We start from the raw sequence: 144,179 nt of genomic DNA, 5'->3' as shown, positions 1-144,179 counted from the left end.
CAGTCGATCGAAGCGCACGATAACTTTCGCGAACAACATGATATCTTTCTAATTTTGAAAGGTAATGTTTCTAAAACTTGCACAAATGGTTAGAATTCAAACCTAGTTATAAATAGCTAACTTTAATCGTATTAGGGTAAGAGAATACATTGATTTTAAGTTGAAAATCTACTGTGCGCCGTTCCCTTTGTTGAAAATATTTTTCTAGTTTATACTTCAAAGTTCTAAGCTTTCAAACCCAGAAAACTAAACCAATCTCTTTGAGCTTCATAGCAAATACTTTTTGAGAGTATTATAGTGTTTATTTGTGTACAAATCTGCTTTGTTAAGAGAGTTTTTTAGTGTACAAAATCAATTATTGATTTCCTTGTAAAATGACAGTTCCAATTGTGAATCATTGACAAGCGAGAGGATTATTCTTGCATGAGAGATATCTCTAACTATGTAAAGGAAAGAGGCGACTCGGCCTAGTGAAGGAGTGGGGGTGCTTCGCCCAAGCAAAGGAGAAAGGTAACTCTACCTACGTAAAGGAGAGAGGCGACTCTACCTATTGAAGGAGAGTTTTGTAAAAGGCATCTCCGTTTACTAAAAGAAAGAGGCTTCTCCGCCTAGAAGGATGGATAGTTAAATCCTCATAGCAGGTTGCTTGAGGTAAGGACGTAAGTATGGTTGTCGAACCTTGTAAAAAATCTGGTTTCACTCTTTTCCCTTTTCTCTTTTATTTTCCAAGCATATTTATCTTGAAATATATTTGCTATTATTGTTGTGAATGATTTGAACATCCTTATTGATTAACATCTGCAGTTCTAACTGAGATTGTATTGATTTAATATGGTGGGAATGTTATTGTAATTGATATACATCTACTGAGAATGAAATTGTGATTAATATATAACTTATTCAAGTTATAATATAAAAGATCTTGTGGGTTGAGCATATTGTGAGTGATATTGATTTGTTGTAAACATTGTTATAAGTAAGTAGTTGATCACTTGTCGAAATCAGTAAATAAAATACTTCATAGTTAAAGATATCTACATTAATAGATTTAATTGTTGGGAATACTGTTGAAGTACTTATGAAGATTATAATACACAAAATTGAATAAGTTTCTGTGCATAAAATTTTAAAATATCCAATTCACTCCTTTCTCGAGATTACACCTTACCTTTCAAGAGATAGTGAGAGGATGATAAAAAAGAAAACAGAAAGTGACTTGAGAGAGAACGAGGGAAGAAGTAGAAAGTGATTTGAAAGAGAGCGAGAAGAAGAAGCGGAAAGTGATTTGAAAGAGAGCGAGAGGAGGAAATAGAAAGTGATATGAGAGAGAGTAAGAGAAAGAAATAGAAAGGAAGATTGATCTACAAATAAAGAAAAGAAATAGGAGAAGAAAAGTAGAGAAGAGGAAGAAGGAGTAGGAGAAAGAGATCAAAGAGAGAGAGAGAGAGAGAGAGAGAGAGAGAGAGAGAGAGAGAGAGAGAGAGAGAGAGGATTAGTGAGATAATAGAGGAGGGAGAGAGAGAGTCTGCGAGATAAGAGAAAGAGGCAGAACGGAGGAGAGAAAGACTAAATGAGTGAGAAAAGAACTGAAGAAAGTAAGAGAGAGAGAAAAAAAGGATTTTTATATGAATATTAGTGAGACACATGTCACAGTTTGTATATGACACATGGCACAATCAAGATCGTGCCTCGTAAAGTGATGTGGCGCAATCCTGGTCGTCCGAAATGTGTTTTCTCTGGATGACTATATTGCTGCCACGTCAGCAATCCGTAAAAAAAATAAAAATAGAGAGGTTGCCATGTGGCAGGTGAAATGTCACCCTGCTATATTAAACTCAAAAAAAAAAGAGCCACATGTCTCCACTATGGACATGTGGCCCATTTAGCCCAATCGGGTTAGACCCAATTCAATCGGTTCAATTTTTAAACTACCGGTTTGTTTATTTTATTTTTTATTTTTTAAAAATAAAAAATAAAAAAATAATGAAAAATATTTTCAAAATCAAGATAAATAAATAAAAATTATTTGAGTTATTTTAACTCAAATAAAAACGGAAAACAAAATACCAAAAAATAAAGAAAAGTCTTTAAAATCCTATAAGGTTTTGAAAAAATGCTAGAAAATTTTCAAAAAAATTATAAAATTTTGGAAAAATCTGGGAATACTTTGAAGGCTTTTTATTTTTTTTTTTTTGCTTAAATTTGATGTTTTTTTATTATTAATTGTATATATCCTATTTTTGTGTGTGTGCGTTCCAATAATTTAACAAATGGTAAAGAGATATTTCATATCTTACCTATATTAGTTATGAGAAGAAGTTTACCTAACGAGATCCTCTCTTTTAGAGGTCTTATTGGATATTTCTAAATCGCACTTTATTTTTAATTTTTTCTTTAGATTTTTATTTATTTATTTATTTGTTCTATTTATTTATTTATTTTAAAAGAGTTAATTAAAAACCATTAGATTCGATTTATGGATAATTCATAATTAATTAGATACCATTCGTAGAACGGGTCTATAAGGGGTATTGGTACCTTTCACTCGCAATAACTGAACTTCCGATCCCGATTCTGGTAAATGCAGACTAAGACGCCTGATTCCTTGACCTAGGATTAGTCTAGAGAGCAATCAATTAGTAGTAATTAGGTGGTTCTAACTATATTTAGGAAAATAACAGGTTAGTGGTGACTTCATCCAACGTTTAATATTATTATTTCTCGCCATTTCGGACCCATTTCATAGACGTTGCGACAATAATCTTACATGAAAAATCGATGGCAAGAAAAATAATAAAGCAATTATGCCAAGAAAAAACAACAATAATTTTTTTGAGATGAAGCTAAATTAATTAGACTCATGATGCACATCGAAAATCTGCAGTATTTTACAAGTAAATAAGTTTAGGATCACAATGCATAACGTAAATTTCATAGACTCATCATGAACAAGTGATATTATTCAATATTCCACTCAAAGTGCAAATATACATTATGCGTTCGTTAATAATTAGGTGCATGGGGCACTTGCTGTCCCTTTCAATGCTCATGTACATTATTCCTTCAAAAAGAAGGCAAACAACCTCTCTCTCTCTCTCTCTCTCTCTCTCTCTCTCTCTCTACGATGTGGAAAACCATCTTTCAATGCACTCAAGCTTAAATTATTAGCCTCTGCCCACCTAAGAATGAACAGAGGGATATCATATGTGTGTGGTTGTTCAATGAGATTTATTTTTTTTTTAAGCTGTACTTTATTTTATAAAACTGGATGTATAAGGTAGTAGCTCGTCTTTTATTTTCAAATTTTCTGTAATAAAATAACATATATAGTGACAGCAATTCATTTTTTTATATTATTAAAAAAAGCCTTCAATTTTGGTTCAAAAGGTCGCCCTAATAATATAAATAAATAATTATTTTATAAAAAATTTACCCAAAAAACAAGTAAATTTTGATCATATGTCAAAAAAAGAAAAAAAAAAAACATTTGCCCCGAGAAAAAGTTAAATAAGGATTTGCTTAATTTTATTTCAGTTACATTTGTTGGTGCAATGGTCTTGAGTCCAACTTCGATAAGATACTGTCCGCTTTGATATACTAATCTCATGGGTTTGTCTTATAAAAGATGTCTCATAATTGTAATCCAATTAAACCATCCTTACGGGTCCAAGATCTCCTATAACACATCTGATATGGGACATGCTCTCCCATCCGATCTCTGACACTCGTATCAAAGTAACTTAAACCTCGGTGTAAGATTCACGCACATTATAGTATTCATAGGATGATTCTGATATCAAATGTAATGGTTTTGGGTCCAACTCTAATGAGGTATTGTCCTCTTTGACTCACTGATTTTACGGATTTCTCCTATAAAAGACACCTCTTATGATTTGAGCCTAAACCGTCTTAAGATCTGCATAGTACACATTCAATGTGGAATTATGACGATTAGTATAGCTATTGTGTATGAGGTGCTTTTTTTCACATCAATGGTGAATACCATATTAATTATAATTTGAAAATTTATATTTTAATAAAAAAATAAATCAAAAAACTACTTTACATTAGAATGCAAAACAAACATTAATGAACTTTCAATATTCGATGCCCATAAAATCAAAGATTAACCCAAAAAAATAGACTAAATATCATGAAAAAGTTCAGTACTGTATAAAATATTAAGGCATGCTTAGGTTGTGGAAAATGATTTTCACTTTTCGAGTTTAAATTCAAAGAATTATTGTTTTTCAATTTTATTATATTTATCTAAAAATAGAAAATAATGAAAATTTTGACACTAGTCACTTGTGAAAAAAATAATTTTATTTTATATTTTTCTATTTTCTGACTAGTTATCAAAACAAAAATGTTATACATATCTTCTAAATATCACTCTTTTATTACCAACTACTTTATGCATATTATCCTATTAATATTGTACAATTGTAAAAACAATGGGTAAGTAAAAATGTGATGTTTGGTGAATATGTCACGCCCCGAACCCGCAGGTGGGTCCCAGGTGTGAATTTAAGTAACCTAACTTGTCTCTATATCAATTTAAACATATATGATACAATATAAATAAGAGGGTCCAACCCTGTGGGGTACACGATTGCCCTATATACATACTCATACCAATCCATACTCATCAGATACGCAGAGGAATACGGTCTTTTATACATAAATAATATCATATCAGAGTCTATACAAACTAGGATATACATTCCCGTAATTACAACACATATTCCTGGTATCCACAAACTATCTTGACAACTTGGATACCAAAACTCGTACCTAAAAGGTATTAGCAGTAGCTACGACACCCCTTGCTTCCTGACGCTAGGATGCTACTTACCGCTACCTGAAGGACCTGAAAAACATTGTACGTACATTCAGGGTGAGACACCTCTTAGTAAGGAAGAAAATAGCTTATATCAGTGCGTGACATACCAGTGTCGTTTTACATACTTAATAACACTATACATACGATGTAGTTTGAAACAATTCGTACAGTTTCATACAATTCCATACAGTTCTAGTATTTTCATAAAACCGTTCCAGTTCATACGATACCAAAACATACATACATACATACATACGGTCAGTGTCGTCACACTAGTTTGCAACTACACAAGGTCACCTCGTCTCACAGCGATTACATTGCTACATATGCAATTACGCTGCGACGACCGAGGCCCAATAGTGATTACATTGCTCCATACGCAACTACACAAGGTCACCTAATCTCACATCGATTACATTGTTACATACGCAACTACAATGCGACGACTCAGGCCCAATAGTGATTACATTGCTACATATGCAACTACACAAGGTCACCTAGTCTCACAGCGATTACATTGCTACACACGCAACTACGAAGCGACGACTTAGGCCCACAATGATTACATTGCCACATACGCAACTACACAAGTTCACCTAGTCTCACCACAATTACATTGCCACATGCACAACTATGTTGCGACGACCTAGGCTCACAGTGATTACATTGCTACATACGGTGTAGAACACACCCTTCGGTGACCAGCCGGAACATACTGGTGATATTTCACACCCCGGATATAGAGCCGGCCACTCTCGCCCCCGGTAATTAACTGATACATGGCTGTTTTACAAAACTCTAGAATCATTTTGAAACTCACGTTCCTATAAATTTCTGCGTACAGTAATTAGCTGCCACATAGCTGTTTCACAAATACTTAGAACAAATACATACAACCATACATACCACACTTATTTGGTTTACGGAAAATCATATCATTTACAATTTCAAGTATACAATTTATGCAAATATAGATTACAGTTACCTCAATAATACAGTTTTAACACAACCAACAGATTTCCAAACAAAATAGAGATGATACCCGAAATCCCCAATTTTCCCAAAAAATTGTAACCCAAGAATCCCGCATTTTTACCCGATAGATTTCCCCAAATAAGTAGTCAAAACATATATACGATCGTAGCCTATAGGCTTACCGATCCTGATTTCGAAAATGAACTGATATAAACAGAATCCTCTTACCTTAACCGAATTCCAACTACGAACTTTACGGTCCCCAAAACTATGAACCGAGACTCCAAAACCTACAAATCACAATACAATACTTACTTACAATCCGTACTACTACACATATACCGAATCAGAAATGAAAATCGAGTCTTACCTCGATTTTAGCCCGAAACCCAAAATCCTCCGAAACGAGATTCCGATCCGCTAGAAACATAGAGAATCCTTCACTGATCCTCGCAGTATCGTTGGATTTACAAACCGGGCAACGATCGACAAACAAAACTAGAGAGAGAGAGAGTGTGTAGGGAGAGTTCTAGAGAGAGAGAGTATTTAGGAAACTTAGTCCCAAAGCAATCAAAATATCCCTTTATAGGACCTTTGACTCGGGCGATTTCGTCGACGAGATGGCATCCTCGTCAACGAGGTCGTCAGAAATTTCGTTGACGACACAGCGATTTCGTCGACAAATCCTGATATTTCCAACTTTCCAGACCTCTTGGCTTTTTCTCGTCAACGAGCCTCTGAATTTCGTCGACGAGAAGCCTTCTACCTTTGTCAACGAATTATGACCTCGTCGACGAAGTCTGTGCAAATTCCATTTTTACCCCTCTTTTACATACTTAACCCTTGTATCATGGTTCAGGTTCTTACAGAATAAGTGTAGCGCACTACTGTTTCTAAAATTTCAACTTTTTTTATATGAATTTTAGAAAATATAAAATCAAGATGTCATTTTTTGTAATTATTAGAAATTAAATAAAAAATATTTTATATGACTAAACAAACTCTTTATTTTCTACATTTTAATACAAATATAGGGAAACTTTCAAATGCTTTATTATAATTATTTAAAATACTAAAAATAGAAAATAAAAAAAATTATTTTTCACAATTAAGCATGAACTTAATGCCAATACATATATTTTATTATTTTCACAAAGGGCAAAGCACATTGATCTCCCCTAAGGTCAAGCAAAAATATTGGAATCTCCCCTAAGATTTCAAAAATATTACAAACCTCCCCTAAAATTTGTCAAAAAGACATAAATTTTCTCTCAAAATATTTGTCTTTTGCAAAATATAATGAAAGATTTGTATCTTTTTTAAAAAGTTCATATGTGATCTCTAAAATTTTTGAAACCTCAGAGGAGGCTTCTGTCTTTTTGCCAAACGTAAGGGGAGATCAATGTCTTTTACCCTTTCACAAATAAACACAATAATGGTATTATTTATATACTCTCTTTCCATTTTTTCTCACACAAAAAAAAGAAAAAGAAAAATTATGTCATTATTACATTTCTTTAAAATACTAAAAATATAAAAAGAATTTTTTTTTTCTCACAATTGAACATGCTCTTAATATCGATACTTTTTGCAAATAAACACAATAAAGATATTATTTAAGTATTTTTTTCATTTGTTGTCGCTAAAACACTATCTAGCTGCAAGTTATTGTCTCTTCATTAAAGTTAAAAATTAAACAATAGCTTAACCATATCTCTATAATTAAAGGAGCATTTATGATTGTCACGCCCTGAACCTAGCACTAGGACCTAGGGTGTGATATAGTAACCTAACATGTCCCTATATCATATAAAACACCAATGATACAATAATGAATGAGGGTTCGACCCCGTGGGGTTCCTGTACACCTTATACACATTCACATACACAACATATATACAACAAAAAATATTCTTTCTATACATACATTGTACCATACCAGAGTCTATACAGAACATAAACGTGGGTGCCAGCAATTACCCCAAAATGACAACCTTGCTACAGTCCAAGTACTTACACAAGCACTTTACGCAGTACATCGACACTACACTCCCAACACAAGAACACTAGTTTCGGTTACTCGAAGGACCTAAAAAACATGTACGTACGATAGGGGTGAGATGTAACAACCCAACCCTTTATATGGACCCAAATTGTTATCACCAATACAGAATACCTGTACCTAATATACATACATAAACAACCCGCCCTAAATAGGGACATACGGGTGTAAGTCATACACAATTGTAGCGGAAAACATAAACATCCATCGGGATTTCTATTAGACATATACCAGAGTTTTCTACTTGTCTTCTATCATACATACATCCGTATTCAACATATAAGCAAATTCTTACAATCCCCCAAAAAGATATTCCGTACCAAGACTATTACACACAAAAAAGACTTACGCAAGCTAAACTCAAAAACCACCTCCCCGGTCCCTTTAGCAACTAGGACTGACGTCCAGTAAAACCTGAAACAAAGGTTGTATAATGGGGTGAGACACTTCTCAATAAGATTGGAAAGTATTACAACAGTGTGTGACCACATGCGTATATTTCAATTAAAATCTGCTACATATATGGCATATTTGCAATATTGTAACTTAAGAGTTCTATGGACATAAATTCAGTGACTTTATCCATTTTAGTTGTTAAATCATGCATATGAATATTAAAACAACGACTAGCTTGGTACAATATAATACGCCTATTTACCCCATGGCATGGGTTGTGCACTGATAACTCCAACATGCCCTATTTGTGTAGGCATTGCTGAGCATCTATTATACAATCCGATTGCCCCACCTGGTCCATTATTTCACCAGTGGTTCAATTACTCTTGCAAGCTGACTATCTCTGTACTCACACTGATTCACATGTGTGATTGCACTGTACTTTACTAGCTACGGAACCGAACCTTTAGTAACGGGAGTATCTTTCAACCCCTATAAACTGAAGTATGTTTCAACTCCTTTTGTAGCAAGCTGTGGTTCCATTTGTCATATATACAATTTACAATGAAAACATACATTGTCGTGTAAACCGGCACATACCCTCTCAGTTTAACCCTTTTTACTTATATAGCACGGTATATATCCGACATCTGTTTTCCACATTTTCAGTATAGCAAAATGGAACTCCAGTTCCCATAATTCATACAAATATTATAAAAGAATCTCTCATTCCATTTCAATCCATATGTCACACTAGTTTAGTTAAAAGTCCGTTATATGGTATAAAATTCAATAAACATCATTTGAATGAGAAATAAGAGATTCAAACATTTCTTACAATAATATTAGTGCAAATAAAGAAGTTTTGTAAAGTTTGGAGATCATACGCCAAAATCCTCATTTGTACCAAAAATTGTAAAATCGTAAAACTGGCATTTTTATCCCGCTAAATTTAGAAAATAAGCAGTCAAATCATACATATAAATATAAACTAACTTTTTAGCGGTTTAGTATTACAAAAAGACGGTTGTAAACAAATTTCCCTTACCTTAAACCTGAAAATAGAAACACGTATGGAACGATCCAAAACAACAATCTGGGATCCTCAAAACCTAAAAACCACATAACATTACTTCACTAGAATATCGACTACTATATTGTTAGAATTTGTGTATTCCCAAAAGGGGGGGGGGGGTGAATTGGAATTTTAAACTTTTCTCTTAGGTTGAACTAGATGTCAGTTGAGTATAACAACCTAGGGTCTTTCTATCCAGTTCCAAATACGCCGATAAATATAATATGCAGAAATTTAAATCAAGCGCATCATTCATATAATAACATACATGTGCAATAAATATAAAGTGCGACAATATACACAAACACACGATATGTTATCAGGGTTCAGCCAACTGTGCCTACATCACCGTCTCTAGCTCGCAAGCCCGAGGATTCCACTAATAGCTCACTTAAGGGTGGAGCGGTACCGTTTACAACCGGGTCAAATTAACACAGGGCTGACCTCAACCTCAACCAGGTCAATTAGTAGGGCTGACCTCAACCTACACGCCTTAACAAGACGATGCACCTAGCTTTCCTAACCGAGTTTAAGCCAATTCGGGACTATTCCAGGGCTAGTCTCCCTCTTCAAGCCTGTGCCTGGAAATACAATAGATGTGTATTATAATCAAATGGTATAATGATTGTGCTTTCATGTAAAGTAGATATGTACCCAAATACGCACAATTACATACACCACAAATGATATAATATGTAAGCTCAATGTGGTCTAAACAACTCAACTCTCAAAGATATTTTCTATCTGTGTAATGTGTACGTGAGAGTGACAAACAAGCAATCTTTGTATCACAAGATGTTCAGCAAATAAGTTCACACAAAAATGTCAAGTCTCAAGTATCTTCAATCAGCAAGATATCTCAAACATGTAAGTATCATATGATGTATATGCTTGGTTTGCAAAAGATGTGTAATCTTTGTATTTAGCAAATAATGTATGAGTGAGTGAATATTGCAACAAAGATCACTATCACAAACACAAATATCTTTTCACAAATATATCAATATAAATCACACCAGATATTTGAGTGAAAATGATTTTGCAACCTAAAGGCAAATACAAGCTTCCTAAGATATTGCAACACAAATGCAATACTCAGAAGCTTAAGCAAGTCTTCTTAGGATAGGCTTATTAGCAAAAGCCCCCTAAGAACACTTAGGTTTAGCTCTCGTAAAAAATCGAATCAATCAATCAAGAATGGGAGACCAAACCTATTTAGACTAACACTCAATCAACTTACAGAGGATTTAATCAGTATGAGAAGGTAAGTATGAGTGTAGGAGGGTCAAATATGAGTATTATAAGATTTGGAAATTTCAGAGAATTTCTCCTAATCAAGGTGGTTAATCATTATGTAATTTTCTCAAATGATCTCATATATATAGGCATAGGAGAAAATATGACCGTTGGGGACCTATTGGGTATTATTAGGAAAGTTTAATGATGCTTAAACCATTTTAACCCTGTTTAAAAAATATTTAACTGCGGTAAAAATCAGGGCAACTCGAGAGGCCCGGTCGACCAAAAATGTTTCGATTGACCAAGTCTCATATGGTTCGGTCGACTAGGGGAATTTTGAACTAAGGGCTCGATCGACTAGGAGAGGGTGATTTCTCAATTTTTCGAGGTTCTATCGACCAGGCCATTTTGAACTGGCTGGTTCGGTCGACCAGACCATTGGGAATTTTCTCGAGGACCCTCAGTTGACCAGGTAGTTGGAGTTCATTTCTATCTCATTCGACCAGATGGTCAAACCGGTCGACTAGGGCTTTTTGAACTACCTGGTTCGGTCGACCAGGTGGTCAAAATATTGACCAAAGAGGGTTTCGGTTGACCGAGGCTTTTTGAACTATTTTGGTTTGATCGACCAGGGCCTTGGTCAACTGTTGACCCAGGCTTGGTTTGGTCGACTAGGGCAGAATGAACTACCTGGTTCGGTCGACCAAATCGGTCCTGTTTTGAATCAACAAACCCTATTCAAGTGCCTAACAAACATATGTGCAAATGTGTGTGTCCTAGGGTCACTTGGGGTCTAATTTGAAGACACCGAAAAAGTCCGATGTCGGTCGACAACCCTAAGGTATTTCTAAGGTCCTTTCTCACTTACGGTTTGTTTGAGCTTACGTATTATCATACATGTGATGTGTGTGAGCTTATTACAAACCAGAGCCCTAGTTACTATTACAGACCAATTAAATGAAATATATTACAACATTGAACAGAAATTGGTCTTCAGGATTTACTTGCTTTGTGCACATCTTGATCTTAATACTCTTAGTTCCTGCACAAAAACTCAAACACTCATTAGATACAATGAGTATTTGTCATAATCAAAACCGAGCGTGACCTATAAGGCCAACATATATAACTACCTAATCGAAAACGAAATCAGATCCTTACCTCGATTTTTTGGGAAAACCCAAAATCTTCAAAACGACGATCCGATCCACTATATTTGTAGAGTTTCCTCCTCTGATCCACGCAGGAACCTTCGTTCGTAGAAACAAACAACGAATGATCATAGAAAGAGAGAGAGTGAGGGAACCCGATGGTTCTAGAAAGAGAGAGAGAGCTTTTGGGTTTTCTTAACCCTTAAGCAACTAAAAAGAATATTTATAGGACCCTTGACCGAGTCAAACTCGTCGACGAGACGGCACCTTCGTCGATAAACCCCATCCAGATATTTTCTTTGGCCCGCTTGGTATTCCCTTGTCGACGACGCTCTGAATTTTGTCGACAAGGCACTGAAGGAACTTCGTCGATGAACCTTGCTGTAATACCCTTTTTTCTTATCTATTTTCTTTATTTACGGGTTTAGATCTCTACATGAGACACCACTCAGTAAGGCAGATCTTGGTTATATCGATGTGTGGCAATTGAGTGTTATCATGACATAAAACATACACAGTTCAATACAATTTCAGTATTTTCACAAAAATAGTTCTAGTATAGTGCACATCACACACACACACACACATGATCAGATAACCCGATGTGATCACACCCTTTGGCTCGAAGCCGACCCACATTACACGGTGTCCCCGACATATGGCGTAGCCCTAGGTTCCCATGGCATTATACTGGTACATCTGGTGGATCCATACCCTTCGGTGATCGGCTGGAAAGGCTCATGCCTTCAGACATAGAGTCGGACACTCTTGTCACTGGCAGGTGATATTTCATACCCTCGGATATAGAGCCAGACACTTTTTCAAAACTTGGAATAATTCGGAACCCCGTTCCTATATCTCATTTAAGAAAATCACAACTCATGCATGTTCATATAACAAGTCATTGCACACTCATTTGGTAATCTCAACAATCATGATTTTCAAAATACAGTTTAAAACAAGTCAAGGCATGACTATCTCTATAACATAATATATATCACACAATATATCCATCGTTTTCCAACGAAACCAAAGATGCAACCCAATGCCCCCTTTTTCCCAAAACTGTAACATGAAAACCCCATAATATTACCCATTAGATTTTCCCAAATAAGTAGTCAAAACACACGTAGGACCGTGAACCACAGTTCTATCGAATCCGATTTCGAAAATAACCGATATAAACAGAATCCCCTTACCTTTCCCCAAAAATCCAAACCCAAACTCTACGGCTCCTAAATAGCGAACCGAGTTTTCAAAACTTATAAATCACAGTATAAAACATACTCACAATTCCATTCTCTACAGTACTACCAAAATGGAAATGAAAACCGAGTCTTACCTTAATTTTGGGTTGAATCCCGAAAATGCTCGAAACGAAGATACGTTCCAAAAATCTCGAAGAGAATCCTTCCCTGATCCTCGTAGCAACGTCGGATCGTCGATTCTAACAACGTACGGCAAAGAAATCTAGAGAGAGAGAGAGTGGAGTTCGAGTTCTTAGAGAGAGAGAGAGAGAGAGAGAAAACTTGATAACTTAGCTTCTAAGCAACCCAAATGGATATTTATAGCACATTTGACTCGGCCAACCTCATCGATGAGGCGGCGTCTTCGTCAACGAGTCAACGTAGGTAGTTCGTTGACGTGCTGGTGGCCTCGTCGATGAGCCCGAGATTTCCAGATTTCCCGAAACCTCTTGGCTTCTCCTCGTCGACGAGCCCCTGTATTTCGTCGCCGAACAACATAAAGGCCTTCGTCGACGAATTCTGGATTTGTCGACGAAGCCTGCTCAATTCACTGTTTTGCCCTTTCCTTATTTATTTATTCCAGATCTCACCGATTGAGTTCTTACAACCTCCCATCCTTACAAAAATTTCAACCTTGAAATTTGTAATCTCTCATTTACGAACTCATCCACACAACCAAATACATATACCCAACTCCAGGAAGAGTCGGCGGCCACTTACAATGTAGCCCCGTCACAATACATACATAACCTCACTTATGGCAAAGGAATACTGTGGTTACATACATAAACCATCTCAGGAGTTCACAATAATATACACTCCCAACAACTAACCACCTATCATAATACAATAGTAAAGTAGCACACATACTCACTGATTCTGTTATCAAAACCACAATTCAGAACAACTATGGATACTTCTGACATATTTCCGCTTCCAATTCCCAAAAATCTTCCTCAACCTCATGATTCCACCACAATACCTTCACTAACGGTATGTCCTTGGTACGTAACTTCTGAACTTTACGGTCCAAAACCTGAACGGGTACTTTCTCGTACGCTAAAGTATCCTCAATTTTCAAGTTCTCGTAACTAATAACATGCGATGGATCCGGCACGTACCTCCTCAACATGGATACATGAAACACATTGTGGATCCTTGAGAGTACTAGGGGTAGTGCGATCTTGTAGGCTACCGGATCTACTCGCTCAAGAATTGTAACGACCTGCTTAATTAAGTGAGTTTTTTTTATATTATTTTTTATAGTGTAACAATTAACATACTCTGATAACACATCATTAACCTAAGCAGCAAGAAGCATAAATCATATAAACATATCCACATACGTTTATGTACAATACCAGAGTGCTAGTATGTAATCTCAAAATATACATATATCACTGTTCCCAAAATAACCTCAACTAGTGAGGGCTATACAAAAATGCTCCCAAAAATGATACTCACTCTCTGACAGGGCACTATTGAAGCCCCTCTATCGATGAACCTGATCTGCTCGCCTACCTAGATCACCTGAAAAATATTTCAATACTGGGATGAACCAACGCTCAGTAAGATGAAATATGCTATTACTAGTGTGTGGCAAATGAGCTACTATATATCATGAAATCTGTTTTCATATAAACATGATTAACTGAATACGAAATTACGATATAAATAATAAAATACACCACCCCTTTTCCCTATTGCTTAACATAACAGTATTATGGTTATAATTCAAAGTACTTCTAGTGTACATAAGTATGGTCCCTGTTTCTGTAAATCCGTACGTATGTAATAGTAACTGAAACTGTTCCCTGTGGCTATCTGTGTGTCATGACTTGCCCTTTCATGACAAGGTTGTGCGGCCCTTAGGCTGGATTTACACTGGCTAGCCAACCAGGAATAAATCACTGTACTTCGTCAGTCGATCTGCCCACCTCAACCCATATCTAGATGGGGAGCCTAACCTCTTCGAGGGCCTAGGTGATCGACCTTACCACGTATTATCTGAATAGGTGGTTGCACTCATAAAGTAACATAATATCTGTAGCAACGGTACTGTGCTCTGTATGTAACAACCCAAATTTTTAAATGAAATTTAAATAACAAAGAAAGGAAAATTTGAAAAAGGGAAAAGAAGGGAAGCTGCCAAGCTTCGTCGACGAACACAGGGTTTCGTCGACGAAGGCTTTAAAGATTTCGTCGACGAACATAGGGCTTCGTCGACTAGAAAATACTGAGAGGGGTTCTGATGCAGCCTGAATTTCGTCGACGAATACAAGGTCTCGTCGACGAAATTTGTGAAGGACTCGTCGACGAAGGTCGGGCTCGTCGACGAATCTCGCTGCTTTATAAATATGGAAATCCGGGAAATATCTCATTTTTTTAAGGAGCCTCTCTCTCTCCTCTCTCCCTTCTTCGGCTCTCTCACTCTCTCTCTCTTCGATTTTGGGCTGGTTTTACGCCGGATCGAAGATCTGAGGCTACCACGACGCTCTTGGCGAAATTCCCTATGAGTTTTCTAGAGCGGATCGTTCAGGAAAACGAAGTTGGAAATCATCCCAAAGTTGAGGTAAGACTTTTTAAGCCAAATTGGACTTTATGGTAGTTATAGAAATTGATATACGCATGAAAATATGGATGATTAATACTAGGAGTTTTGAGTTTCAGGATATTGAGTAGAAAATCCTACAGGGGTCAGGTTAGGAGTTTAGAGGGGCTTTCTCAGTAGCCAGGTAAGGGAGTAAACTAAAGCAGTTCTTTTCCATGCAAATTATTATTGATTATGAGAAGTTATATTTTCAGAAAAGCATATGATATATTCATTTATTATGAATGAAATGTATGATTGGAAAAATACTGCTATGATGCTTAAAAAGTATATGTATGTATGAGATGTCAGAAAATCATGATTTTAAAATATGAAGTGTGACTTTTAATAGAGTATGTGTGGCATGAATATTATTCTACGTGAAATGAGATAAGATAAGAATGCTTTTACGAGTAAAACACATTTTCAGGTATTTTGGAAAGATGGGTTATGTTATATTGAGTTGACGAATATATGATAAATGAGTTATTTTTAAATGTAAATACTTGAAATGTATTTGGCGTGAGGCCATATTTATGTTATCGGCACAAAGCCGTATTTATATGATTTTGGCACGAGGCCATGTATTTATGCTACCAGCACGAGGCCGTATTTATATTATTGGCGCGAGGCCATATTTACTATGATTTTGGCACAGAACCATACGTATGATTTCGGCGCGAGGTCGTATCTATGTTTTCGGCACGAGGCTGTAATGATGTTACGTATGTTCATGTATTATATGTTATTGCAACCAGAATGTTAGTTTAGTTCAGACCAGGAGCTCGATGCGTAGCTATTGGTAGATCAGATTTGGCACGAGGTCGTATTAGTGCTAACCATTCCACGAGGGGATGGGAGATGGATAATCGATGTGGCTTTCAGTAGAGTGTGGACGTCCACCTGGTAGTCCGGACCAAGGTGTGGCGGACCCATCGTACTTACAGACATATTTGATCAGGTAGTGGTTGGTCAGCCATTGTTGGATCCCGCCTTCGGGCTGCACAACCCGTCATGGGGGGTAATACATGACATTAGCTAGCTAGTCATCCTGGGTTGATTTTCAGTATTACGAGTTATAATAGATGTTTATGTATGTTATGATTTATTAACGAATATGAAAATACATGATTATCTAACATGATATTATGATTATTTCCAGAGTTATGAAATGTACTGTATATGTATAAGCACTTTAAATATTCATGTTGTCACACAACTGTATTTAGTTTACTTTCCCTTATTGAGAAGTGTCTCACCCCCAACATTAATATATTTTTCAGGAAACCCAAAGAGACTGGCGGGTCAGGGCCGCCGTTGTGTGATTGGTGCTTCCCTACTAGAAGGGTAAGCCCTGAGCTAGGACTAGGAGATTTTTGTTGCATAGTCCTAGTGTTATTTTGACTTTTTGGAGATTGTACATATGAACAGTATATTGATGTTAATAGAAAGCTCTGGTATTATATTTTATAGATGGATGTAAGGATTTTTATGTTTAATGCTGCTAGGTTTTCCGCTGTGTATAATAAGAGTCCCCGTTACCCACGGGTTCGAGTTGACCATTTATTTATTATGTTGTATTTTATTGAGGGACGTTACACAGTAACTGCAAGTCCAACAGGGTTTGATATCATATAATATATTTCTATACATATCTAACTGATTTACCATGATTCTGAAGTAATCGTAATAACCATGATACTGCATAACTATACTGTAATTCATATGTCGTAATACTGAGAACTGTATAATCATAACACTGAACTGCATAATCATAATACTGGAATTCGTAAAAATCATGAAACTAAATTCATAAAACATATCTCCGTACCATATTCATATTCACAAGCCACACCATACTAAATACATAATTTTCATAATTAAATAAACTGTATAATGTTTCTAAAAATACCTAACATAGCATATTTCTCTTACTTTAACTTTGAAAAGCCCCTATAATAAATTGGGCTAACACCTGCAAGACTTCCTACACAACACCCTGAAACCAACATATCCCAGAACATAATATCAGTATTTCTCTGCCTTCATTATTTTTTATAACTGCCATAAGGTCAAAAAGGGACTAAAAGACCTTACCCTAAATTTGGGATGAAATCCAACTCTATTTTCCTGACGATCCGCTCGGTAGATTTGCAGATCCAGGAGTGTCGTGGTAGCTTCGGATCGTCGATTCGGTGACTGGTGGGGCTGGAATCGAAGAGAGAAGGGAGAGGGAGACGTAAAGAGAGAGAGAGAGAGAGAGAGAGGCGCGGTGAAAATGATAAAAATCCCAGGTTTCCACTATTTATAGGGTCAGGTTCGTCGACGAGACACGTCACCTCGTCGACGAGTCCTTCATTAAATTTGTCGACGAAATTCAGAGTAGCCCGAACCATCTCTCGGTATTTTCTCGTCGACGAAGCCCTGTGTTCGTTGACGAAATCCTTTATACCTTCGTCGATGAAACCCTGTGTTTGTCGACGAAGCCCTATAAATTTCTGAAATTTTATTTCCCTCAAAATGCAATGTCGTCGATGAAGTCTACGGCCTCCTTCCGTTTCTGTTTCTATTTCTCTCTCTCTTATTATTTAAATACTATTATTTTTCGGGTCACTACAAGAACCTCAAATGGTCTGATATACCTTAGGCTCAGCTTGCTCTTCTTTCCGAATCTCATCACTTCTTTCATTGGAGCGATCCTAAAAAATACCTTACCCCCCACCTCGAATTCCAACTCACGGAGGCGAACATCCGCGTAACTCTTCTACCAACTCTAAGCCAATCTAATCCTATCCTGAATCAAATCCACCTTCTCTGATGCCTGCTGCACGAGTTCAGGTCCTAACACCTGACGTTCACCAACCTCATCCCAATACAGAGGAGACCGACACCTCTGACCATACAGAGCCTCGAACGATGCCATCCCGATATTGGCCTGGAAGCTATTGTTATAGGCAAACTCTACTAGTGGCAGAAACTGCATCCAACCACCATCGAAATCTAACACGCAAGCTTGTAACATATCCTCCAAGATCTGTATTGTTTTCTTTGACTTTCCATCAGTCTGGGGGTGGAATGTTGTACTGAAAGTAAGTTTCATTCCCAATGCTTCTTGCAAGCTCTTCCAGAAATGAGAGGTAAACCTCGGGTCTCGATCTGACACAATGGATACCGGTACCCTGTGCATTCTAACTATCTCATGCACATACAAGTCCGCTAGCCTACTCAAAGGGTAGCTAACCTTCATCGGTATAAAGTGAGCATATTTCGTCAACTTGTCAATGATCACCCAAATGACATTCTACTCGTGAAGCGCTGGCAGCAATCCGATCACAAAATCCATAAAAATATGCTCCCATTTCCACTCTGGGATAGCTAAGAGCTGTAACGGCCCTGTCTGCCTCTAATGTTCAGCTTTCACCTGCTAAAACGTCAGACACTGTTTCATGAACTGAGCAATCTCATTTTTAATACCACTCCACCAGAAGGTCTTGCGCAAATCCCGATACATTTTCGTGCTACCTGGATGTACCGTATACAAAGAACGATGCGCTTCCTTTAGAATTTTCGTTCTGATCTGGTTGCTGTTTGAAACACATAGCCTGATTCCAAACCTTAACACACCTCCCTCAGAGATGTTAAAATCTGCAGCCAACCCCTGCTACACTTTCTCCACAATCTCGACTAACTTCGCATCACTAGCCTGCGCGACTTCAATACGCTCAAACAAAGTCGGCTGGATCACCAAGCTAGCAATGAAAGCCCGATGATCTCCGGCCACCCACTTTATGCCAAAGCTTTCCAAATCTCATCTGATATGATGCTGAGTTACAACTGCAGATATTGTCGCATGCTCTGACTTCCGACTCAACGCGTTAGCTACCACATTAGCTTTCCCCGAGTGATAACTGATGGTGCAATTGTAGTCCTTGATAAGCTCTAGCCACCGTCTCTGCCTCATGTTCAACTCCTTCTGCGTGAAAAAGTACCTGAGGCTTTTATGGTTAGTGAAATTCTCATAGTGAACACCATACAGGTTATGACGCCAGATTTTCAATGCATAAACTACAGCAGCCAATTCTAGATCATGCATACGGTAATTCTTCTTGTATTCCTTGAGTTGCTAAGAAGCATAAGCTATTATCTTACCCTATTGCATAAGCACATATCCCAAACCCTTCAAAGACGTGTCGCTATAGATCACAAAACTGCCATCCCCAGAAGGAATGGTCAAAACCAGAACAGTAACCAATCGTTGTTTCAGCTCTTGGAAACACTACTCGCAATCCTCGGTCCAATCAAACTTCACCCCCTTCCTGGTCAATTATGTTAAAGACCCAGATAACTTAGAGAATCCCTCCACGAACCGACAATAATAACCCGCCAGTCCTAGAAAACTCCGAACCTCCTAGACACCTTTCGGTCTCACCCAGTCGACCACCGCTTCTATCTTACTAGGATCAACTGAGATACCACCCTTAGATACCACATGACCTAAAAATGCGATCTGATTCAACCAGAACTCACACTTCTTCAGCTTGGCATACAACTTTCTCTCCCGCATAATTTGTAACACCAACCTCAGATGATTTTCATGCTCTTACAAACTCCTTAAGTATACTAGAATATCATCGATAAACACTACTACAAACTGATCCAGGTACTTATGCAAAACCCTGTTCATCAGATCCATGAACACTGCCGGAGCATTCGTCAACCCAAAAGGCATGACTAACCCTCACCTGATGATACCCTGACCATAAGTCGATCTTTAAAAAGGCATGCGTCCCTTGTAGCTGGTCAAAGAGATCATCGATACGAGGCGATTCTTCAAAGTCACCTTGTTGATCTCACGGTAATCAATGCACATGCGCATCAACCTGTCTTTCTTTTTCACAAACAAAACAGGAGCACCTTTGACTCAACAAACCTCGTCGACGAGGCGGCATCTTCATCGACGAGTCAACGTAGGCAGTTCGTCGACGTGGTGGTGGCCTCGTCGATGAGCCTGAGATTTCCGGATTTTTCAAAACCTCTCGACTTTTCCTCGTTGACGAGCCCCTGGATTTTGTCGTCGAACAACAGAAGGGCCTTCGTCGACGAATTCTGGCTTCGTCGACAAAGCCTGCTCAATTCACTATTTTGCCCTTTCCTTATTTATTTATTCCAGATCTCACCAATCGGGTTCTTACAATTATCCTATCTAGGTTATTATTTCCTTAATTTTTTGCTTATTTAAATTAATAGAAGACATACTTTTATTGTGTTTTTCTTTAATTTGGTTGATTGCTCCTTAATTTGTGTACTTCTTGTTCATTAATGGGCTTAGATATTTAAATTTAAATTTTAAAACAATTGAATAATGTACTTGTTATTCTAATTTGCTATTAAAATTGGTTCCACCATCATGTATTTTAATAATGAGGGATTATTTTGAATGAGATATTTTTATGTGGTTATAGCATAAAAAGCTTGAAAATAATATGCCTATAGTAGAAGAGTCAAAACCCTAATTAAATAGCACTAAATGTTGAATAGCAAATAAGTTATTGATATAGTCAAATAGGTAGGTTTGCTTGCTTATTTTATAAATATACACATTGTAGTATTATATTTAAATAGATTAGTTTATAACTTATTTGTACCTTGAAAATTATTAGAGAAGAAAAACAAAAATGTAAATGAGTCTACTTTTTCATTTTTGATTATTAAGAAAAGTGAGAAAGAAAATAAAAGACCTAATCAAATAATGAGTAAAAATTTATTTTATACAGTGCGAACATTTTATTTTTCTTAAATCTTAATTATATAAGAACGAATTTTTATAAAGAAAAAAGTACAATGAAAAATAAAATTTCTTTTTCTTTTCTTTTTACGCAAAAAATTCTTGATTTAAATAAATCCTTAATAGTCAAAATTTCTAGCGTACTTTCATTTTGTCACAAAAATTATGTGGCTGCGAGTTAGTGGTTCATCACAAAATTAAAATCAAATAATTAAAAAAGGGCATTCTAAATTAGTATTTATTATCCTAGATATATCATTATTTCTTTAAGGTTTCTTAAATTAAATTTGACATGGTTTCCTTATATTTTTCTTTTGACTTCTTTCATTTCCTTTTATTTTAAGAACAATGGAATAACATAATGATAATTTGCTAATTGTTTGGATTACTACCACCATTGGTGCAATCATGTGTCACATTGATTTTACATCACCTACTAAAATTAATCGGTGGTATGTATAATTGTCATGTATAATTGTCTTGATCCAATCCTACTAAGGTATCATTTGTTATGATACCTAGATGATATTTCTAATTGTTAAAAGTTTGTTGAAGTTATATGCATGTTTAAATATTGGGAAGGGTACAAAAGATATGATATAGGAGATTGACTGTCTCTTGCTATGTCTCCTAGAATAGCAAATTAACTAAGTTGGTCATGAATAACTCGGTGAGGGCTCATTTGACTTGTTCATTTATATTAATAAGTGATTATTCAAATCTTTTTTTGAGATTGAATTCAGATTGTTAAGTTTTTGAACAGTAAACCTACAAGATCATTTGGATAAGAATAAACTTATGCATAATAAAGTCCATGTTTGTTCAACTTTAACCTAATTGATACTTTACTGTTCAGAGTTGAGCAAGTATATGCATACAATTTTAAGTTAAAGTTGGTTTGAGCCCAAACATGATTAAGAAGTTAATAAGCAAGCTTGAATGGTAGAACCTAATAAAGCTCATTTCAACTCGGCTCTCTTACAACCCTACCCATATCCCCATGTTTAGTGTGGTCCTCTAATAAAAATTAAAATAAAAAATGTTTGCTTTGACCCATTGAGTATTATAAGCTCAATCCATCCCTACAGGCTATATAGGATTTACTGTCACGCAAATAATTCTAAAAACTAAAAAAATGTAAGTCGCTACAAGGATGTCAAAATACAAAAAGTCATATCCATAGAGACAATAACTCATTACAATCCCACAAAAAGCTATACTAAGGAGATTTTGGTATAATGTTAGAAAATTGAATAGGTAGGATCAGTATCATACAACTAAAATAAAAAATTAAGAAAATATACACGTCTCAAGAAACACGGGATTTGGGTTTTGTGTAAGGTCCATCCACACGTCTTCCTAAGATGCTCTAGATTTTTTTGAGATTGAATTTAGATTGTTAAGTTTTTGAACAGTAAACCTACAAGATCATTTGGATAAGAATAAACTTATGCATAATAAAGTCCATGTTTGTTTAACTTTAACCTAATTGATACTTTACTGTTCAGAATTGAACAAGTATATGCATAAAATTTTAAGTTAAAGTTGGTTTGAGCCCAAACATGACTAAGAAGTTAATAAGCAAGCTTGAATGGTAGAACCTAATAAAGCTCATTTCAACTCGGCTCTCTTACAACCCTACCCATATCCCCATGTTTAGTGTGGTCCTCTAATAAAAATTAAAATAAAAAATGTTTGCTTTGACGCATTGAGTATTATAAGCTCAATCCATCCCACAGGCTATACAAGATTTACTGTCACGTAAATAATTCTAAAAACTAAAAAAATGTAAGTCGCTACAAGGATGTCAAAATACAAAAAGTGATATCCATAGAGATAATAACTCATTACAATCCCACAAAAGGCTATACTAAGGAGATTTTGGTATATTGCTAGAAAATTGAATGGGTAGGAACAGTATCATACAACTAAAATAAGAAATGAGAAAATACATACGTCTCAAGAAGACATGGGATTTGGGTTTTGTGCAAGGTTCATTCACACGTCTTCTTAAGATGCTCCAGATTTTGTGACTAAATTTTAAAAAACTCAATATAAATCTAAAATTAAATCCCAATCTTATGAAACTTTGTTTTTTTTTTTTTTGAATCTTGCTAGAGTTAAGGCAAAACTATTACAATAAGTACCAATTTTTTTTTTTTTTGTCACCATCGTTGTAACATGTTTTCATTATTTACTCCTTATTTTTTTCCTTTGAAAAAACAAATAATCAATTACAATTAACAATTTAAAAAAAGCAAAACAATATTTCTATTTTTAATTTTTTAAAAGCTTTTCCTACCCCCTAATAGCTCCATCACACATATGTTTGATACTAATAAGAAATTCTTAAATAATGTCTGATAGTTTAAAATAAAATTAACTAAAAATAAAACCCAAATTAAAAACATAATACATATATATATATATATATATGTACTTTTTTTTTCTATTACATAGAAACTCTAACCACCAACAAACCCTTCAGACCTCTTGATGCAATACTAAACCTACAGATCAACGTCCTCCACCCCGGTTACTTTTTTTCTTTCTTTCTTATATATCAAACATCTCATCAAATAATCTTTGAAAATCATTCCCTCCTCTTCTGAAAATCATTCCCCCCCTCCTTTCCCTTTGGAAGAGTTTTGGTTTGTCAAAATTGGTGGGCAGCCTGGGAAATCAAGGAGGCCCTCTTTGTGGCACAGTGCGCTCCCGCCATGACAACCTTGTCATCTGAATACTCTCTACAGCATCTCTTTCTTTGGGGCAGCGTGTGATCAATCATTTATGTGGGACACTGTACTGTGGCTACTGTGAGGGCAATTTTTAAAGGGAAAATAGGATAATAATGCGTTTTTTAATTCACATGCGCCAAACAAGTCCTTATGTTTGAAGATTTCATTGTCTCATTTTTTTAGAATACGCACAGAGTATCCACGCGTCCGTTTTACGGTCCACGTGATTAATTCTGCGTCCCTTGAAGTTGACCCCACAACTCCAAAGGGAGGATAAATTTAGGAGTCCAGGAGCAGAAATGAATCCGGAAGAGTTTGAACACCTGACCTCGTGAAAGACACTCCCGCAGCCCACCCTACCACCTGAACCACACTCTGGGGGTAGATTTCATTGTCTCCTTAGCCATACAGTATGAGGTTCAATGCATAGACATATAATTTCTTAATTAAGGATTTAAGGGTTATGGAGATAAACTTGAAGACTTCCCAATTCAAGTTAAAATTGGTTCTCAGATTTAAAAAAATTATAAAGTATTTTAAGGTAGTGTATGGAACACAATTTATAAGATTTGAATTTATATTTGTGTGAAATTTTAAAAAAACTATAATATAATTTTATATTAAATTTTGTTCAATTATATCTAAATGTAAAATTAAAATTCAACATATACTCGTAAGAATATATATGCTGATATATCTCATATTTCTTTTTGACTAATTTGGTAACCATGTACTTTACTTGTCTGAGGAAATTTTTGTTTAAAAAAATATTTTTTAATTTGTTGCATTTTCTCTTTATTTATCAACTATTTTTAAAAATAAAAATTCATTCTAAAATGATAAAAAATAACAATAATGGATTTGAATTATACAACATTGTTTCTTATCCTTTTCTACCTTTCTTGAGTTTTGACTCGAATTCGAACGCACAAGTATCAAACTTTAATCATTAAGACATCACTCAAGAAATTGTTTTAACGTGAAATTATCATGATATTATTATTTATGTACATTTACTAAATTGTCATAACCTTAATTATTTGACTTTCTGCATATATTTTTCCTTTTTTATTCTCATTCATTTTATTTCAAATGACAAATAATGAATTGTAGACCTGCGACGATTAAGGAGGAGAGTCAGATTTTAATCGTAAATCAATTTCCTTAAATGACTCAAAAAGATCATTTATACTACGAGATTGTCCTTAAATTTGACGAGTTTAGTAATTTTTTATTACTAAGAGTGCAAATCAATTAATATATTTTCATTATTGCTTTCAATATTAATGTAACTTCCTTTTTTTTTTGGTGAATTAAAAATATATAATTGTCAATTGATAATACAGTTATTTTCTAAACTTTTAAAAATAATTTTTTTCGAAGTTGTGATATTGCGTGCTCGGAATAATATTAAAGTTGTGTAATTATATGCAAATATAAGTTAGTTGTTACGCTAATCGTGCCCCAATTTTCCGTCTTTTAGTTTTTTAAAATAAAAACTATGGTATGCCCATTGGCTTTCTTTCAAAAGAGAAAAAAAATTAAAAAATATTTTAAAATTTTTAGAAGGTAGGTCAAATTTTAATAGTAATAATAATAATTAAATTTTCTTTTTCATTAGTAATAAATAATTTGTAAGCACGCGTGATTTGCGTAGTTTAAATATTTTTATAATTATGTACAGTTTTTTTAACACGGACAATTAGTTGTGCATAATTTTTGTAAAGGTACGAGCAATTGATTTAAGGATTATTAATTAAATATTGCTACTAATTGAAAATTTTATTTTAATTTTAAACTAGTATGAAAAATGCGCATTTTGAAAATAATATAACAAAATTTTGAAAAAAAAAATGGATTGAGTGGTCAGCTTGACAATTTAACCAAGAAATTTTGTAAATAAATTATTTTCCTATGTTATTCTTTTACAATAATAAAAGATATTTTAATAGTAAACATTCTCATAAAAAATGATATCTTTTTCCAAAATTAAAATGTTTCCTTTGAAATTCGGAAAATGTTAGGGAAAGGAAAATATCGAACAATACTCATTTTAATGTTTGGTTATGTATCAAGGAAAGTGAGAAAAAAAAAAAAATTAAAAGTATACTAAATTTTTTCAAAAAAATTTGATTTTGAAATTTCCCTAATTTTTAATCATATTAAATTAAAAATTCATTTTTAATATTATTTAATAGAAAATAAAAATATTACAGAAAATAAGTTTTCTATTTTTTTTTATTTTCTCACATAAAATTTTTTATCCAAACGGGCGTAAAATTTTTGTAAGAAAGGATGGACTTTATGGAGATGAAAAAAAATTATGTAGCTAACGAAAGTTTATAAAGGTAAAATTTTAAAATTTAAATTATCTACACTCTATTACTATCTATAAAAAATATAAATAGTTTTGTGTAAAAAGAATACCAATATCTTTTAAAAGAAGAAGAAAATATTATGTAGTCCCTCAAAACCTTAAGTTCTTATTGAAGATATACAACGCATAATAAAATCAAATTGACAACTCACCCTTTATATATTTGTAATAATAATTATATAAATTTTTTAGAAAATTTGAATTAGAAATAAAACTTTAAATTTCAAATACGTGGATTTATTCGGCTTGCTTGAAATTTTTATTTAAGTTAATTCCACCGACTTTACTGGATTAATCACTTATATGAAAAGTAAAATCATGAAATTAAAATTTGAGAATGATATTGCAAATAAGAATTAAAATTATAAAAAATAAGAATTATCAATTCATGTGAATAAATAATATTTTCTAATACCGACCTCATTTTAAGAATAAAAAAAATAAAGAATTTTGATGACAAAATTATAAAATAATAGTGAAAACATTTAAAATAGATTATGTAGAACTTTTGCTAATAAAATAGTACGGATAATATTGTCGTGTAGATTAATGTAAATAATTATTGTTATTATTATTTTTTTCAAAGTTCAAGTTGCTCAACGTGCTGGACAACGTGGAGCACTCGTTTTAAAACGCTACCACCGGGGGTTACGACCACTTGCACTGTCCTCTCGTGCCCTTACACGTGTCAAAAACACGTATCAGTCACCAATGCCGTAGCAAGTGGAGCTCACGCTTCGCGAGCTCGAAAAGACAAGGTGGGAAGGAGTCCGAAACGACCCAGAAGGGGCGGCGCAATTAACGCGGCGGAGCAGTCTAATCGTCGTAAATAAGTCAAAGTCGAGTGGCAATTCCGACAGACAAAAAAGCAGAACAACACAAAATCATGGCGGTTTCGTGGATAATTCGTTGTCCGTGTTTCGTTTTGAATCATCCTAGCGCCAAATGGCACACGGGCTGTCACCGTTCCACCGTCACAGTGCCGTCACGAGCCTTTGGATTGAAACAATAACGCGTGAGCTGTGATCCATGTTGCGGTAAGAGACGTTTCACTGGAGCCGTGCTGTAGCGGACCCACCCGTGATGGTCGTAAGTTAGAAATTAAAAATGTTAGGAGGGGAGCTGTCGATTCGGTCCGGGCTGGCCTACCGGGCGCGATCCGGAATAGTCAGCCCGTTAGGCACCACACCACCAGAAATCTATCACATGCTTTGCGGACCACCATAATAATAACGAATGTATACTTGAATAATGCAGCATTAAATTAAACATATAAATAAATAGGAGAGAGAAGGAGAAAAAAGAGGAGAGAGAGAGAGAGATTAAAGATAAACCATAAACGCAGCACTCATTTCGCCCCACGAACCAGCCTTCATTTTAGTGCCTCACCAAACTGAACCCATAACTTTATTTTCTCTTTATTCAGACCACCCAGCGTCCTTCAAATTCTTATCTTCGTCGTGTTCTTCTTCTCTGCTTCTGCTGTTGATTCTTGTTCTCTCTTAGGTGAGTTTATTTTATTTTATTTCTTAAAATTTTTAAATTTCATCTGGGAATATGTTTGTTAAATTTAATTAATTTATTAATTTATTTATTTTTAGGTTGGAATCGGTTGTTAGAAATGGAGGGCATCGATGTTAGAGCGTTCAAACCCAGTTTGCGCGGAGAGATATCAATGAAATCGACCCAGCAAGTGTTCTTCGAGGACGTGCTCTGTTTGAACGGAGCTAATGTCGTTTCCGGCGACGACTTTTCGGTGGATGATCTTCTCGACCTCTCTAATGAGAAATTTGGAGATGGGTTCGTCGAAGATGAAGAAGAAGAGGAGGAAGAAGAAAAGGACTCTCTCTCTGTTTCTTCTCAGGACCGTGCAGAGGACGATAACTCCAATTCTAGCAGTTTCTCCGGCGCCAGCGACGAATTTGAGGCTTTTCCTGCAGTTCCGGTGAGCCCTTTTGCCGGCAATTTACGAAAAACAGTTTTTTTTTTTTTAGGTGCAGTTCGTACTTTGGATATTAGCTAAATTGATGTTTTTTGGGTTGTATAGGTTGAGGATTGGAAGGACCTCGAGTGGGTCTCCCAATTCGTGGACGATTCTGTGTCGGAGTTCTCTCTGCTGTGCCCCGCGGGCACCGGGAAAGAGATAATCAGCGGCCGTGTCGAGAACCGGTCCGAACCGGAACTCAAACCGGCTATACGGAGACTTGCATGTTTTCCTTCGACAGTTCCGGTCAAACCTAGAAGCAAACGGTCCAGAGCGACGGGTCGGACGTGGGCACTTGCGTCGCCCCCCCTGACGGAGTCGTCTTTGACGTCTTCGTTGTCATCTCCTTCTTCAACGCTGTGTCTCATCTTGACCAAATCACCCCAGAACATGGACTTCTTCTGCAGTCTTGGGAAGCCGCCGACAAAGAAGCAGAAGAGGAAGCTGGTGCCAGCGCAGTGTTCCGGCGGTACCCAGTCCCAGCAGCGCCGGTGCAGCCATTGCCAGGTTCAGAAGACCCCGCAGTGGCGAACCGGACCGTTGGGTGCCAAAACGCTGTGCAATGCTTGTGGGGTTCGGTACAAGTCCGGTCGGCTGTTCCCGGAGTATAGGCCGGCTTGTAGTCCAACTTTTTCGGGAGATGTCCACTCCAATAGCCACAGGAAGGTTTTGGAGATGAGGCGCAAGAAGGAGATGGCTGGGCCGGAGCCCGGTTTAACTCCAATTGTTTCTAGTTGCTGAAGAACCTGACATCCATGGGCGGGTTCAGTGACGAACCGGAGTGCAGTGGCTTGGAGTTTGGGCTTGGTCAGGAAGGATCCGGTCCAAATGTACAATTTTTGATAGCTTTGGGGACTTTTGGATTATTGTAGCCTGGTAAGCCTTGTTGTAGCAATTAGCAAATTGTAACCGATTTTAGGGGTTGGGTTAATTTTTTATTTTTACTTTAAAATTTTTTTAACCATTTGTTATTTGCATGCTTAAAGAGGGGAGCTTGTTCTAACTTTTATTTTTCTATATCAGACTATCATTAATATTAAAGGGGAGGAGTTTTTCTTTTGACATTCAGAAACGTTTCAAAGCGTCTCTTTCTCATTTGCATTTATTTGAAACGTTCAAAACAGTTCATCAGAATTTGATGGGAAATTGAAAAAGACAAAGACATGAGAGAGAGAGATTATTTGGTTTGGAAAGTGTCAAAGTGGTTGAAAAATGTGGGGAATCATTTCATTTGGGTTTCCGAGTTGGTACCTCACCCCCCAAATCCAAAGCTTGAAGTTTCAAAATGTATAGGCAGCCCATTCTGAAAGTCAAGACCAACCAATGTTCATTGCACTTCAACCCCTACCCTACGTGTTTGGTTTATTTTCTTTATTTGTGGGGGATAGTTTTTTTTTTTTTTTTTTTTTTAAAAGGGTAGGGAAGAAAAATGAAAGGGATGACTTTTTGGATTTATTCTATGTTGAGTGGAAGAAAATGAAGTAATTTGGATAGTATAAAGTTATACAAATAAAAAAAATAAAATTAAAATTAAAAATTAAGATAAAAGGCACTTACCTTTTGATATATGATAAAAAAGACAGGAATATGAGACTATCACTAGATTTCGAAATTTTATTGATCTCTAGTGAGATTTTAAAAATATCATCTGAAGTTTGTAAAAAATACACAAACCTCTTTTCAAAAGACTTTCTTTTCGTAAAATATAAAAAAAGATTTATACTTTTTTTTTTGACAAATATTAAGGGAGGTCGGTATCTTTTTGACAAATCTAAAGGGAAGTTTTTGAAATTCTTAAAATTTCAAAGAAAATTTATGGAATTTTTAAACTTTGGAGTGGTTAGTGTCTCTTTGTCAAACCTTTGAGAGATTAGTGGCTTTTGCCCTAAATTACTTGCCTATTTTGTTGATTTTTTTTTTTTATATAAAAAATGAACAGACTACAAATTTAATTGAACTCATGTTTAAATAACAACTAAAAAATAGGATTAAATATTTAAAATGTAAAAATATGTAAATTAAAAGTTCTATGATGAAAGTAAAAATTAATTATAACTAGAATATTTAACCATTTTAATTTTAAATTTGTTTTTTAGTGCTCCAACAACGACCTATTGTACTACATGGCAATTAAAATACAATAAAAATTATTTTTAATATTTGCTTCAAATTTTTAGAAAAAATTATGGGTATTTTAATTTTACTTTTAATCATATTTTAAATTCTTATGGTCATTTAATTTAAATTTTAATTAAAGATTTTGTACACAATGAAAAATTTAATACATAAAATCTAATTTTGAATATTAAAGTATTATGGCAACGCTGGCTCCTACAATCAAAAACCCTAATTGAAAACTATTAAATTTCATTTTTTGATTTAGCAAAAATTTATAGTAGAAACAAAAAATCACTAATATAAATAGACACATAAGCATAACTTGTTTAATCAACATACAACAACAAAAATAAAAAATAAAAAATATCAACGATGCCAACATAAAAATCAACGATACAGACCTCTTCGCATCTTTGTTAAATAGATTTTAACCTTGAGTGAATATATAATATTTTTAGCATTTTATATATTTTTTTATGTGATATTTTTGTCGAGGGTTGTTGAGTTCTTAAAGTTGAATAAAATTTTTATATAGTGATACTTATCACAACACATTGGTGTCACATCTAGAAGTATGGATTTGGGGTAAGAATTTAAAATATGACTAATATTTTCTTTATAGTTAGTTATTTAAAATAAAAAGAAAAAATGTAAACCAATGAAATTACGAAGGAAAATTAAAAGGTGAGAATAAGCGTTTAATCCAATGGTCTTTATCTTTATATTTCATAATCATAATGGAAGAAGATTTGAGTCTTTATATGGGAGAATGAGAAGTAGTGTTCGGGTAAGTAGACTTTATTCACCTTAAAAAGACTCACGCCCCAAAAGAAAAGAGAATACAAAGTCAATATTTTGAATAAAAAGAAAAATAGAAAAATTAAAGGCATATTTAATTATAAAAATAATTTTTTATTTTTTATTTTTGAAAGATGAATATGTAATTTTTTTTTTCAATTTTGAACATTTGCATAGAAAATTCAAGAAAATGCTTTGATTTTTTTTTTCTATTATGCATTTTTTTTTCAAAAAATGTAATAAAATAAGAATTATTTTTACAGCTAAAGTCAAAATATTTGAAAGAGAGAGCCTTTTTTTTTTTTTTTTTGCTAAATAAATATGCTTTGCAAACTTTACCTCTAAATATAAATATTATTTTGGTCTGAAGCGAAAGTTCAACAAAAACGAAATCTCTCTTTTCATACCCTTAAAATCTCATTTAAAAATTAATAGACAAATAAAGAAACAAACAAAAAAGTGTTTAGCACATGTTGATTTTTTTTTTCTTTTTCTTTTCAATAGTAGAGAATGGTGTAAGGGCATTGGGTTTTTCACTTTTGATGTAAATAAAATTATAGCATAAAAGAAGAATAAAGGAAAACATTTTTATCCCAACAAGCAACTCATGTATTTAGGCCACCTTTATTATTACTTTTTATTGGAAACAATGATAAGGTCTAGGAAAAACAATTTAACAAAAAATATATATATATATAAGAAGGAGTTTTTAAAAGATTGGAAAAATCTCGAGTTTGCCATTTTTAATCACACAATCCTTGAGATAAATGGTTACTATTACCGTTGTCAAAATTTGTTTAGTGGAATTTTAATCAATCACGACTTTGATTACTTACTAAGAATGAAAAAAAAAAAATGGCTAGGAGGACTTGGGATGTACTTCGGAGGACTGCTTTGATGCTTAAGTCAGGGAATTTGGAAGAATTATGTGGTTGCAACAGTAGATGAGTGAGTTAGGATTAGATGAGATGCGATGTCTTATCTTCCTTAGGGGGTTTTTCTTCTTGGCATTTGGGATACCTCTTTATTTATTTTCTTACTAATGGATTGCAAGGATTGCATTTTGGCCATGGATATGTTATTAGAGATCAGTAAAGATCAATGTTGTAACCCCTTACTTTTATTAATGATGTTACCTTCTTTTCATTGATCCTTTAATATCTTTTCATTTTTTTGGTCTTACATAAGTTACTATTGATTTTAATGATAAGGTCTCTTTTAGGTTATATTAATTATTGAGACATAAAATGAATTATTTATTTAATTTGTTGCTCCTTTTTATCATATGTGAGTTTGAGACAAATGTTTCCAATAAAATTTTGGTAAAAATTTAGAGATTATAAATAAATTAAACAGTTCTCACACTCAAAATGTCGTTATGTTTTGAGATAACAAAATAAAAGAGCCTTTTATCTAAATTCATTTAAATAAATGATAAAATTTTGATCTCATCCCCAAAAGTCCAAGCCTTCAAACATAGTATAATACCCCATTTTGTCCGACCATTATATAGCCAAATTAAGTTGCTTCAACTTATTTTTGTTTTAAAAATTCTCAAATAAGTATACTTGGGTTGATTTTCTTTGATAAAAGTTTCAATTCGACTTGGTGATTTAATTTTTTTCTTTTTTTGGAAGATTGTTGTGAAAAAAAATGCCCTTTAAGTCTTGACCTAGCAGTTGCTCTCTCTATGGATATTTCAATTCATTCATCCTCACCGCTCCATAGTAAGTATCCATTCACTAGGTTTGCATTATAGAATCCTTTTTTTTTTTCCCTTAGAATCATTCATTTGCATTTATAAACAAAATACAACCAAAAAAATACAACCAAAAAACCAAAAAACAAAGAAAAAAAAAGAAAAAAGGGATAGCTCTCAGTCGTCCTTAAAGCTCCAATCGGGCCAGCCTTCCCAGGGATCCTGCACTTACACACAAAAGATCATGTTCAAGTTAATTTCAACCCAATAAAGAGCCCAAATTTTGGGCTTAGTTTTAAAATTTGAGGCCCATTGTGCGCTTGTGTTGGATTTAAAGCCCAATTTGGACTTATTTTTAAATTTGAGGCCCACAATGGGCTTATGCTTAACTTAAAGCCCAATTGGGGCTTATTTCTTTAAAAATATGAAACCCCAAATTTAGCCTAGTTTGGCACCTAAAGGATTCCTATAGGTAGTGATGTAATTGGTGTGATCTCAAGAGAGGGGGGGAGGGGGTGAATTGGAGATTTTAAAATTTTCTAGGTCAAATCAAAAATGCAAACAGTATTCTAGTGTGATGACCCAAAAAAAAAAAATATATATATATATATATATATATATACACACACACAATTAAAACATAATAATAATAAAATAATAAAAATGGTCATTTAGTTAATATCAATACAGAAGTGTTTTTCTATAGGATCCTTGACTCCATGTTTGATGCTTAAGAAAGACTTTGTCTTAGCGAGTGCTTAGAGACCATTGCGGTTCAATCGCTCTCTGGAGGTTGGCTTGGTCAAAAATAGAATTTCATAAGATAAATAAAATAAACACTATTTGAATACGTAAATAAGTACATATACATAAAATAGTATTTTAACAGATATAATTTGTAAAAATACATGGTAAAATAATAATAATAATATAAGTATCCTATGTGGGGCCCACAAGACTATATGGGGCGCACAAGACTATGTGGGGCTCACATGAGTTCCGAAGTCGTGTGAGATATATATGAGTCCCGAAACTATGTAAGGCTCATAAAATCATGTGAGGACTATTGGAGTTACGTAGGATCCACTTGGATCTCAAAGTTGTGTGGTGCCCACAAGACCATGTGGGGCCCATATGAGTTTTCAAAATTCAAATTTAATTCTTTTAAAAAAATAATACTAAAACATGGCTTAAAAATAATAATAATAACAATAATGATTTAAAAAATTTTCAAAAAATAAATAAATAAATAAATAAATTAAGTAAGTAATTAATTAAAATTTATTAAATGGGAGTGGTGGCAAACACTCTCACATGGCCTCCATCCCTCTCCCATACTTAATCCATACCTAACCCATTCTTTAATTTGAAAAAAAAAATTATAATTTCACCCATTTCCTTACACTGTTACAAATTCAATTTTTCTCTCTAAAATTTTCCTATAAATAGAAAGCTTTCAACCTTCATTTTTCACAAAAAAATTCCGAAGGAAGAGAATGATTAGTGAGTGAAAGAATTAATGATGAAGGGAGAATTTTTGCTATAATTAAAATTCTCACTCACTCACTCTCTCTAATCTAATTTTTTTGAGATATTCGTTGTGTTTGTAACACAAAGTAAAGGAAGAGGTAAGTAAATTTGATTATATTAGATTTTTTTTTATTTAAAATTCATACCCGAATTTATTTGTAAGTAAATTTCGATTATGTTAGTTAGTTTCATAAAATTCTTTTGAGTTTATTTTTACGCATATTTAATTATACTAGTTTTATCTTTAATATTCTTAGATTTATTTTTGAGTTAAAAAATGTTCTAAACCCCTCGGGTATTTTATATCATTAATTTCTATTCAAGAAAATATTTTTAACACAAAAATTGTGTAGCATGAGTTTATTTATACGTTGTATATTTCACGAAAATATGAGTAAAGATTACACGAGTTGATTTTTTTTACGTTGCGTATTTCACGAAAATATGAGTAAAAATGAGATTTTCCTGATATTATTTTAATTGTACAAATTATATAAATAAAATATTTTTAAAACCTCTTATGGTAAAGAAAGTTCAAAGTTACAGATGTTCGGTACCACAGCTTAAAGTTTAAACGAATGAGAGTGCACCCACACTGATTATAGAGTGGTTTTATATGGTAGTGAATTTCTCCTGAGTGCACACTTGGGTCGGACCAGAGTTTAATAGGGAAAATCTCACTTAATGATGATGTATGTTGATTTAGTTTGGTCGGCCAGCCAGTTAAGTCCAGTCTTCGGACCGCACAACCCAGTCATGGGGGTAAACATGACTTACGATTAATAGACCTAAGGGTGATTTTTTTACAGTATATATATACATATTTAATTACGTGTACAGAGTTATTGATGATTTCAAGGTAAAGTATAAGTTTATATGAACATTATTGTACCTAAATGATGATCTAAAGGAAACGTATAAGGAAAAGTATATATACGTATATAATTAAAAATTATAATTACAGTTTTTAAAGTTAAAAGTTTAGTTTAACAGTTATAGTATATGATTATAAAATTTTACTGTTATAGTTGATGATAAGAGTTTTTATGCAGAAATTTTTAAATTTACATTTATTTTAAAAGCATTTTTATAGTTATAGTATTAAATATTATTTTACGAAATTAAAATTTTTTGAAAGTTCTTTTTGGCCACACACTAATAATAATCTTATTTACTTACTGAGCGTCGTCTCACCCCAATCATTATTTTACATTTCAGATAATTTTGAGAAGCGTACCAGAAATCTGAAGTAACAAGTGCATGAGCGGGAATAGAAAGAACAGAGTAAAATAATAAATTTAGCATAATACAATTTAGAATATGTTTGTATATTTTAGAATTTTAGAAATTTGCATTTTAATAGTTGAGACATATATTTGTAATAAAACTAATTAGTGCTCTGGTAATAAAAATAATTTAGATTTATTTGCGTCCGTTGAAAAATTTATATGTAAGAACCCACTCGGGTTTGGGTCCTTACATCCAGAACCTAGGATCTATCTAATCAAATACCAATTAAGCAGATATATGAACTTTCAAACAATTTAAAATAAGTATGACAGTTCCAATATTTCCCAATCAACTACAGATCAATATTTAAATGCAACTGATGTAATCTCAACAAGTAAATATAAGCAAGCAAGTGCAGGAATGTAAAGAGAATATAGTAAGAGTGGCACAGTGTTGACTTTACTGTAATCCCAAGAGGGGGGGGGTGAATTGGATTTAAAAAATTTTTCTCTCCTAGGTCAAATAACCAGCAGCAGTATTGCACAAATCTAAGGCCAATCTTATGGTTTTGTTTAATGCTCTGATGAGTTATGTGTATACAAAAAGCATGATGGAAACGCGGTGGTATTCTTGGTTGTGACGACCCGATTTTTCTACCATTTTTTTTTCCTTTTCAAAATGATAATCTACAATAATCAATCTACATCTCTGATACCATACATCAAGATGAGCCGACCCAAGGTGGGGTACTAGGGTCACCTGCCCATCACTTGTAATATACCAAATAGCGGAAACAAACATATATACATCTAATCCCAAACACAATATAAGAGTGTTAATATCATCATAATACATAGATAACTCTCTAGAACCAGACTTTAATACAATACTAGGTGTCCCAAATATTACTATACACACATTAGTTCTCACCAATACTTACTTTAAACAAATAGTCAACTAATCCTGCCCTGGAGCTCCCTAGACTTGATTCCTAGTATTTCCTGAAATGTTAAATTTATAGGAGTAAGATATCTCTCAATAAGATGAAATAAATTATTGACAGTGTATGGCAACATGAGTTTGGTATATCAAAACGCATTCTTTAAATCATTATTTCAACTGAGAAAACATGTAGATATGTACTCATAACCATATATATATATATATATATATATATATATATATATATATATATATATATTCATAAGCCTTCATTTCTCCATAATATGTTCTACCTCAATGAGTATCGACGTGTACGTAAATACACATATAGATATTTTACATAATACAACATATCACATAATTTCAACTCTCAATGCTTAATTACTTTTCATATTGAGCATTCCTCCCCATCGGCCTCAGTGCAAATTTCAAAACATAATTTCCATATTGAGCATACCTCCCCATCGGCCTTAGTGCAAACTTCACAACATAATTTCCATACTGAGCATACCTCCCCATCGACATCAGTAGGAACATCACAACATACTTTCCGTACTGAGCATATCTCCCCATCGACATCAGTAGGAACATCACACATCATTTCCATACTGAGCATACCTCCCCATCGGCATTAGTAGAAACTACACAACATAATTTCCATACTGATCATACCTCCCCATCGACATCAGTAGGAACTCATTTTCACACTTCTACATTATTCTCAACCTTTATAAAGATCAGTATAATACACTTATTTATACCATATAATACGATTTATATAATAAAAAAGTAACATACTCTCAATTTCACATATCAGTATTATTCACGTCTGTATAAATTACATATCATTACATCTGTATAAAACATATTTGTATATCTCATATCATCGTATCTATATAAAACGTATATGTATATTTTATATCGTCATACCTATATTTTTGGTAAAAACTCATCATCACATATTTTAGTATAAATCTGCTATTTCATGTTTTTTATGCCACACAACTTTTGAATGATAACTCATAATCTAATAATCACAAGGAAATATCCATATCATAATATTCCAAAATCATATACAATATTTTCATTTTCACGTACTTTAAGTCAACCAATTAATTTTCAAAAATATTTGTCATAATTTATTCCCCTTACCTACTTACTGAGAAAATGCCTGCATGGATCCTAAACCAATGCCTGCGGCGTTCGGAGCACGACACCTCTAATCATACATTTTAGTTTGCTCAGCTCTACTAGGGATAATAGCTACTTAACATTCCTAAGCCCACACACTTCCATTAACCGGTCAAATTCTAAAGAAAAGCGGGTATGATCCATTTCCCTTATTTGAATTTAATTTCTAATATATTTTTTAAAAAAAAACACCTGTATGATCAAATTCCCGCAGTTTAATCTAATTCCAAAATATTCCCCAAAAATTCTATTTAGTCAAATCCTTGCTTTAATGTAATCTCAGGAATATTTCCAAAAATCTAATATAATCCAATCTTACAATTTAATTTAATCCCAATAATATTTCTAAAAATTTAATATAATTCAATCTTATAGTTTAATTTAATCTCAGAAATATCTCCAAAAATCTAATATAATCAAATCCTACAGTTTAATTTAATTCCAAGAATATCTCTAAAAATCTAATATAATCTAATACTACAATTTAATAATTAAATACTACAATTTAATCGATTAAATTTTTAAAACAACAAACATAATTTGTACTCCTCACCTTAGTCTTGGAGTGGTGCCTAAGATCCCCAACTAAAAAATCTACTCCGATTAAAATAATGAGAATCAAAGCTGGGACCCTGATATTGTGTCTAATCGTCAATTTAGCTGAAGATCTGAAGAGAAATTGAGGAGAGAGAGAGTTACCTTATCCTTGGAGTGGTGCCTACGACGATCCTACGACAAATCCACTCCGGTTAACTTGTTGAGGATTGAAGCCGTGACCTCGTGGCGGTGCTCGTTTTTCGATTTGGTTTACGGATAGAGAATAATTTTAGAGAGGGACAGTGAGGCCGTGAGGAGAGATAAAGGAGAGAGAGATGGAATTGGGGGGACGTTTTTGCAATTGCAATTGCAATTACAATTGAACTTGATTTCATACATATATATATATATATATATATCTCTTCTTATATTATTTATTTAATTAATTCAGTTTAATAATAATTAATAATTAATAATAATAATAATAATAATAACAATTATTATTATTATTATTATTATTATTTTACACTTCCATGTCTATAATTTTCTGGGGCGCTACATTGGTGATATATGTGGATGATATCTTACCCATTGGAAACGATATGGGGGTATTATCTTCGGTTAAGGTATGGTTATCCGGATAGTTCGACATGAAGGATTTGGGAGAAGCCAATCACGTCCTTGGGATCGATCTTTTGTAAGATCGTAAGCAAAGGATGTTGGACTTATTACAAGCTACTTATATCAATATGATTCTTACTCATTTTAGCATGCAGGATTCCAAGAAAGGGTTACTAACATAGAATGTAGTGATCCTAAAAAAAATTTAATTAAAGAAATAAATAAATAAATAATTAAGATGAATTATTAATTAATTAATTAATTAAATATTATTGAATTAATTAATGAAAGAAAAAAAACTAATTGGAATAATGATATATATATATATATATATATATATATATGTAAGTTTAATATAAAATATATATGTTAAAGGTTATATATATTTAAACAATATAAGTTTAAAAAAAAAAAAGGAAGGAAAGATGATTCCTTCAGGAAATCATTTCCTGCAGGAAATCCAGCAGCGCCCCCCCTTTTGGTCTCTCAGTTCATGTCGCCTCTTCCCTCTCTCTCCCTTCTCTTCTCAATTTCTCGGCAGATATTCGGTTGATCGAAAAACAGAAGGTGTCGTTAGATTCCTAATTCCGCCATCGATATTTTTATTAGAGTGGATTTGTCATGAAAGCGATGTAAGCACAATTCCTGGGAAAAGGTATATTTTCTCTAAATCTTTAATTTTTCCTTAAATCTGCCGTTAAATTGACGATCAGACACCACTACAGGGTCCTAGTTGTGATTGTCGTCATTTTGGCGTGAGTCAATTTTTAATTGGAATTTTCTAGACCCACTCAAAAGTAAGAGTGAGATTTGAAAAATTAGGTAAATTGGTTATATTTGAGAATATAATTATTTATTTAAAATTTATGGGTCTAAGAAATATTAAAATAGTATTTTATTTAGAGTTGATTTAAAGAAATTAGGATTCTTAATTCAGGGTCTGGGTGAGCGTCGCAGACATCAGTTTGAGATTCTTGTTGGCGTAGTTCAAGAAATCAGGTAAGGGAATAGATTAAGTTATAATTTTCATGGAAATGCTTATTATTCTACAACACTTTATTTCAGAAATTATGTATGATATAAAATTATGTTTGGAAAAATTACTGCTGTGTATAGGGAATGTTTATATATATATTATCAGGAAAAAAAGTTTAATTTGTGTGGCTATGGATATAAAATCTTATGATTTATGTGATGGCAAAATGTTATATTTTCAGAACCTTCATGCTATTATTGTTTTCGGAAAATGGTTAAAACAGTACAGGAATTATATTTTTCGTAATTTATGTGAAATGACACAAGGGCCATAATTTATATAAAATATCGTAAGGGCCATTAATTTATATGGTATGATATGAAATGTCGGCATAAGGGCCGTAATGAAAGATATGTTATTTTTATGAAAATATTATTATAATATGAAATGTTGACACAAGGGCCGTAATGAAAGATATGTTATTTTTATGAACATATTATTATGTTAGATATTATGGTGAAACGGTTATATTCAGTATATGAAATACAATATATGATATCAGTACCCGGATGACTTAGTTTAGTTCAGTTCGGCAGCACGGTACCGTAGCTTTACATGTATTCAGATTATGTTAGTACTACCGCATGCCGCAAGGGGCTGTGAGAGATTGACAGTTGATGTGACTTCAGTGTAGAGTTGTAGACGTCCCCCTGACAGTCCGGATCAGGGTGGGGCGGACCCATTGTACTTACAGACTTATATTGATCTAGCATGATCGGCCAGCCAGTGCTAGGTTTTGCCTTTGGGCCGCACAACCCAGTCATATGGGGGTAATACATGACATCAACTAGCTATCCATCCTAAGATTTATTTCACGTATTATACAGTGATATAAGATGTTTTACATGTACAGATATATAACATGACATGTATGCTACTTTCAAATATGTTTATTCAGTATTTATCAGACAGATTGCTCGGATATGATTTATGTATAGTATATGCTTATGACACGTGAAATACTCATATTGCCACACACTAATATTAGTTTATTTCCCTTACTAAGAGGTGTCTCACCCTAACTATAAAATATTTCAGGGAATCCAGGTAGGGTAGCGAATAGAGCTCCGTAGCGATAGTGGTCTCCTAATCTACCCTACCAGAAGGGTAAGTCGTTCCACTAGGGTCAGATGGATTTTGGGATAAAGATCCTATGGAACTTTATGTTCATGTTGGGATGTGTGTATTTGAATATGATAGATTTTTGTATAACTCTGTTATTGTGTTTGTTGGACTATTTGATATGTATATGTTGTATATTTTTCGCTGCTAGGGTGTCAGGTTCATATGATAGGTTTATTTCCCAGCACCCACGGGTCTGGGTGGATTATGTATGTGGTAGTTATGATTATTGGCAGGCTATTATGTGGAAAAAAAATATATATATGGTAAATTAGGCAAGACGTTACATGAAATCTTTCTATCCAAGGATTAGTGTTCTAAAATACCAATTGAGGTAGAGAATATGAAGGCAGTTCCTTATGCATCAGCAGTAGGAAGCCTCATGTCTGCAATGCTTTGCACTAGACCTGACATCTGTTTTGTTGTAGGCATGGTCAACAGATAACAGTCTAACCCAGGGCGGGAACACTGGACTGCGGTAAAACATATAATCAAATACCTGAAAAAGATTAGGGATTATATGTTGGTTTATTAAGCAGATAGTCTAGTACCCATTGGGTACATAGACTCAGATTTTTAGTTAGATAAGGATTCCAAAAAATCAATCTTAGGAAATGTGTTTACCCTAGGAGGTGGAGTCATTAATTGGAGGAGTATCAAACAATCATGTGTTGCTGATTCCACTATGTAGGTCGAATATGTGGCAACCTCTGAGGTAGCCACGAAGGCCGTTTGGCTCAGGAACTTTCTATTGGATCTAAGAGTGGTGCCTTTAGTACAATCGCCTATTACACTTTACAGTCATAATAGTGGGGTCGTTGCTAACTCAAAGAAACCCAGGACCCACAAGAGGGCAAAACACATCGTGTAACAGCCCGACCCACCATGTGGGGCTTGGGGTGCTACTTTAGTGACGTCTATGTACCTGATATTAATTCATCATATAAAATGCAGCGGAAATAAAGGATACAATCTCCAAAATCCATTACCAGAGTTCTATACTACTTTTATATACAAAAGGTTTCAAAATCCTTATTACAAACCAACGTACTTATACTTATACAAAAATCAATTCAAACTACACTCACCACGAACAAAAACTATACTACCGTCTCATCTCCTCTAGCCTGCTAAGAACGTTTCCTAAAATTTCCTGAAAAGATAATTTGTAAATTGGGGTGAGACACTTCTCAGTAAGGGAAGACTAAGTTAATATCAGTGTGTGGCCAACATGAATTTTAGTGTATACAGAAAACAACACGTTCCTTATTTAACGGAAAATAGCATTTAAATGTATAATCATTATACACAGTTGAAAATACCTTTTTCCTTTCCACAGTATAAATTAACTCAGTAAATAATTAAACACAATTTAAAAATCATTCTTAGCCCATACTTATACACACACACACTAACAATTATTTATAAGTAAAAATTTCCAAGGATAGGGAAGATTACACGTTCATACATGTACCTTCCCTTTACTCTAGTACCATTACAACTACCAGGGCATTCATCTTACTCAGCAAGCCCTCAAGGTTATGTTAATAATTAACCTCATTTACATAAATTAACATATATGCATATAAGACAACTCCTTGTGACAAACACACCATTTACTTCCTCCATGGCCCGGGTTGTGCAGTCTAAAAGCTGGACTAAGCTTGGGTGATCAGCTCAACCAAAGTAAAAAACAACATCCTCTACAAGTACGTCTGCAGACATCCATAGCAAAGTTGTAGGCCCGATGCCCTTACTTCAACCTCACGCAGATAGTCGGCTGGGACCCCTTACACTTCTATCTAGAACAGTGTGGGTGCACATGGTCTAACTAGTAATGGTACCTTGCTCACAATACACTAGTCACTAGGGTTCCTAAAGCATATCATGCAATTTAAGTAATTTAAAAATTGTACTTTAAAATCTCATTTCATTTCAACCATACCATTTCATAAAACTCGGCTCACAACCGTCATATCAAAACCTGCATTTTTCATAAGCAGTTCTAGTATGTTTCACAACCAGTTCCAGTATGTTTGACAACCATTCTCAATTTTAATTTTACGATAAACCATAAAATTATTCACCGGCCACACAATTTCAGTATTTGGAAACCATCCATAAGACAACCTACACAATATTTTTAATTTGTAAAATAATTCAGATTTTCCATCGTGCATAATATTCAAAAATACCATACCATATATCCTAAGTTTGTAAAATCCCTGTTGAACGATTTGTTTTCAAAATGATATTTAAAATAATAAATAAATAAATATATCACAATTTAATCAGTTTATATTTAATAAAATCCGAACTTAACTTAATCCCCTTACCTGGTTTCCTAAAACTACGCCGGCAGGGACCCCAAAATGATGCCTACGGTGCTCACCCGAACCCTGATTCAATAACCCTAATTTAATCAAATCAACCATAAATAAAATATTATTTTAACATTTCCTAAGTCCATAAATTTAAAATAACAATTAAACCCCCGAAAACAACCAATTTCCTTAATTCCCTAAATCACACTCTCGCTTTGGAGTGGTGCCTAGGACCCCCAAATTGAAAATTTGCTCCGGCCAAAATGACGATGATTGAGACTAGGACCTCGTGGTGGTGCTCGATCGTCGATTTAACTGAAAATTTAAGGAAAAATTAAGGAAAGAGAGGGAATATATCTTTCCCCAAGAGTGGTGCTTGCGTCACTCCTATGACAAATCCGCTCTGATAGGAATGTCGGTGGCGGAGATAGGAACCCAACGATATTTTTGGTTTTCCAATTGGCCAAATATAGGCCAAGAAAATGAGAAGAGAGAGGAGGAGGACGGAGGAGAGCAGGGACGTGAGAGAGAGAGAAAAGAGGCGTTGCTCTCTATAATCTCAATCCTGAGATTGAAATTCAGTCACTTTATAGATAATATATATTATTATATTATATTATTTAATTAATAATTATTATTATTTAAAATTAAAAATTAATTTTTAAAATTTTTAATTTTAATTTTATTTATTTATTTATTTTACATTTCCATGCATACAATTTTTGGGGTCATTACATTAATTTTGTAATGCCCTAACCTGGGTCTGCCAGGGAGCACTGCGTCTCTCCTCTTCCACCTAGACCAGACAATAGGGGGCGGGCCTTATCGGACTAATGACTGGCCTCACAGACCAACACATGTCATTTTCAGTGTGTTTTGTCCTCACTCACACACTTCCTGAGAAAACTTTTTTGAAGGTCACCCATCCCAAGATTACTCTAAGCCAAACACGCTTAACCGTAGAGTTCTTATAAGAAGGCTCCTGAAAAGAAAGGTACACCTTGTTGATATGGGTAGTAACATCTAATCCTTTTAAGTTTTTCTTTCACGGGGTATCACATTCTCCTCCACTTGTAGAATGCAAAATCCTCGTTGGGAACCCACATTTCTAAATCCAGGCGATGTGAATCTCATCACACTTCCGGTTGGGTAATTGCTCTGATACCATTTTGTAAAGCCCCAACCTAGGTCTGTCAGGGAGCACTGCGTCTCTCCTCCTCCTCCACCTGGACTAGAAAATAGGGGGGCAGGCCTTATCTGACTAATAATCGATCCCATAGACCAACACGTGTCCTTTTCAGTGTGTTTTTTCCTCACTCACACACTTCCTAAGAAAACTTCTCAGAAGCTCACCCATCCCAAGATTACTCCAAGCTAAGCACGCTTAACCGTAGAGTTCTTATGGGAAGACTCTCGAAAAGAAATGTACACCTTATTGATATAGGTAGTAATATCTAATCTTTTTAAATCTTTCTTCCACGGATATCACACATCGAGCGTAAGTATCACCTGATACGAGATATCGTGCAGAGAGGTGATGTGATGGTGACCAAGATTGCATCGGCAAGCAACCTGACAAACCCGTTTACAAAGAGCTTACCAACTAGTACTTTTGATAGTCATGTAGAGGGAATGGTAGTTAGATGTATGGCAGTATGGCTTTGAGTATAAGTGGGAGATTGTTAGAGATTTATACTGAAAGACATGCTTTATGTAATCGGTTTTATTGTTTATTAATAACTTCAGTTATTCCATTTTAATGAGAATCTTTGTGAGCAATGTTTGCCTGACATTATCTATTTAATGATTATGCAAGTGTGTCTTTTATTCTATATAGTAGGTGATCTAGTGTGTAAAGTACGGTTTACATATAGAAGATTAGATCATCAATTCTTATAGAATATAAGTTTATTGTTCATAGTCTTATATGGAATTAGACACACCATTGGTAGGACTGTAGCACAAGGATTTAATAGGTCTGTCTTGACTAGGGGGAATGAATTAGTTCCAACTCCTTGTGCAAATACACTTTGTGTGTATTGAATAGAACCGTCTTGGGGTAATTGTTTTTATACTGACTATATAAAACAATTAATACCTCATGATTATTATGAGTGCTTATGCTCTTAATCCTGATATGATTATTGGACACGTGCGTGTAGTATTTATTACTTTGATTCATAGAAGAGTGAGATTCTTTAAGGGTCAATAAACTTAGTGAGTTGGGTAATGACATTATGTGTATGGTGGACATTAATTATTGATGGAATCCACGTCTCAGTATCGAGATTGATAATACCCCCTTGAGGAAGCTTATAAGTTTTGATTGTGTCAAACCCTACAGGTGAATTTTGAATCCGACACATTAAATAAGTTAAGTGGAAGGTCTCACGGAATTAATATGTCAATTAATTAAATTATAAATAATTTAATTTAATTTACGGGTATTTGTAATCTTTATGTGGGGAGATAAATAAGCATTTAATAATAGGAGCTGGAATATGACTGAGAGTGCGGTTATAATTCTTTAGTGGTATGAATTTTAATTAACGTAATTAAGGATTAATTCGGGTCGGATTAGGAATTCTTAATTACGTTGGAAGCCCTAGTCATATTTGTCCAGAGGTCCCTGCTGTAGCATACATACACGCGCTCCATTAAGCTGTGAAGGTTAGACGAAAATGCACACACAAAGGCAGACGCCTTCGTGAGAAGCAAACCTTAGCCACTGCTGACGAGCCCACTCTTTGAGGAGTAAGGTGTGTTCGAGAAATACAGTAGAAGATCCTTGGTCGTCAGCAAGAGTTCTTCTTCGATTTCGCAGATTCGGGAGTTCCTCTTCGTGCTTGCAGTGTAACGCCCCAACCTGGGTCTGCCAGGGAGCACTATGTCTCTCCTCCTCCACTTGGACTAGAAAATAGGGGGCAGACCTTATCGGACTAATGACTGGTCCCACCAACCAACACGTGTCTGTTGGCCTTACAAGGCTTAAAATCTTGTTATCTTGTTTTAATGCTAACAAACAAGTGAAATTTAATATATTTGTGTGAGTAATGATATTTCAGGGCTTATATATGAGAAAGCAAATGTCAAAGTGCTCAAAAGGATCAAATGAAGCTTAAAAGAGTCAAAGCATGGATTTAAAGATGATATACTAAATCTTGAAGAATATGAAGACATGAATGAGTTGTTGAAAGCCAAGAAATACGAAAAGATCCAAAGAAAGGCAAAGTGATAAAGCTCAAAGTTTGAAAGCTTGAAGAAAATATGGAAGCTTGAAGAAACAAAACATGAAGACTTAAGAATGAGAAAAGTTTTAGAAGTTTTCATGTAAGTATTTTAAATGTTTAAAATATCGTTTGCAATATTTTGAAGCTCTTAGGTTAACTTCTTGGACCTAAATATCTTTTAAAATATCTATAAAATAATTTTATAAAGTCAAAAATTATTTTAAAAGGGTTAGGATCATTTTTGGAATAAAAAGCACCAAAAAGGGTTTTTCTGTTTGTTGTCAATTTTGATACAGCCATATTAAGGTGTATTTTTCACTATCAAAACTTCATTATTTTAAAAAGTGATGAACATGAAAGTTTTAGGATTTTCTCTTATCTTTCTTTTGACACTAAGAACACCTAATTTGGAGTTATACGTAAAAAGTTATGGCTAAAACATTGAAAGGGGGTCACTGCTGTCAATCAACTGAACACTGTTCACGGGAGGGACTTCAGATGACTGAACATATGACTTCGGTCGACTAAAGATTAAGTTCAGTCAACTGAAAATTTTCTGGACAGAATATACAGCAGGCAGTAGCAGTTCAGTTGACTGAACTTATGACTTCAGTCAACTGAAAACTGTTCAACGGGCAAAAAATTTTTTTCTCATGTTTTAAAATATAGTCGTTTGAGCTCTAAACTTTCTAAAATTTTGGGAAACTCTCAAAGGAAACTTTTGTAACATGGAAACAAGTTTGAAATCCTATAAATACATGGTTTTGCAAATCAAAACATATCCAAGAATTGAAAAATCTGCTTGTAAAGCTGAAAGCACTCTTGTTCTTCCAAAAGCTCTCTTGCTCACTCATTGCAAATCTATTTTGCTGAGAAATTCTGAAGTGCTAATTATTCCTCCTTTAAATTCCTACTTCTAATCCTCTTCTAAGAAGGATATTGGTGAATTCTACACTTAAGCTTCATTGTATTTTATATTGGTATTTTACATTCAAAGTATATAGTGCTGAAATTGTACTAACTTGCTCTTTGAGAGAGTATACTTGTATGCAAATCTTATCTTGTGTTTCTTATAGTTCTTTGACGTTTCAAGAGTCATTTGGATCGTTGGCTAAGTAAGGAGACATTGCTTAGAGAGGCGGACTCTAGCCTATGTAAGGAGTGACCGAACGAGGGAATATCGTTTGGAGAAGGCGGGCTCTAGCCTTAACCAAGGAGTGTTGTAATCAGCGTTGTTTCACCTGTCAACGAAACTGAATTAGTGAATCCTTTGGTGGTTTGCCAAAGGCGAGGACGTAGGCTGGGTATAAGCCGAACCTCGTAAAAATCTCCGTCTCATTCTCTCTTTCCCTTACTATTTATTTTCAGCATATTTAAATTGTGTGGATGGTTTAAAATTTGGGAATCATATAAACTACATATATTTGGAAAATCAAACAAACTTAAGGTTTAATTTTGATTTGGGTTGCGAAAACCGAAAGGGAGTACGTTGGTGACACCATATCTTGCGGAAACCTTACGGGAGTACGTTACTTGGTTAACATCCCAAAGATAAATTTACCAAGAGTTTATTTGAGTTCTAAATATTTGAAAAGAGTGATTTGATTCATCTATATAGGGCTTTACATCAGCAAGTATAAATTCTCATTCATTACAGGGCTTGGTTCAAATTTGGCAAATATAAACAAACAACCATCTTGAGTTGTTATATTACCAAAGTGCTGAATACTTTATATCTTGGTTTGGTTGTTCGTTGTTTGACTTATACTTGGAAAATAAATTGATTGAAGATTGCGTTTAATTGATTGGTTGTTTAATTAAGTTGTTGTGTGATTGGTGAAATTAAACAAATAAGTTAAAGAATTGGTTAAGTGTTTAAAGAAGTTAAGGATTCTTAAAAGAAGTTAAAAGAAAGTTTTAAAAGCCAATTCACCCCCCCTCTTGGGAAGTTATTTCTAATTTCAGTGTCCTTTTCCGTGTATTTTGTCCTCACTTACACACTTCCTGAGAAAACTTCCCAGAAGGTCACCCATCCTAAGATTACTCCAAGTCAAGCACACTTAACTGTAGAGTTCTTATGGGAATACTTTCGAAAAGAAATGTACACCTTATCGATATGGGTAGTAACATCTAATCTTTTTAAACCTTTCTTCCACGGGGTATCACATTCTCCCCCACTTACAGAACGCAACGTCCTCGTTGCAAACCCACATTTCCAAACCCAGGCGATGTGAATTTCATCACACTTCCGGTTGGGTAATTGCTCTGATACCATTTGTAATGTCCTAACCTGGGTCTGTTAGGGAGCACTGCATCTCTCCTCCTCCACTTGGACCCGACAACAGGAGGTGAGCCTTATCTGACTAATGACTAGACCCACTGACCAACACGTGTCCTTTTTAGTGTGTTTTGTCCTCACTCACACACTTCAAAACTTCCCAGAAGGCCATCCATCCCAAGATTACTCTAAGTCAAGCATGCTTAACTGTAGAGTTCTTATGGGAAGACTCTTGAAAAGAAAGTTGCACCTTGTTAATATGGGTAGTAACATCTAATCCTTTTAAGTCTTTCTTCCACGGGTGGGGTGCTACTTTAGTGACGTCTGTGTACCTGATACTCAAACTCATCATATAAAAGATGCACCTTATTGATATGGGTAGTAACATCCTTTTAAACCTTTCTTCCACGGGGTATCACATGCAGATTCAGGAGTTCTTCTTCATGCTTGCAGATTCGAGATCAAACCAGAGAGATCTCGCAGGTATGATCCTAATCATGTAATTAGGATTTGCAAGATCGAATTTTTATTGTGATTCGGGTTTGAAAGATCGAATTTTTGTTTAACCCAGGTATGCAAGATCGTTTTTTTTTTTTTTTGTTATCTGTATGCACTATAGCGAAATCTTAGGGCTATTCCGCAGCAAACCCTTTCAGCGAATGCTTCGATGGATGAATGATATAACACTGAAAGATAAATTAAGGAATAAAACAAATTCGTGGTAAGTTAGGTGTAGCTCCTATAGAAGATAAGATAAGGGAGGGACGACTCAAATGGTACAGATACTTGTAACGTACGCTACATAGTGCACCAATGAGAAAGAGTGAGTTAGTTACTGTGGGGAGCAGCAGAAGGGGTAGAGACAATTCTAAAATAACTTGGGAAGAAATAGTGAGTAAAAAATTAATATCCCTGAATTTGACAAAAGAAATAATCCATAATCGCATAAATTGGCAGAAAATGATCCTACTTAGTACGACTTAAGACTTGGTTTTGTTGTTGTTGGTGTTGTTATCTAATGTAAAAACAACCCTAATCAATTTTTTTTTTTTTAAATTTCTCTTTCAAGCCCCATAAGCATCTCGGTCTCTAGATTGTTAATTAATCCATGTTGAATGTGAACGAATTTTTTTTAGCATAACTCATAAATTTGTTACCAAATCATACTTAAATTTTCAAAAAATAAACTTTAGAAAAAGAAAACCCATTAACTTTAACCCAAGTGTTAACACAAATTTAGACGTGGGTAGCATCTTTCATTCTATAAATACTTAATATCTGTAATTTAGGGAGTCTACTTCAACCCTCGTGTTTGTTCTATTAGTATTGAAATTGTTATTAATTGTTCTCAACCTAATTGTTCAAATAGATGCAGTGTGACATATAGGCAAAAACTTAACAGAGCTGAATGTCAACACACACTTTTTAGAAACATTTGCCTTTGCTTCCTCAACCCATCCCTACCGTGACCACCAACACCATAACTATGACCTCTACCATTTTTATTTTTATTTTTTAGTAAAAGAGGACGGCACCTCCTTTCTTAATTTTATTAATAATCCTCACTTATGGCGGAGGAATACCGTGGAAACAAAAGGACACTTGAGGCTTACATAATAACCAACTAGACCTCTACCCTCAACTTATCTATTGCCGTATTATAATAAAGAAATAAAAGTATATTTATCGTGAATCTATCTTTAGTTTGATCATTTTCGATGGTATGAATGATTCAAAATGATTTTCCTTACTCATTTGTCATTCTCTTTTATTTATTGGTTTTGTAAATATTAGAGCTGTAAATGATTTCTAGAGGATATATAGCTAAAAAGTTTAGCATGTAAAGATGGTTGGACAACTAAAATATGGAACTAGCTAGACATCAAGGATCGATGCTAACACATAATTTTTTTAAAAAGAAATTTTATGGAAAGTGCATTGCATATGATGTTTAAAAATACTTTGGTGATGAGTAAAATTATGCCACTTCCAACCAAATGTGATAATATAAGGAGTCTTAGTTTGTGCCATCCATACTCTTACGGCATGCAATGCACATTTTTTGAAAGTAAATAAAAAGGAGTCAAGGAAAATTTAAGTCGGCACAAAGGTTCCTTAACTATTATAATCAATTGTATGTGTGACCTTTTCTCCAAATTTATTTATATAAACACTAATTTTTTTTCTCTTTCTTTTACATGTATTTCAATCTGTCGACTTTAACTTAATATGAAAAATGACTAAATATTTAGATATGCTAAATTAGCTTATTTAATCACTGAGTGAATTTGATTTTCTTGTTAATTTTTAAAATTTATAGTATCTTTTTACAATTTTATATTTTTAAAGATGATAACATTTTTTATGACCTTATTTTGATATCCAATTGAAATATCATTTCATTTTTTATAAAAATACAAATTTCAATAAAAGCGTGTGAATTATCATAGTATTGTACTTCGTAAAATTTATCAGCTAAAAGCTTAAAAAGTTATTTTTTTTATTTATATTTTTGCACAATAAATTTATATAATATTTGTTGGCGCAAAAAGTTGAATTTGATTTTTGTGTTTACAACATGTGACGATTACTTGCAACTAAGGAAAAGAATGTTTGGAAAACTTCTAATGGTCTTTGTTGGCCCTTCCAACATTCAAGTCAAGCTTGAGGAAGTGTGAAGAAGTAAAAATTAGTTTGAGGAGTGCATAATTGAGAGATTATGAGATCTCTTACATCCTCCCAATATCTCCTTTTTTAGTGGCAAGAACCCTCTTTTGGCATTAATATTTTTTGACCTCCCTTAATTCTAAGGGAGTTATGAGAGTTACTATCCCCTCATTTTGGGTTGCAGATCTTTTAATGATCTCCTATTAATTCCTTAATTACATCTTAACAGACCCTTATTGTATATATTTTATGCACCAACTATAACTCCAATAACTCACTTAGAATTAAAAGAGACAAGTATTAATACAGAAAAAAGGTTCTTATCATTGTAAAAGAAACACTTGGGAGGAGGTAAGACATTCCACTCTCTCAATCACAGACTCCTTAAACTAATTTCCATTTTTTCACACTTTCTTAATTCTAATTTGAGCGTCGAAGATGGCCCCTGTAGACTACCAGGGGTCTCCCAAACATTATTTTTCTTCTTGGTTATAAGTGATCACCATGTACTATATATACAGAGATTAGATTAGATTTTTTTTTTTCGTGTCAACAATTTGATGCCATTTGTGAGATCTTTTTGAGTCCCTTGTGAGGATCTTTATAATAGGATGAAAAAAAAAAAAAACAGAGTGGGAACGAAAGACAACTTGACCAGCCCTAGGAGTATTTTCACTTTAAGGCCTGAAGAGGCCAAATAATTAATGACCTATTTGTAAATACTTTGAATTATCCAATGAACTTGAAGTTTCCCTTTAATTTATGTATTGGATTGCAAATAATTTTTATTTTAATATGATATGACAAATTGAATAGACATTTAGTCATGTTAACATGGTTTGATATAGAAAAGAATTTGAGTTCTATAAGATAACCAGGTTATAAGTGATGAGGTATTGTCTTTTTAGTGATGCTTGAATGCAGGAGGATTTATTTCAAAAGATAGACTAGAAAGAGTGTGATAGACTAGCTTAGTAGAATGATGGAGAATAGATGAATTCTATTGATAAAACAAACAAGACCTACTTGTAAAGACAAATGGGATTGATATTTTGGATAGGCTACCTACACTTAAAAAATTTAACTGCATGGGGGAAGGTTTCGAATGATGAGGCAAATTATGTGATATGCATATCCTATAATAGGGTTCATCTTTTATTCAATTGTTCTTCACAAAACAAATCTAGGTAAAATAGTTGACGCTCTACACATCCCGATATATTTCTTGATTTGAAAATTAAAGTAAAATCTCTTGTTTATTCAGATTAGTAAAAAAAAAAAAAAAAACCTAAGCACCCTCAACAAGCTTTTTTCGAGTTGTCGTCTATTATATATGGAATGCGTCATGGTGGTACAAATTTTAAAGGTCACAACCATTTAATCTGTTTAAAGTGTAAAAGAGTCATACCCCAACAACCATAAGACTAAATCAGGTCTTGCTAGACTGTGTTCATTGTCAATCATAGGAACACTTCAATGTTCAATTTAGTGGTCAAATCTCACGACACGACAATCCTTACCCCCACTAAGATTAGTATTGAGGAATCATGATTTGAACAACAAGGGTGTTAAAAGTCATGTTATACCAACACAAATGGTAACTTTCATTCATATATCACAGTTATTGTGTTAGAGTATCTATAATTTATCACCCACTAGTCGGAGTTAAGGAAAGTGATACCTTACACTACTTTGAGTCAGACATACAAAAACTAACACCTCGATGATTCAAATGGATATAATACAACATTGCCCCTATATATAACTAATGACCAAAATTAGTGTAAATCACATCCTCTAGATCGAGAATAATGCGCAACTTCATTCTCTATGAGTTGTCTATAAAGCTCCCAATCTCATAAGTCCAAGACATCCTTCGAGGATGTCAAGAGCCAACCCCAGAGCTCTCTTCATGGTTGGTGCTGACTTAGTACTCAAGAGTATATCAAGATTGGTAACTTGCTTCTGCAGTATTCCCTTAATAATCTGTTCAAAATATTTTTATTCACATATGAGTAACCAATCATGGGTTTAGTGACCATATATCATAACCTAAGAACATTACCATGACAACTGTCAGGGTTGACCAAAATGTCACGTGAATTTGATTATGAAGAAATGAATGCTCAATAGAAGAATTGAAATTTTATAGATTTTTTTGGAATAATTTGAAGATAATAACATCGGAAATTAGGTTAAAATGATGGAAATGTAACTAGAAATTTAAAGACAATTATAGGAAAAAGCAAATAGTTGGAGAAAAATTAAATGACACAAATAATTCTCTTATGAACAATTCCTTCGGTTCACATGTGAAGTAATTTTATTATTCATTTTCAGCTTTTAGAATAATCACAGAAATGTCATCTCATGCATTTTTTATTTTCAAAATTTATATACGAAAATCGAAAAATATCTTCTTATGATTGAAAGTAATACTTTTTTAAAATTTTTAATAATTTTAAACTTAAAAAATATTTTTCACAATTAAAGAGAAATTGCTGACAAATATGGTAAATCTCCAATAAAATTCAAAGATGAGCTTTAAAGACCTAGTTATCACAAATGATAAATGAGGGAAGAAATTATTGTAACATATAAATAATTCATAGAAAAGCATTAATGCCAAGGGAACGTGTTCAATGCACCTACTTCAATTCATCTTTGAATGATAGACAGTCAATTAATTAAATTTGAAACGGTAAGAGAGAAAATAGCAATTTTAAGACGTGGATATTCATACTTAACACGAAAATGGTTATACCATTCTCCATATATGGAATAAATGGATTCCCAAATCTCATGGACTTCTATGCAATGGATGATGACATAAGCATGACAATATAATTAAATTATTATTTTAAAAAAATTAAAAATATTCATTTGGTAATCTTAAAATCATGATTTTCTAAAAATACGGTTTAAAACAAGTCAAAGTACGGTCATCTCCATAACACACATATATAACATAATATATCCACGGTTTTCCAATGAAACCAGATATGCAATGCAATGCAATGCCCCATTTTTTTCAAAATTTTAACATGAAAATTCCGTAATTTTCACCCATTATATTCTCCAAATGAGTAGTTAAAACACACACAGGGCCGTGAACCATAGTTCTACTGAATCCGATTTCGAAAATAACCGATATAAACAGAATCCCCTTACCTTTCCTTGAAAATTCAAATCCGAACTCTACGGCTCCTAAACAGCAAATCGAGTTCCCAAAACCTATAAATCACAGTACAAAACATACTTACAATTCCATTCTCTACAGAACTACCAAAACGGAAATGAAAACCGAGTCTTACCTCGATTTTGGGTCAAACTCGAAAATCCTCGAAACGAAGATCCGTTCCACAAATCTCGAAAGGAATCCTTCCCTGATCCTCGTAATAATGTTGGATCGTCGATTCTAACAACGTACAACAAAGAAATCAAGAGAGAGAGAGTGGAGTTTCGAATTCTTAGAGAGAGAGGGAGAGAATTTAGATATCTTAAGTTCTAAGCAACAAAAAAGATATTGAAAGCACCTTAGACTCAGCCAACCTCGTTGACGAGGCGGCGTCTTCGTCGACGTAGCGGTGGCCTCATCGACGAACTTGAGATTTCGGATTTCTCAAACCTCTCGACTTCTCCTCGTCGATGAGCCTCTACATTTCGTCACCGAACAATAGAAGGGCCTTCGTCAACGAACTCTGACTTCGTCGACGAAGCTTGCTCAAATTACTGTTTTACCCTTTTCTTATTTATTTATTCCATATATCACGGATCGGGTTCTCACATTACATTTGCGCAATTCATTTACTGCGCGTATATATTATATTATGAATGTCGCGCATGATTTTATTTCTGCATCTTACATTTAGCTGCGCTTTTGGGTGTATGTATATATAGACAAACCCTAGGTTGAGTATATTGCTATAATTTGGATATACTTAGGAATAAATTTTAAAAACTCAATTCACCCCTCCTCTTGGGAATACACCAAAGTCAAAAATTTAGTACTTATATTTTACACAAAGAATAACTAACATTCAACTATATAATTTTAATTTATGAAATATGAATTTTGAAATTTTAGTTTATGTTTTTTTTAATATTATGTTTGATGGATAATTTTGATTTATGAAGTATGAATTTGTAAATTTTAGTTTATGTTTTTTCTTTAACATTATGTTTGATAGGTCACTTGAATTTAAAAATATTGAATTATGTTTTATTTGTTTTATGATGTATTTAGTCATTATTTTTTTATGAAATTACATCTAACAAACATTGTGTAATACTATAATTACTAAGCATTTGTTATTATTTATTAGTAATTTTTATTTTTATAAATATTTTAAAAATAAATAATAATAATAATAAAATTATTTTGTGATGCTTATGTTAATTGATTGATTCAAAGCGATTGGATCAATAAACTATTCAACTCAAGAATCGGTTAGATTTTCAATCCATTTATTCAGTTTTCAAGATATTAGACTACCCAATTTTAAGTCGGTTTCATTTTTTTTTTTAATTTTTATATATATTTTAAAAAATTTTAAATAATAATAAAATTATTTTATCATACTTATGATTGATTCAAAGCGATTGGACTAGTAAACCGCTCAATTCGAGAATTGGGTAAGTTTTCAATTTAGTTATTTAATTTTCAAGACATTACACCGGCCAACTATTTAATTTAATTTATTTGAGTCAATATTATTTTATTAAAAGCAAAAAATTATTTTTTTTTTTCACATGTACTTGACGGTTGACTAACCGTCAACTAGCGGAAGGTTCATGTTATCAATAGATTTAAATTTAAGGAGATTTTTGGATAGTTTTCAAAAATAAAGGGGTAGGGGTGGAGTGTCGTGTTGAATTTTGCCCTTCTTTAAAAAAATGATGTGCCTTAATTGACTTTGATGAATTTTATGTATTAGAGTCCCTTCATAATTAATTTCTTATGTAATCAGTGGACCAAATAAATATAAGGTAATAAATTTTACACTTTCTTTAAAATTCTTAACTTCAATATCTACGAAGAAAATTTGAGTGAGTACATTAAAAACGCCATATCAAATATCATTCTTTTTATTTATCCATTGCTATATAAAGTAAAAATGTCTATTTGGTAAGTGTAGCACTATTCTAGTATATATGAGGATCCAACATCATTTTCAATAAGACCATTAAAACCCTATATATAGGAGAGAGAGATACCAACTATTAGAACCCTACACATAGGAGAGAGAGAGAGAGAGAGCTCTAACTCACTGCAGCCATGGATTATCCTGTCGAAGCTCTCCAGCCCTCAACCATCTTCTTCTACTTCATTGTTCCTCTCTTTCTAATGGGCGTCCTCACCAGGCTTCTGAGAAGGAGTCCGTATCCGCCGGGCCCAAAAGGGTACCCTGTGATCGGCAACATATTGATGATGGACCAGCTGACCCATCGGGGCCTGGCCCAACTGGCCAAAAAGTACGGTGGGCTTTTCCACCTCAAAATGGGCTCGCTCCACATGGTGGCGGTCTCGAGCCCGGTAGTGGCCCAAGAAGTCCTCCAGGCCCAAGACAACGTCTTCTCGAACCGGCCCGCGAACATCGCCATACGCTACCTCACCTACGACCGGGCCGACATGGCCTTCGCCCCCTACGGCCCGTTCTGGCGCCAGATGCGCAAGATCTGCGTGATGAAGCTGTTCGGCCGGAAACGGGCGGAGTCGTGGGCGTCGGTCCGGGACGAGGTGGAGTGGACGGTCCGAGCCGTGGCGGAGAAAACCGGGTCGGGCGTGAACATAGGGGAGCTGGTTTTCGCGCTCACGAGGAATATAACGTATAAGGCCGCGTTTGGGTCGGACTCGCACGAGGGGCAGGACGAGTTTGTGAAGATATTGCAGGAGTTTTCGAAGCTGTTTGGGGCATTTAGCGTAGGGGACTTTATACCGTGGTTGGGGTGGGTACATGGACGCGAGTTCGGCAGGAGATTGGAGAAGGCGCGAGGATCGTTGGATGGGTTTATAGATAAGATCATTGATGATCACATACAGAAGAAGAGGAGAGATGGCGGAGAAGGTGAAGGTGAAGAAGAAGATAGGGATATGGTTGGTGAGTTGTTGGAATTTTACAGTGAGGGATCGGATGGCGCGAAGAATGATTCAGAGGAGTTGCAGAATTCCATCAAGTTCACAAGGGAGAACATCAAAGCTATAATCATGGTAAATTATATATCATCTTAGGGATACTCTTTGCAGTCTCTTATAATTTGGAAAGAAGTAAGCATTATTTTATTAAAAAATATTTTAAAAAGATAAAAAATTATTTTAATATGATTATTTTTTTTAAAAAAAAATAAATGTTAATAATATATAAAATCAAAAAAAAATTTTCTTTTACATTGCATTAATGAGAAATAAATGTCACTCGTCTCCTTACATTAAAGTTAGCAACATGTATCCGGAGTGGATATTGACTTGAATTTAAGTTTTCAATGTATAAATGCAAATAAACTTTAAATGTTATACAATCAAACTTTTTACATTTTAGATAGTAAATTTTTTTTTTCGATATGAGTACGAACACATCACCATTGGTTATTTATCAGCTCCTACCGTGATTATGTACTTATACAAGCCGATTTCACTTATTTATATTTGTTTGAATAAATGCATAAATGCAAATAAGACTTAAATGCTATAAGATAAGACTCATTCAAGTTTTAGCTCTTGAATTTGTAAATATGAACACATCACTATTATTTATTTTTTAAATTCTATAAGGGGTTATGCACATACAAGTTTACCTAACACGCTAATAAAATAATATTGAGTTTTTAAATATTTTAAGTTGGTAAATTAAGTTAATTAATTTCCAAAATACTGATCATTATATACTTAATACTTAGCTTAATGTTATGTCCAGAAGATCGAGAGGGGCAAAAAATGACAAAAAAATAAAATAAAAATTGAAAATAAATAAATAAATGCATGAGTTTTTGAATGAGATAAAGGAAAGTGCTTTATTTTTTTTTATATTCTTATTGCTTAGTTAGATAAAGGAAAATAATTTAATATAAATAATTATCAATAACCTTGTGCATATTTCTTTCTATTTTTTTACTTTTACTTTTAACAAAGAAGGTTAATGCATTTGCATTCATTTTCCTCCTAAATTTTTTTTATAAATTCATTTGGATAAAAAAATTTCCTTGAAAAAAGGAATTTGAAGAGCAAACTCATTTTTTATAATATTTTTTTATATTAAATATTTAAATTTTATTAAAAATTATTTAATATACTTAAAAATAAAAAAGTTTCAAATATTAATTATATGGAAGATTAAAATTTTGTTCATGAATTTGAAATTTTTTTTTATTTTTTTCACTTTTTGATGATTAAATACAAAAATTAGATTTTCTATATTTAAAAAAATATTTTTCGACTCCCAAACGAAGCTTATATATTTATTAATTTTTGTTTTTTTTTTCCTTTAATTTTTGTTCATAAATGTTACAGGATGTGATGTTCGGAGGAACCGAAACTGTGGCGTCTGCAATAGAATGGGCCATGGCGGAGCTGATGAAAAGCCCAGAAGACCTAAAGAGGGTCCAGCAAGAATTGACGGAGGTTGTGGGCCTGGACCGGCGGCTCCACGAGTCGGATCTCGACAAGCTCCCATACCTCAAATGCGCCATGAAAGAGACCCTCCGCCTCCACCCCCCGATCCCCCTCCTCCTCCACGAGACCGCGGCCGACGCCGTCCTCGCCGGCTACTCCATTCCAGCCAGATCCCGGGTCATGGTCAATGCCTACGCCATCGGCCGCGACCCGACCGCTTGGACAGACCCGGAAGCCTTCAAGCCGAGCCGGTTCCTGGACAGCAGCGCGCCGGACTTCAAGGGGAGTAACTTCGAGTTCATACCGTTCGGGTCAGGTCGACGGTCGTGTCCGGGGATGCAGCTCGGGCTATACTCGCTGGAACTGATGGTGGCCCACCTGGTGCACTGCTTTACGTGGGAGTTGCCAGATGGGATGACGCCCAGCGAGCTGGACATGAACGATTTGTTCGGACTCACCGCTCCGAGAGCGATTCGACTCGTCGCTGTGCCGAGTTATAGGTTGAAGTGTCCCCTTTAGGCCTTTATTAGAGGTCCAAAGGAAAGAAATTCGTAAAGAACCAAATTGTTAGGTTAATGGATGGGTTTAATTCTTTGAGTTGAGTGTTCAACAACCTAAGAAATTGGTTTCAAATAATTTATGAGTCGGTTTCTCTTTTTGCATTGCCCAAGCACGGGTGGGTCTGCAGATTCAGTATGTACCTCACCCAATTCAATCCGATCCACTCTTATACATATATGTGAAAAAAATAATCATAATAATGAATAAAAACCTACAATTATTAATTTTTATATTTTTAATTTTATTTCTATTGTAGTAATATTAAAATTCTGGAGTAGTTATTATATTGATTTGTACTATTATGCTGATGTCATTGTTATTTTCAGATAATAGATGTATTAATTTAATATCTTTAAGATTGGATTGACTAAAATTTTAAGCCTAACCCAGCCCAACTCAATGCATGAACACCCTTAGTCTAAGTAGTAATTTTTATTTATTGATTTGGATGTATAAAGGAATTACATAACATACCTTCTTCGTCTATAAATTATTTTCTTTATGCTTTTACATAAACTTTGTCTATAAATTATTTATCTTTATGCTTTTAGATCAAACACTAACTAGGTTTGGGATCCCATCATCATGATATGTTTTTCAAAATAGATTAACGTATGCTATATATATATCAAATAATATATAATTTATTCCTTTCTATAGGAAATTTTTTTTTTTTTTTTTTTGGGCCCTTCCCCTACAATCCTTTCGAGACGGAAAAAACACTTTTTCTATCAAAATATCAATCAAAAAAATCTCATAATCCATGGTCCAAAAATAACCAAGGGAAATTTATGAATAATATTAGTGTGGTAAAACAAGACAAATAGTAGATAGTTCGAAGAGATTCAATTGTCTAGTCATTAAGAAGCGCAAAAAAAAAAAAAGGATAAAAAGATAGATCACATTCGACACCACTCCCCCTCCTCCCCTCGGACAGGATTTCCATTTAAATTATTTGGTTGCTTCAATTGTCACTCCTTTCTCTAACTCGTACATTATATAGTTTTCAATCATTTTCTTCCAAACCTTAAATTTCTTTATTTGATAAAAGGATGATTTTTTTAATAAAAAAAGAAAAAAGAAAAAAGCTGAGTCTAAATATAAAACACAGGAACCAAAAGGCAATTGAGTTCGTATTCCCCAAATTGTTAAGTACACATAATAGAAACAGAAATTGCTATAAATCAAACTAAAATATTAAGTATAATTTTTTGGATTAACAACAGTAACCCAAACATTTTTGTCTAGATTAATCTGTTGCCTATGCTAATTAAGCCCACAGCCTACACACAGGATGTAATTAGACAAAAGCACGATATATAAATTGAGATGATAAGGTGATTCATTCAAGTTTTGCTACCTCAATTGAAAAGAATACTATATCCTATAGAAATCATTTTTTATTTTTCATTTTCAGTTTTCTAGATAACTATTTTTTAATTACCCAACACTCGTTTTAAAACGAGTGGAGTCGTATATGGGCTTGAATATTTCAAGCATGAGCTTATTTCGATACTTGCCAAATTTAAGCGAAAAAACAAAACCAAAATGAGTATATTTGCACCTTAGAGTAGACAAAAATTTTTGAAGGGGTACAGATTACCCAAAATCAAATCACTTCAACATTGATGCATCACAACTGTAGCTTATCAACTTATCAGAACAATTGGCATTTCTTATTAATATCTTAACCATTAACCCACCGTTACGTTTTAAAAAATACTTACCCAGAAAATACAAAATAGCAATAATATTGAAATTTGACTACATAAAAAAAATTTTGTGCAAAATTTTTTTACCAATCCATTAACTACTATTAATAGTAAATAAATATTTACAAATTTCACTAATAAAATTTGACATTCCTATCCCATTTCAAATTTTCCAGGATACATAAGACTCCTACATTAATTTTTAATGCCGATACTGTGACTACTATATTTTCTCTTAAAAATAAACATACCACAAACCGAACAAGTAAACATTTTTAATAAATTATTGTTTTACCTAGTAAACAGAAAAAATGACAAAGTTGAGTGGATTAGAGATGGGTAGATTAGCAATTTGGATTGTAGGTCCACTTCCACAAGTACACCTCTCCTGTGAAATCGTCTCACTCGCTATAAATGCTAGATAAGGCCAAGCAAAGACTAGTTTCATACGTTCCAAATTCCATCTGAGAAAGAAATTGGAAGTGACATAGAAGGGAAGATGCGAATAATATGTTGGATGATCCAGGGCCTTCTCAACCCCAAAAGCTAGCTTATGGGATGAGACTTTCCCTCACACTTAACAACAGACCACCAGCCCTTTCCACAACCGATGTGAGATAACCCTAACAATCTCCCCCTCACACATCGGGTTTCAAATTGATAGCCCCACATACCCGGCATCCCGCGGAGAATGTTGAACCATGGGCTCTAATACCAGTGTTAGGTGGTCTTGGGCATTCTCAATCCCAAAAACTATCTCATGTGGCGAGACTTCCTCAATAACATACCACCAGCCCCCTCCACAACCGATGTGGGATAACTCCAACATAATATACACCCTAGTTGAAGGAAATCTGAAAATACAAGGCATTTTAAGTTCCTTTTATTTTTTGCTCTCCAGCATCCACTTCCCTCACCACAAGCCTGCAAAATTCAGTCCTTAAAAAGGATTTTCTTATAAGGGAAAAAAAAAATGGTATAAGCATTATCTATGATCAACTTTGCCTCTGCCCTACTTCAAAACGATGAAAAAAAAAATACAGTTCCAGCAGAACAATATCAACAAAAAACTGCAAATCACCCCAAAAAAAAATAAGGAATAATATCAACCAAATCCACTAGGCAATTTTCTATCTAGAAGAACAGGTGTCTGACAATGCAATTGAATTTTCCAATTTTTGAAGGGCTGAACGCCACTAAGAATGATTTAAGCAATTTTTTTTTCAAAAAAAAAAAAAAAGAATAAAGGATTGTCACCTTTAATTGCCCTAGTGTACACAAACCCTACATCAAGATGCGGACTACAGCAAGACCAACTGCAGAGATTGAGACGAGGGTACCTATGCAATACTTGATCACGTCATATTTTGCTGCTTCCAAGTGGGCCCTCAATGCATGAATTTCCTGTAGACAGAAAAATAAATAAATAAACAATTGATGCCATGAGATAAAGTAAACAATTGGACCATTTCCCTATGAAATCATTGAGCTCACCCGGTCTAGCTTGTTAGTTAGGTTGGTGGTTTCTGCATTTTGATTGGCTAACTCATCGCGTATGCGCCTGCACCCAGTTTCAACTAGGAATAAAAAGCTCTGCTGAAACAACCTTATATGGCAAGTGCCAATATGAACAAAGAAGAAAAAGGACTCCATTTGTGTTTCTTACCCTCTTTCAAGGTTTAAATCCAGGCGTTGCCCAGCAGTGACCTTGTCAATTTCATACCTGTTCCAGAGGGAAACATCATTGCCCTGAGATAATCATAGGACAAAAAATTCAATATCCCATGAAAAGAAACAATCCCACTATCATTTCCAATACAAACCTCAACTCACTGCGCATTTTATCTATGTCACTCCGAAGTTTTTCTGTTTCACGTTGTAACAAAGAAAAATGATGCTCCTGCAATGAGAAATATAGAAAGGATAACATTACAAAATGGCATAAAAAAAGGCAAATCCACAGAAGCAACAAGAGCAAGAACAACAACAACAACAATCATAAGATATTTTGTCTGTTTTGGTCACAATGTTGTTAAAATCGGGAATGGGATCCCATCTTGAAACACTGGGAGATTTTTTAGGTGGGATCAGAAAATCAAAATGTCGGATCATAAGATCCTGCAAACTAGAAAAAGATTTTAAATGGGAATAACGTTGTTTTGTGATGTTTGGGTCAATTCTAAGATCCAAATCAGGATGTTAACAACATTGATTGGGTCATAGAATTGGAAAAAGAATGGGGCTGTCGAAATCAGAAATTGAATCCCAATCTTTATTCTAGTTTCTATGAGAATGACCATGAGAGAAAATTTAATTTTCTACAAACTAACTCTAAAAACAGTAGAGCCCAAGCTGGAACACCACCAGTATCACCGCACAAACTCTCTTGCTTGCTCCTCTTCTAGCCCCAAATATTTGTCAATGAGAACTTCTCTGCTATGTCTGAATGCATCTCAAATCTTTATGCATATAACACATTAATTGTTAGAGCATAAAAGCATGATACAGAAGTCCTCACTGCTGGAAGTTTGAAAACTTTAAAGTTACAAGGAACCCCTTCCATGGGTCAGACTAACATGAAAAAGGCAATTTGTTCTGCAGTTCAACGGAATAGGGTCCTCAGTGTGTGGGTGCGGTAAGCTGCAGTGTTTTTTTTTTTTTTTTTTAAAATATAAAGGTGTTGGCCCATCAAATCAAAATTTCAAGTTTCTGTCTCCCTGCAACATTCAATACCTTTGATAGTTTTTTTGGGGGGTTTGCAGGTTGGGGTTGAGGGACAGATTTTGGTATCAATGATAAATTGCTCCTTTCAACCCTAGTATCAGTCAGGTCTTCATGTTCTAGTCAAAATATGTTAAACTGAGCAAACTCTTGCATACGCTAAAACTGAACACACTGTCAAAACACAATCACAGATCTGATTCAATGCCAATGCCAACAGAACTAAAAATGGATCTGAGGATTCCAATTGAACATAGCAACTTGGCCCTTATCAGAACAAAACACTTTCCCGAGTCAGAAACTTGGATTGGCTAAAAAATTGTTTCAATGATTGTGTGGAACTAATGAACGTAAGCAAGCAAAAGTAAGTTGCGGAGGCAACTCATTCAATCATTAAATTATCCATTTGGGCATACAGTGAAGAAAGGAAAAAGAGAATGTGATATTGAAAGCCTTATTTAGAAACTACATCAAATCATATAATTGATGCAGCAGCAAAAAATAGGTCAAGGACAGTTGCAAGGAAACACATACAAAGGATTTCCAGCAGGGCAGCTGCAGGAACCCAAGGTCAAATTTTAACGAAGAAATATATTTTTGGGATGCTCTACCCTTTTCAACTTAAATGTCATGGCCATTCGAGCATTGGGCCTCAGGTTCGTCTGTCTGAGGTTCTAGCAAAACTACGCACATGTGGCGACCAGTATGAAATATTGCCAGCAACGGTTTCCCTTTCATATTATATACTGATGAAGAAAGGATTGGACAATGCAAAAAAGTACTTCAGGAAAATACCACCAGAACTAATCCAAACCATCAGACATATTGTGAATGCAATACCAACTTATAGATCAAAACGACAGTGAAAGACTACATATAAAGAAATGAAATCAACACTATTTACCAGCAACTGCTTTTTTCCCCCACTTTTTCAGGTTGGAGAAAGGGGAAGTCTTTTCAGCTAGGATAGAATAAGAATATGTACTAACCAGAAAAACCCGAATCCAGAAGTCAAAATAAGTTAAAATTTTAACGAGTTCTTCACATAACTAGCAGTATTAGCCAGCACGAAAGCTTGATGTTGAGGGCATTCGAATGTAACAACATTGCAAATCATGGAAGCAGTTTCTCTGAGCATAATTGACCCTCCCTCGACCCACAATCGCAGGAGAGCCTTGTGCAATTGGTGTTGGATATTTTTTGGGCTCCATGCAGCAAGCAAGCAAAAAGCAAAGACTGAAGGATCTCTGAGCAAATCATGAGCAATTAAAGCTCAAAACTTCACAATGATATATAGGAATGTTTTAGCAATGTTTTCCCCATTATGCTGGCGGAAACAGAAGTAACATCATAGGAACCTTTTCTTCGAGTTGTTTTCTGAAAACAGCTCAAAATCTGACATGGTTTTTGACATAAAACAGTTCTTGAAGCTAAGCACTAAGTAGCTGAAATCATCCAGTATTCACCCCTTCATCCTGTCGCCCCTTCACCGAAATAAAAAATCTAATAAAATAAAGAAATTATCAATTTCTAAAATATTGCAATAGAATTGTGTGGCATGGAATAGAACAAAAATATTGGTATATTCTTTTTCTTCCAATGTCTTCAGCTTCACCAATAAAATGAGCCCATCCTCTAATCATCCTTTCACGTCACCATGAAAAAGGACAAATTATCCAAGAGGGGAGGAGGGAAACTCAGCTTCCTACCATTCCCATCCACTGTCAGCCCTATTAATAATCTTGCTCTCGTGGCATTTTGCAACAGAAGGCTAAGAACCTCAATGACAATGATGAAAAGCAAAGAAAAAGAGGATCTCCTTGTCCCAAGGAGGAATGGAAGAACCTTGAGGGGCAGCCCATAACAAGAATTGAGGAGGATGGTGTGGCAATACCCTAGTCAATCCATTTGCACCATAAACTTCCAAAACCCATTTTTTGAGAATGTGCAGAAGGAAGTCCCAACAAACATGGTCAAATGCTTTTCTGTATCAAGTTTGAAAACAATTCCTCCCTTTCCAGCTCTAGAGTGACTTTCCACAGTTTCTGAAGTAATGAGGTAGTGATCATGATTTGACTCCCTTAAACAAAGGCATGTTGGTGCTGTCCTTTGACTTCAGGAATTGCTTTTTTCCAGTCCTGTGGTGAGAATCCTAGATCAAACCTTGTAGACACTGCCCACCAAACTAACTGGTCAAAAATCTTTGTCGTCTGACAGCCTCACGTCCTTACGAATCAACATAATAAAGGGGTAATTTGTGGATATCCAAAAAACTGTCCATGGAATGGAACTCATCAAAGATCTTGCTAATATCAACTTTCAGAACATCACAATTTTCCTGGAAAAAAGCCATGGTGAGCCACTGGGGTCTGGAGCTTTATCACCATTACAGCTTTTAAGAGCACAAAAGATTTCTTCTCCACTAAAGGCTGCTCAGGCCACCTGGCTATGGAGTTGGAGATTCTATTGAAACTTAATCTCTCAACCTGTGGTCTCTAAGAAGAAAGCTCAGAGTAAAGGGCCAGAGTAAAGGGCCGCTAAGAACTTCCAAATACCTTCTTTGATGTCCCCTTCTTTGTTTAATGTTTAAAAACTAGGGGGTGTTTGTTTGATCTGAATGACCTCTGAATAGAGGTTATGTACTTACGTCTGAAATGGTTCATTAAATAATTGAACCACTTACACATCAGAGCATTTGGTGGCAACTCTGAATTTTCTTGACATGTCTGATTCAGATCCGAAGGTCTCTTTTCCAATTGTATCCCTTACAAAAAAATGAAAGTGACAAAAAAACTCAGTCCCCAAGTGATTAAAATAAAAATAATAAATTTTATTTTTGTACAATAATAAATTATATTATTTTTATTTATTATTAATAATTAAATATATGACAAGAAAATATTATTTATGTTAAATTTAAAACTTTAGATTATGTAATTGCTCATAATTTTTTATCAAATATTTATACTCTTAAGCATTGAGAATTTTAAAATTAAAAAACAAAGCATATTCAGATATTAGATACCAAAGCCATTAAAATAATTCATATTTTAGATTCAATGACTGATTCAAGGTCAATATAGAACTAGTTCAAAAAATCATATTTGAATTTAGTCTTCAACACTTAACACTTAATTTTACCAAATGCCCCCTTAATAATGACTTTGTTCTTGGTGTCGCATCTCCTAAAGGCATTGGCTGTGTGATGGAAAAATTTGGGGTCCCCTTCCTTGACTTCTGCCTCCAAGCAATTTCTTCAATATTTATAATCTTGGATAATTCTTTTCACAAGAGGGTCCATCTTATTTTATCTTCATCATTAAGGCCTTTTGGCATCAAGATCTTGGATTTTCCTCAAGGTGGTTTCTTTCTTCATATGAATGTCCAAAAAGTTTGTATTCCCAAATCCCTCTTGTTTAAGACACATGTTTTCGAAGCGGAAAAGAGTTGGTCCCCATTTTATTTTTCCAGCATCCAACAAACTGGGAATGACGTAAGCCTGGGGAGGAGCTTTCGGATGACCTCGATAAATTACTCTTCCAGCCTGTCGAGAATTTGAAAAAAAAAAAAAAAAAACCCTCAAAGAAAAAGGAGACCTGTCTTGGACCAAGAAAAATTCCCCCGATATGGGAGAGGTCACTAAGAGAATTCATGTGAATGAAGTCCTGAAATTCTTTCATATGCTTGCATTCTCCGAAGTTCCCCTGTTCCTTCCGTACAGGAAAAGCACCATGTGTGAAGTCCCCTCCAATAACCCAAGGTGCAACCCCATTCCCCACTTTAATCTAGCTTCATGGAGCTCGTTCCACAGTAAACATCTGGATAGACCTTTGCCTGGTCTGTACATGCTCGTTAAAGTCCAGGAGAAATTGTAATCCAACTTTCCTGAAAAAAGAGGACACTGAGAAGGCTTCAATTGTGTGCTCAAGCAATTCAACTGTGTTTCCTTCCAAATGAACAAGATCCCCCAGCACTTCCCGATGCCCTTAAGTGAATCCAGCTGCAGCTGTTGTATCCATAGGTACTGCGGTACTAGTGATGATACTTCTATCGAGAGTATCCAGATTAGTTTCCTGCAGACAGAACACATCCTTTCCAGTCATTCAAGAAAAACTTCACAACAGACCCTTTTAGCTTTATCATTGAGGCCCCTAATATTTCAAGAGATAAGCCTTAAAAGTCATAAGTCTGGCAGATAACCCTGCTGCAGACAGCAGCCTCAAGATATGAATAACTCTTATTCCTATCAATAGTTAACAGAAGCATAGGTATGCTTCTAGCTTGTACATGACAAATTACCAAAATTACCAGTAGCCCCCTCAAGCTGAAGCATAGATATGCTTCTAGCTTGTTACAAATGAATTTAACACGAGCATCCCCCAAGGCTTAGTGAATAAATCAGCAAGCTGGAATTCTAACTTCACATGAGTAGTTGTAATAAGCTTCTAGGCAATTTTCTCTTGAACAAAGAGACAATCAACTTCAACGTGTTTTGTCCGCTCATGGAAGACTTAGTTAGGGGCAATATGAATATCAATTTGATTATCACACATCAACGCCATAGACCAAGAATGTGGAGAATCTTCTCTGAACATGTTCTTCAACCAAACAAGTTTACATGTAGTGTGAACTATAGCCCGATACTTAACACTTGACATAGCAACCATGATTCGTTTCTTACTCTTCTACGAAACCAAGTCACTACCAACAAAAATACAGCACTCAGTTGTGGTTCTCTTGTTGAAAAGTGACCCACCCCAATCTGCATTTGTATATCTATAAATATAAGTGTGACCTTGATCCTGATAAGAGACCTGTCTTAGGTGCAAGTTTAAGGTATCTCAAGATGTGAATTACTGCATTCTAATGACTTGCTCCCAGAGAATCAAGAAACTAGCGCAAAAGATATATCCAGTCGAGAAACTATGTGATGATTCAACTTTCCAACAAGTCTCTAGTGTCATCCAAGGTCAGCACCAAATCACCCACATCTACGCCAAGTATAGGAACCCAACAGCCTAGACTCATCAAAAGGGTACTTCCTCTATGACAAGACCATTCCCTTATGTGATCTTCTGTGCCCAAGAGACGATGAAGGCATCTAATGTTTTAAACAAAAGATTTAGGACGTACAGAAGATCATGTAAGGGAATGGGCTTGTCATAGAGGAAGTATACTTTTTGATGAGTCTAGGTTGTTGGGATCCTATACTTGGCGTAGATGTGGGTGATTTGGTGCTGACCTTGGATGACACTAGAGACTTGTTGGAAAGTTGAATCATTGCATAGTTTCTTAACTAGATATATCTTTTAGGTGCTCGATGCCTTCATCATCATCACTGGTAATCACAATTTCATCCACATACACAATAAGCAAAATCCTATCGAATGTAGGCAATAAAATAGAAAATGATCTATCACACACTATTGAAGGCCGAACTTAAGGTACTATAGCATTGAATCAACCAAACCATGCTTTGGGATCGCTTGAGACCACACAATGATTTCTTGGGCCGACATGCTAACCTTGACTCCCCTTAAGCAACAAACCTAGGTTGTTGCTTCATATAGACCTCCTAGAGATTACCATGTAGGAAGACATTCTTCACATGTAACTAATACAAAAGCCAATGGCAAGTGGTGACTAAGAAGATGGACAAATGAACAAGGGTAAGTTCAGCAAATTGGGAGCAACTATTTGAATAATCCAAACCGTATGACTAAGCAAACAAGGCAGGGCTTCAAACGAGCCAAAGAACCATTAGGATTGACTTTTGCACTATACACCCGTGTGGCAACCAACAAAGCTTATCAAGAGGAAGAGGTACCCATTCCAAACATCTTCAACTATTGTAGTCCTTATGGGCTAAGGCTTCAAAAACAAATTTAAGAAGAGCAAAAGATAAAGCACCAATAGAATAGTAATATAAGGGTGACAAGAAATCATACAAAAAAAATTAGAGATTGGACAAGTGTGTTTACCTTTTCGGACAACAGTGAAAGATCAACACCTTTAGAAATGGGACCATCATATACAGAAACCAATGGCGTAGCAACTGAAGTTGGAGGAGACTCTTCTCCTTTAAGTTGTTGCCATGTACACACCAACAAATTAGGACGATCGAGGCAATGGGTAGGACTCTAGATAAAGATGTAGGTGGATGACTGAGTAAGACAATAAGCCAAAATTAGGAAGGTTTGGCAAAGGAAGGGAAGCGTTGAAGTTAAAAGCATTCAAGGATTCAAAATAGTGCGATATAGACTCAAGGACGGTAACATTGGAGAGAAAAACGATGCTAGGTAGGACTATAATAGCGATATCCCTTTTGAGTACATGAGTGGCACAAAATTTTTTTTTTTTTTTTATAGCATGAGGATCCAACAAAAAAGGACCCAAACCTGAATATACAAGGAGGTAAACGAAATAAAGGGGCATTTGGAAGAGAACATAGTAGGGAATTTTACCACCAAGAACATAGGATTTTATCAATACAAGAAATGAGTCATAACATCACTCTAAAACAATTTAGGAACATTCATCAGATATAGTAGTACAAGTGACTCCAAGGATATGTCTATTTTTCCATTCCGCATCTCTATTTTATTGTAGAGTGTAGGCACATGATGATTTTGAACAATGCCATACATTTTATAGCGAATTGGGTAGGAAAATACTCTCTAACATTATCACTACAAGTACAAAGCATATGAACATGCAAATCAAATTAAGTCATCATTTTAGAACAAAAGACACAAAAGAGATGAAATAACTCAGAACGATCCTTAATTAAATAAATCCAAGTTATCCTTGAATAATCATCAACAGAAGTTAAAAAATATCAAAACCCAACTTTGACACAACCTACTAGGACCCCAAACATAAAAAAAAGACTAAAATGACAAGGCATACTGCAACTTTGTTGACTTGAGAAGCAAATGGAACACAATGATAACTTTTTTAATTGACAGGACTCACACTCAAAACTAGATGCAATAACTCAAAGTAGGAACTAATTTTTTAAACTCGTCTAATGAAGGATGACCAAGGCGATAATGGATTCAAAGTGGTGTAGCAATAGCAATATATGCAATAGAGGAAGATAGCGACTCCAAATAGTGAAGTCCACTAGCCTCGTGTTCTTCTCTAATCATATTTCTCATCTCAAAATCCTAAATAACAACAACATAAGGAAAGTTACAAAACAATTCATTGATTTTATAATCTTGCAAACTGGTATAAGATTGAAGGGAAATTTGGGAATACACATGATGTGGGACGAGAAGCGGCAATTTGGATGGATCATTTCGATCCAATTAGGAGGCCTATGTCAAAGAATAGGGTGAATGGTTCCGAAACCCAAATGTGCTTAGTTAGTTAGTTGTTTAAGTATGTGTGTGTAGTTTGCTTGTATTAGGATTATCTATGTTGGGGGTCTGTTTGTAGTAATTGTGTATTTTAGGGGTATGTTTGTAATGCAATGTAGTAATTGTGTGAAAGCCTAGGTAGCTATTGATGATTGATGAATTTGAATTGGAATTGAATGTGAGTTCTCCCCTGGTATCTCCTCTCTCCTCCCTTCTCTTTCCTTCCTCTCTTCTATTTCTTCTAAATCCTCCAATGGCTGCAGAACCTTGATGCTGCCCCTGCATCATTTGGTATCAGAGCCCAACTTCAATCTCCATTCTTCCATTTCAATCACCCCAGCATCCCCTTCTCTCTTCTCTTCTGCCCTGTTCTTCTCCCTCTCTTCTTCTTCTTTCCTTCTCTCCTCTGTTCTGTAACTTCTTGCTCCCTATCCGCTGCGTCTTCTTCTTTCTTCTCTTTTTGTTCTCTAGCTTTCAGTCCACCCATTCTCCCTCACTCTTCTCCTCTTCTCTTCTTCTCTCTATTCTGTTCTCTCACACTCTGTTCTGTATTAATCCTCCCTTCTTCTTTATTCTGTGTTTTTCTCCCTTCTTCCATTATCTCCATTAATCTCTCCTCTATTACTCTCTCATCACATCATTTCTGTTTTGAAATTTTAGTTAAAAAGAAAAATGAAAAACGGTTTTGCAGTTCTGAAAATTTCAGAAAATTCCAGTCATGTCCCTATTTCTTCGAACACCACCTTCCACGCCCCTTCCTGCAACACCACTCCCATTGAAATTAGAACCCCTCGAAACCCTTCCCCTCATATTTTCATTGCTGCCCGACGACCAGAGGATACTCCACACACCAGCCAAAACTTCTCCAGTTGTCGACACTTTTTGAGAACCCTGATCTCTGGTCCTTTTCTCATCACACTACCATCACCAATAAACTCCTCATCCCTTGATTCCCCCCCTCGACCCAAATTTCATCGCCAGAGGTGCCTCACTGGTGGCGCATGCACCCCATGCACCAGTGAACTGTGACTGAGAAATTTCCAAAGTTTTCTGCAATTTCCAGCCTCTTGAAAAATTGCTTCTGCCACGAGATTTTGGACTTTCCCAACAATATTTTGACCTGCAAGGAGATATTATGCTCTGGAGATAACATATTGCAACAAGCATGATAAATTTGGCACAAACCCTGGAATTGGCGCTGCCAGCATCAAAATCAAGTTTTTTTTTTTTGCTGCGTTTGTGAGCTTTTTCTAGTGAATTTGTTTCATTTCTGCGTTATACTCTAGATTAAAGATGGCTTGAAGATTGTTCTTAAATAATTGAAAGTGAAGTTTGTGATTTGCTTCATATAATTGCATCATGGTGACCAATGTTGAATTGTTTGCAAAGGTGGAGTTGTTAACTGGTAGTATACATAATATGGAAAATGCTTTGGAGACTATTACCAATGCTCTGAATAGGCTAACTGTAATGACCTAAAGAATAATGGTAATTAAATAATAATAAAAGAGGGAGAAAATGAAATAAAAAGGGGGTTCAGCAGGTCTTCGTCGACGGCGCAACATATTGGACTCGTCGACGAGGTGCTCTTCGTCGACAAGAAAATGCCGAGAGGGGGTTTTGGGCGATTCTGAATTTCATCAACGAGGGGAGAGTTCGTCGACGAAAACCAGTGTATAAAATAGGCCAAATCTTCATTTTTGGCCGAAAACTTATGCGCAAAATTTTCCTTCTCTCTCCTCTTCGGCTCCCACCCCGTCTCTCTTAATTTCTAGGTCCATTCTTCGCCGGATCGACAATCCGAAGCCACCACGACACTCCTATGGAAGTTCTCTGCACATCTGCTAGAGTGGATCGTTGGTGGAACGAGTTTGAAATTCATCCCAAATTCAGGGTAAGACTTTTATTCAGTATTTGGCCTTTCCTGTAGTTGTAGGAAACGTAGTACGCGTAAAAATACTGAATTTTTGTTCTGGGAAATGTCATTTTCAGGGCGTTGAACAGGAAACCTTGCGGGTGCAGGACTGTTTATTTTGGGGGCTTTTCAGGACTCAGGTAAGAGGATAAACTAAGCTAATTATTTTATGAAAATATATGTATGTTATGATAACATCTGATTTCAGAAAAATAAATATACTTATATATGCTTTATGTATGGGAAATATTTCCGTAAAAGATGATATGTTTAAATATGTATAAAACCTATTTCGTGTGGCATGAGTAGAATTTATGATAAAATGTTGTTTTTCTGGGAGTATGATAATGATGTGGATTTTTATAATAAAACCGGCATATGAGTCGAGAATTTTTACATGTCTTGCCGGCATACGGGCCGTGCTATGGATATGTTTTGCCGACGTACGGGCCATGCTATGGATATGAGTTGCCGGCGTATGGGCTGAGCTATGGTAAAATATGAAATACCGGCGTATGGGCCGATGATTTTCATGATATACGTATATATGCAAAATGATGTGATGATATTGATTTGGCAATTAATAGTATAAAATATTCATGTATCATAGTTTGATTATATGCTATATGTTATCAGAACATGGTTGGCTTCGTTTAGGCTAGCACTTGCATGGTACCACTGCTATGTGTTCGTGATCATCACGATATTGTGTTAACGTTGTTGTACGGAGTAGAGTGAAGACGGATAGTCGATGTGATTTTAAGAAGTGTGAGGGCCCCTGGTGTACAGACCAGGACTGGCAGACCCATCGGACTTACAGACTATACTATTAACTTGACAATGGTCGGCCAACCATTGTCAGGTCCCGCTTTCGGGCCACACAACCCAATCATGTGGGGTTAATGCATCACAACAGCCAGCTAACCTACGAAGGTTGTTTTCGTATTATTATTATGATATGAGATGAATTATGCTTGTAGAAATCCAGTATGTTCTGCTATGCTATGATTAAATATGTTTTTCCCAGAAATGATTAATACAATTATTGAATAAGTTTATATATATGATTCTATGTATAACACAGAATTACTCATGTTGTCACACACTAATATTAGTTTATTTCCCTTACTGAGAGGTGTCTCACCCCGATTACATGAAATTTTCAGGAGCCCCTAATAGGAAAGCGGATAAAGCTCTGCTGGGATAGATTCAGCTAACCTGCCCTTTTTGAAGGGTAAGTATTTTGTTAGGGTCAGATGATTTTGGTGAGAAGTGGCTCTAAAATTCTTTTTGGGATGTATATATAAACACAATGGATGTAATAACTCTGCTACACAAATGAATGGTGTTATGTTTATGATATTAAGATTTTATGTTTCCTACTGCTTAGACTTCCGTATTGTGTTTCTGGTATGTCCCTGGTACCCACGGGTTTAGGTTGATTATGACCTACTGGATTTGATATGTTGATATTGTATTTTATTATTTAAAAGGAAAAAAAAAAGTATGTGAAAATTAAGCAGGTCGTTACACTAACAACCGAAGTTGCAGCCTTAGGTAAAAGCCCCATGGAATTTCCTATGAAACAAGATGGTGGATAGCTGCTGTCCCTCATGCTTTTGAGTTTTATGAAGGCCGAAATAGTCATTTAAGTTAGGAAATTAAACTATAAGTCTCAGATTTTAATGGTGATGGTTCTCCTGATGAATTTGATGATTGGGTGTATTCTTTGGAGTACTATTTCTGATGGTATGACATGAATGAGGCTAGAAAGTTGTACTTTGATGAATCAAAATTGAAGGGAATTGTTCAAATTTGGCGGATTAAACAAAGGGGGATCTTTAGAAGAAGGAGATTTGGTGAGATTACAACGTGGGATGAGATGAAGTGAGCCATGTAGGAGCAATTTGTGCCTCCCATTTTCAGCTTCATCTCCAGCTCTTTGATTTGAAGCAAGAAGAAAAGACAGTTATGGAGAAAACTAGTAGATTCTATCATTTGGCAATTTATGCTGGTATAGAATGGAAAAAGGAAGTTGTGATAGCTTTGTACAGAAAAGGGTTGAAGCCAGCTATTGCCTCCAAACTTTCTGCATGTTGTCTCATTATAGCTGGGGATGCAGCACAGGTTGCCACTCATATTGAGGACAGGCAATGCAATCCTCCTAGAGCTACATCAGCCCTTTGGTTTGAGAAGGGTTTTGGACATCGAGCTGCACAATGTCCTAACCAATTCATGGCTGTTGCAAGAAGAAGAAGAAGAAGAAGATGATGATGATACTCAAGTAGTTGAAGCTGAAACAGAAATTCCAAGTGACTTAGATGATGATGGCAATTTGAAAACTTGTTTAGTGCTTCGACATATGCTCTCTTCCGATAAGGTTAAAGAGACAAAGGATTAGAGGCAGACCAACATCTTTCAAACTCAAGAGATATGCCAAAAACAGCCTTGTACTTTGGTTATTGATTCTGGTAGTTGCGCAAATGTTGTTTCTGAAGAAGCTGTGACGAAGTTAAATCTAGAAGTTGAGCCTCATCCCGAACCATACAAAATTTCTTGGGTGAATAATATCAACTTGAAGGTCTGTGATCGCTGCTTACTTAACTTCAAGATTGGTTCCATTATGGAGGCAGTGCAATGTGATATCCTTCCTCTCGAAATTTGTCATATCTTTTTGGGTCAATCATGGTTATTTGATAGGAAGGTGAAGCATGATGGATATGAGAATTCTTATTCCCTCTCCATTGACGAAAAGAAGTATGAGTTGATGCCATCACGAATTCTTCCACTCACCAAGTTGAAGCATACTGCTGGTTCCTGGTGATGGGCTCCTTGGAACTTTCCCCAACTTGACAGAGTCAAGTTCTTTTCAGAAAGAGGGAATTGATGTAGGACAAGAAACGGCTATTTGGATGGATCATTTCAACCCAATTAGGAGGTCTATGTAAAAGAATAGGGTGAATGGTTTATTGGGTCCAAAACCCAAATGTTCTAAGTTAGTTATTTAAGTATGTGTGTGTAGTTTGCTTGCATTAGGATTATTTATGTTGGGGGCTTGTTTGCAGTAATTTTGTATTCTACGGGTATGTTCGTAATGCAATGTAGTTTTAGGGGTATGTGTGTAATTTCATGTGTTTAGAGGCTTTCTTATAAATAGTGTGTGAAAACCACGATGTAGGCAATTATTGATGAATTTGAATTGTAACTAAACATGATTTCCCCCTGGTATCTCCTTTACGTCCCTTCCCTTTTCTTCCTCTATTCTATTTCTTCTGAATCCTCCCACAGCTGCAGAACCTGATGCTGCCCCCGCATCAACACAAAATAGAAGAAAAGAGACAGCAGAATTGGGATGTATGTCCCTATTTCCTTAATGGTAATAATGGACTCATTAGCAAGGGTAACATGAGGTAAGCTTTTAGAATGAGTGGCGGGGGAATCTATAATTGCCGTAGGATCATAAGTGACTGAATCTATAATCCAAGGATTAGTGTGTTAAATAATGGCAACAGGCAAGTTGTAGGGTTACTTGTTTGAACAAGAGATGCAATGAGAAGGGAAGCTTGCTAGGATGCTTGATACTATTAGAACTTGCACACTCTTCTTCTTGCATAGATATAGTATATTGCTCCCCATTTTAGCTGTAAAGTGTGGAGCATTCTACCATGAAGATCCCAACACTGTTCCATCATAGGACCTCCTGGTCCACAATGAGTGCACTTGCAAGCAGGGCCCTTACCATGTACACTCCCTTTAATCACAACTAATTGAACCACCCCAGAACTTTTGGGATTATTTGATGAAAAATCAAAATCACCTTGGGTGACAAAGGCAATCTTCTCAGAGCTAGAGGCTTAAATGTAGGCAAGATCTTAAACTTCAATTTTGACTAAAATCTCGAAACTCCAAAAGAACGAAAGTTTCAATTTCAATGTCAACTTGAAAAAATAATGGAAATTGGTAGTAAAACACTGAATTCTTTTATGAATCTTTACAAATCGTTAACACACATAATAATGTAAGTTTGAGGACTAATATATTACAAATTAAGTGCATCTATGCTTGTATAAGACGCAATAGTTATAATATAATTCGTATATTTAACATATTCATAATATAATGTGTATTTAACATATTTGGTTAATATAACTGAAATTCATAAATCAATTAAAATTATTTATTATAAAAATACACATAGTTTAGACATAAATTGTTAAATAAAATGTTGTTGTAAGTTATATTATTTCATATAATTTCAAAAGTTCTTGTAATATTCTTTTGTTTCAATAAAAGAAATAAATAAATAAAGGCAGCAATTTCACTTTGCATCTAATTGTTACAATTGAATTCTAAGGAAATTGCACTCTGTAGTCAAAATTTCAGTAAGTTTCGATAATTTTCAGACAATTCATTGAAATTTCAATAGAAATTAGGTACGACAAAAATCGATTGCCATTTTGATTTCAAGGGTGATGGAAAGCAGAAATTTCAACAGAAATTTTGACAATTTTGTGAAAATTTAAGACCATGAATGCAGGTACTGAGAAAAGTGTGTTGGAGGAGGCATGAACGATGCGAGAATAGATGGCAACTCTGCACTACCAAGGATCTTGGAGCCGGCTGCCCCAAACTCGCTAAGACCTAAAGAATTGTCATCTGCTCCCTTTACTTTTGCATCTCATGGACATTGGTAGTTACGGATAGCAGTATAGAATGATGTTAATCATGAGTGTGCTTCATCTCTGCAAAGTACTCCGTGACACTCCTCTCTCCCTGTTGTAGCTAAAAAACACTCCAAAAATGGATCTACATACGAGTGCATATGTGTAATTTTACTGGAATATAAGAAATTGACATAATCCTAAATCTCTTAGCACACATCCATATGCAAAATCTAGGGTTCTATCGAGTTCCACAATAAGGGGGTCAATGCATCTTCTTGAATCCATGCTTCTTTCCTTGTCACTAGGCCTCGATTTAAACAAGTGTTCATATTTACCTAAGCATGTCAAACAAATCCTGACAGCCTCGAATGACCACACATAATTCTTTCCATCTAACTTCTTGGTTCTTATAAATGGCAATGATGAAGGAAACATACTTTTGGGATACATGAATTCCATCCCAACACTTACAAATGAAACAAAAAATAAACAAGGTCAATGACCAAAAACAATTAGAACAACCATGAACAAGGTAACCATGAATGAGTCACAAACAAACTAGCATAAAACCGCCAAAGTCCCAAGAAACTAACATGCAACCCTAATGGTACCAAACAACCATTAAGAATGTGCCATTAGTGAACGACTAAAAAAGCTTGGATCTTTGAACAAAAGACATGACCAACAACTTGATGTTATGGAGTATGGAAGGCATTCAGGAGAAAAATAGAGGCAAAACAAGGCTTAGCAATCTCTCATGGGTTGGCATGTGAGGTCAGAATTCTTGGCTATTGCATGGCACGTGGGGACTCCTCCAGTGATGAAATTGCACAAACTTATAGAATCATCAAATTCTGTGGCTAGATATGGGATTGGTTTGGCAAAATTTGAAGGGTTCTTGAGATCTTAAAAGGGCAACAAGGTCTGGGAATTTCTTGGTGACTAATGTGTTTTTAAGCGACTCCTAGAGTTGTTTGTTGATCTTTGGTGGCATGGATGATCCTCCGATAGTGGCATGTTTACACATGATTATAAGGGTTAGGGTTTGGTTTGGCAGGGGCTTTTATGGACTTTGGGTTTAGGTCAGATCTTGCTCTAATACCATATTAGAGAATTGGGTAAATAGTAAGACCTAATCACAATGATAGGTCTCCCCCTCTATTGATAATATATGTCAATACATAACAATGATCATAATAGCCTTACTAACTCAAGCTTACTAACACAACAATAACACAAGCTAAATTACCAAAATAACCATAACAAAAATTAAAAACATAAAAATGCTACTTACAAAACATAGATCTAAAACCATAGAAAAAGGCCCATGCGGTAAAGAAACTCACCATTGGTCCTTCCCATGGAACTTCAACAAGAGAGTGCAAAAGCCACAAAGACTATCCACCCTAGAGGCACATCTAATAACTCACTCCATAATCCATAAAGGAAGGAAAACAATCCTAATCCTTGAACTTCACATCGAAGCACTCTTAATCAAATCTGTTCTTTTCCCTATCATAGGAGCCAAGTGCGATCCAAACTCTAGACCAAAGAAATTAACTAATTTCAAGAACAAACTATAAGAAGCTCTTCATGGTCTCGAATGCCCCTCTCACCCCCTAGTAGTTCAATGGAAACAACCTCTCCTTTCCACTATTTCCTTTTGGAAAGGTTACAACCAGTAGTATCCTTAGCCTACAGTGGAATTGGTAATATACCTATCCTTAGTTGTTTGCATATGTCATTCTCAAAGTTATGCTAGTGTAAAATTGAAGATGCTATAAATTTTTCATTATTAAATGATGTTTGTTGTAAGTAAAATATTGACTCCTTGGGATGTGTTACTTGCAATCCCAAGAAAGAATTTTATTCAAGTCTCCTATTAAGAGGTAGAAATTTTATAAGATGGCTAGAATAAACGTAACTTGTGACTTTTCTTCTAACAAGAGAAGTGGTATTGAGAAAAGGGAACATGAAAATAAAAAGGTCAAATGGTTCAAAGAAAACAACAAGATTGAAGAAAACATCCAAGAGATGTATGATCTCAACACAAATCATTCCTTCCTAGGTTGATCAACCACAACTTTAAACCAATTTCGTCACTCCTAATTGTGCAAAATATGATTTTTTTTTTTTTTTTCCTTATTCCATACCCTCCAAGCATAATCACAATGTATAAAAAAAAATAAGATGCTGATTTTGAACAGTTAAAAACAAAGTACACATACATGTGGAGAGAGAGCCTTCAAAGGTCTCCTAACTTGCAACAAGTTATCAGTATTAATTCTATCAAGTGCAACCAACCAAATAAAGCTTTGATGGAAGGGACTTTGGTCTTCCATATGGATTTATAGAGAGGAAAAGAGAAACTAGATCTAGTTAGAAATTCACAAAAAGTTTTGCAAGGACAAACCCCCGAAGGATTCAAAGACCAAGACCGACTATCCTCCTCCAAAGAAAATCGACAATTAATCAACAAGACTAGCAAAGAGGATAACTCTACCAACTCCAAGGTCATTCAACCACCATCGAAAATGAAAATACGAGTCCACACCTTTTGCATCCTTTCTATACATGATGCAGCAGTTAGAAATTGGAATTGTTCATTTTCTACCACCAATCAGTTTGTCAACAAATGCAACATTCGAGTTAAATATACTGCCTCAAGGTTACAAAAGAAACTAGATAAAAAAGCTTCCTCTTCAGTTAAACCAAATAAGTGTCTAAATTCATCTAAAGTCATCAGTTTGTTAACAATGCAACATTCTGATTCCTTTCTTCTAAATCATTCCTTATTCATTTATTAAAACCTTCAACCTCTTGTTCTTTTCTTTGAATATTGGAAGGCTAAGGTTCCTTTTAAGATAAGGCCATTCACTTGGACTTTGAATCTTAACATACTTAATATGAATGACTTATTACACATAAGGAGACCCTACATTGTTGGGTGGCTCGACAGTTTTGGGCTGCTCTTTTGTCTTCCCACTGTTTTTTTTTTAGGCATGGGTAACTCCACAAAATGTTTTTGACTTCATGTTGGTGCACTTCTGGGGCTTTGTGAAACAGCTTGTACAACATTCTTCTAAAATGACATATTTTCCTAACCCTACCCGCCCTCCAGAGTCCAAGCCAAGTAGCCCTAATTTTGAGCTGTCTTACATAATCTCCTTCTCATCAATTGTGTTGTTCCACTCAAAGAGGGAGCATGTCTAAGCTGCCCATAATCAATGAAAATGAAGGTGAAGTTCATATTTCAGAAACACTTCTGGAATTCCCAAGACAGAATATTTATTTTAAAGAAATGCAGCCTGCATGTGAAACATGAAAAGCTAAAAGCTTATAAATGATTGCCAAACTACTGAATGAAGATAAAAAAACTACATACCTGAGAACTCTGTACTTGCGATTTGAACTTCGACAGATTGGATTCTTGAATCATCTCAGTCTATAAAGGAACGTAAACATGCAATAAAGAGATTCTAGTCAATTTAACTGCCCCCCACATTTGAAACATTGCAATCTCTATTTTAATTTGCAGTAAGAGTAATTTTCATCAATCACAATTCTTTTTTAGTTGTTATGTTGGTCTAACAAGGCTTACGAATCTTATTTTGATGATAACAAATCAAGAGAACTTAACATATTTTGGTTAAGTGATGATGTTTCAGGAATCAAGCATATGAGTTCAAGATCAAGTGCTCACAAGCTTTGTTGAAAGTTTATACTCCAAAGACAAGTGGTCAAATGAAAGCTTAATGTATATTTAAAGCGAGGGCTCAAAGATAGAAAAATCTGATGAAGCTTAAAGTATATTGAAGCTTGAAGACAAGATGTACTCAAAGAAAGACAAGCATGAAGACTTAGTGCTTAGAATGTTTAAGTCTTAAAGAGTCTCATGTAAGTACTTCATTTAATGTCGATATAGATGTATTGAAGCTCTTAGAATTCATTATTGACTTAGAGACCAAATTTTGAAACCCCGGAAAATGTTTTCAATTCTCAAAGCAATATGGCAAGTATAAAAGTTAACATAAGTTTTGGGAAACAAAATTGAAAAAGTATATGTTGTTGCACGTTCAGGCGACTGACCCCATTCTGACTTTGAAATTTCGCAAGTTTTTAAAAGAGCACACGACTAACCCCCATAGTCTAGTCGACTGTACTTCGTAATAGTCAAATTTAAACAGCGAAGAAAAGTTTCCAAATTTGATTGCTTGGACTCCAAACTTTATAAAAACTTGGGAAATACTCAAAGCAACTTGGGGAACACAAAATAGAAGTTTTTTTTTTATCTATAAATACATGGGAAACCTAAAGATTTTACACACCAACAAATTGCAAACAGCATTCAAGCTATATTGTTCACTCTTCAAAAAACTCTTATTGCAAACACTCTACTAAAGTTCTTGTTGAAATTCTTGCTGATCAAATCACACGGTTTTTTGCTCACTTACTGAGAAATTCAAATCCAAAAGAGAACCCGATGATAAATTTCTGAGCTTCAATTCTTTCTACATTGATATTTAATTGAAGTATCTTTGTTGTGCATTCAATTGTACTAATCGGCTCTTTTGAAAGTGTCATTGTACACAAATTGTTTCTTGTTGATTTTGACGATTCAGATTGTTGAATCGTTGGACTAGCGAAAGGGGATTCTTGCTAAGGAAATTTGTTCACGATTCAGGGGATTGGATCGTTGTACTAACGAGAGGGCATTCTTATCTATAAATACATGGGAAACCTAAAGATTTTACACACCAACAAATTGCAAACAGCATTCAAGCTATATTGTTCACTCTTCAAAAAACTCTTATTGCAAACACTCTACTAAAGTTCTTGTTGAAATTCTTGCTGATCAAATCACACGGTTTTTTGCTCACTTACTGAGAAATTCAAATCAAAAAGAGAACTCAGTGATAAATTTCTGAGCTTCAATTCTTTCTATATTGATATTTAATTGAAGTATCTTTGTTGTGCATTCAATTGTACTAATCGGCTCTTTTGAGAGTGTCATTGTACACAAATTGTATCTTGTTGATTTTGACGATTTAGGTTGTTGAATTGTGGGACTAGCGAAAGGGGATTCTTGCTAAGGAAATTTGTTGACGGTTCAAGGGATTGGATCGTTGTACTAACGAGAGGGGATTCTTGTTAGAGAGATCGTAACTTTGGCCTAATAAAATATTGGAAAGGAAAATCCTCACAGCAGTTTATTTGGGGCAAGGATGTAGGTTTTGGACCGAACCTTTTAAAAATACAGTGTCACTCTCTTTACCCTACTCTCTTTAATTTTTTGCATTTATAAATTGCGTGGATGCTTAGTTAATTGCTGGAAATTAATTTGACTTTGGTAATTGCGGAAACCTTGATTAAAGAAAGTACGTTGATTGCGGAAATCTTGATTAAAAGAAGTACGTTGATAAATATCAAAGTTTGTTAATAGATTTAAACTCAAGTAACTTATTTGATATCAAAATCTGAATTTTGAAGGTTGTTGAAATTTCTATTTTTTTGTGAAATCAAACTTATCTTATTGATTAGATTGAGTGTTGTTCATTGTAAATCAATTATACTTGTGTGATTGAGTTGGTTAAAGTTCAAAGGTTTCTTAATCATTGTGTTTGTGTGTGACAGCTGAAAAGAAACATAGCTGGGATTCAAAATTAACTAAAGGAACTTATAAAAGAATCTGCAAAGAAATTTTTTAATCACAATTCACCCCTCCAACCACCCCCGCGCGCGCACGTGAGAGGAATACACCTTACTTTTCATGTTACTTTTAGGTTGTGTGAAATTTTCAATCACAAAATGCATCCCCAAAAAGAATGAAACATGCCATAAAGTTCTACCTTCTGCATTTCTGCTTTTGAAACAAAAGATTGAGACACGTTTTCCAAGCTATCATTCAAAACTTCAGTGATAGCAGCTGTTATTGCTTCCGCTTGTTTTGATGGTACACCTTGTGCTTCTAAACGCCTGACCTGGAAAATTATTTTAAAAGAACAAAAGAAAATGTGCCAAAATTCAGATCAATCAGAAGCCCAAAAGTACTAAATCATTTCTACAACATTGATATTTTTCCATATCTTTAACAAGTACTTTATTTCGAAGTTCTTCTAAGCTCTAATTAACAAGAAGAAAACAACTTTAAGAAGTCAACAGAACGATGAGTGCTTGATTACCAAGAAAATATAGGGAAAATTAGAAGGATTTAAAGTCCTCTAACACTAGGGTAGCTATCTAGAGCTCTCCACTGAATTGAACCTAATGCAACCATCGAACATAGCTGACTCTTTCATGTTTTTTCCCAAAAAAAGTGTCTTCCTTTTAATAAAAAATAAAATAAAACGTAAGGCTCAGCGCGTTATTTGCTGTCTTCTCTTCCATTTTCCTTCCATTTTTCAGTAGCCAAACAGAAAATCACAGAAAAATACAAACTAATAATTTACCAGTGCTAACGTATCGACAAGAAATGCACGATTTCCGTTAGCTTTTACGAGCTGAGATATCTGCCTACCGCCGACGACCCTTCCAGCAAGCGAACTTAAAGACGAAGAACCATCGAATCCTTTAATTTTCGTTGACCAAAGCCTAGAATGAGCCCCGATTTGAACCACGCGCCTACGAGCAGCCATTAAACAATACACAACGCGAAGATGCGAGTAAGAGAAGAACAGAAACCGCACGAATCGCGAAGTTTTTTGCCAATTATTTCAGACTCCGATGCGTTGTTTTCAATGATCAAGCAGCAGATAAAAGAATCATCTATCAATGGCGGTTCCTGCCACGACAGTAACCAAGCATTCTTCAATTCTTCGCTCTGTATATGAACAAACCTCAAATCGAAATACAACAGGAAGTAAAGAAAATGGCCGGCGCTTGCTCGATTCGAAGGATTGATTTCTTCGTCTCTCTCACAAACAGGTAGAGAGGATGCAAGTGAGAGAGAGAGAGAGAGAGAGAGAGAGAGTAGAAAAAGAAGGTTTGTTAACTGGTGGAAATGGCTGGGAGGAGGGAGTTGATGTGAAGAAGTTCGTTCGCAGTTTGCAGACGCAGGAACCGAATAGAACGGAAGAGTTGGGGTTCTATTTATGTCCCCATGGTATACGTTTGCTTGCCCGAAACTCCAACACGCGCAGACTCAAACACCGCTTCATGCACACGGAAGGTGTTAGACTTTACCCTAATTAACAAAATTTGGGAAAGAAAGTTGATCCATAGATTTGGTATAGGTCAAGAATTCGGTAAATGGAGTTCCTATTTAATCATTTATATATATATATATATATATATATATATATATATGACTTTTTTATAAACCAATCTATACGGAATTTTGTTCAAATCTTTATAAATTAAGATTAAAAATTGAAATATTTTCATTCAAAACTTGTAATTAAATATAAAAGAAAGAAAATGAAAAAAATTTTGATAATCTATTTTTATTACTTGATAATTAAGAAAAATGAATATATATATATATATATATATGTAAGAAATCAAAGAATAAATTTACTTTATTTTACATGCCATGATCTGTTAATTTTTCTTAATTTTTGTATTCACATTTGAATATAATTTTTTATTCATATTTGAATGGATAAAATATAATGGAATGTAAACTTTACCTTATTTTCTTTCGCTCTTACAAAATATTTTTAATCTAAATGGAACAAAAGTGGCTGACAGAGGAATATCATAACCCATCTTAACACCATTATTTTTTTTTCTTTACCATTTTTGTTATTTTTAAAGCTTGCATGCACTAAATTAAGGTTGAACTATTGTCTTTTTAGCATTAACCAATTGAATCCAATTTGTCACGAGTAAGTTTAAGCAACTACTTCTCCATCTAAACCTCCCTCAGCTCCTACCAAGAGCCTACCTTGGACCTTGAGTTTAGAAATACCTCTTCGTTTGAGCTTCCAGACAAAGACAAGTTGTTAAGACAAGCTTGAAAGTAATTCAATCTAAATTACATTAACCAGAGCAATGGAGCTCTTAACAATCTAAAATTCTAAAAATTTGACTTTCCCATTTGTTTTAAGGAGTCTTTCAATTGGTATTTTTTTTTTCAATCCATTAAAAATTCTTGCTAAGTTTAGACTATCCAACAACTCATGGCCCATCCCTTATTCCGTCTCACGTTCTTATAAATCAAATATGAGGCTAAAAGTCCTAATCTTTAATCACTAGAAAGTCTCTTAAGAAATCCTTTTTAATTTCTAGTCAATGGCCTTAGACTGCATAATAAACCTTTTCATTGTTGATTTAGTAAAAATTTATTTGGAAATTTTATTTAGAAATTTTTAAATTTTCTCGATACTTCATGACAATTCTATCATGCAATTCTATTTCACATGCCTATGTAATTACCAAACAACCAAAATTGACATAACTACCATCCCCTCCCTCCTCCATTTAGTATAGGATATGCCGCCAGCCATAGTATTGGTTTTAACAAAAACTTCATATCAATTTATTGTTGGTGTGTGTGAATATGAATTTTAGGATGTAAATTTGACTTTATGTGAATTCATAAGAAATTTAATATAATTTTATATTACCTTTTGCAATTCAAATTTAAAATCCTTCAAAATTCATGCTCTCAAACACCATTTGCAAATTACACACAATCACTTTCACATTTGTTTAACATGGCATCAGTGGTTGCTGTCATGGAACCCAACCAAATAAGGGTGATAGACTTGGGGTTTGATTAGTACTATTTTAACTTTCTGTCCAAATAAATAGATTAGGAAATGGCATTTGTTTGAGCTTCAACATTCAAGTACAATAAGACTGTTTTTGTAACATTAATTACAAAATATAACAATTAAGTAAAACAAATATAATAGTTTAACTTTCTATTATAATATTTTTTATTATATTCCGTGAACTTTTTATTACTTTAATCATATTATTTAATTATTATTTTTAATCAAGGACAAAAACTGAGCATTGATTTAATCAAAATTTTAATTTATTTTTATTTTGAAAATATTAAATAAGTTGTTAATTCATTTTATTTTTATGACTATAATTTTTGAAAGTGATACTAGCCGCTTACATGCATTGCATTCAGCTATACAGGCATATCACCCATTAGGGCCAAACAGCATGAAACTAACCTATCCGCATTAGTGAAGGTCGTTTCGCAAATTTAGCTCGCTGTACCTCAAACAGGAACTGAAAATACTAAAAAATATTGAAAGGGAAGTACGGATGCACTCAACTGCACAAGTTCTGCACTTATATATAGCATCAAAATTTATATTAAAAAGCGCCAATGCTACTCAAATATGAAATTTACTGTACAAAAACAACTAGTCTAAGGGTGAAAGAAATCACAGGAAGATCCCTTCTTGCAGTGCCCACTCCCATAGAACTTGCATACTCCCTGCAATTTAGGAGGAAGCCTGGATGATCCTCCGGCACCCCCACTGCCAAACGATGACTGCCTGTTCCGAGGCCTGCCTCCCCCATGACCAGAATCTCCGCCCCGAAAACCCCGGTCCCTTTGACCCGTGAATCTATCTCCACTCGGATTCTGGTTGTTTCCCCACATGCCGGGATTTCCCGTTGGTGGAACCCAACCTGGATTTGCGTTTCCAGGCACCAGTCCTTGACCAGTAGCTCCCCAATTCATGTTTGTACTTCCTGGTACTGCTAGATTTGCATTCCCAGGTGGGGGTCCCTGACCAACAGCTCCCCAGTTCATATTAGTACTTCCTGGCGCTGATCCTGGATTTGCGCTGCCAGAAACTGGTACTTGACTAGGACCCCAATTTATATTTGTATTTGCTGGGACTGCAGATACCATAGCAGGACCTCCCCAGCCCATGTTTGGATTTCCTGGCATCGGGCCCCAAACAGTATTTGGATTGTCTGGCCTGACACATGGAGCAGAACTTGGATTTTCTGCAACTCCAATACCCCAAGGCAGGTTGGGCGGCGCTGGAGGCAATGAAGGAAAGCCTGGATTAGGAAAAGTAGCAGCTGGATTTCCTGTGCTAAATGAAGAAGCAGAATTATGGACAGGAGGACCCCATTGACCATAAACTGGTTGTTGCACAGGCACAGGAACGGAAGAATTTGGCTCAACTGCCTGAGATGGACCAGTTCCCCAGGTTTGAGTTGCACCCCCAGGCATTTCATCTGCTTTGGAAACTGAACCAGGTCCCCATCCACGAGTTTCAACCAAAGGGTTCTGACTCATAACAGATTGCGCTACATTTGGAAGACTAGGACCAGCATTTTTGGCGCCAGATCCTGAATTCATAGGAGATTCACTTGGCATGGTTGATTGAGAGCGAATCTGTAAAGCATTTGTGGAGCTTACAGGAACACCATTCTCCGACCTGGGCAGCAATGGACCATCAAGAGAACTTGAGTCATTTTCAGAACCCCACATGGGCACCCTCCCAGATGAATTTGTTGATTGGCCACTTTCTGCAGTCAAGAGGGAAGAAGATGGTTGCACTCCATTCCCTCCTGGCAATGGGTTTGATCCTATGATGGAACCAACTGGTTGAGCAGAAGAGAAATTATGTGGTTGTTTGCTTTCAGAAGCTTGGCCCCCTGTCCAACGAGCAGTATTTTGGGCTGGAGTAGGAGACGGAAGGTTTGGCGAATCATTTCTGCTACCATAGTCTGAACTCCATTTGTCTCTCGAAAATTTTGGGATTTCAACAGAAGATGGTGTAGTCAAAACTTTTGAAGAACTGGGTTCCGGTTGAGATCTCCAATTTTCTCCTCCAGACGAACCCAAAGGGCCACCAGTACCATGCACAACCCCAGCTTCATGATCCTGATCAAACTTTGGCCTTTCTCCACCCTGAACTTCCCTCCCTTGCTGTAAGGGAGTTCCATAGTGGTTACCAGACTCTGTGGATGAAAGCTGGGGAGTATGCAACTGCTGGGATTTAGGAAAGCTGTCTGCCATTGGCTGCTCTTTTGGAAAAAATTCAGCCAATGAATCAGTCAAAAGTATGGAATCATCTTGCTTTTCAGTGGTTCTCCATATTCTCAGGTCAACTGGAAAGTATCCGGTGTTACTCCATTTACGCAACTGCACCATAGAGAATGGCCCTTGGACTTTTCCAGATGGATCCTTGTAATGCCAAATTTTATCAGTTTCGCTGATTTTTGGGGCAGATTGTGCTACCCCCGCAAGGTGAGATCCCACAGGAGTTGCCAAACCAACCCCAGGAAATGACTCAGACCGTAACAAAAATTGGCCATTCTGACCACTTTCTGAATCAGCAGCTTTTTTTGACGTCTCCCCATTGTTTGATTGTAGAGCATCCCTGTCTCCGCCCTGACTCCATGAATTTTCATTGATCTCAGCAGCAGCAGTGACATCTTCAACTCTGTTTGAAAAGCCTTTATTAGACAAGTTTCTGCTTAATTCCCAGTTCCTGCTCGAATTCTTCCTTGTGCCACTCCAGGAATCATTTAAAGCAGAACTCCCTGTTCCTGGAGAGACTGGTTCCCTTCCCCTCCTGCCAAAGCCAGTACCTCGTGGTCTCATGAACATTTCTACATACAACAGAATTGATGTTGCTATCAGTAATCAATCAATTACACACAATTAATTTTAGGGTTAATGATAGTGACCTCCCCTCAGGTTTGTCAAAAAGATAGGGACCTCCCTTGAGGTTTCAAAAATTCCATTGACCTCACCAAAGGTTTCAAAAATATCAAGGACCTCCCCTGAGGTTTGCCAAAAAGACACGAACTTCCTCTCAAAAGACTTGTCTTTTTTGTAAAATACAAGAGGAGGTTTATGTCTTTTTGGCAAATCTCAGGGGAGGTCCCTGAAATTCTTGAAACAAGGGAGGTCAATGAAATTTTTAAAACCTCAGGAAAAGTGCCTGTCTTTTTGTCAAATCTCAGATGAGGTCAATGTCTTTTTCCCTTAACTTTAAAATGCACTTAGACACAAAGGCAACCTTGTTTCTTATTGCTTTCCTCTTCATCTTCTTCAGACTCATGATTTGGATCCATATTTGGGTCTGCATGCACCTCAGGAATCTCCTCTAGTCTTCGCTGGCGCTCCTCAGCTGTCTTCAGGAGCTGTAATTTCTCCACACATTCTCTAAGCGTGAAAGGGAGTCAAGGACTAACTAAGATATTTCAAGGAACACCGGAAATTTCCATTGCAAATTCACAGATAATGAGATTTCATGCTATAGAAGAACAATGGAACAAACATGAAATATAAATAATAAATCAATATCCACACTACTATTTTCTTTGTTTTTTCCTCTTTCCTACAGATAAGTGTTTCTTATCCATACTTCAAAACCCAAATAATGTGCTTTGGGCCATACAATGACATGGTATAGCATTGAAAAAAAAACCTTAAGAATAGTTCCATCTCCATAGTAACAACACCATACCAGCTTGAAACTTTCATAAAACTTTTAACAGTTAAAGACATCTTTTGCCATTGAATATCATAGGAACTACACATAAGCTTCCCATAAACTAGAATATCCATGGAATGGAATTGATTTTGAGTAGAATTAAGTTGCAGGGTGCAATTATTAGAAGCACATTTTTTATACATTTCCAGATATACAATTAGTACAGTCTTGTTCCAGTTACTTGCAGTTAGCTCAAAAGATTTTGTTTAATAACTCTATGCCCCATAGATTGTTTATGTTAGGCAAACCACTCAGTATTTGCAGGGAGGTCTCAGGGATGTGGATAGACAAATTAAATTAAAAAATCTAAACGTCACACCACCACAAATGTGAAGATGGCTCCTGAAAATTGAACACAATTTGGCCCATGGGTGCTGCAGAAATTAACCTAAGTTAGGTATGGGTATATAATAGTAGAAGCCCAAGCTGGAGAATCATGAGAGCATTCGTTGTACCCAACACAATGCTGTAACTTTATAATTATAATTTTTTTATAAAAGAAAATCTGCATCATATTTTTTTCACAAGGATGCTACCTAAGTACTTGCTGCAAGCAACTCTTCACAAAAGCAAGCACTCTCCTGGGTGCGAAAAATATGGGAGAAGCCTCGAGCCCTCAACCAAGTTAAAGCAAATCTCAGGCTGCTTCACCTACAACCAATGCAAGCACCAAAAACTCTTTGTGACCATTTAACCGAGGTCATACTGCCAACCCCTAACACAATGCCTTTTGCCACAACACAGCCAATCTGCATCTACCTAACAATTATTTCGTCGTAAAGTCAATCCCTAGATTGTCCAACATTTTAGAGTTCACAAATCTGCCTAAGCAACCCCAGAAAAAGAGAGGCTAAAAGATCAATAGCATGCATTGGAGATGGAAAATATATAACAAGTTGTAATGCTATAGCATAAAATACACTGATGATTTTTATGGATATATGACAATAATAGCCAATAGCTACATAAATAGTACACTGATGATTTATTATTACATATTGACCATTGCATGTCAAAAGAACTACTGTAACCTTCAAAAATAAAAAACTCCAACCCCAATACTCACCAATAGAATATGATTATGAGTAAGCATCTGTTTGGGTAAACTGCAGAACTGACTCAACCAAACAATTTGGGCTGGCTTCAAAAATTGGTGGTTTTGTCATTTGAAAATTTATAAAAGTTTTTCCCTACGAAATACCAACAGACTCCTGTCCAACACATTGACACGCCAAATCTTAAAAATTCAAGACAGCACATACAGAGGAATAAAAAAAAAATTCTGTATTATTATGTTAACAACCCATTTTAAAATCCAAATATAATCCTTTTAAAGAGATGACATTCAAGCATATTGAATCTACACCAAATGTTCATAAATATGGTCCATTTGATTTTCAAATTCTTTGTTGATCGATGCAAGTTTTATTATTATTATTTAATCTGACTGATGCAAATTAAGAGTTCACTGTACATTATGCCAAATGTTTTTCTTGCGAGAAATCTCTCAAAATTTGATAATATTACTAGATGGTTCCCAAGATTTCTATTTTAGTAACGCCAGTTGTGTCCTCCAGGCTCCAAGTGTCGGGCACTTCATATTTGTTGCGTCCGAGGCATGTACAATTTTTTTTTCAGAAAAAGGGGTTGACATGCCTAAGATCATTTGACACATGTCGAAGGACTGTTAGTCTTTGACACACTGAACACTAACACTTCCACTTTTCAAGTGTTGGTGCTTTGGAAATTTTTCCAAATCAAGTTTGAGTTGCAGTATGCACATGTGAAAACCAACCTAAACCACCAATATATATTTAAATATTTTCTGTTACCTTATAAATAGACTGTGTAACATAATTTTATTGGCCAACACACGAGGAGATTGAAATTAATTTCTGTTATCTTTGGATTTTTTGTTTTTTCATTGTTTATTGATATTCTAAGACCTTAGTGTTGTAATGTTTTCTGTTTTCATTTTTTTTTTTAATCAAAAAAAAATTACATAGAGAAGAAGGAATGCACAAGGAGGAAAATTAATCCTCCAAATCAAAAGTTAAAACCAAAAAATAACAAAAAGAGAAAATATATTAAAAACAAAGGGGGGGAAAGAATGCAACAGCGTCAAGCTAATGAAGCCAGCGAATCATAACACTGGAAAAGCCCACATTTTCAAGGCAACCTGACAAGTAAATCCACATTGGTGCACAAAAGAAAATCCAATGGCAAATCAAATTAATAAACAAAATCTGATCTTGGAAAATAAGAGTATCTCTCTAGGCGAAGTGCCCACATTAAGGGCAAAACTGCAAACCACCAGAATGCCCTTGCACCCTTCCACCTTTCAAATACTCTAAAAACAGCCAACAAGAAATATATGATCATGTGACTTCTAGTATAACACATCAGGAGACAAATCTTTACATGGACTTTTGATCTACAACAGGTTTTGGGGTCGACTCTATTGAGAACGGTCACTCACACAAAAGCCTTAACCTTACAAAGAATCCTCGCTTTCCACAAACAATTAGTAAGAGGAAAAAGATGCAAGGCTAGTGTGTGACTGAAAAAAGAACTAAAAAGTAAACACCTAAGCGCAAAAAACCCTGAAATCCCCATCATAGAAATAATGAAAGGAATCCAACAAAAGAAAAGAAGAAACCACTTCTGTTTCCCTATCAGCAAGATCACTATGAAAATGAAAATCCCAAGAGATAAGATCATTAATAAGACTCAAAAAATAAGAAACAGGTGCATTATGAACCTATGATACAGACAGATGAAAAAGTGGTGGAAATGCAACCGAAAAAAACTCCCCCAACCAAAGATTCTGCCAAAAGCGAACCTGACAACCATCTCCCACTTTAAATTTAGTTCAAGGAACAGAAAGGAGAAATACCTGCTAAATGAATTTCCATGGACTTCCATGAGTCAATTGCACTCTAGTATTAGTATCCCACACATTCACTTGCAGGTCAAATTTGACCTTGGTTGCTTTATGCCAAAGATAATTTCCAAAGAGAAATATCATAACCATTTACCCACCAGAGCAATGTTCTTAGACACAAAGATACCAAGACCCAAGCCCCCCACCTAGACCCCACTCCTGACCAAAGAAAATCCGTCATAACCCTCTACAATCTACTAGCAACCTGAACAAGAACCTTAAACAAAGAAACAATATAAAGGGGAATTGACAAAAGATAAGCCTGAATCAAAGTAGTGCAATCCCCAAGGAAAAAAGGGCACCCCTCTGCCAATCAAGATGTTAGGAAACCTCAGCAACCACTAGAACACAAGTCTCAGCGAGCAAAGATTACCACCTCAAGGAACTCCCAAATAAGTCAAAGGCCACTCAAGCCCCCACAACCCACAAGTCTAGCAAAACGAGAAGTCACCTTCAGACTCAAGTTAAAAGCCCTTAAACCACCCTTGCTTAAATTAACCTCATGCCCTAAGACCAACTAAGAAGCCATATATTATCACTGTCAAAAATTATGAAAATGAAAAACCAGAAAACTAAAATATAAAATAAAACCTAAAACCAGAAACTAGCAAGCAACATTAATAATTTTAAAATTTAAACAAATCAAAACTTGATAGGCCAGATGCTTATTTTTGTCCTTGAATCAAATAACAATTAAAAATACGATTGAAACAATAGGAATACAATAGAATACAATTTTTTTAAAAAAAAAAATAACACAAAATTTGAAAAAATAGAAATTAATCAAATTATTATAATTATTTAACTCAATTATTGTATTTTAAAAATCATCTTTTAGTGCTACAGGATCTTGCTGTACATGACAATTGAAAAATAGGAAGAAAAAAAAAACACACACACCCACACTTTAAAATGAAATTTTTCCCAAAAGTTTAGAAAATTTATGGATATTTTATTTCAATTACGTTTATTTTTTTATCCCAAAAGAAATTGAGAGAGAGAATTACAGTAGAAGAGGACGAGATCCTCAATGCAGAAAAGTAAAAAAAAAAAAAACAAAAACACACACACAAATATATATATATATATATATATATATATATATATGAAGCAAAAATAAATAAACAAATAAATATAAAAAAAAATTCTAATTTAGAAAACCCCTTTTTAAGCCCTTTTTAATCAATTTTATTTTAGCACCATCCAAATTAACATCATGCCCCCTAGAATCAGCAACAAACAGAATTTTCTGAGCACCAACATCAGCACATTAATCTCCTCCACTGGAGTAGGTAATAACCTTGCAGCCAGGCCTACACCAAACACCACCTCTTCAAAGATTGAAACATCCTCCAGCCCTTCAAGCAAAGAAGAGAGCACATAAAAAATAGAGGGCCAGACCATATTTTTGCAAATCTCATCCAACAAGAAACCACCATCAAAAGCAAAATCACTTTTTTTTTTTATTCTGAAAAATAATTTCTTCCTTCATCCAAATCAGATTTAAAACAATTCTGAGATTCCTGAACCTAAAACTTTCCAGCATCATCTATTTTTTAAAAATTTTCCTTCCCGCAAACCTTTCATACAACTGTTACGAAGCAAAATTTTCATAACTTTCCCTTCCTTCCTCGTTGATAAGTGCTTATACACCTTCATAACCATTGCCTCTGGGCACAACCCGTTGCCAAAGCTTTCTTGTTCTGGCATCCATCTCATAGCAACCCTAGCTCCCCATGAGAGTTCTCAAGCACTTCATTACAAAAATTATTGGACAGATCCCAACACAAGCATTAATATTAGTATTTAAACTTGATATATCCGCATCAAGACCCTTGACAGCTTGGCCTCTTCTCCTGACATTCAAATGTACTGATTTTGAAAAGAAACTTTGGGAAAAGGAAAAGCTACAATTGCATAAGAAGTTGCTAAATCATAATTTTTCCTCTTTATAATTTGCATAATATCCACATTATCAAAGGGCGAAACCCCTATAACTACGATAGCCCTCCAAATCATACCTGGGACTCTCCCCTTGTTTCATTAATTGATAATGCTACCTCTTTAATCCCCGCTTAAGAAGGCCACAACAACTCACCAAATGGGCCAAGTCTATTGAAATCTTTAGAATATGCCCTTCCCTTTCCCAGAAAGCCCATGATACACGAACTGTACTCATAATTCCACTAGTTTGAAGCCCAGCATTTCTTAGGCCCAACAGGTTAGATACGTTACGCAATATAATTCCACTAGTTTGAAGCCCAGCATTTCTTAGGCCCAACAGGTTAGATCCATTACGCAATAAATCTACGGTACAAGGAGAAGACCCACCACTCTCTAGCCTAAACATCTCTGCATTCTTCATCAATGGTTCACTAGCAGGAAACCCTAGATCGGTATCTCGCCGAACCACTGCCACCATCTTTTCCCTTCGACCACATTGTGCCATAGCTACTGTATAGTCCATGCCCTGGAAGGCTTCTTTACTCCATCAACTCACACCTCCACCCATGCACAGACAACTCCAAATGAGATTTTCTCTTAACAATCTAGCTCTGCAAAATCTTCTTCTTTTTTGTCTTTTCAATACCAACCCTCTCAAGATTAGATTCATTTAATACATATCTCCCCATCAAATCCTGAAGCCCTTCCAGAAAACTTCTCCAGCTACATCCTTCCAACAGGAACAAAAATCAAAGATTCCTTGATACCCAACTCAAAAAATATGCCAAGCCAAGTTGGCCTAATGGCAACCACACAGTTGAGACAACCACAATTCTTTCTCCAAAACAAACCTACACACCCAAGACCATACCAAAGTCACATTCTGAAAAATCCATTGTATCAACAAATAGGAGCCCTCACCCATCGATTTCTTGTCACATTATTCACAATCTAAACCATAAAATCTCCTATCCTCACCCTCTTTATTCTCAAATTGAAGGATTTTCCTTGGGTTTGTACTATATGCTTGAGATTCTTCTCCATCACGGCTCTCAAGCCATATTATGGTAGATGAGAAAAGAGGATATCACAGAGAGAGAGAGAGAGCTTAACACTTACTTCATTCCTTCTCCTTTATTTCAATTATATTTTCAATTCACATGGTCATTTTATTTTTATTTTAATTAAAATTATTTAAATTATGCATAAATGAATTGACATAATCCACAAAAGTTAATCTGAGTATTAATGTATTTTGGGAATAGGTTGGCAAAGCAATGAAAAGCTTAAGAGTCGCTTAGTATCACTAACAAATATTACAAAAACGCAAATCAAAAACCAAAAACATAACTTAAAAAACCAGAAACCAACAACATGTTTGGTTGATGCTTGTAGAACTAAAACAAATTTAAAACACAATTAAAAATCTCATTTTCGTCCTTAAATCAAATAGTATTATAAAAATATGATTAAAATAATAAAATTGCAAAATAATACACAATAAAATACTATAATAAAAAATAAAAATTATTATAATTATTTTACTTAATTGTTATGCTTTAAAATCTTACTTCGCAATAAAAATTTAATTGTATGTGACAATTGAAAAATAATAAAAATATTTTGTAATTGGACTCATTATTATTATTTTGAAATTTATGTATTATATTTAAATTCATACGATCATTTTATTTTAATCTTAATTTAAAATTATATAAAAATAAATTATTTAATTAAAAAAAACTATTTATGGATATTAAAATTTCTAGCAATAGGTTGCCAAAACAACTGAAAATTATAAAATATGATTTTTAGTTTTTCGCAAACAACTGAAAACCAACAATAGAAATTGAAAACTAGCAATATAAACAAACTCATTTTTGTAAGTCGTTTCTTCACCATGCAGAAACAACAACAGCAACAACAAACCAAGCCTTACGTCCCACTAAGTGGGATCGGCTACATGAATCCTTTTCCCATCAATTTATGCGATTATGGACAATTTTCTTCAACAAATTTAGGGCTATTAAATCCTTACTCATTATCTCATTCTAAGTTATTTTAGGTCTCTACCCATAGCCTTCTACAGCTCCTCTCAGTAACCAACTCACTCTTCCTCACTAGTGCACTATGTGGCCTATGTTGCAAGTGCCCAAACCATCTGAGTCAACCCTCCCTTATCTTCTACAAGAGCTACACCTAACTTACAATATATATATTCATTTCTTAATTTATCATTTAACATTATATCACTCGTCCATCTTATCATTCTCATCTCAGCAACTTTTACTTTTTCGATGTGTTGTCTTTTAGTTGTCAACATTCTGATCCATATAGCATAGCTGGTCTTACGGTCATCCTATAAAACTTCCCTTTTAATTTTAAGGGTATTCCAAAATCACAAAGCACACCCGAAACACTTCACTATTTTACTCGAGATGCTTTAACTCTATGCATTACATCTTCAATTTCTCCTTTAACTTGTATGATAGATCCAATGTATCGAAATCTACTAGTGCTATTGATTTCTTCATCATCAAGTTTAACTTTGTCTCCCATATTCCACCGACTATGAATGAAATTACATTTCATATATTCTGTCTTATTTCTAATAATCCTAAAGTCTCTAGATTCTAACTCCTAGTTACATCAATTAAGGCAATATCATCTACAAACAACATACACCATGAAACCTCATTTTGGGTACTCCTAGTCAATTCATTCATTACTAAAATAAAAAATTAAGAGCTCAAAGCAAAACCTTAATGTACGCTTATTATAATTGAAAATTCTCTAGTCTCTCCACTTATAATCCTAACACTAGTCATTACTCTATTAAACATATCCTTAGTGACATCCGTATACCTAATACATACACCCCTTTTTTTTCCTAAAATCCACCAAAGAACTTCTCTACATATCATATCATACACTTTGTTTAAGTCAATAAATACCATGTGCAAGGCCCTTTTCTATTTCCTAAACTTTTTCCATTAATCTTCTTAAAAGATATATAGCTCTTGTAGTAGATCTCCCAAGCATAAAACTAAATTGATTTTCTTAGACCTTTGTTTCTAACCTTAATCTTTCTTCAACTACCCTTTTCCACAGTTTCATTGTATGACGCATAAGTTTAATTCCGTAATAGTTATTACAATTTTGAATCAACTTTATTTTTGTATATAGGTATTAAAGTAATTTTCCTCCATTCCTCTGGCATTTTCTTAGTTTTGTTAATTGTGTTAAACAACTTAGTTAACCATATAATTCTCTAATCAACTACCCTTTTCCAAACTTCAATTGGGATGCTATCTGATCCTAAAGCTTTTTCCATTTTCCATTTTTTTTTACCACAAAATTAACTTCGTCAGCTTTAATTTTGCAAATAAATTTCATATTTTTATCCTTTTCCTCATTTGTTAATCCCAAGTTTAAGCCTTCCACTTGGTTTTCATTAAATAGCTCACTAAAGTAACTTTGTCATCTTTATTTTATGTCCTCTTCCTTAACCAAGACAATATCATCCTCACTTTTTATACATTTTACATTACCTAAGTTCTTACTCTTTCTTCCACTAGCTCTAACAAGTTTAAATATTTCTCTTTCCGCTTCTTTTGCATCTAATCTAGCATACAAATTATTGATCTAAGTTTAGCTTCACTATTTTTTAGCATCTTTTCTCGCCTCTCTATATTTTTCAAAGTTTTCCAAGTTTCTACATTTTTACCATTTTTTATACCAATTTCCTTTTTTCTCGGCAGCTTTTTGAACATCTTAATCCCGCCCCAACTTTCTTTGCTATTCAAGAATCTTTCTCTTGATTCACCTAGAATATCTTTTGCTGTTTTTTTAATGGAGCTAGCTATCCTACTTCAAAGAGTGTTTGTGTCTACACCATCCTCTATAGTCCATTCATCATCTTTGATCATTTTATCTTCAAATTTTATTATATTTTCTCCCTTTAGGTTCACCACCTAGTTCTCTTGCACTAATTTATTTTATCTTTTATCTTCTATTTTGTAATACATATATCTAACACTAAAACTCTATATCGTGTGGTTAAGCTTTCACCTGGGATATGTTTACAATCCTTACATGACGAACAAACTACTCTCCTAGTTAAGAGAAAATCTATTTAACTTTCATTTTATTCTCTTTTGAAGGTTATTAAGTGTTATTCTCTCTTTTTAAAGCAAGTACTCATAGTATTAAAACCATATGACGCAGCAAAGTCTAAAATCATCTCCCCACACTCATTTTTGTCTCCATATCCATCATCCATTTATCCTATCATAACCTTTATTATCCCTTCCAACATGTCCATTCAAATCTGCTCCTATGAATAGTTTCTTAGTCCCTGATATCCCTTACACGATATTATCCATATCTTCCAAAATTATCTCTTACGACTCATTTGGTTTGGTGGAATATTTTTTCATTGGAATAAAATGGAATATAGTTTAAATTTTGGGACTCAAGGGAACAATTATTCCTCATATATTCCTAGTTCATTCAACATGTAATAAGAAAAGGAAATAGGCATCCTCATAATGAAATTTGCAAATAATTTTTCCTTATCAATTCCTTATTATGGACTCATAAAATGTTTTACATTGTTAGTTGCTTTGTAGTAACAATATAATTTCTTGTATAACTAAATGTAACTAACCTACTAAAACTAATTTATTCCTAGGAATAGGCATTTCGCAAACCAAACATAACCTAAGGTTTTCTACTAAGCCTACCTAAGGAGCATAAGCACTAACAGCATTTATTATCTCCTAGCCTAAGACCATCTTGATTTTTATAATTTTATTCCCTACTCTTTTGACATCTACAACGCTATTTTTTAAGTTTTTGTTTACAATAATTCCTACCCCATTCTTATTTTCTTTTCCAGTGTACCAAAGTTTGAATCCTAATTTTTCAATCTCTCTAGCTTTCTCCCCCATCTACTTAGTTTCTTGAAGGCAGATTACATTAAACTAGCAACGTAAAAAATTTGAAAACTATTAAATCTGATTTTCAGGTTTTTCCAAAAACTAACAGAAACAAAAAACTAGCAATGTAAACAAATGCATTGTCAAAATATGTTTTTCATTATATAGAAATGAAAAAAAAAAAACAAGAAATAGAAATAATAAACATGCAAAATAATAAAATTTGGCTTTAAAAAAAGGGCCTATCATCAGGTTTCAAAAGGCAAATTCTACGACTTAAACCCCTCACTTTTTCAGGTTTGGATTGAGTCATGGCTCACCTCAAAATATATGATACCCAACCAACACACAAAATAGGAAAAGAAAAAATGTGATTTAAGACATGCAACAATGTAGAATATGTAAAACTTTGGAAAGTAGAGAGGCAAAAGACAATGCAAAATGTGTTTGTGTCCATGTGTGGGTGTTAGTATCAATTCATTCTTTACATGCTAGACTATGTACTAAAGGAGAAAAAGACGCATTTAAAATTAGAGCTAGAGAAAGAAAGAATAGACTTTTCGTACTATGAAATATATAAAAATATCAAAATGACAGTGTCTTATTCAAAGAACATATTAAAAAAAAAAAAAATGATGACCAGCTTATTTTAATAATCTATTTAATGAAAATGAAATAGAAGGTTTAAACATAGAATTGAAAAATGAGGAAAAGACTAAAAATTTGAGACTTATTTGCAAATTAGAATGAATTCTCCGTGGATAGACATAAAGATACGGATCCATCTAGATCTTGATTCACTAATTCCATTTAAGTTAAACATGACATTAAACAAGATGAAAAAATGTTTTTTTTTTTTTTTTAGAAAAAGCAGAATTTATGAGTAATGACACCCAAATTGAAGCCTGGAAATGCTTGGCAGATGACAAAGCAATATAGTTAGTTTATTTAAGAAAGTTATAAGGATGAAGAGAATTGCATAAGAATGGAGGACAAGTACAACAGCTATATACAAAAAATCAGGGAAATATTAAAAATTGTAACAGCTACCATGAAATAAAACTTATCAGTCCTAGAACATAACTTTAGGAAGGTATAATTATACAAAGACTACAGATAGAAACAAGAATTTAAAATAAATATATGTCTTAGTTTTATGACTTTATCCCTAGGAGATCTTGAAACTATCTAAAGGTACCCTCAAAAAGTTCTATGGTGGCTTCAAAAAAGTGCACAAAATAAAAATTGCAAGATGGGCAATAACAAGTGTTAGGGTTATGTGTTGAGTCTTTAAGGAATTTACAATCACAATGGTGTATATGAAGTGTCTACATCGAGTATTTTATCATTTTGCTTCATCATGGATGAACTTATTATGAACATCTAAAATAGGTTCCATGGGATTATGCTATTTGCATATGATATTGTCCTCATTGATGAAACTCGAAGTGGGGAAGAATCTAACTTGGAATTGTAACAAGGTGCTTTAGCACAGATGTTTCGTTTTAAGTAGAAGGTATAATACATGAATGTAATTTTAGTCATTTTATGAAAAATATTGGACGAAATATCAATCTCCATGCTCAAGAATTTTTAGCCTCAATACATCCCCTTATCTTGGATCTATTATGCAAATTGAAGCAATCTCAATGGTCAAGAAATTATTAACACTACTAGATTTCGGTACCTTGGTGGCTTGGATGATTGGATCTATAATACAAGTTGAAGGAGAAATTGAAAATGTAACACATACAGTTACAATAGGTTAGGTAAAAAGGATAAGTTCTTTGATTGCACTATGTGACCATAGAATAACATTAAAATTAAAAGAAAAGTTCCCTAAGCCAACTATAGGACCAACTATGCCATATGGACCAAATTTTGGGCAACTAAGAAAAAATACATCCAAAAAGTAGAAGTTACATTAACAAGATAGCTAAAGTTGATAGGTGGCATAACTCTAAAAGGTAAGTTAAGGAATGTGCCGAGAGTATAACACTTGTAGAAGAGAGTGCATTTAACATGGCTTAAGCACTTGCAACATAGGCCAAATATTGCACTACCGAGGAATAAGTTAGTCAACATTAACGGTAGTGAGATCGATAGCAAGATTTGACAATACTTCAACGTTTGAAAGAAATTACCTCAAACCACGCAAAATCATGAAATATCTTAGCCGAGCACACCTTGGGGCTCAATGTTGAGCAGTGTTTTTAGTTTGTTTTACCACCCAACACACAAGGCTTACACCATATTAGGCATGTGGAGGCATGATTTACACAACCTTACCTCAATACTTGGAGGAATCGTTTGTGTGACTCAACTCATCCTCATATATGACAAAGATTCCAAAGAAGTGACCCTTAAGATTCATAAATAAATAGAGTGAATGAATAATTTAATAAAATATCCACTACAATGCAATCCAATGTTTTAAAAGGCGAAGGCGTAAGGAGAGGCGTTTTAACCCCCAAAAGGTGAGGCGTAAGCCCTAAGGCGTTGGGGCGTAAGCCTTTTGAGAATTTGTCTTTTAAGATAAAAATTTGTTAAATAAATTATATATATTTAAAATAAAGTAAAAATTAAGAAAATCACAAATATAACGTAAAAAAGAAAAACTAGATGTACTTCGCAAAATACTTGGCCATTCAAAAATTGCTAACTTGAATACATAACATAAATCATGACAAGAGATAGTTATACCATTACAAAACTCAAACTATTTTCATGAAGTAAGATACAAGTCCAGTTATTTTGGAAAGGTTGAGGCTCAAGAGTTTTAGAAATAAACTCATATTATGACATTCCTTTTGTACAAACATGTAGTTAAAATTTTCTAACCAATTCTAACTTGAGAATCACACTCCCAAAACGCATAAACCGCAACTAAAAAGGCGCAAAAGGCGTGCTTTTTGTATAAATGCGTAAGCCTTGGCATGTAATGCATTAGCCTTTTTAGTATTTGGTATTTTAGATTGAGCCTCAAGGCGTTTTAAGCATGCCTTATCTAGAGGCGAGCCTTGATTGAGCCTTTTTATAACACTGATGCAATCTATTTAAAAATAAACAATCAAGTAAAAGATTAGTCCATGTTCATATTGTTGTATTATGTGGCTCATATGTTGAGTGAAACACATGTACAAATGAGAAAACATGTTAGAAAACAGCAGTTGTGGTTTGCAAGAGCAAACCGTGAAACCGTCGACGGTTTCCCTGAAACCATCAACGGTTTTGTCTAGATGTGAAGAAACAGTTGACTATTATGCAGTGTTTTATCAACTGTTTGCTCTCGGTACAAAACCGGCGACGGTTTGGCTCAGTAACTTAGCGTTGGTTTTCAAATTTTGAATTTGAGAAGTTGTATGGGTTGGGTTTCGGGGGGAAAACAACCGAGAGGGTTATATATACATGGTCTATGTTGTAACTCTGGGTTGTTCAAGTCATTGGACACAAGATAGTTAAAATTCATTGTTGATTGCTCCCGTGGATGTAGGCATTGCCGAACCACGTAATTCTTCGTGTCATTGTTTTATTACTTTCATTATACTCTGTATGATTTTGGTTTTGTATATTTCACTATGATTTCTGCATTGTAAGATCATTTGTTTCTGCTGTGCATTCAGTTTTCACAACAAATTGGTATCAACGCATTGTTGCAATGGCTTTTGGAATTTCTTCTACAAAGTTTGATGTTGTTAAGTTTGATGGAACAAGAAACTTCGAACTATGGCAGAGAAGGGTTAAAGATCTATTAGTACAGTAAGATATGGTGAAGGCTTTACACGGAGGTCAACCGGAAGGCCTGGATGAAACAAGTTGGAAGGAATTGGAAACGAAGGTTGTGGCGACTATCAGACTTTGTCTAGCCGAAGACGTGTTGTATCACGTCATGGATGAGGATTATCCAGCGGCAATTTGGCAGAAGCTAGAAAGCCGATATATGTCTAAGTCTTTATCGAACAAGTTGTTTCTTAAGCAATGATAGTATTGGCTTAAGATGGCGGAAGGTTTGGATTTGAACCAACACATCAATGCATTCAATCGGATTGTAAGTGATTTGATGCGGGTTGATGTGAAGTTCGAGGAAGAAGACATGGCGTTGATGCTATTAAATTTCTTACCTATGTCTCACACGTATGAAAATCTGGTTACGACTCTAACATAGGCTAAGAAACCCTAAATTTGGAAGAAGTAACAAGCGCTCTGTTGGGTTTTCATCAAAGGAAAATAGCATGCGATGAAATTTCGCAAGTTGAAGGGCTTGTGGTGAAGGGTAACCAGGAGCATTGGAGAAGCAAGTTCCAAAGCGGATCGAGTGGTAATAAGTCTTGGTCGCAATCTGAGAAAAAGGACATAAGGTGTTTTTAAATGCGGGAAAATTGGGCACATAAAACTGGAGTGTCCGGAGTGGAAGAAGGGAAATGCAAAAAATCAAGACGGTTCGTCAAAATCTGCAAATGTAGTGGAAGAAGGAGACTTACGGAGCAATGATGGTGATATGTTTTCTGTTTCATCGAGCTCAGAATGCCTTACGGATTCTTGGATCCTAGATTCGAGATGTTCTTATCACATGACACCAAATAGAAATTGGTTCAACACTTACAGGTCAGTAAATTCTGGTTCTATTCTAATGGGAAATGATGCTTCACGCAAAATTATTGGAATAGGAAATGTCAGAATTAAAATGTATGATGGTGTTGTGAGAACATTATGTGATGTAAGGCATGTATCGAATCTACGGAAGAATGTGATTTCATTGGGCACTTCAGATTGTAACGGGTATAGTTACAAGTTTGAAAGTGGGATAATGAAGGTGTGTGAAGGCGACTTGATGGTGATGAAGGGACAGAAGTTAGCGAAAATATCTATGACTGCTAGGTACTACAGTTGTAGGTGGAGCAGCAACTGCATATTCTAAGTCAGGTAATACTGTTTTGGGTAAAACAACCACACACAATACGGAGGGTATTCTTAACTACATTTGTTCAAATGTTTGTGGATCGGTGAGGATAGCATCACGGGGTGAACATATGTACTTCATGAGTTTGTCACGAAAGGTTGTGGGGTACTTCATGTGGCACAAGTCAGAGATGTTTGCCAAGTTTAACTTGTGGCTGAGGTGGAAAACCGGACCAAGAGAAAGATCATTAGGTCAGACAATGGAACTGAGTACGCTGGTTCAGTTCAAGGAGTTTTGTAAGCAGCATGTCAGGTTGTATGCAGGACTTGCAAGGAACTTCTTGGTAAAGTCTATGAGTATGGCGTGTTTCCTGATTAACCGATCGCCAAGGATATCACTAGATGAGAAATTTTCAGGGGAGGTTAGGACAAGTAATGCGGTAGACTACTCTGGTTTGAGAGTGCTTGGATGTCCAGCCATGCACGTTTCTAGTGAGGTGAGATCTAAGCTTTGTGCAATGTTTAGACGGTACATCTTTCTAGGATATAAGAAAGGTGGGTTCAAGTTGTGTGATTGAATGGCAAACAAGGTGATGATCAATGGAGACCTGGTTTTTGGAGAGAAATCATGGTGCAACGTACTCAGGAAGATGAAAAGAAACAGGTACCAGAAAACTGTAGCAACAATGAGCATGTGATGCAGGTGGAGTTGGAGACTTAGGGCAGACATGACATTGTTCATAATGCAGGGAGTTCTAACTTGGAAGATCAGCAAGATCACAGTGGGCCCAGATGCACTATCAGGTCACCACTCAGGTATGAATTTGATGATCTGGTGTCTTATGCATTCATTACTACTAGCAAGGTTCCTACTATTTTTCATGATGCGATGCATAGCAAAGGGAAAAATAGATGGATGAGTGCTATGGTTAAGGTGATGGAGTTATTGCAAAAGAATCATATGTGGGGAGTTGGTGGAGCTTCCAAAAGGGAAGAGAGCGATAGGATGCAAGTGGGAAATTTTTCTGTTGTTTTATGTTGATGACATTAGTTGCTGGGAAAACTTTGATTGAGGTTAATCAGTTGGAAACTCTGTTGAGAAAAGAATCTGACATGAAAGTTTTGGGTACGACCAAGAAGATTCTTGGGTTGGAGATTCGCAAGGACAAAGCTGCATGGAGATTAGGGTTATCTCAGGGTAGCTTTGAGGACAGAACTGCAGGGAGATTGTGGTTGTCTCAGGGTGATTTTGTGGAGAAGGTATTGGAGAGGTTTAGCATGGTTAAATCGCTCACCGGTACACCATTGGCGAATCATTTTTATTTACCTACCGCTCAGTGCCCAAGGACGGACGGTTGAGCGTTCATCATCTTTGTAAAACTCATTAGCTTGTGTTAAAAGTGTTTAGCCTACTTGCCTTCTTCGCCGAACACACACTGCTTACAAAGGTGTTATTAACGAATTACATTGCTTCAGTGTTTACTATGTGCTTGTCATTTGCTTTTATGAATTACTTACTACTTCCACTTACATTTCATTTAACAGCTGTGAATGTGTTCTTGTGGTAAACCGCACGGCATTCTTTGGCTGACTAGTTAAGCAAGAGTTCCTTTGCCAGTGTCACATGGGTGGTTCCCTAATGCCATCTTTAGTGCACTGGTGGGCGCCACCTGCCTAGCTAATCCCATAGATTAGCCTTCTTTTCACGCCTTTTTCTTCTCTCTCGTGTTGTATTGAGGCCTTTGCAAGATATAGCTACGTAAGGTAGTTAAGCCACTAAATCTACCCCATTAGGTCTAGAAAAAGGCCCTCCAAACTCTACACAAATCACAAATACCCAATTTAGCAATGCAACCACCAATTACGGGAATTCCCCCCCCCCCCCCCCAAAACCCCAAAAAAAAAAAGGTGAATTTGTAGCAAGGGCCAATATAAGGTGTTAAAACAACTAGTTAGAGAATACTCGACCTCAAGTTTTGAAATAGTGCAACTACAAGAACTCAACAATCTAGAACAACATTGACATGAAGCAAAATGAAGAATGACAAAAATTTTACTGCATCCTTGAGCTCACAAAGAAAGTTGCAAATATATTCTCCATTGAATTAAAAGCTTCATATCACCCATACCCTAGTCCAAATGTGATAAGATTGACAACAACAACGTAAAATCTTGAACTAAAGAAGCACTAACTAATCTAGTGCAAACATAGAAGACTATCAATAAAGTAAGAAGCCTCCCCCCGCCCAATAATAATAATAATAATTTACTATCTAAATCAGTAAATATGCTTTTAGGACATATTCAAAAAGGACTTAATTATTAGAGTTGGTTGAAGAATATTAGATGGAAAAAATACATGTCCTAGAAAAGAGATCATTTCAAGGGAATTCTAGACAATAGTACCAATATTGAAGAAACTATTATATCTCATTCTTTGGGTAAGCAACAAACAATTGCGGTTCAGGAATCGAATCGCTAACAAGCATTTCAATCCCAACAAACAAGTCCTCAAAAAGACTAAGGTTATAAAGAGGTGTTTCCATTTCTGGATTGGAAGAAACATCAATATTTCCTTGGGTCATTGAAGAAAATTCTGAAGTCTTATCCAACAAAGAACCATGACTCACATAGCGAAAAGAAACTCATGACTCTTATCCACTAAAGGGTCAAAAAATTTGTGCATTAACAATATACAAACTATTAATGTGATCATGATACTCATGTAAGCAGCAGTTGACACGAGAAGTCAAGATATCTATCCTCAAAAAGTTTGGTGCTCTTCTTGTTAGCTTTGAGGTGTAAGCCTTTTGAGAAATTTGTTTTTAGATCAAAAAATGTAAATAAATTACATATATTTAAAAAAAAAAACCTAAGAAACTTATAAATAAAATCTAAAAAAACAAAATATAATTTGTAAACTACTTGTTGACCATTTAAAAAATTCTCACTCAAATTCATTAAATAAATCATGCCAAGAGACAGCTATATTGCTATAAGATTACAAAATTCAAATTATTTTCAAGATTTAAGATGCAACTCTCAATTATATTGGAAAGGTTGAGGTTAAGAGTTCCAAAAACCAACTCATATTACGACATTCCTTCTATATATACATGTAACTAAAATTTTCTAGCCGACTAACTTGAGATTCACACAGTCAAAATGCATAAAAACTAAACTAAAAAGGCTTAGAAGGCTTGCCTTTTGTACAAATGCATAAGCCTCAATGTGTAATTCACTGGCTTTTTGGTATCTGGTTTTTTAGATTGAGCCTCAAGGTGTTTAGGCATGCTTTGTAGGCAAGCCTTGATGGAGCTTTTTAAGACAATGGCTCATTTTAAAGAGCAAAAAGGATGAACATAAAAAAGTAAGGAGTTAGTGTAAATTCACAAGCTTGCAAATTAGATAAGAAGCAATAAATTGAATTTCACAGGAATACAAGCACACACCAAGATCCATATCTTAAAGTTGTCCACCAACTTCTCAAGGAAAACACTAAGGACCTCTTTAGTTATGGAAAAATAATTTTTGTTTTCCAATTCAAGTTTCCAAAGAATATAAAAAAGTTAGCTAATTCAGTTTCAAAACATTTGTTTTAAAAAAAGAAAAAAAAGGAGCAACAAATTCACTAGTGGAAATAATTTTATTTTTCATTTCCAATTTTTCAAATAAGTACAAAAATGCCCACCTCGTTTTCCAAATTTCTAAATCTATTTATCAATTTATTGTTTTCTAGATTTCTGAATTCTTACCCTGCGTTTGGGAGCATGGAATTTGGATCTTGGATTTGGATGTGGATATGTGTGGCTTAGATGAAATATAGAGTAAAATTGTATGAGTTTCTTCCAAATGCCCAAAAATCCAAATCCAATCCCTAAAATCCATGCTCCAAAACACCATCTTATATTATTTTTAGAAAACTGGAAAACAAGTCTTTTGGTAATAATTTTGAAATCTAGAAATGAAACATGAAAAAAAAATTTACACATCTAAACAAACCCTCTATTTTTTAACTTTTTAATATGAATCTTGGAAAACTTAAAAATAATCTAAAATTTTTATAATTCTTCAGAAAACTAAAAATTGAAAATGGGAACTGTTTTGAACAACTAAAAGGACCCTAAATTTCTTAAGAAGTTTTCTGACAACTCCAGAACAGTCTTCTCTGAAGTTCAGCCAACTTCTCAATGAAAACTCTAAATTTCTAGCGAAGAATCTCAATATCTCAAAGCTGATAGAGCATTTCTTGATTACCACATTCCATCAATCATCCTTCTTTACTCCAACTCAACCATTTTTCTGCAATTTCTCAGAAATAAAACCAATTTCTCGTATCAAACAATCAATCTCTCGCAGAAATACTCCAAAATATAGCAGCAAATCTGGAACAGTTTCTCACTGGATCAATTTATCTTCATAATTTTGATAATCCCACAGCAGATCTTCAATTTATCACAAATCAGATTCAATTTCTCTTCAAAAATTTTTAAAATCTCATAGAAAACTCTGATTCCCCTTTGACACAATCAAAATCTCAAATTGGCAATCAAATAGTGCTGTCAAAATCAAAATATCCCAGCACGAGGTCAATTTCTCATCAGTTTCTCACATCAGAGGGGAATACCCAAAAAGCAGTCAAAATCTCTTGGCTTGGGTTATTGAATATTGGTAGACCACAGCTGGATTTTTTCCCTTTTTTTGGGTCAGTAAAAGGACTTTATTGAAAGGGCATCAAAGGGATGCCAACCCAGATTACACAGTCATCCCTCATGCAAGATGCCACAAAAATCTAAAATTACATTGCAATCCTACTATACCAGCTGAAAACCGAAGTAATCCACTGTTCTTTACTACTATGAATCAGCTTAAGAGTTTTTGAACACTCACCTGTTTCTTTCTTTCCAAAAACACCAGAAAATTGCAAAAGGGAGAAGAAACAAAGCCTTTCTTTTCAGAACTGATTATGGGAACTTTGTTCAAGAAAAGTAGATGGAATTTGCAAACAAAATGAAGTTGTAGTGCTGGGTCTTACAGACCTGTTGGAGTTGTGACTTGTGACGATGGGGCTACTACATTACAATGGAAGCAATTCAACATTGGATGGATAGCATCTGGAAAGTCTTCGATGGGCATAAATTTCCCAAAAGTGGATTGGGTTATCTCAATTATGGATCTCATGATGGCATAAAGCTGCATTCCTCAAAGATAAGTTCGGCGACGACAGGTTCCATGGTGGTGACTGCTGCTTTTGGGAATTCTAGTGAGGTTGAACACCTTTTTTGATCAAGAAGCTTCAAAACAGTGGCTGCTTTTCTTTTTTGCCCCTACCCTCCCCAAACCCTGGACGGCATGGAGCTTTGTGCCCCGGGCATTCAAATTTTTCCCTCCATCTTTTTTCTATCCTTCTGTTGGAAATTTGAATTTTGGGTATGGGCAGAAAAAGTTTTTTTTTCTTTTTCTTTTTGTGCTTCTGCCCTTATGTCTTCCTCTTTGCAGCAGTAAATTTCTTTTCTTAGAGGCTTGAATTTTAGGTGGTTGATTTGGGATTGGGCTTAAGGCACTATGCATATGTGAGAGATGGCTTGGGATGGAAAAATTGACTGCCCAGCCAATATAGCGATGGCAACAGAAGATTTGTCCAATGATACCAATTTGAAGTATGACATTAAAGAAAGAAGGGGAGAGAGAAAAAAGCCAGAGGTATAGAAGAAAATAGAGTGAGGAAATAGGGAAGAAAGGAAGGGAAGGGTGAAGAAGAGGAATAAGAATTGCACAAGAGAGAGACAGAGAGAGGGAGGGAGAGACAGAGAGAGAGAGAAGAAACCAGACACGAGAGAGGGGTGAGAGAAACTAAATTCAATTCAATAGCATAACTGACTCTCACATTACACAATCTTAGAAATTATAATAGACTGACCCTGACTAAAAGAGTGACATTAAAAACTGGAAGATGACACAAAAGTAACTGAAATTAGTGAAATATCCAAAAAAAAAACCCTAAATTAATTAAAATTCTTAAGATAACCAGACTTCCCAAGCTAAAACAGTCTGCAATTTCTTTATCTTCAAGCATGATATTGCTTCCTGAATTATCCATAGGTGGTTCCCCATCACCATGTCGAAGCTGCTAACCCCCAATTTGCAAAGGCGGCAATGAAAGCCATAAACTTTCAAATAATGTAGACAAAAACATTTTCATTTTGTCCTCCAAGGAGGAGACCTTGAAGGATGAGCTTTAATTGTGAATAAGGATTTGGAAAGCTGAAAAATCCATTTCTTCCACAAACGCCGAGCTTTAGTGATGAAAAAAGATATAGAAAGCTTAATAAATGGAATGTTCTTTGGCACGGTATGCTGAATGTTGCAGAACCTAAGCCATCACCTAGCTTGCCTGAATTTGCCTATAAAATATCCAGAGGCAACTTGTTATCTAGTTACTACCAAAACTAAACAAATTATTTAAAACAAAAATAAAGACAAGACAAAACACCAGCAGTTCATTATCTATTTAAGTATTTTCAGTCTATTAAAAAAGCAGTAGCAATGCTTAAAAATTATAAAAGCAAAACTGAGTGATAGTAAACTTATAATAAACTTGAAGGACAAAGGATATTCTTTTCTGCGCCCCTTTTCACTTGCTCGATCCCGAAGATGGCTGAGCCGCACGATCTCTGTTTCCAGCCACTAAATTAGAAGAAAAGGCACCATGAGTGATAGTAATTTTCAGATATTCTACTAGTAAATATAAATAGTGAAGGAATAATAACAAGACATAATTCTTAGACATTGCAGATGCCACTGTTCATTTTTTTTATGTCACAGAATACACCACCTCTGCTTGACTAATTACTGAAGACTGAACTGTGATTTTCAAAACAACCCAGAGGACAGATACCTCCTCTGTGGTCATTAAGTAGACAACATAAAGGAGCTTCCTACTCTATTACTCTTACACTAGGGTTTACTCTAGCATTTCCTAGTGAAGAGATTACCTCATGCTCTTCAACAAATGATGGAAAAGGAACCCCAGGCCCGAGTTCACTTGGAAAAGTTGTCTGTTTCTATCAAATAGGAGTATATTACATGAATCTTACTCAGTGAATGATGCCTAGGATTTCTCACAAAACCTTTATACACTTCCGTTACCTTTTGGGAAGCCTTTGCCCTATATAAACTGTCTATCTGTGATTGTCCCTTGACCCATAGGTCCTAAGACAAGGTTAGAATTCTAGCTCTTCCAAAGTGGCACTCTTGTTCTAACATATTGGAATCTTGTTAGATTCATTAGGGTCCTACTCCTTTTTAGGTCTAAAAATATGTAGTTGTTTCAAGACTCTCAATTCTTATCATAGGCTTTGTGATTTGATTAAGATTTGGTAGTTGGATAGTAATATTCAGGGTGGGCAAATTTCAGTTTTGTGCAGAGACTGAGGTTTATTGAGGAAAAACTGAAGGTGGAATTCAAGGGGTCTTCGGTAATTAAGACATAAAAATGGCATTCATCAGGAGTTAGGTATGTTGGATAGGTAGTTAAAGGACAACTCAGTTTCCAATGATAATACAGCTAGAAGGGTTCAATTGGTTAATCATTTGGATGAGATGACTCGGAGAAGGATCCTTTTAAAGCTTGGATAGAGGGTTTGAATTGATGTCCCATTGATAAGGATAATACAAGGTTGCTAGAAAGACTTTTTAGGAAGGATGTGGTTAGAAGGCTGGCTTTTGAAATGAAAATGGAAAAAGCAGAAAAGGTGCTCGATGATTTTATCATGATTTTATTTCAAAAGTGTTGGGAGACTGTTAAGAATAGTCTTATAACAATTTTTTACAAATTCTTTACTAATGGTGTGATGGGAAGGAGTATAAACTGTTGTTTTACAAGAGTGCCAAAGAAAAACTTGTTGATTAAGGTTAGGGATTTTAGACGTTTTAGTTTAGCGACGCTAGTACAGTTGTGCATCTAAGATCTACAGTAAGGTTCTTTCTTATAGGCTCGGCGTTGTTTAGGGAGGTACAGATTCCATGTCACATACTGCTCGCAATTGAAGGCAATCAATTCTTGGATAGCTAATGAGATTTTGAGGTATGTTAGGATGAAAGTGTTGTTTCCAAGTTAAATTTTGAGAAGGCATATGATAGGGTTAACTACAATTGATAGGGTACTGAGTAAAGGTTTTGGAGATAGATGGAGGAATTGGGTTAACTGGTGTTTATATTAGGCCATTGTTGCAGTTATTGTAAATAAGATAAAAAATTCAGGAGCAATTATGGGGAGATTAATGATATCCTGTTTTGGAGATGGATGGAGGAAGTGGGTTAACTGGTGTTTATATTAGGCTATTGTTGCAGTTATTGTAAATAAGATAGAAAAAATCAGGAGCAATTATGGGGAGATTAATGATATCCTCTGTCTGAAATTTGACAGATTTGACGGTCGTAAGGTGTATGCTTGCCAGAAGTTAGTTCATTTGGGCACCGATATAAGGAAGGTGTTTGATGAGAAGGTCAAAAATTCTGGTGCGACAGAAACAAAGCTTTTAGGAGAGACTCTAGAGGAGAACTTAGCATAGTAGAATACTCTCTCATAAAGGAGAAGGTTGGGTGTAGCATAGTACAGTTGTGCATATAATCTAAAGTAAGGTTCTTTCTTATAGGCTTGATGTTTTTTAGGGAGGTACAGATTCCATGTCACATACTGCTCTCAATTGAAGGCAATCAATTCTTGGATGGCTAATGAGATTTTGAAGTATGTTATGATGAAAGTGTTGTTTCCAAGTTAATTTTTTGGTAAGGCATATGATAGGGTTAACTACAATCGATAGGGTACTGAGTAAAGGTTTTGGAGATAGATGGAGGAAGTGGGTTAACAGGTTTTTATATTAGGCTATTGTTGCAGTTATTGTAAATAAAATATAAAATTCAGGAGCAATTATGGGGAGATTAATGATATCTTGTGTTTGAAATTTGAATTTTTGAGGGTAGTAAGGTGTATGCTTGCCGGAAGTTAGTTTGTATGGGGGCCGAGATGAAGAAGGTGTTTGATGAGAACAGAGAAAACTCTGGTGCGGCGGGAACAAAGCTTTTAGGAGAGACTCTAGAGGAGAACTTAGCATAGTAGAATACTCTCTCATAAAGGAGGTTGGGTGTAGCAATGGAGGTCAAGAAATGGGGAATTTTTCAGATTCATAAAGTGATCATTTGAGTGAATTTGACTCTGGTGGGGGGTATTGTTGGATGAGTTTTGAAAACAATATGGGCATGCTTATGATTCTTGCGACGAAGTAGGGGGTATAGATATGGTCATCCTGACCCTGTTGGAAGGTTTGGAGGGAGTGTATATTTTTGAAAATGGTAGTTTGGTCAACAATTTACGGCTTAGGGATGGAATGTTGCCTACTCCCGTGGAAGAAATTTCCAAGAGGATTTAGAAGCTCAAGATCTTTTGGATAAGTTGGATTTAAAGTTGAGTGATGTTGAAGGAATTGAAGTTCGCTTGGATGGTGGCAAAAGTCATAAATTGAAGGGTCAAAGATAATTAGTAAATTTGAGGAGTTTGGTAAATTATAACGGTAAGGGTCTGAAAAGGGGTTTTCTTGGTTAATTTTATCTAGTTTCAGGGTGTGATCTTTGGATTGTTTTTTTTTTCTGTTTTTTCTCTCTTTCTTTTCAGTTTTTTTGGTGGACTCCTTGTCCCCGCACATTTTACCTTCTATACTTGCTTTTATTATCTTATATATATTGGTTTAGAGCCACTAGAGGAATTAGGCAATGAAAAGCCTTAAAATCTCAAAAGAATGTGCCCAAAAAGAGGCATAAAAAATGACCTTCTCCCAGAGTAGAAAAAGGAGCGGTCTTTTTATCTCTGAAAAGTCTGGCATTACTTTCAATCCACATCAACCACAGCACTGAAAAAACAGCACAAACCCAAAAATTCCTCCCTGTTTTATTCTTTACAAAGCCCCAAAACTTTACCATTAAAAAGTCAAAGATAGATTCCAGAGCCACCCACTCTTCTCCAAAAAATGAAAACAGATTATTTCATTTGTATCTTGCCCCCTTACAATGAAGAAATAGACCACTAGAACTCTCAATATCTGGACTAAGAGCTTTGTAGGATCTCCTGATCTGTAACACATCATTTGTATTAGTCTTATGGAGTACAAGAGTCCAAATGAAAGTCCAGACTTTAAATGGAACCTTTGCTTTCCACATAACTTTATTTAACAAGAAAGGGCTACAGTATGTGGGTTTAGTAAGATTTGAGAAAAAAAAATCTTTCAAGAGAAGGACCCCGAAGTATACCCAATCCAAAGCCTTGGGTCCTCCCACAAATTTAGCAAGAAAGAATCCAACACACAGTAAAAGAGTTGACTCATCAACCTCTCTCTCGTTGAGACTCCCAAAAAGGATGGGAATCCCAGGAAAAAAGAGCCCTCCTCACTGAAATAAAAAGCTGAGATTGGTGCCTCATGGACAGAAAAAAGTCCAAACAAGTGCGGCACCAACATCTCCAACAAAACTCACCAACCCAAGTATCCTCCCAAAAGCGAACTTTGTCCCCAGTCCCCACTTTGAAATGAGTAAAATGAAATAAATGACAAGCTACCTGCGAAACAAACCTCCAAGGACTTGAATGAGTGACATTGCCACTTCCTTTTGAATCCCACCCATTCCTGTGCAAACCATATTTACTCATTATTACTTTATGCCATAAGGAATTAGGTTCCATTTCCAAAATAAAGAAATGTTTTAGAAACCACATTAACAAGACCCAGACCCCCTTCAAACTTAGGGATCAACCAGAAATGTGACTTTTCGTCCGAGCCTGATTCTTTGTAAGGATGAGCTATTTTATATTGGCCTTTGGCCTTTTCAGATTTCCCATCCAACAGAAATCCAAGTTCAATTTCCTTTCGAGAGCTAATGGTTGAAAAGTTTCTGCGTCCAGATCGGTAGAGAAGCATTAATTCTTTGTGTTGCCACACCAGATTCAGCGTTGTTTGTACTCTATTCCTTTAATTATTCTCTGCTATGTATTCTGAGTGACTGCCAGAATTGAAAGGTAGAGCAGGGATTTCTCACGGTCAAGGGTGGGGATAAATAGTGAGACTATCTGGGTAGCTGGGATAGAGTTTGTAAGTTTTTGAAAGAGTATGGTTTAAATCTCGCTAATGTAGTGCCTAAATACATTGCTTTGATGCGTAAACAGCTGAGATGATTTCTTTTTGAGCCAACACTCTTTGTACAAGGTGATCCACGGTATTTATGGCCTCCATCAGAATAGTTAGGATGCTAAGGGATTAATCCCAGTGATGAAAATCCATATATATAGGTTCCTTGGATTCTCAATTTTCCTTTCTTGTTTTGGGAGGATGTTTGGAAACAGGATGTGCCTTTCTCTAGGTTTTCCTTTTTTAGTTGTTTGTATCGTCCTTCTTCTCCCCAAAATGCTTTCATTTCTACTGGTCAATGAAAAATGGAGAGCTCTCGGAACTCTAATTTAGGAGGAACTTAAATGAGAAGAAAACTGATGACCATGTGCTCAGATGGTTTGGGCACCTACAAAATAGACCAAATAGTGCGCCAATGCGTAGGAGTGAACTAGTTGCCATTAGTGGCAGAAAATGGGGTAGGGGGCAGACATAAAATAACTTAGAATTAGATAGTAAGGATTTAATAGCTCTTAGTTAGTCTGAAGAAATTGCCCATGGTTGTGTAAATTGGCAGAAAAGGATTCATGTAGCCAAACCCACCAAGTGGGATTAAGGTTTGATTTGTTGTTGTTGTTGTTGTTGTAGTTTGCCTCAAATGTGCTTGATTCTTTTCAGTTTCTTCCAGGACACGTGTGCAAGGTTGGCCTACAGACGCATGTGTCTGGTGTGCCTAGCATTTCCTCTTGCTATTCTGCTCACTCACATTTGGTTCATTATCCTAAATCCCTTTTCTCTGAGAATGTTATTTGAAAAGCCAAGAGTCCATTCATAGTTAAAGATTTCTTTTCACTTTGCTCTTAAAAGAATTTATATTAATGATTTATTGCAGAAAAAGCCTCAATAAGGCGTTATCCAATGTGTGTCATCTGGTGGCAGTTCTCATTTGTTTCTGCACTATTTTTGTTATCCGTGCATCAAGAAATTACTTGTTTGATATGTTTGGTACATGCCCATATTCTTTACAGGGATTTTTCCTGCAGTTTTATAGGGTTTCTGGAGGTAGTAATAAGGGGTAAGTTGTTAATGTCTTTTGTGCAAGGTTTCCTTAATTCTTTCGTGTTATGCTTCTAGATCTTTCAAAAGACTGCCCTTGATTGATTTTCAGAGATATTGAAATGCTTTATTCCATCTGGTTTTGTTCTTTTATCCTTTCAATAAGTTTATTTCTTTTAAAAGGATGTCTTTCACTTGGTGTTACATTTCTAGAGCCTTTAGAGAAGTGCCTTTAACTGATTTAAAGAGAGATTGCATTCATCATTTTTTTTTCTTTTTGATCATTTTTATTTATTTTAGAAGAATATCTTAACTTTCTTATTTGCAATTTTTTTTCTTTCTTAATAAAGTTCTTTTATCCCAAAAAAAAATTACAATAATTTAATATATATATATATATATATATATATATATATATATATATATATATATATACATATACATACACACATAAAGGGGGGGAAAAAGACATACTTCGCGGATACTGTAGGGATGATAGTCTCAAGTGTCATATTTATTCAATGCAGTGTTGAGTGATGCACTTGATATTTTGAAATATTCTAAAAATTGTGAGTTTTGGAATGAATTGAATCCCAGTAAATGTTATGGCAGCAGTAGTGATGGAAATAGATTTGGCAACTCAACATAGATAAATGGGGGACACAATAATGATACAGAAGTTTTTCTTCATTTTCTTGGAAAGGTGGGAACTTGGGGATGAGTATCTGACTTGGCAGTATTAGGGACAGTGGTACTGGAAAACATGGTGTAAATGCAGTGGCAGCAGCAGGCAATAGCAGTAGTGCACAAGGCAACATCTCCTAAGCTCTCCTTAAATCAACTTGATGAAATATTTCTAAAAATAATTATGGTGGTTGACCACTGACATGCTTATAGTGCCGTGAGAAGCAAGATGGTAGGATGGCGCATTTGGGTGATAGCACCATAGTCACTGCAGTGACTAGCATGCTAAGCTGCTAATTGGAATGGGAAATTGGCAATGATGTTGCTAGCTATTTCTTTAACTGTTTTTATTTTTTTGCCTTTTATGGATTAGTCAATTTCCTCATTCTTCTTTCATCAAGACAAATCGTCAACCAAATGACAAGAAAACTTCATAAATTGCTTCTAAAATTTTGGCCAAAAATGAGGATGTTATTCACAGGATCTCTCCAGCTATGAATGAGTGCATTACATGTTCCTGATGGCATTTTCACTGCAACCAGCAAATGCATACTAATACAATGACTGTAAAAATCAACATTGCAAGGATGTATAACCGTAAGTAAGCTGTTCTACATAAATAGTGTATGAAGTGACGTAGTAGTCACAAACTTTGCACGTAAGCCTGATGTTAGTTTCTTTTGTTTTCCTTTATAATGAACAAGGGGGATCTTAAAATCAACTGTAAAAAATCAATGTATTCATCTATATTAAACCCCAGCAAATGCCCCCCCCCCCCCCCGGCAGCAAAAGAAAAAATTCATAAGTCTAACAACAGCAAACAGCATTTACAAAATTTCAACAAAATCATCCAAGTTATTTTATTAAATTGAAGGAAATTATCAATTGCAAGAAACACTATTCCCAAAATACTGACAACGTTTACTTGAGAGTAAAGATCATTCCCACTTTAAGACTCTAAAACACAAGAAAATACCCCAAATTAACATATATGGTCCACCCCCAAGACTTGAAGTGTATTAGGGACAACTAAGAGAATAGTGGATGATAATTAAGTTTAAGAATATAAAAGTGTTGAGAAGACAACTTTATGTTCACACAAAGCCTTGTTGGCTGATGGCATGTTTCCCCGGGTCTGGGGCGCTGCAAGTAGTTGAAGCAGGATTTTACCCCCAAACTGAAAAACAGTGCTTGTGTCAAACCTTTCCAAATCCCATAAACTGAACTCCACCACAATTTTCAGGTATGGGCAATATACGGACAGAAAGCTATAATCATTTTTTAATCCATTGTATGTTCATTCCTCAACTTGTTTAACTCCAGAGATGCAATCTAGATTGTGGAAACAACTTCTACATCCTACATCCAGTATTCAAATCCAGTCTCCATAAAAGACATGGAAATATTTCAACCTTAGACAATCTACAGAAAATAGGGCTAAGAGTAACAAATAGATGTTTTCTTTGTATGGCTGATGCAGAATCAGTCAACCAAATTCTTCTCCACTACCCCTGTACAAGAAATTTGTGGAACATATCAGTGGGTTACTGCAAATTTCATGGGAGGGAAGATTCAGGCTTTGAAAGGCACCAGAGCCCCCAAGGAGAAGCGAAAGGCTTTGAATCTTATCCCTCTCCCCATCTTTGGTGTGCTTGGAAAGAAAGAAATAAGAGAGCCTTCAAAGATTCAGTTACTCCGCTTCAGATTTGCAAAGAGCAGTGGATTGCTGTTGTCTCCAGTTGACATAGTGGGCAAATTGTGAATGATCATAATGTAATTCGTGATGTTTGTGACACTCTAAAACGTGGATGACTTTTTGTACCACGGGGTGGCATCCCCTTGATGCCCAGCTAATAAAAGTTTCTCTTTACCAATCAAAAAATAAAAAAAATTCAAGGTCACTGGAACCCACATGACAAGTCACATTTCAAGGCGCCCATCTCTTTGGACGTCAAGCCTGACCAACTCCTAGCCGACAGCCATGACAAAATAAATCTACAGTCATTTCTATAAAGAATAACATGACTTTTAATTCCAAAGTCAACTACTGCAATTCGAACAACTTGCAATTGGATTTCATTCTTCATACAACTAGCATGTCTAATACAATGGACCTCCACACTTTATCTAAACCATAAAACTATTTCCATATGGCACCCACCTTACAACATTATTATTACCTGATACATATGAAAATTCAAATAATAAAATGATAAGTAGATGATTTCAGATCATAATGAAAATGCTTCATTCCTGCTAACATTTTGAAGTTGTTTCTGTCAATGACGGATCACCCCTTAGATTGCTATCAGCAAATGACTTCCCAAAAAAAGAAAAAAACTACACAACTATAGGTCTTTCTTATTAGAAATAAGTCATGTGACAGTAAAGTGCATTTTTAATTTTTTGAGTGCTAGTCACGTGTATAGATTTTCATCCCAATTTTTCAGTATGCTTTGTTTTACCATTCTATGAAACCAAAATTTTAATTCTTGTCCTCTTTGCAACTAGTTGCACTCTGCTCAATTTCTTTATTATCAATTCTCATCTTTCCCAAATGACTATAATGTTGAACAAAATATCCTATCATCTTTCTTCTTGCAGAATACTATGAATTTTAAGTTCGTTTACTCAGTCACTTGCACAGACTTCTAGAAGAACCTAAACAATTATTTCTGCCCACTTTCTTCCCATGTTCATGGCATTAGGCTCTTAACAAAAATCCTGTAACCACCTGAAAAGCTGAGAAAGCCAAACTAATTAACGAAAAAAGCTTTCAGAAAACCCTCACTTAAATGGTTGTTTGGCTATAGTAAAAAACCAATCACTTTTATCCAATCTCAAGCATCCATCAAAAAAAAAATTTATCCAATATGCATATAATGCTGTTGCCATTTTTGTGTATATGCATACAAACATGAGACAAATATTCACCAGCAACAAGAGCTTACATCATTGATTCTTACTGCATGAAGTGCCATGGCTTTTTCCAGAACATCACCCTGCAAGCAAATAAAGATCTCCTTAAAATAATGGTTGGGCGTGGGGGGACCACGGCAAGCATACCAAAAAAAAAAAAAATAGAGACTAAAATATAGAATTACCACAGTCATACGGTTGATAAATCCACATTTTATGCTTTGGCGCAACCTCTTGCATTCATCCTGGAAAATTGAACAAGAGTATCAGGTAATGCCCTTGAAAAAAAGTTTAAATATAAAGGAACAAGTTTTTGTACTAGGCCCCACTCTGTACCACCTACGAATCTGCACTTATTATCACTAATCATACATAGGAAGTACATTCAGTAAGCAATTAGTCTTAGTACTTGTAACCCAGTAAACAAGAAGAGCTCTAAATGGTTGAAAGATGCTTATAGTCGCTACAAGTTATGAGCGGTTGACCAGCATACAATATCATAATATAACAGCTTAACATTATAGTATTAATAAATATCTCAATATACTACTTGAACATTATTAATTTAAAATATGGCTATATTGGCTTAATTCTGTTTTTCTATTGTATTAGCTTTCTTTTTCTTTTTTACCTTTTTTCCTTTGTTTTTTTTTTTTCCTTTATTTTTCTATTGTTTCCGGCATGAAAAAGGGTAGGGTAGGCCTAAAATAACTTGGAATGAGGTAGTGAGGAAGGATTTAATAGCCCATAATCTAGTAGAGGAAAATGCTTTCGATTGGGTGAATTGGGGAAAAGGAACTCATGTAGCCAATCCCACCTGTTATTATTGTAGTTGTATACTCTTCTCAATTAAAAAAAATTCTTTTTCTATATTTAAAAAAAAAAAATCTCTATGTACTATTATATTACACTATTAGAATATTATAATGATATATTATTAAAATTGTACATACGAATCTATATCATCATCACGTAAATGATAATATTATACTTATTAGTAGATTCTTATATGTATATAATAGAACTTATTTATTACTACAACTGTTGTTATTATTATTAACTTTGTGCAATAATATGCAGTCAAACTAATATTTATTAACATTATCTTTCTGTCCTTGTAACAAAGAAATACATACTCCAAGTACTTAATTAAGTTCATATCAATAAGAAGTACCAACTGAAACCTAAATGAATTTCCAAACCACAAGCAATGTTTAATCAGTAGTAAATTAGGAAAAACCCCTACCAGTGAAGAGCATGAATTCCTAACATTTGCCCTTGAAACTAATTTTTATCATAGAATAAGTAGCCAATTTGGAGAAACCTCACTTCTTGTAAAAGACAATTTATGATTCCTATCATTATGCCACTGAGAGTCAAATTTATCATCCCAGTTTTAAGGATGTTAGGGAAAAATTTATACTTTTCAATAAATGGGGAGTAGAAATAGTCTTCGCCATCTTAGGGAGTGCCTAAATTTCTATAGAGATCTATATTGAATTCATAATTTTGGGCAGTAAAAAAATAAACAAAGGCAGACATCATAGAATCAGTTTTCCTCTCAATTAGATAGAAGAACTCGTACAGAATCAACAATATCATTTAAATTCGCAGCATTTAATCACCTCAGTAAACTCCTGATTTGAAATTATATCAATTGATATGACCTCTGTCTTGTTTAAGTTCAATATTTCTAGCATGATATCTGTTGTCTTTTTGCCTACTTTATATGGCTCCGCTGCTTTGGAAGTACCTGTAGACAAAACCAGTTATAAACTTTACAATTTTAATAGCTATAGGTCCTTCAATGCACACGACATTGATAGTCATGCAGCAGGGTGATCTTCTAAATACTTACTTACAACTTGGACTAGCCTATATATATCTTGCTTTTGAACACTGCCAGAAATCCTTATTCTCACAAAAGAACCAACAACCTCATCATGAAACTTTTCACCATTGCCTATTAGGTCTTCCATCAAATTGCGCCTCAGATAAATCAAGTTAATGTTGTGCATATCAATGGCTGCATAATCATCAAGATTAGACTGAGGTCCTCTTTCGTCACCCTTTTTACGCATTTTTCGTTTCCTATCTTTACCACCCTTTATTATGATTTCAGCATTCCCATCAACATCTAACTGACTTGCATCAGTATCAACAACACTTCCTTGAAGATCATCTGCCTGAGAATCCTCTTTTACAAGAAAGTGGGACTCAAGAAGCTTTAACATTTCAAAATGCCCCACACGTGCCTTTCCAAACAAATTTTCAAGCCTCGAGTCACAAATTATCTGACTTTTCCGGCGTGGATCACGAAGTTTGTTTGTTTTTATATATTCCAGCAATAAGGCTTGCACATCAAACTGAGATAAGACAGATTTGTCACCATTTTTCATATGCATAACAAACTCCAAAAGCTCTTTTGATGCCCACTCAGTACTGCCAGGCACAGCTGAACCTTCAGCCACTGCTGCACTTGGTGAAACCCCATCCTGAGGAAGCAACTTGGATGGTTTCTTCGCCCTCCTTCTTTTAGGTTTACTTTCTTCGAGATTATCAGCAGAACTTTCTGTATCAGAACCGACATCATTGTTAGCATCATATAATTCAGGGGGCGATTCCTCTTTACCAGCAATAACATCAGATCCTTTCCATGGATTTTTGGCTTGTTCAAGTTCATCTGAACTGAAACACAACCTCCCTTTCAAATCCATCCAGTAGTCCTTAAAGAGATACTCCCAACTACTTCTATCGTCAAAATCTACTTGACCCTGCACAAATACAGAAAAAAATGCAGAAAAGAGAAAATTAGAATGCTAATCCTCGGATTAGAAATTCAAACTCCAAAAAAATAACATATATTCAAAGCACAAAACAAAACTGCAAAACATTCACAGATTAAGAAAACAAGAACAGGCCACCTATAAAAAGTTAAATTACAGCCATATAAATAGTACTAAACCTTATTCAATTGAAAAAAAAGGAGGAGAGGATTTAAAAAATATTTCAATGCAAGACAGGATTCATTCTCGCAGTTGCAAAACAAGTACAAACAAGAAATATGCTGAAACAATTACAAAACCAGTAAGTCTTACCACACATAAGCCAAAGAAAATACATTCCTGGTTTCAAGGATTATGCTCTAGCACCAGTTAATCGGTTATAGGATCTTTGAAGTAGATACATACATACATGTGTGTGTGTGTGAAATATTTTCAGATGCCTGAAAATTTTTATTCTACTGTATCAAATCTAAGAATCTCATTTTTTTGGGTTTACTATAAAATTTAAAAGGGCTTCGCTTCATTTTCAGAGCAAGCTCTTACTAGTTCAGCAGAACCAAAGGTATATTACTCAAGCAATTTTTCAAGGTTATTACACATCTAATTATCATCAAGCGCACTGTTTCTTCCACGGTTCCTTCACTGAATTGGGGATGTATTTGAGTCAAGTTTATTCAACACCATGGAATACTTGAACTCGACTCAAATCGGATATTTTAAGCTCAATACTTAACTCAAACTTGGCTGATCTTATTATAGTTGAGCTCGACCTTAACTCAACAAAGAAGTTCGTAAGACTCTCAAGTAAGCTTGATTTAGTTATAAAATAATATTAAATATAATAGTAATATATAAAGTATGTAATATTAAATATATGTATAAAATAATTAACATATCCCCTATAAAATAAAAAGAAAATGCATAATAACAAAAGCCCATTTAAACTTGTTTAGGCTCAGAAGTAGGATTGAAAAACTCAAACCACATTTACCAAGATACTCAAGTAACTCAAAACTTAAATAGAATCGAGTTGAGTCATGATACAGAGCGATTCAAGCTTTAGTGGCTTGAGAGCTACCTTGACTCATGCATCCACAGGCTGGCTTGTCCGCATCAAATTATGGGTAGCAAAATCCCCATAATAGCAACCAAAAAGCAATGAGGCTTCATTTTCAGGTCATCTATCCATTAAACAAAATAAATGTGCTAAAATTTTCATTATCTTGTGCTTCCTTCACTTTCCAAGAGTCCACTTTCCAGCACAACTTTGGCAACTGCCAAATGTAAACCTAAACATAAAAAGCAGCTACAGGGCAGAAAGGACAAAGAGAGAGACAAAATTCAGCCTGAAATAAGGTGCACCTTCATCCCAAAATAAAGCTAATGTTTGTTCCTCCGTGGGTATTATAAGTATTTGGGAAATCATTCCTCTTAGTGTCAAGCTTTGAATAGAAGGGGAAACAATTTTGAATAAGAGGGAAAGAATTTTAACAAGGATCGCTCCATAGTTACCCTGACAGCAGCACTCTTTTTGCCATGAATTGGCTTATTCGAAAAAAGTCTTGTTCTTTGGAAGGGATATCTATATGATCCGGTCGATTGTTATACATAGGGCACCAAGGGTGTGCCTGAACTCTGTACAAAAACGTCCATAAATCCAAAAACAGAAAACTATACGAAATCAGTGAGGTCTAGTGTACAATTCCAAGACCACCAGACAAAAAAGTACAAATTATCACATTTTTAAAGTTTCCGTATGGTTCCTTCATTGCCCTCAAAGGCTCTCCCATTTCTTTTCCTCCAAACATGCTAGAAGACACACAAAGGCATCATCTCCCATAGCCTCTGAAAATTCCCATCATTTCTGTCACCATCCCTTAGTTCCTTGCTGGAAAGGAAAATGATGAATGTTTTATAGCATCACCCAGTTGACTTCCTCTCTCCATCTTTATTGCGCAAAAACAAGAGTCCACCAGCTCTCTCAGATTGTTATCTGCTAGCATTGTGTCCCATGGAACCTCCCAAGCAAGAAAACCACTCTTCTGGTTTCCACACTGCACTCCAAGGGAACTCCCCCACTGAACTCTCCATGAGTAAGATTATGGCATTGTTTGACTATAAATTTTGAGCTTTTACCTCCCATAAACATAACCATGTCCTCCCTATCCCAATTAATTCTTGTGTTAAACAGTTTTTTTTTTATAAGAAAAAAATTAAATTAGCAGCAAACAAAAGATACAATAGGGAGAGACCAGGCTGTCCTCCAAAGTTCACAAGGAAACAACCAGAAATATTTAAAATAGCTGCCTGCTATTTTTTTATAAGATGGGATTCATGGGAAACCCCTAAAGAACCCAAAGAAATGAACCCAGAAAGAAGCCAAAGACACTGCTCTATCCCACAACAGACAAGGAAAGATTGTGAGACCATTGAAGATTCTTGCATTTTTCTCGATCCAAAAGGTCCACAAAATAGCAAAAAACCATGCTACGCCAGAAACTTCCATTCCTGATCTTACTGAAACACTAATATCTCACAAGAAAAACCAAGCCCACCACCCGAGGTGGCACATAAGCTTCATCAAAACCAGAAATGAGGGCACTCATTTGCAACCATGCAATGCAAGAAGACATGAGCACTTGCATCATTGGACTTGAGGCACATCATTGCATCCTTCTGCATTGTTCTAGGATAGAAACTTCTGGCGCTTGGACATTTGCATGGTCAAGCAAAAGTGGGTCACTGCAGCTACGGTGGAGGGTGAAAGGGATCTGCTCTAACAACGTTAGAAGGAAGGCTCTTTCCCTCCTCCCCCCTTGCTATTTTTTGGGCTCTATGGAGGGAAAGGAACGGAAGGGATTGTGCCAAGTCCCAGCCCGCTTCTGATTTGGATCTACTAACAACCTCTTAGCTAACAAGGTGATCTCTCTTATTCTCCCCAAAACCTGTCATGCATCATCCTCTTAAGAATCCAAGCTACACACTCTTGGGCACTTTAAAATAAGATCGCAAGTATATAGGGACATTATAGAGATCAGTACAAAGGAGGGTGTCATGACCCCCTTAAGAAAACTACCCCTTTTTCCACCCTTCCAGCCTCCTAAGAACCTTCTCAATCACAGGATCTGAAAAAGCCATGGAATTAGGGTTGCCTCCAAAAGGGAGGCCAAGATAGGAGAGTGGCCACTCCACAATAGCACGACATGCCAGGACCTTAAACCCCTCCATCCTCATATGTACCTGAGAATTAAGGGATATTGATCAAGCAATTGTGTTGGAATTCTGGGGACTGGGGAGTTGGAGGGTGACTTTGAAGGTAGATCAAGAAACTGAGCATGGGCTTTTTGAAGGGGTTGTAGAATCTAACAAAGATGGCAATAATGCACTCTAGAAAGGTACAAGTTCAAGTGTTCTTCTGAATTGATGAGAACATGACCTTTCTCCTTCAGGAGCCCAATTTGTTATCAAGCCATCTTCCAATTTGTCCAATTTCCCCAATTCCAACCCTTCAAAGATAATGCACCTCAATACCAACCAAACATGGAGGCTATACCAGCCTACCACCGGAATTGGAAAGGAAACACTTGGAGAGCCATTAACCGATTAACGACTGCTGTAAACTAATCACAGGATATAAAAAACATGATACACTCCTACAACTTACTGCCAAATTCCATTCACCCTAATAGGTAAAGAAGGAGGTCCCAGAACACATGGTCCTGACCCTTTTCAATATCCATTCTGCAGCTAAGCCTGGATTCCTTTCTGTGACCGTAATCTATGAATTCATTTGCAATCAGGATTGCATCCAAAATCTACGTGCCTGTAACAAAATCATTTTGGGCCTGGGATACAAGACTAACCAATCGTCTCTTTGGGCCTGAGGAACAAGACATTTACTGCATTTTGTAGACAATACCTACCAGACATAATTTCACCAGCCAGCATTATCCCATCTATGTCTGGGCCCTGGAGCCTTCCCCCCTCCCCCTGCCATGAGCTAAGAGCCTAAGCCAATTCTTCCCATTTAAAAAGGCTTTTAAAGTTATCTCAATCCTACCTCAAAAATGATCAAGACTAACACCACACATCCAAGGTCTTCACTTAGTTGTTTCAACGTAGAGCTTCCTGTAGAAGTTCACAATGCTCTCAGTAATCCCTTCTTCTTCAATGACACCATTCATGCTCATCTGGTCAGTGTGATAGGCCCTCCTGTGAAAATTTCTTGTTCTATGAAAGAATGGTGTTGTTGCTACCTTCTTGGCCTCCATTACCCTAGTAGTTATGCTAATCTTGTTCTCCTCACTATTTTCCCTCCATATTTTTTTCCGATTGACAGCAGCAGATTCATTAATTTCTTTTCATGGCCTGAGATAACACTCCCAAGAACCTTTCAAATCCCTCAAGACTATTATTGACCCATCTTGATGCCTCCCCATACTATGATTCACTCTCTTTTACTTCATCTCCTTCAGACAAACCTCTATGGAAATCAGCCATCACCAGAAATCTACAAATCAATAGGCCCTCATCATTTTACCTTCTTTCTTTCAAAGGCCCAACTCGTTTATGTGATGTTTTTTATTTTTGGGGCGTAGTCGGGGTGGGGCAGCCTCCCCTGCGGAATAATCAGCACCTCCCTCCCTCCCATCACCAAGTCACTGTGGGTTTAAAATTTGAATAGTAACTCTTACAAACCTTCTCACCACATGTCACCATCACCTCCTTCCTCCCCTGCCATGCATGTGAAACCCATGCTTCACCTTCTCAGCCCTGGGCTTCAACCTTCAACATAGGTTCAGTTTCCACCCACTACAACCAACATCCCCACATCAATCCCAACCATCGCTGACTTGGTCACAGATCAGATCTGACTAGAATCCTTGCCTGTTTCAAATTCAATCACCATCTGTTTCATCAAATTCCAAAAAACCACCACAAGCATCAGTTTATAAGTTTCCTCGTCCAATGAGTATGCTATAAGGCCCACCTCTCTCACCCACATCAACTCAGGCCCTAACCGCATCCAGTTGCTAAGTACCACCAGTCAGACAAGCATTTCTTTTCCCCTCTGTTAATCTCAAGCAAAATGCAAGCTGCTTTCTTTGATGGCAACTCAAAGAATAATAGATTATTAGACATTCCCAGCACTTTAACCCCCCTTTGCAGCCTCCCAAGACCTATTAGCCCACTCTTACAAACCCTTCTTGTCAGAATTTCTCTATCTCCTCCAACAAAAACAACAAAACTGCACACTGATAAACATACCAGAAATTGTATCCTATGTGCACAGGAGCCTGTCTCTACCACGAATGTCAAAGGGGCTTAGCCAATACTTATCATAAGCTTCTCACCTGACCATTTCTCCCTCAAAGCTACTTCCTTGAAAGAGTTTCCTCTATCAGAAGGGGAGCCTTCATTCTTTCACAAACTCTGAAAACTTCTTCCAATGCTCTCCAGTTGTTCATTGGAGTTGCGCAAGGGAACCTCACTTCTCATCTCCTCCCTTCTAATCTTCTGAATCCTAACACTGGATTTTAGCCATGCAACCATGTTCAGTGCAAACAGACCTTGGAAAGGGTTTCTCAATTGATGGAAATACAGTGGAGGTAACCATGACATGACCGTCGTCAATTGACTGAAACATCCTCCTTTCTGTCACGTCGACAATGCTGTGCATCCTCCTCCCAACCTGGGCAATGACCCTGCTTCTCATTGCAAAATCACAGCAAAAAGAGAGCTCGAGAAATTGAGAATGGGAAGGAAATTGATCTTCTTGACCCAAGTTCTTTTCAAATGCCTCAACCCAAGTTCTTTTCAAATGCCTCAATCCTCCTCCCAACCTGGGCGATGACCCTGCTCCTCATTGCAAAATCACAGCCAAAAGAGAGCTCAAGAAATTGAGAATGGGAATGAAATTGGTCTTCTTGACCCAAGTTCTTTTTCTCCATCTAGTGTTTGCAAGCCAAAACCTTATTCTCAATTATGTATTGGACAAATATTCTCAAAATTGCATTTTTACAAATGTTCTGAGACAGGGAGTGCTTCCAATCAATCAAAATTAAATCTTAAAGTTACAAACTTTCACACAACAAAGAACTACGTCAAGGTCCAAACCTTAGAGTAACAAACTGAAACAAGAAAGACAATGAGAGTCAAAAAACTGACACACGTACCATTTCTTTGTTTCCTTGCTCATTCTTTTCAATCAACATCACAGTTCTCATGCAAGCCTCACAGAAGCCTTTGTTTCCTCTAACACATAATATAACACCATCTTTGATGCAACCCTTGCACAATGAAAATGTACATGTATAACACATGTAGTAGGCATTCTTCTCACATATGCTACATAGATGCCAACCTGATATTCACAAGAATAACAATTATTTGAGTTGGATTTAGTCAACAAAAAAGGCACTGACCATGATAGCAAAAAATAAATAAAATTACCAGTAAAACACGAACTGCAAAATTAAAATGGCAAATATTAAATAACAATGAAAACAACAGAATCAGAAACTCCTAAACAGATAATTAGAAGAACAATCCACGTAATCTTGACACAGTCTCTCAGTAAGGCACAAGCACAAGCACAATCATGAAAAAATAGCAAAGCGGTCGCAACATGCATATATAACTTTTCTGCAATCTGCTTGTTTTCTACATGCGTGCATCCGTGTGCTTTTCAGTACATGTGACAACAAAAAAAAAAGTTAAATATATGTGACAACAATAATACACAGTAAAATATATTATACAACCCGGGGAAAAAAAAAACACACACACACACACAACCTCTCAGCAACAACCACGGCCAAAAAAAAAAACACTTACATTTTCCATAGAACAGACCAAGGTTATTAAAACCGGGATCCTACATAGGATTACTAGGGTGGTTTGCAGGATCAGGTAGTAGAATCAGATCTAGGATCATAAGATTCTACTAAATACATAAATAAATATGAAATATGAATTTGCATGTTTTTTTTCATAAATTTCTATGATATAAACCTACAAAATTGGCTAATAAGCGCTGAAGACTCTAAATTTACAAGTGTCTATGGTTGAGCCCTTACATTACCAAAAGAAGAAAAAGATGAAGTATTCAAATGGGCTTATAATGAAATGAAATAATTACTTAATTTTAAAAATAAAAATAAAAAACAGATAATTTTTAACACAAATCAGTCAACAAAGGCTAAGCTATCAAGCTAGCTTACATCTTAAATGTCAGCATCCAAGCCACCATTAGTCTCATTCACTACGGCTATCATCAATGAATTAAGCAATGCCACCATTAAAATCATCACTGTCATTGTCATCATTAATAGTTCAATGCATCAACGTATTACTTATCTATCTTCATTCTTAATGGTTAAAGTTGGCAGACCAATAAACCAAAAAATAATTGCTTAGTCATATTTTTGTTAAATGTAAAAAAACCAAATCACTTAAGTTGTTCATTTCATGTATAAGTTATCCAAGACAAAAAAAAAAAAATAGCCTATATGAAAAGTATTTTGGTTAAGAATTTTAAAATATAAAAGAATATAGGATCTTAAGATCCTACCATGATCCTACTATGATTCTACTGTGATCCTACCAATTTCATTTCTATGTAGGATCAGGATAGTTTTAGTAAAGTAGGATTGTACAATCCTAGGATCTGGATGGCGATTTTAACAGCCATGGTAAAGACTCATTGGGACTGCAATGGAGCAGAAATGATTTAACGGTGTAAAGTTACTTAAAAATCTAATTCAGGCGGGAAGAGTTTGTTATCTAAAATCACTTCGGTGGAAGCTTCATTAACCAACTTTCCCTCTAAAAAGAATTCTAGTTCCAAAACCAATTACAATCCAACAATGTACTTCACTAACCACAATGTTGAAGGCTGGTCAAAGGATAAAAACTTGCACATCAAAATCACTTTTGGCAGAAAATTGATCCAAGCTCCACAAAGTAATGTTTGCAAAATAGCTTTTGAAACACACTAGAGATTAAACAAAACCCTACTCCTTTGAACAGAGAATTAGATGGCAAGGGGAACCATGAAGCAAACATGAATTACAAATACTATAAAATTGACAACTTATGGATACAATTGAGAGTTTTAAAAAAAAAAAATAAGAAAAATGTATTAAAGCTAACCAAACTGGTACAATAGGGGGGGAGAACAAGATGTCCTCTGAAAAACAAACAAAAGAGAACAATCAGAGAATTACAATAACGCTGCCTTCAAATCCCTAACCAGATCAGGCAGCAGCACACCCTGAAAAACCCCAAAGGTATGGCCCCCAGAAAGAATCCAAGTACACTGCTCTATCCCACAGCAAAAAGTAGTTATGATCTTTCTGTCTTACTTATCTCTTAGGTCAGTTTGCTAAGATCAGTAGGGGAAATGAGAGGGTTTTGGATGGTAATTCATCAGGCCTATTTTCCACTAAATCTTTCTTCCTTCATCTCTTCAAATCTCCTTCCCCGAGTTTTTTCCCTTGGAGCCGTATCATTTGGAAGGTTAAAATTTCCTTCAAAGAACAGACTTTAATCTGGACAGTGACTTTGAACAGGATTAGTACACAAGACTAGCTTTTGCTTTTCTCATCCAGTAACAAAAGCACAAAACTTATTCATTAGTGGTGGTTTTTTTTTTATTTTTTAAGATGCAAGATAATAATGAAGAGGTAAAATATACTTCAGAATTCTGATCAAAACATTTGTGTTGTCTTCAATTAAATTATATTTTTAACCATTTCTGACAGTTGGTGCTGGGAAAAAATGACTCCAGTTCAACTAATCCATAGCAAGTAATTCCATTGGTGGGTGCATTTCTACTAGAAAGGTGAAAGGCATAAAGTAAAGCAATAAACTCGTATCTCCTCACATTTTAAGCAAATTCCTTGCTGTTGAAGAAAAATATCTTCCTGCCAATCAAAATTTCTTAATGAATGACCCAATATTCTAGAGCCAAGAACCCATAATAGCAAAATTCAAGACAGATGATGGTGAAAGATTGTCAAATAGACATGTACATGAAAGTATTAACCAGGCTAGTAAACACTCTCTTGGTACTTTATTTGCAACTTGCGTTGCCTATGAAGCACCAGAAATTTTTCTGTATGCTTTTGAGAGCATGGAGATAACAGCACAAATATTTTTTTGGGCTCGCATTTCTAACAATTGATAGACACAAGGACTATTCAACTCCTACAAAAGCAAAAATAACTAATTTGATCAGCTTGCAAATCTTAAGTGGCATGCCAGGCAGGTGCGAATGAAAGTTCCTGTCCCATGACGGCAATCTACTCCTGCAAGTTTTGCTTGCGTGTACATCAAACCTTTTACAGAAAGAAAACAAAAGGAACAAGTTCAATAGTTATTCATATAGAGATAAAAGTGATTTATTTATAAGACAAAAAAAAAGTTGAAGAATTTAAGTACTTCAAGAATTCAATTTCTTTGTGGTGAAGAGAATGTTATGATGGTGCACAGTATTTTGAGTCTTACGAACATAATTTGAGTACCACCGAAAATTACATTTTGATAGCAGAACTTTAACCCATTATAGGATTAAATACAGAGCACACATAACAAGCCCGAATTCAGTATATCTGACTAATAACTATAAACCAACCACATAAAGCAACGGGTAATTTAAAATGCACAAAATTAAAGTAAAAGAGAATACACCAAATCAAAATTTTAGAGCAAATAAGAATGAAAAGAACAATTTACAGGAACTTACCACAATTCCATCGACCCTTAGCTCGAAAGAATGCCTCATCACGATTAACACATGAAGGATGGTACGCCTTAGGACATCCCCTGAAAACCCCCAAAATGACAGTTAGCAATACCTGGTAAAAACCCGCCGAAGAAATGAAGCAGAAATGCAACACAAATCACAAAACCTAGCAAATTGACGAACATCCATGATTCGCTTAACCTCACCTGCGGTCACAGAGCACCAGGTCACCCCCATCGAAGCATATGAAGCACACATCCTCCTCCACTTTCTTCCTCGATGGCACCCGCGCCGGAGCCCTAGAATTTCGTCCTCGCTTGCGCTTTCCACCACCGCTTTTGCTCGTGTCAGCCACATCTACCTCCGTCTCCGCGACATCCACCTCCCCCTCCGTCACATCCACCTCCGTCTCCGCCGCCTCAATCTCCAACTCTGCCATCTCTGTCTCAGTCTCTACCTCCGTGTCTGCCACTGGAGGGTCCTCCTCAGCGATTGACTTGCCCTCCGTCTCCGCCGCATCCTCCTCCGTCTCTGCCACCTCAGCCTCCAGCTCCACCGCCTCAGCCTCCGGCTCCACCGCCTCCGCCTCCGGCTCCACCGCCTCCCTCTCGCCCTCTGCCGCCTCTGTCTCAGTCTCTACCTCTCCTGCCGCTGGAGGCTCCTCCTCCGTGGCGATCGCCTCCTCGGGCTCTCTCTCGGCGACCGTCGATGCCCCGACCGCCAGCTGTGAGTCGTCCAGCTGCGGCAGGGGCTCGCATTGCTCGGTGCTCGCGGGCTCCTCTTCGACGACGTTGTCTGGCTCTTCTTCGATTTGCGGAGTCGGTTTGTGGGCGACGGAGAGCTCTTCGTCCTCGTCCATAGCGGATTGAGAGAGAGATGAACTCTAGGGTTTTGAGCTTCTATCAGGAGCAAAAAGAAGGGTCTGTCCACGAACCGTGTGGAGATAACAGGAGAAGGCAAGAAGAGCGTACGCAGAGGGGAGACTACAGCCCGAATCGGGAGAAGTTTTGCTCGGATGGCGTCGCGGTTCGAAGAGGGCGCCTTATTGTCGAAAATACCCGGGTTTGTACATGAAATTTCGAGCCTGCCCCTTTGATTTTTTTTTTATATAATATGTTTTTTAAGGTAAAATAAAAAATAATAATAATGGGAGTGTCATTTCACTTTAAAAAATATTAGAACTCTACTTTTTTTTAAAATAAATTTTGATATAGATTTATATTATATTTTATTCAAATCTAATATAATTAATACTCCTCCAAATATACGGAAGTGAATATAGAGTGATAATAGTATTTTTTTTATAATTTAAATTATTAATTGCATCTTTAAAAATAATTATACATCAATTAAATTACTGTATGAGTTCCTATACATCAAGTACATCACGTGAATTCTTTTAAAACTTCCACTATTTGTCATGTTTAATCCTCCTCACAATATTGTGCATTTTGCTATTAAAATTGTTGTCTTTATTACTTGTCATACTCCATCTTATAAGAGTTTACCTTGTCTCTAATTATGAAGCTTGATATAATGAGTAATTAAATATGAAATGCATATTTATATTTTAAATTCAAGTAGTTATAAACTAGTTATAAGATAGATTTGTGATAGACAATAAATCATTGAGTGCCCATAAATGTATTGTTGACCGTGTTTAGGAGGTGCTAACGAGATGGAAGAATTAAATAGTTTCCTTTGCAAGGTTCAAGTTGGTATTCTTTTTAATTCTAGTTTATGTGCTGCAGATCGAGTATTTGATTATGAGTTATGCATACTTATGTGCTAAATGTAAGATATTAAATTAGTTATAAGATACATATGTGGTAGATAAATGAATCACCATATATACCGCCAAACATAATGTTTATTGTATCTAAAAGACGATAACATGATGAAATGGTCAAACGTTCCTTTGCAGGGATAGTTACTTTAGCCCCAGTCATCTTTGTGATCCTAATTTTTGTTGGTTGCAGATAATAAAGCTCAATTTTTTGGTTTATGACGTAATAGATGGACAACACTAATAAATTTGTTTTAAGAGATTCAAGGAGCATAATGATGGTGAAATTCAGTGAGTTCTATAAACCTAATACAAGTAAGGTGTTAGGTTGGTGAAACGCAAGGTAGGGTACTAGTGCAATAATAGCTAAATTGGGATTGCATCTCTACAAAAGATCTCAATTCATATTGAGTTTGAATAGATGGGGTTAGCATTGTAGTGGTGGTAGGGTATTTTATTCCACCCTACAAACACAATTTCAACATCTTAGAAGAATATATTTAGTAGCACAAGTATTATTTTAGAAAGCTAGAGTAAATTTTGGCAATGGGTGTTTAGTTATTAGGCTCTAGCTAGATAGATGACTCATGGATGTCCTTGCAAGACCATGCATTGAAACACATTGATGTTACCAAAATTGAACCAAAACATAGAAAATTCGAACAAAAAAAAAAGTCATCCTTAGACATGAAAAACTAAACACAAAGAAGTTAGAGCTTCAACCCCAACCGATAAGTGGGCAAGTGCTCAATAAACATCCCAAAATGGGGCAAATTTCCAACAATACCACTTCCTTTAAGTCATTAATTAAAGATGAAATATCATCACACTAGCCTTATGCCTACAAAACTATTGTATCAAGAACCTTTTTAAAAATGAATCCAGGATTAGTATGGGACAAAGTTAGAAAGATTGGCTAAGATACAAAAAAAAATATTATAACGCCTCGAACCCTTAAACCCGGTCCGGTGTGTTATACCTGATTAAATCCTGAAAATCCATAAATAAATACCATGTACGCAGCGAAAATCATAACCATAATCTTCCATCCAAAAAATACTAGAGTTTTCTACATCTATCTATACCAAAAATACACCATTTATCCACCTGTATTCACATATTTACACATATCCCAGAAAACATTCGGTATTCACAAACACCAGTATGTTTCACAACCATCCATATCTCAGAGGACTTAAAACATAAAACATAAAACATAAGTTATATACATCCTATAATATCATCAAAATGTTTATACCATTTTCTCTTTCTATAAACCCAAAAATGCTATATCGAACTCGAGCTCTCTAAGCTCGATCCTGAAGAGGTCCTGAAAAAGATGAATTTGTATTCGGGTGAGACACATCTCAGTAAGGAAAGAAACAATATATTAAAACAGCATGTGGTCAACATGAGATTTTTAATTAACATATTAATATCATTTGCAAACCATTAACATAATTTTGAAATCATTTTCTAAACCTAATCATACACATGTAAAGTATTTACCCATGAGACTACCCAATGATAGAGGTGATTACTCGCCCATACAAGTAGTACATCTCTGCTCCGATACATTAAGCAATCCAAATGTCACAACTGAAGCATACCAGTGCACTCACCTTACTCAGTAAGCCCTCAAGTGATAGATTAATCTCTTACTCACACAGTTCATACAAAAGTTTACTAGCGAAGGCCCCTAAGGATAGGAAAATCTACTCACCCATACAAATAGTTTCCCTCTGCCCTAGCACGTTATGCAGTCTAGTGCCACATCTGATACAACTAGGGCACTCGCCTTTCCCAGCAAGCTCTCGGGCAAAGAGATTGCCTCGCCCTAACGTAATATGTTCTACTAGCATAAATACTAATAATACTCTAGTATATTATTCCGTTTGTCGTTATTCAACCACCTATATTTGTTCATGTTCATAACTTTAACATTTCATAACATTTCACTTTACATAACCTTTCACATTTTACGTCGTTTACATCTCATATTTTATATCTATTTCATTCACATTTCCATTATATCTCATTTTCATTTCATTCATTTGTACTACACCTTTTTTAGTTATACATCAGTTAGTTCACATAGATATGCGTTAGAATCTGTTAACACAGCTACTTTTAGCTGTCATCAATTAGTCTATAGCTCTTTTTAGCTATCATTGTATACATGGTTGCATTATCAAACACAAACATCGTAGTCCTTATAACATTACATTATCACTGTATTTCTTACATAGCCTGCATCTCATACATATAATGTAATGACCCGAAGAATAACAGTATTTAAATAATAAAAGAAAGGGAAATGGAAACTAGAAACAGAAGGAGGCAGTTGAAGCGTTCATCGACAACGTTGCATTTTGGGAAGGATAAATCCTGAGGAATTTTTAGCTCCTTGTCGATGAATACAGGGGACTCGTCAACGAGGGTATAACAGAAGCTCATCGATGAGGGTTGGAGTTCGTCGATGAACTTTCTACAAGACTCGTCGACGAGGTGACGTGGCTCGTCGACGAGGAAATACCGAGGGGATGACTTTGGGGTTTCTGAATTTCATCGACGAAGGGGAGTGTTCATCGACGAATTTTCTATTGACCTCATCGACGAGGTGACGTGGCTCGTCGACGAAGGCCACAGTTTAAATAAGTCTAAAGTTCATTTTTAGATGAAATTTTCTGCGCAGAGATTCTCTCTCTCCTACCCTTCGTTTCCTCCTCCTTCTTTCTTCGATTTTGGGCCGGATTTCAGCCGGTTCAACAATCTGAAGCCATCACGACGCTCCTGGGAAAGTTCTCTGCAAGTCTGCCGGAGCGGATCGTCGGTGGGACTGAAGTGGAAACCATCCCAAATCCAGGGTAAGACTTTCTACTCAATATTTGATTATTTGACAGTTGTAAAAAGTGATATACGCGTAGAAATACTAAAGTTTAGTACTGGGAGTTTTCACTTCCAGGGTGTTGAATGGGAAACCTAGCGGGTGCGGGACAGATTTTCTTAGGGGCTTTTCAAGAATCAGGTAAGGGGATAAACTAAGCTAGTATTTTATAAAAATATGTATGTATATATAGCATTTGATTTCAAGAAAGTAAATATGTTCATATATATGATTTATATTTAAGAAAACACTGTTAAAAATGATGGTATGTTGAATATATGAAAAACTTGTTCAGTGTGGCATGAGTAGAAATTGTTATGAAATACTGTATTCTGGAAATGTGATTATGATACGGATTTACATAATGGAAAATCGGCGTACGGGCCGAGATTTTTTATATATATTTGTCGGCATACGGGCCGAGCTATGTGTATAATTTGCTAGCGTATGGGCTGAGCCATGTATATGATTTGCCAGCGTACGGGCTGAGCTATGGATATATTTTGTCAGCGTACGGGTCGTGCTATAGATGTGATTTGCTAGCGTACGGGTTGTGCTATGATATGATTTGTCGGCGTACGGGCAGAGATATGGATGTGATTTGCCAGCGTACGGGCTGTGCTATCATTTGTCGGCGTACGGGTTGTGCTATGATTTGCTGGCGTACGGCCCAAGCTATGATAAAATGTGAAATACTGGCGTACGGGCCGATGATTTTCATGATATACGTATATATGCAAAATGATATGATTGATCTGATAATTAATGATATGAGATATTCATGTATCACAGTTTCAGTATATGTTATATGATATTAGAACATGGTTGGCTTGGTCTAGGCTAGCACTTGCACGGTACCGTTGCTATGTGTCCACGGTCATCATGATCATGATATCTGTGTTAACGCCGCTGTACGGAGTGGTGTGAGATTGGATGGTCGATGTGATTTTTAAGAAGTGTGTAAGCGCCCTTGGTGTACAGACCAGGTCTAGCAGACCCATCAGATTTACAGACTGTACTTTTGACTTGGCAATGGTTGACCAACCATTGTCAAGTCCCGCCTTCGGGCCACACAACCCAGTCATGTGGGGGTAATACATGACAATAGCCAGCTAACCTACCAGGAATTTTTTTTGTATTATTATTATATGAGATGATATATGTTTATGAAAATGCAGTATGCTTTGCCATGTTTTGATGATATATATGTTTTCCCATATTTGAAAAAATAGTTACTGAATATGTTCTATATGGTATATGTATAATACATAATACTTATATTGCCACACACTGGTATTAGTTTATTTTCCTTACTGAGAGGTGTCTCACCCCGAAATTTTATAAATATTTCGGGAGCCCCTGATAGGAGAGCGGATAAAGCCCTACTGATTTAGTACGGTAGATCTGCCCTTCCAGAAGGGTAAGTATTTTGATAGGGTCCGTTGTATTTTGTGGACATGGCCCTAAGACATCTTTTTGGGTTGAGTGTTGTGTATATTTATGCAGTGATTGTAGTAACTCTGGTATTGTGATGTATGGTATAATGAGATGTATATGATTGTATGTTTCCTGCTGCTTAGGCTTCTGCTATGTGTTTTGATGTATCCCTGGTACCCACGGGTCCAGGTGGATTATGATCTGCTGAGTTGGGATTTGTGATATTGATTTTATTTATCATATATAAAAAAAATGTGGAAATTAAGCAGGTCGTCACATATAACATATGTTTACACTACAATACTATTCACTCATACCACACAATTTTATAGTAAAATTCATACATTGCCCGTAAAATAAGCCAACAAACATTTAACGTTTATATACTGAAAATGTACCTTCATTTCTTACATAATTATCCTGAAAATATTTTCCACTTTCATCAGTTCATTTTCACATATACGTAACTAAATAAGTAGCCCTGAGCTCAGCAAACATAATTTACATGGTTGGCATTTCATACCCACAAGAAAACATATATACGTATATATAACATAGTCCATTTTCATTTAATTCATAAAAACTTGTTTTAATATATAAATTTCCCTTACTTGAATCCTTGAACTACACCAACGGGTATCCCAAACTGATGCTTGTGATGCTCACCCAGACCCTGGTTCAAAAACCTTAGTTTAATTAAATAAACCCCAAATAAACTACTATTTTTGCATTTTATCAACTTATAAACGTTAAATAATATTTTAAAAACCCAAAACTAAGAATCCTAACCCTTACCTCAACTTATGAACGTTTCTTGAAAAGCCCAGTTTAGAAAACTGATCCGCTAGATGTGTAGAGAATCCTCCTTAGAACACCATAGTGACTTCCGATCGTCGATTCGGGCTGAATCTAGGTCGTAAAGCTAGAGATAAGGGAGGGGAGACGAGTTTAGAGAGAGAGAAATGAAGGAAAAATGATTTCCTTCACAGAGAAGCTACCCTAGATCCTTATATACTTATTGTTGCCACGTGGACTCGTCAACGAGAAGATAGGACTCGTCGACAAACCACTGAAGAACACTCGTTGACAAGGCTATGAGCTCCTCGACGAGTTTCAGAACATATCAAACCCTCTCGGTTAATCCTCATTGATGAGGCACACAAGATCTCTCGTTGACGAGAAAATCTTGCTCCTCGACGAGCACCTGCTTGTTACCTTTCAAAATTTATTTTCTCTTTCTTCTAGCTCCCTTTTTTCCTTTTATTATCTTTCTTAATATTTAAATAATTAAAAATTCTCTGGGACGTTACATTCTCCCCTCCTTAAAGAAATTTCGTCCTCAAAATTTTACCTATTAATTCATCCTTTCACATTCTTAGAATTCATTAACTCATACAATTCAATATATATATTACTTAAATTCCTACATTATTAATCACATCATCATAAACATTTAGATCATTATATATACTGCTCAATCATCCATAACTGAATTAATTTATAATTTCATTAATCATAAACCCATACTTGCTTCTCTGATGGCATCCTCCTTGGCCTGAAGTGTATACAATTGAGCTGGAGCACCTCTTCCAATTGGTACCTGCTATTTTCCCCGATCCTGGTTTTGAACAGATACCATAGGCAATGGTTCCCGACAATTTTTCTTGATATGCCCTAACTTACCGCACCTAAAACATTTAGGAGTGTCAAACCAACATTCGCCCTTATGCCTTTTATTACATTTCTGGCATATAGAGTCCACTACATCCTTTCCTTTCTTCCCTAATCCCTGACTGACCTCAACCTGAAAACTAGATGGTGCAAGTCTCTTTTTATGCTCTAAAGGCTCTGTACTCGTCTGGATACTCTTTTCTAGCACCGAAGCCTTATCAACTAATTATAAGAAAAATCTAAACCTGAAACCCCACCACCAGTTCATATATTCTGCGCCTCAAGCATTTTTCAAATTTCTTGGCCTTCCTTGCCTCGTTCTGTATTAAGAACGGTGCGAAGCGAGATAGCTCCACAAATTTCGCTGCATATTCCGCAACAGTCATATCCCTTTGGGTCAGATTAGTGAACTCCTCAATCTTTTCCTCTTTGACAAATGAAGGAAAATACCTGTCAAAGAACAGCTCCTTGAATCTCTCCTAGGTAAGAACTATTTTTACCAGCCTCTGTTCCTCTAGCAGTTTTGCAAAAAGCCACCAGCGTTTCACCTCACCAGTCATCTTGAAAGCGGCATAACGGACCTTCTACTCATTCGTGCAGTCAAGTACAACTATGATCTCCTTTATTTCCTGTAACCAATTCTCAGCAGCCACTGGATCAGGTCCTCCTACAAAGGTTGGAGGGTTCATCCTCATAAACTTCTTAATGTTGCAGCCTTGACCTGCAGGTGGACAGTTCTGTTCTTTTGGATCATTCTTCATCTCTGCCCAAACCTGATGGGCTATACCCCGCAGCATCTTGGAGGTATCAATATCCTCCTCACTGGAAGTTTCTAAACCTTCCCTTCCTTCGGCCTCTACGTCCTCATCTCTAGGAACCATCCTAAAAATAGGACATAAAAGAGATAAGAATTCCATATCATAACTCCAACAACGTAATTATTCAATTTAAATATAATAAAAATCCAAAATCTCCATATAAGGACCAATCTCACGGCTAAGAAACATCATCGTTGATGGATTTATTGGGTTTTCTGAAACCGAATCAGAAAATCACAGAAGTTCACCAAGGAATTTCTGCCTCCAAGCTATAAGACAAAATCCTATACTTATCAACACCTAACCTACCTATTTCCTATCATTTTCCTAACTCATTCCTATACCCTGGTATAAATCATTTCCTAAGTTCTCAAAATCCCAAAACCTATTGCTCTGATACCAAAATGTAACGCCCCGAACCCTTAAACCCGGTTCGGTGCATTATACCTGATTAAATCCTGAAAATTCATAAATAAATACCATGTATGCAGCAGAAATCATAACCATAATCTTCCATCCATAAAATACCAGAGCTTTCTACATATATCCATATAAAAAATACATCATTTATCCACCTGTATTCATATATTTACACATATCCCAGAAAACATTCAGTATTCACAAACACCAGTATGTTTCACAACCCTTTCATATCTCAGAAGACTTAAAACATAAAACATAAAACATAACTTATATACATCCCAAAATATCATCAAAATGTTTATACCCTTTTCTCTTTCTATAAACCCAAAAATGTTATATCCAACTCGAGCTCTCTAAGCTCGAGCCCGAGGACATCCTGAAAAAGATGAATTTGTGTTCGGGTGAGACACATCTCGATAAAAGAAGAAACAATATATTAAAACAGCGTGTGGTCAACATGAGATTTTTAATTAACATATTAATATCATTTGAAAACCATTAACATAATTATGAAATCATTTTCTGAACCTAATCATACATATGCAAAGTATTTACGCCGCGAGACTACCAAAGGATAAAAGTGATTACTCGCCCATACAAGTAGCACCTCTCTGCTCTAATACATTAAAGAACCCAAATGTCATAACTAAAGCATACCAGGACACTCACCTTACTTAGTACGCCCTCAAGCGATAGATTAATCTCGTACTCACACAGTTCATATATAAGTTCACTAGTGAAGGCCCCCAAGGATAGGAAAATCAACCTGCTCATACAAATAGTTTCCCTCTGCCCTAGCATGTAACGACCTGCTCCTTTTTCACATATATATATTTTTTTTATAAATAAATTATCATCATATCATACATTCCAACTCAGCAGGTCACAATCCACCTGGGCCCGTGGGTACCAGGGATATAACAAAACATACAGCAGAAGCCTACGCAGCAGAAAGTATAAAATCATATACATCTCATCATAATGTGCATAACACATACCAGAGTCACTACAATTACTATCTCACAGTATATACATCTCAAAAATGAAATCTAGGGACAATCCCCACAAAACCTAACTGTCCCTACCAAAAACTTACCCTTCCAAAGAGGGCAAACAATTGATCTAGATCAGCGGGACTTTTCCCGCTCTCCTATCAGGGGCTCCTGAAAAATGTATAAGATTTAGGGGTGAGACACCTCTCAGTAAGGGAAATAAACTAATACCAGTGTGTGGCAACATAAGTATTCTGTGTTCTACATATACCATACATAACATATTCAATACTGTTTATCAAATCTGGGAAAACATATGCATATCAA

The 144,179-nt window shown here is 35.4% G+C and overlaps 4 protein-coding genes across 5 annotated transcripts; 2 read left to right on the top strand and 2 right to left on the bottom strand.

Annotated features, from left to right (window-relative positions):
• Positions 1-27,608: 27,608 nt before the first annotated feature.
• LOC131156447 (GATA transcription factor 5-like) lies at positions 27,609-29,537 on the top strand. The gene is made up of 3 exons (XM_058110143.1): positions 27,609-27,987; positions 28,083-28,426; positions 28,529-29,537. Exons 2-3 carry the CDS (start codon positions 28,103-28,105, stop codon positions 29,204-29,206), a joined length of 1,002 nt encoding a protein of 333 aa, XP_057966126.1. The 5' UTR covers positions 27,609-27,987; positions 28,083-28,102; the 3' UTR covers positions 29,207-29,537.
• Positions 29,538-56,983: 27,446 nt separating this feature from the next.
• On the top strand, positions 56,984-60,188 carry LOC131156444 (cytochrome P450 84A1-like). The gene is made up of 2 exons (XM_058110140.1): positions 56,984-57,999; positions 59,296-60,188. The coding sequence occupies exons 1-2, from the start codon at positions 57,067-57,069 to the stop codon at positions 59,914-59,916; spliced, it is 1,554 nt and encodes a 517-aa protein (XP_057966123.1). The 5' UTR covers positions 56,984-57,066; the 3' UTR covers positions 59,917-60,188.
• Positions 60,189-62,770: 2,582 nt separating this feature from the next.
• Positions 62,771-85,569, bottom strand: LOC131156445 (protein FMP32, mitochondrial). Of its 2 annotated transcripts, XM_058110141.1 has the most exons (7): positions 84,784-85,569; positions 84,184-84,315; positions 81,720-81,779; positions 63,494-63,570; positions 63,337-63,393; positions 63,165-63,231; positions 62,771-63,074 (listed from the first exon to the last, which is right to left on the bottom strand). In XM_058110141.1, exons 1-7 carry the CDS (start codon positions 84,967-84,969, stop codon positions 62,955-62,957), a joined length of 699 nt encoding a protein of 232 aa, XP_057966124.1. In that variant the 5' UTR covers positions 84,970-85,569; the 3' UTR covers positions 62,771-62,954. The 2 variants fall into 2 exon arrangements, with proteins under 2 accessions (XP_057966124.1, XP_057966125.1); XM_058110142.1 differs by lacking the exon at positions 63,337-63,393 and having other exon boundaries at positions 63,165-63,266; positions 63,475-63,570; positions 84,784-85,514.
• A 1,991-nt stretch (positions 85,570-87,560) lies between these two features.
• On the bottom strand, positions 87,561-134,697 carry LOC131156443 (zinc finger CCCH domain-containing protein 19). Its single transcript, XM_058110139.1, has 10 exons — positions 134,045-134,697; positions 133,839-133,918; positions 130,267-130,454; positions 123,163-124,078; positions 122,930-123,057; positions 121,490-121,549; positions 121,337-121,387; positions 112,109-112,179; positions 90,289-90,440; positions 87,561-89,875 (listed from the first exon to the last, which is right to left on the bottom strand). Exons 1-10 carry the CDS (start codon positions 134,695-134,697, stop codon positions 87,666-87,668), a joined length of 4,509 nt encoding a protein of 1,502 aa, XP_057966122.1. The 3' UTR covers positions 87,561-87,665.
• Between the last annotated feature and the right edge of the window lie 9,482 nt (positions 134,698-144,179).

This window comes from Malania oleifera, chromosome 5 (assembly GCF_029873635.1).
Source record: "Malania oleifera isolate guangnan ecotype guangnan chromosome 5, ASM2987363v1, whole genome shotgun sequence".
Lineage (NCBI taxonomy): Eukaryota > Viridiplantae > Streptophyta > Magnoliopsida > Santalales > Ximeniaceae > Malania > Malania oleifera.
This window is presented reverse-complemented; position numbering and strand designations above follow the sequence as displayed.

Coding starts and splice junctions, on each gene's coding strand:
- LOC131156447 (XM_058110143.1), top strand. CDS start 28,103: ATGGAGGGCATCGATGTTAGAGCGTTCAAACCCAGTTTGCGCGGAGAG. Junction 28,427..28,528: donor AGGCTTTTCCTGCAGTTCCG/GTGAGCCCTTTT, acceptor TGGGTTGTATAG/GTTGAGGATTGGAAGGACCT.
- LOC131156445 (XM_058110141.1), bottom strand. CDS start 84,969: ATGGCTGCTCGTAGGCGCGTGGTTCAAATCGGGGCTCATTCTAGGCTT. Junction 81,780..84,183: donor CAAAAGCAGAAATGCAGAAG/GTAGAACTTTAT, acceptor GTTCCTTTATAG/ACTGAGATGATTCAAGAATC. Junction 63,394..63,493: donor AAAATGCGCAGTGAGTTGAG/GTTTGTATTGGA, acceptor CCTCTGGAACAG/GTATGAAATTGACAAGGTCA.
- LOC131156443 (XM_058110139.1), bottom strand. CDS start 134,697: ATGGACGAGGACGAAGAGCTCTCCGTCGCCCACAAACCGACTCCGCAA. Junction 121,388..121,489: donor TTATCAACCGTATGACTGTG/GTAATTCTATAT, acceptor ATTTGCTTGCAG/GGTGATGTTCTGGAAAAAGC. Junction 89,876..90,288: donor GGAAAGCAATAAGAAACAAG/GTTGCCTTTGTG, acceptor TGTTGTATGTAG/AAATGTTCATGAGACCACGA.
- LOC131156444 (XM_058110140.1), top strand. CDS start 57,067: ATGGATTATCCTGTCGAAGCTCTCCAGCCCTCAACCATCTTCTTCTAC. Junction 58,000..59,295: donor ACATCAAAGCTATAATCATG/GTAAATTATATA, acceptor TAAATGTTACAG/GATGTGATGTTCGGAGGAAC.